This window comes from Salminus brasiliensis, chromosome 19 (assembly GCF_030463535.1).
Source record: "Salminus brasiliensis chromosome 19, fSalBra1.hap2, whole genome shotgun sequence".
NCBI lineage: Eukaryota > Metazoa > Chordata > Actinopteri > Characiformes > Bryconidae > Salminus > Salminus brasiliensis.
The window spans coordinates 11412229-11556407 of NC_132896.1; positions in this window are offsets into that span (position 1 = coordinate 11412229).

The following is a 144179-nucleotide window of genomic DNA, read 5'->3' on the forward strand; positions in this document are numbered from 1 at the left end:
ATCTCTCTGTATCGACACAGTTTTTTCCCATTTATTCCCAATTTGGTATTGCCAATTAACCCACCCATTCCTAACTCCCTCTAGCACTAGAAATACTCCAGGAGGGTAAGTACTTAACACACATGTCCTCCGATATATGCAAAGCCAGTTACTGCCTCTTTATGAACTGCCGCCAATGCAGCATTGCCAGGCAGTCGACACGCTTGAAGGAAGGGTCCCCAGCTTCGCCACACCAGCTAACAACGCCTAAGAGTGAAAAATTTATTCTTCTATGGTACTACTCCAAAAACAAATGCACCTTTGTTTTTAATAGAGCAAAGTAATAGAATAAAGTAAAAAAAAAAAAAAATTCAAACATTGAAATAATTTAATTAATCTTGCAGATAAAACTGTTGCAGTTTTCTCCATTTGTTATATTGTAAAAAGTGTGACAAGCCAGCATTTGATTTCTGGTCAGTTATTTTTTCTCCTTGAAGCTCCTACATTTTTAATGTGGTTAATTAGATTTATTTCATTTAAAACTAGTTTGATCGCTTGTTATCACATATAGTAATTCTGTTGGGTAAAACTGATTATTCAGTGTATATTTGGTCTGTATGTAAACAGATTTTTTCTAAAAGTTTCTTTGGCATTTCTTTGGAAATATCAAATGCAAAGTAAACCTCTACTCATTCCTTCTTGCCTTCAGGAGAGCGGTTTCTCCTAGTAATGCCCCACTGACATATGGAGAACAGCCTCAGCTGCCACAGTTCACAATCCCTTTGGTCTATATGTGGCGTGAAACTGCCAATCCGTGGCAACCGCACAATTAGTCGTGTTTGTTGAACTAGCGCGCCTTTGGGCAAGGACTTCTCAGGTTCTGTTGACTGTCATCGGCGTGGCTGAGCGCTTTGTTTCGGCAAGGCTGGAGGAGGGAGTATAATTGAGAAATCAGCAGGCCCCTTCCCTCTCCCTCAAAGTCATTCGCTTACATACTGTGTTCCCACACCAATCACCAGCTTAACGGCTTAGCAGTATTTGTACTTGAAGATTGTATGGCTGGTGGCGCCTTCTTCTTATCCTGGCAGGGGCTGCGAGGGAAAGTGGCAAACTTTTGGTCTGGCACACACATAACATTGATCTATTTATGGTATTATTCCCTTGCTGAACTTGAATGACTAAGGATGTTGTGTGCCAGGGAACTCTTTTAGGGAATAATCTTGGAGAGAACACTTTCGCCAAAACCTCCCCTCTCAGCGGCGTTCCTCATTCAGGCAGGACGACGCGATGCGCCATGCCCTGTGATTTGTCATGTCTTGAATGAATGTCTAGCCAGATATCGCGTCGAGCTGCCTTTTGAAAATAATGAGCATGTGCGGAATGCATTTAATGCATGCAAGTGTTTAGGCCTCGGCGCTCATTAGCATATGTCAATGCGAAGTATTTCACTAACAAGTGCTGCATATAACTGGATAATTATGTACTCGACACCCTAACACTGTTTTCAAAGTACCAGTCACTCAAACCAGTGACTTGGATATCCAAACAAGGAAACACAGCCACACTACGACATCTTTAACTATTATCATGCCACACTACATGTGCTACATAGCTCAGGGTCATGTTTCCTCTGCTTTACACTTTGTAGTTTATTTTCCTCATTTTCTCCTAATTTATCTGTCACCAATAAAGCACAGCTGAAAATAAACTTGAGCAGTGGCATAAAAGGTTTTGATTAAGTGAAGTACACACTGGAAGTTCAATCTCCAAATGACTGATTAGGTTAATTAATTTGAAACCAAATGAAACATACACAGCATAAACAAGTTGCCTGTTATGCAAACAAAGTATTTACACAAGTTTTAATGAGACGATATTAATTCCTACTCCATTTCAATATTTCTTCTGATGAAAACAGTTTAGCATGTGGGCCCAAAAGCACAAATGAGTTTCTGCAAGAAATTCTAATCGGTGTGTAAAACTGGCTATACTGTTCAATTGTGTTCGCTTATATTGAGATTTGTTCCAAAAATCCTTTACTCAGATCAGCACGTCTGCAGTGGTTCGCATCTGAGAATTGTGTCTCAGCATTGAGAAGCACAGAACTCTACTGGACAGAACTAAGTTGTCAGTATTATCTTTTCTAGTATGGGCAGAGATATGTGTTGAACTGTGCACTACGGCTGGAGCACGTCTGTTACAGCGAGAGTTGTGCGAATTCAGACTTGTTTTGTAGGGTTGGAAAGAAGAGGGTATATAGATAGCATTACAGATTCTCTTTCAATCACAAGGTGGTGTAACAGATATTGTGGCAAAATCACACATTGTGTATTTTCTCTGTATACTGCATATACGCTACCAATAAAGATGCTACAAGCTGCAATTGAAGAACCATTTTTGTAAGAAGTGTGAGTGTAAAGAGCCTTTAAATCAATAATAAAAACCCCATTTAGCCTACATCAAGCAACTAGCACTGAAAGTTGTTTTCAGATATGCAAATGTAGATATGAATACAGAATGCTTTTTGAGTTAGCATCATTCAAGTGTATCCATCATATATATATTTGGCTAAACAAACTAACACAATGACTATTATATATCCAAATACATTTACTTTTGATCCATTAGTGCCTTTAAAAGCAAGTAATTTTGTACTCAAGCAGAAATCAATATAATAGAGGAATCAATATATATATATATATATATATATATATATATATATATATATATATATATATATATGTATATATATATATATATATATATATATATATATATATATATGTACTAGGAGTGGCCATATTGTCACTAAAGTACAGGGCTTTTACGTGGGGATATTTATTTTCGTACATGGTAAAATGTGGAATAAAGTGAATGGAAATCATCACTTGAGTTTGAGAGCATCAGTCATTGATCTTCCAACTCATGAATGGTGTTTTCAATGAAGCCTCTGCCTTGTACTTTCCATTATACAATGAAATATGCTTCATAACAGTATTACAAAAAAAACAAATATCTCTCCCTTTAAGTGATAGCTCCTAATGTAAATACAGTGTCAATTCATTCATAAAACATACTGAAATAAGGCATTTGTAAATACTCATGCAGTGCTTTCTAAGCATGTTATTCAATGTTAATGTACATGTATCAAAATAAAAAATAGATTATATATATATAATCAAAAATATTAACTTCATAGGAATAGAAAAAAATGTTCAGTAATGTACAGACCACTTATTTTACTGGCTTAAACCGTTCATAAATATTTAAGCACTGTATTATAAATATGTTATTCAGGGCTTATGCATGCATGCATACTCAAGTAGGCTTTAAAGAAATCATTAACAGATTTTCTTATGACAGTGGTGCTGTGTTTGAATTTTTTACCACAGGACTTATAAATCAGGCTAATATGCTAATTATGACACTCCTGATATAAAAAACAGGAAATACTGTGACACGATATGACAAGTGGGGAATGGGAATTGGCCAACATCAGGCATTATGCATCCAACTGTATGTGTTTTATTATCTACAATCTGCAATCAGCCAGCTGCTGTGAATGCTTACACAGGCACATCAGACGTCCCTCCTACGTCTTAACTGTGGCCGATGCAGTAAAGGTAAGGGATTCTTCTTTAGGTCGGTATGGCTACAGGAAGTTGCTGAGGTTGCACAGTCTCTAATCCTCAGGCACTGGCTGCCTAATCTTCTGATCTGAACGACAGAATAGAACAGCTTGTTTCCTGAAGTTAAAACACATTTGCTTAAGGCACTCTGAGTCAGGAATTGTTTTACTTAAAATGCACAGAGATGCACTAGAGCTCCAAAAGAGAGTACAGTACAATGCCCTGTGGGCTTAGACTGCTGGGCCTCTGAATGAAGGCTTTGTTCCCGCAGAAGGTCAGAGGTAAATTACATATTTCTGCTACTAGTGGATTTTAATATTGTGTTAATGTAAAATGTACATATGAATTAGTGTACGTGAATATAAAATACACTCTTAAATATGGGGTTCAGTTTTTTTTTGTAACAATGTCACAGACACCCACTTTTGGTGTGTAAAATGGTTGGGTAGATTTTAAGAATTTGACGTTGTAATGTTAAATTTAACCAATTAAATGTTTATATAGATTTCACTAATAACTGTTTATTTACACATAAAAATGACTAATAACTATGTAACTACTGGTTATATATTCAATATTACCAATGCATTACAGCAATAAAGCTTTTGCAATTACATTATTTGTCTCAACTACCTCTTTACTACCGGTTTTGACTTGTTATTGCACAAATGTATCTCATTTAGGTACAGCTATTTTCTGTTATGCTATTGGGATATGCTAATATAATACTTAAGTTATAACTGATATTCATACACCTGTATTTCCACAAGCTGTACTACTGTAATACTACCGTTTATAACCATGAATACATCACTAGAAGTGACACTGTCTGAATTATTAATGTGTAACTACATAGGAATTGGGACCAAGGTTTTTTTCCAAGAAATGTACAACCAGGTGGACAGCTATTTTGCAACCTTTCTTTGAAGAGTAAAATATAAAAATGCACCAAAATCCAGCTTGACTAATATGTTTTAAGTAATAATCAACTATAGCAAAGAGCCACTTATCTCCACATATTAATTGAGGACTCAGACTGAGCTTTGAACTAGCAATAATAGCACAAAGATTGATATCTAACCACAGATTTATTCTTTTTTGTAGATTAACCTTGGTGCATTCTGTCGTGAGCTTCAAAAGAATCATTTCCTAGCAGTAAATAATCTGTCCAGCCACACATCTTGCTCTCTGAAGGACAGTGAATTATTTAGCGTAATCTAGAAATGCATGGTTGTTTATCATATTTTAATGTGATACATCTGGGAGCAATTCTCCACCATGCTTTCCGGCTTTCTACTTATGGGCGCATCCACAATCCGGCAGGATTTACGGCTAGCGAGGAAAAGCAGGGGTCGTGAAATGATCCTATCATTTGCACTGTGGTCATGAAATGTGCAAGTAATCAGATCTCTGATATGGTTTGCAAATTGAGCTTCTTGGATATAGATGTACTGTACAGATGATATTGAAGTCTTCATAGCTAAATATGAGGAAATTATTTTTTTTGTGTAGATTTGCTGGAAATATCTGAAGATATAATTGTGGAAAATACAATAAATTGCTAAATGTGTTTTTTTTTTTTTTAGAGTTAATGGAAATGTTGTTCTACTTGATTTCTTGATTTGTTCATCTTTTCTAACCGAATCTGTTGCTTCAAAAAGGGGCAGTTATGGGCGTACTACCCCCTCATCATGTGGGCAAGTAGATAATGTTGCAGGTTGTGTAGAAGATAGAGCTGTAAGTCATCACAATGAGAAATTGCCTTTAGGCTCATTAGAATGAACAGCTGCTCAGTTAATGAACAGGAAACGGCATGTCAAGAGGTTCCAAAAACATCCCCAGAGATGCATGTGAGGACTTTTGATAGAAGAAAAGATTAATGGTAATGCTTCATTAGCTTTTTACACTTAGATGGCTTTTGAACATGAACATAGTATGGCACCGGTGTATGTGAATAACTAGTGGTGTCTCAGTGTGTGGTCTACAAAAAGCATCTAGATGCATGTAGATCACCATTGTCAGGTCAATTTTACACTTTAATGACCTTGTATTGACAGGTAAAACAAAGATCATTGTTAGCTAATTTTGGATGTTACACAGCTAATCCAGGGTATCCCTGCTACCTTGATGTGACTCATTATTATCTTAAAGTCATCATAAAGTCTTAATGTTGTTCCAGTGTCCCATTTACTGTCTTGATTTTTGCACTAATGTGCTTCAAGGAACATACCTCAGAACAGAACATTGGTCCAGATAATCTTATATTCACAACACATTCACTGTCATGTCCTTTCTTTGGTAAGACAGGACAAAGTGTAAAAAGGGGCATCAAGATAGACATTGATGGAGTAGGACAATGAATAAATAAAAGGTTGGCTTTTTCCCCTGTGGCCATTTTCACATTTTTTTAAACAGTTATTTATTCAGGGTGTAGGACAAGCAATGGAGAACTTTCTTCTCATGCACACTTCCATAAAGTGTCCTGAAGCTAGCAATCCTTCAGTTGTGGATCTAGATCTAACCACTGAGGTCTGAGCTACAGCTATCAATGTACATGCTAATTAAAACTATATATATATATATATATATATATATATATATAAAAATATATATATATATAAAATATATATATATTTATTTTTTTTATTATTATTTTATTATTAGCATTATTGGGTGTAAACTCACAGTTTATCCATCTGTTGTTTTTTTCTCAGCTTAGAAGGTATGTGGTTGCACTGTAAAAAAGAAGGTCCAGTAAAGTTATGGAAAAATCCTGGAAGCAGCATTCCCAGATGTTCACAATTACTGTGGCTATACTGCACATTTCAAGCTTTTTACTGTTTCAATAAAATACACAATAATACCATATTCATTTCCACACTACAACAAATTTTCCTGTAAAAGCACTATATTTACACTATTAAAAACATGTTTTATACTTTTACAAACTTTGATTTAGCAACATGCACTAATTTAGCAATTTGCACAGTATTATGCCCAACTCTGGTGTGTATTGCTCACCTATTTTTCAAACTCCGCTGAAACAAGAACTTAATAACTCTCCTTTCGCTGAAGAAAACACATAAGAGTGTTTCAAACAAGAGCTCCTAACTCTCACAACGAACTTACTAACTCAAACACCAACATACATCCTATTTTATGTAGCCTGAGGTCATTACTCACACCACATGTCTTATAAATGGTGATTGTAGAGAATAGGTGTTTGTAAACTCTGTGCCCAGGGGCATCTACAGATAACTAAAAACATTTGGCATACAGTACAGCAATTTAGAACTCACAAAAACTAGCATAGTTAAGAAAATTTAAAGAAGGTAGAACCTCTTTCCCAGAGTCCTTTGCTGCTGCTGACCTTTTAAGCACACCCCTCCAAGGCTACACAGCATGTGAAGGGTGGAGCTAATCACTTAACCCTCTGGTAGTTAACCAGGACTTGTGATTGTTCAGTGTTAGTTTAACGCTTTCAGAGTTACGTTTAACAGCACATCATTGCTGATTGAGAGTAGACCAGAACTGAGATAACTCAGGTGACTAGTGTTGAATTAATCAGTTAATTATGAGGTTGAAAATTAAGAATTTAAACATGAAGAATTGCCACCCGCTTCATAGCACATTGTTCTTGGGTCACAATGCATTAATGTCACAGTAAAGAGCTGTTAAAAGAAAAATGGGATAATACTGGTAAAATTGGCAGTCAAATTTAGTTTACAATAGACAGACATTTTTATTAATAACAGGATGACACTGTTGACAATGGCTGTTTTACAACAATTTGATGTAGTGTGGCATACGGAAAATCTGCTTAGTTTATGGTGTGTGTGTACACTGTACATGGACAAAACAGCCCATCGCCACTCGTGAAGAACAAGCCAGTGCATTAGAGCATCTGTCAGGTCATTACAGAACACAACCTGACTCTGCTCTCAGTCTCTCTCTCTCTTTCTCTTACTGGCTCCGATTGTGTTTGTACTATATGTGTATTTACCTGTATGAGAAAAGCATTTTTACTGCTGCATATGGTAGAAATGAATGTTTTATGATTCTGAGCTGAGTAATTAGTACAATCACAGGCAAGAAAGTCCTTGTTGTCTCTAATAATGTTAATGTTAAAAATGTACTAAATGGGTGTCAATGACTGAATGTATACACTATGGAAGCTGTAACCACAACACTTAGTATCTAGAGGTCCACACTATGATAAAATAATGTAAAGCTAAAGAATGTATTATGAAAGATCAGCAGCCACTGAAAAGATTAGCCAATTATCACAAGTATCACAATACAGATGATAATACATAATGATATGAGTGTATTGAGTGTCCACTATATTCTACTGCCTCTCTCTTTTCCTCTCTCTCTCTCTCTCTCTCTCTCTCTCTCTCTCTCTCACACACACACACACACACACACACACATGCACACACTCTGTCCTTTAATCTGTAAGGGTGCTCATGTTGAAGCTGCAAAATTAACTCAGACTTTTTCTCTTTGTAATGAAAGTGATGTTACTCTTATGAGGGAGGACATGCTGGAGAGATTCTTAGTGCCATTTGGTCAGATGATGAAAAATCCTTCCCTCAACTCCACAGCCCTTTTCCAATTACTCCTCTTCACACACTAGAAATCTTGGCTGTCACTCAGGGTGACTGGGTTCTGACTGTAATCCCCCTGTCCAGCTTTTACTGGGGCCCTATTTGATTAGCCAATTAAACTGTAGTTTCCTAGCCTTTTAAGACCACAGCTACTTATTTCTATTTTCAGTCATACCCAAGTTTGCATTCCAGTTATTTTTAAGCACAATAATTGTGGTAGGTGAAGCACGCATGAAGCTAATACGAAGGAAAAAGTCATGTACATGCACCATGTTCCTATTTATTATGTGCCTTCATCTATTCAATATTGCCCAGTTAACACTAATGGTTTACAGGAGTTTGGCTACATAAATATTCAGCCATGTTGTTCAGATTTCAGATATTGTTGACTGAAATGTTCACAATAGAATCTGAGTGTGCCCCAGACCCCTTTCAAATCCATCTCTGAGCTGATTCAGTGGGTCGTTTGAAATTGTGCACTCCAAACATAAGCTTTTTCAGCTGAGCATCTCTAATGCCTGTTGCTGGCATCTCAGATGGTTTTGGTGGCTGGATAGCCTCCCATTCTCATAACTCCAACTGAATCATACAAAAACTGCACTTCACTTCACAACTGGTCAGACTAACTTTAAATCATCAGTTCACAAGACGATGGCTCATTGAGGTGTATGGTTAAATACACTTTCCAAAAATACAAAAGTACACAGGTGCTGCTTCTGAAATTATTTAAAGTGGACTTAAGTGAAACCCTGCCCATTGCACTGACACTGGCAGCTGGCCATGAGTCTACGGAGAAGTGGAAATTCACCAACCATTTGGGATTTGTTCAGTTTAGGAGAACAATGGGATCTGTCATTATAAGAGCATAACTGAAAACAGTTCTACTGTTTAAAAACACATCATGAATCTGATGGAGAGTTTTTAGGGAGATATTGGTGAATGAGGCCCGATATTCTTTTGAGTAATGTAGCTCCATATGTTTGGGATGAGCTGAACTGCTCATCACCCATCTTCAGTACCTGACCTCACTAATGTTTTTGTGGAAAGCATGTGTCATGTGTCTCCCTATGAATACCTCGGATTTTTTAAGAAACACTGGATGAATGATTGTCTTCAAACTTTTGAACATATAGTAAAAAGCAATGTCAGACATCAAACATTTGGCACCATTTTATAAATTTAAATAAACAATTATATAAAATGTTGAATTAGCTTTACAGAAAGGTGCACTGTAAAAACAAATTCTATTTTATGTAATTATATTTTTATTTAATTGCTTAAAACAATTTTCTTTTTATTATATACTAATCTTGTTAAATAAGACTTGATTAGTATTTTTGTACAACATTTGTAAGTTAAAATAAAATAACTATCTGTAGTCTAACATGCAGGTAATGTAAATACTTCAGTTCACACCAAGAAACAAATTAATTACATTTACAGCATTTAGCTGACGCTCAAGGTTACTCATATTACACAGGTGGGTCAGTGTAGTGTTAGGAGTCTTGCCCAAGGACTTATTGGTGTAGCGCAGCGTAATCACCCAGACCGGGAATCAAACCCGAGTCTCCCACATGGTGTGGTAACTTACTGGCAGGTAGTGGTATTATCTGTTGCGCCACACCAACCATGACTGAATAGCTTACAACCACTCAATTGACAATTTAAGCATATGACAAAACACACCAGAATGCTGCAGCATGCAACCAACACACAATCACAGTCAATAACATAAAAAAAGGATAACTTGCTCTTACAGCCTACAACACCAAAGCCAGCAACCACCCATTCTACAACACACACATTCACACCTAAGGGAGGGTACCCTGCATGGAACACCCACACACAATGACGGTGAGTGAGGGGAGGACACAATATAAACAACGGTTGGTGCCAAGTTTTCCTCAAAAATAGAAACTGCACTGATGTTGATTTAATCATTTCTGAATATGTTCCATGTAACTGTGTGAGCTGGGCTGGTTTAATAATGTACCTGTAGGGTTTATTTCACTCACCGTCAGTGTGTTGCCATTTCCTTAGGCTTCCTTCTCTTGGGTGTCCTGATATGTTTTTGGGTCTGGGTTGGGAAATGGTTTTCATTGGACAGCAGCAATGAAAATGTAAGTGTATTTTTTTTTCACTGAATTTAAATATTAGACTTTAATTTAGCAGTTTTTCTTTGGCAGCTATTGGCAGATTCAAAACCTTGATGCAGGCTAACAAAACCTTAGGTAGCCCTTTCCTACCTGATGGTAATGGTCAAAATCTGATATGTGCCAAGAGCCCTTAGAGCTCCAAGGATGGCTCGACTTGACTCACCATCCCTTTTTTATTTTTGTTTTTTTCAAAGCTTTCTAAGAATCCATTAACTGCAGAAACATATTGAAAAACTTATCCAAAAAAACTTGATTTGACTTATTCCTAGTAGTTTTGAACCTAATGCTCTCTTATACATCACCAACGCTGTGTTGTTGCGCTGTGAGCCAACGTAGAATAATTGTGTTGTAAATATCTAGAATAGCTAAGTGTATCTAAACCTTTGATGTGCAGCGTATATCATTATATACTTGGCAGATAAAGTACAAATATGCCACGACAGCATGAACTCAATCCCTAAAGGACAGTTTATCCTCAACCAGCACATCAGTGACGTCCAGCTGTTTTTTTCCCTTTAGCCAGCCATGACTGGAGTGTGACAGGCTGTTAAATGTTCAGCTCTGCTGCTCTAAGTAGCTCTGGACGTAGCACGCAAGGAAGCAAGGGCTCAGATATCAAGCCTAAGCTGCCGTCTCACCTGGGCTAAGGTCAGTCTGAAGAGTTGAGGAAGCGGAATGGTGAGAAGCTAACAGTTCATGGTTCCTGATGGTTTACCTAAATCATTTCCATGTCACCAGTTTTTTTTTTTGCTGATCAAACAGTACAGTCCACCTCCTGGGGCCGTGACTGGGGGATTTGTGGCACAGCAGAGTTCCCCCATGATACCGCTGCAACTGAGCATTAATGCACATGGGCCCTGTTTGAGACAGGAATGAACGAGTGGCTCCCGCAGAATGTTAAATCATTTCCAGTTGATGCGTGTGTTTATCATTCTTATCCGTGGCGGGGTTCAGCCAGAGGTACCGGGGGCAAATGAAGGGCAGACGAGCTTGTATGCAGTGGGGACTTGTCATGTTTTCATTACTTTGACAGATGACGCGTCTTGTCCAGAACAGTTTGGTAATACAAAGCAAATCACCTGTATTATTAGATTATCGGACACATTCCGTTTCGGATATTGAAGTGGTAGAAAGCATCTGTGTCACACAGTATCAGCCACAAGGCCGCTGGAGATTGAATTCCCCACACCACTAGCAACCATGTGTACACACAGGAATACAAAAGTGGAATATAGACAATAGAAGCAGAATATACCAATGAGATATGGAGAATAAAAGCAAAGCATTGTGTTGTTCCTAAATGTTTTGTAAAACAAAAAAATAAAACAGTAATTTTGTTACTTCTTATTTATTGTTATTACCTCATTACATATGCATGAGGAGTGAAGACCTTATGTTTATCAAGCAATATGTCTTGAACAACATATGCCAGTGAGGGTAAGATAACATAATATGTATTATGAAGTGTGAATTGACATAATTAGTGTTGTTTTTTTTAACACTGGACATTAATAGAGACCTGTGTTCTCCTTAAAACTACTACTACTACTACTACTACTACTACTACTAATAATAATAATAATAATAATAATAATAATAAGTGTAATCATTTACAGCTAATTTACTTTCAACACTTGATGTGTATTTGAAAATCATTTTCTTTCTAAAAAAAGACCTTATGTTCTTCAAGTACAGAAGGACTTTCTTTTCCATCACTATTATTTACAAATTATTTTTAGTTTGAGTTTTATGAATAAACAAATGCATTTCTTACAAACACTGATATGAGGTGTTCAAAAAATGCATTTTTAAAAAGTATTGTCATTTTAATACATTTGTCAATAAAATCCCCATATATGTCCACTGCAAGTTTAACTATTATGTTTGGCCCAAAGAAAATTCAATGAAATAAAAGCCAAATTGCACTCAAATCTGTCAGCTTTTTCCTATCAACGGTATTTTATACACCCTGAATGTGCTACTTAATGAGTATTTTGAGTGTGAGTGTGCATGGATGTATGTATGTATGCATGTTTGCAACATCATTTATTTGGCTACAATATTTCACTCCTATATTTCCCTTTAGAAACGCCTTGCAAATGTTTTTTTATTTATTTTTTTTATTTACAATGGACCTTTGGATCAAATAGATTATTCCAGCAATCAGCATGGATGAGGTATCCATAAACAAGTAGCATATGTGGTGAAAATGAGGTCTTCCTAAGTCTCCTAACCTCTGCCATATTGAAAACACTGAGACAGCCATTGGATTTCTATTTTTTAATCAGTAGAGGCATCTTGTCAATTACAGTCCTCACAAAGATGGCCACAGCACTTCCTGTTGGAAAAAGGTCAATAGCTGAGTATAATGAGTAATTGACTCAAGGCAGAACAGCTCCCTCTTTGTCCAGATCAAGTACAAAATGTGATTTATTTCCATATCATTTTCTCTCTCAATTCAGTGTATTATTTGAAAAAGGAAAATCTGTACTGATTCAATTACCAAAGTTGGGGTCAGTCTACCACAGTGAGGAATTACTAAAATTGACTTTTAAATATGTGCAGGAGAGGAGAAGGGCATGCATGCTAATTTATTTATTTATAGAGGTGTAAATATCACAGTAATTTGATTCCATTATGATACCATTCAGAGTTATTTTTCAAAATACACCAAAGAAACCAATCTAACTGGAGGACTGAATGAATTATTTACCCTGCACAATAGATGCATACTATTATATATGCATTGTATTATGCACAGTAAGTATAGCTACAGTAAAGAGTGACAAATACACTACACTCAGCTTTTTATGTCTGGAAATGCCTGAGACCTTAAACCACAAGCTGGGAAAAAGTGCTGAGACAGTATTGACATAAACTCTCATTAATTCAAATGAATAAACCACAGAATTGAGTTCATATAGCCTGAGTTGGTTAAGTGTAGAGATTTTGCATCATTATTCTAACTAAATCAGTTGTTTATTTGTCATTTTAAAATTGCCAAGAAGTCTAGGTGGGCTATGAGATGAATGTATACATTCTTCTACAGCTATAACAGCTGTATTTGAACACCTTTTAAAAGAAAAGCCCTGCAAAATGGTAGAATGATGTCATTTAAAGTATAGGAGAACCACCACTACTGCTTCTAAAACATTATGTGTTTGTAAAAGAGATGAGACTGTTTAACTGAAACTATTTAAACTAATCAATTAACAATAATATAAAACATCGGGGCATACCTAAGAGAAGGTACCCTGGGGAGAACAACTACACATTGAGGGTGGGTGAGGGGTGGGGACATGCCCAGTATGCAAATAGATTTTGCTTGGAGCCAATGGGAAAGGTATGAGTTTTACTAATTAAGGTTGCACCGCCCAAACAGTAGGCCCTTAACATGTCTTGCATGCAGAAATTTAAATACAAATGAATGACAAGAAACAACTTCAACTCATACATAACACAGATTTTTCTTTCTTTCAACTAACTTAAACTTTTAAGGCAACCTGGTAAAATCTATTTTTCGAAAAGTAGCATGCATGTACTGGATAGACAGACAGACAGACTTGCATCATTACAGCAGCACAAATGTAAAGCACTGATGCATATGACAATTACTGACATACTGTATATCTGTCAGCAAAGGATAAAGACTATATATAAGAGCTCTGCTATATACAGATTTTCAAGGACACAATGAAAGAGACACTTGAATTACTGCTGTGCAACGGAAATATGGCTGTATGTTAAATGTATTGGAAATATGCATGTATGTATTTATCCAGTTCTTTATCTTAATGCATAAGCTAAGGGAGGAAAGAAGAGCTCTCCACATTATACACAAGACCCTTAAGTCATAATGAAGGAAGTGTGGGAAGGGCTCATAGATTGAGACATTAAGGAAAATGTAATTCTCCTCAGTTCTAATTAATGTTATTATGAGTGTAGGAGCTCAATGCTCAGTTACTTTATTAAGATCTTTTTTTTTTTGTAGTCACTGCAGCCAAAATGACTTACCAAGCATATTTTTATTATGTCTGTGACCATCAAGCATTGTGGGTCAGTCCCATTTCTTTTTGCATTTGCAAAGCTTTTTCATTAAAACCAATGACTGTATGCAGTTAGAGTAAAGAAATGTAGCTTAAATGCACACCGATCTGCATCCTTCTCAGTTTGCTCAGATACAATGTGGTTGGAACTGTGTTCACAGTAAGTGGTTACTTAGCAACCTGCTCTTCTTCTCCTCTCCATCATGCTCTCAGGGTTGCACAAACAAATGGAGGAAGCCTGTATGTAGCCAACTATAGTAATGCTGCCCAACACAAAGCGAGGCCAGGCTGGGTGTGCTCCAAAACACACACACACACACACACACACACACACACACACACACACACACATACACACACACACACATACCAGTACTGCTCCTGTTGTGTCGGGTACAAGTTTTGGGTAGGCGAGGTCGCCTTGGATATCATTTTCAGCACTACTGTGTGCTGACGCTATCTTGCTTTGTACGGTTTTGCACTTTTTTAATGTCCACCAGCACCTGCTAATGTATGAACTCCAGGTTCAAGCTTTTTAACAACTTCTGGGTCAGCAAATGCATATCATGGTGTGCACTGTTTGCAATCCACCCTACAATAAAAAAAAAGGACAGAGTGAATTAATAAACAAATGAACGAACTGAAAGACGCACTGCAGTCTGTTGCTTCTACCAGGACATTCCTCCTACTGTCTACAAATGTTTAACAGGATTGTATTCATTTGACAGTGTTCGTTGTGTATTATATGAGGAGAACCCCATGCATAATTCTCTGTGAAGTCTATGGCAGAGCATCGTAAGTGCTTCTGACAGGTCCCAGCAGGTGAAAGTTTAGAGTGCTGTGGGCACGTGGATTTTGACTGGTTTTAATGAAGAGGCATTGGCGAATGCAAATATGTCCACCCAGCACATAAGCTCTGCGACGCTCAAAGCTGTAGTATAACGTCAACTATCATTACAGAAAATCAAACGCCTTGGTCCACAAGGATTGGGCTTATACGTTCAAAAAGAGAGAGAGAAAGAGAGAGAGAGAGCGAGAGAGAAAAGTCTTTTAAGAGCCTGGGTGTAGAGTCCTTGGTGCATTGACTGAGCTGGAGTTTATGCCAGACTGCAGCAGTAAGTACCATCATACCTGAGTGGACTGTCATGTTTCATATTACATCGGAGCTCAAGAGGATACTGGAACTTCCCTTGCAAATTAACAGGCTATAATGCCAGACAGTGTAAGCTTCATTGCATGGTTTTATAATGTCAAACTTATAATTGGCTTACAACTAAAGTCATATTGAAATGAAATATTCACAACTTTCCAGTTTTATAATCTAATAGCATTAAGGTCATACCCATTCTCTATGCTACTTTTTAACCTTATCCCACTGTGGTTTGCCATCAGAAAATTAGACTCAGTCTCCCTGGTTTATGGGCACGGACACATTAAGAGTGTGTTTATAAGTGAACATTAAGGGTATGCAGTGCGGTTTCCTTGGTCCACATCAAAGCAGAAAATGATAGTTCTTGTTCCCTTAGTGTTCACGCTAACATACATGACACTGAACCTAAAGCTGTAAACAAAATAATATAAAAAAAAAAAATGAGTGAGTCGTGGGTTTTATGTATGCTTGCATATTTGTCTTGTGATATACGTAAAGCAGTCTGCCATGAGAGACCATCTGTTACCATGGTTTTCCCACGACAGCAATCAGAGTGAAATCATTGCCCTCGAGAAGCTTATTATTTTCTCTAAAATGGCAAAAACTTGGTCCATTAATACATAATATAATTGTTGTGTGGGGTCATATATGAGTGCATATTGATTATATGATAGTGGATATGAACGTGCCTCAGCCCAATTTCAAAACTGAAACTATCCGTTCTATAATTACTGATTCAGAACTCATGAATAGATGATCAAACACATCCATTCATCAAAACAGAGTATGAAACTAGCCTTTTGCACGTACCAAAGCAGGCATGCAGAACAGAAATGATGGTTCATCCTGATTTTAGTGTGCTTTTAGTTTATAACCACAGCACTCTCAAAAAAAATAATAAGGTGCTTTAAATGGTTCTCTGAGCAATGCCAAAGAAGAACCTTATTTGTTTCCATAAAGAATCGTGTCTATAATAGAGATGTGTGAGCGCGAAGGATTGTTTTAAGCTCTGAGGAAACATCACATGATGTAAAGGTTGTAAAGGTTCTTTATACTCACATATCTATGTTATACACAGTGGTTCTTCGATGGAACCATTTGAAGCATCTTTATTTTTAGGGGTGCAGAATCAACCATTGCCGTTGCAGTGGTGGGGCAGTGGTGGCTCAGCGGTTAGAGCGCCGGGATATCGATAACAGGGGTTGGCTGCCCCCCGCTCTGGGTGTGTGTGTGTACTCATATATGTGTGTACCCCCTAACATATGTGAGTGTCATAGTCATGCCAACTAATGCACACTACACTACACCAAATGTTAGGATTCGTTGGGCAAGACTCCTAATGCTACATTTGCCTACTTGTGTAACATGATTCAAACGTATGTCAATCTGGAAAAGAGCATCAGCCAAATTCCATAAATTGAAAATATATCCAACATCTTTCCAACTGAAAGTGTGCAGTACTGCTCTTTTAATTTCTTGAATCACTTATGTTTTTGAACAAATGTCACCATAATCACTGGCTTACCAAAAAAACTAGATAAACTTGAAGGACCACACAAAGTTTCAGTTTCACAGGTCTATCTCATTCTTAAAGGAGTACTGGCCTTCCCACAGAGCTGATGGCTTACTGCAGCAGAGCTTAGGGTCATGGGTGACCTTGTAGCTGTGCTTTATGGGGAGGCCATGGACGTGCTCCTCACATTGACATGCTGTTCAGCGCATCACCACCTGACACTGTGCTCAGTGGCCATTACACATGACCTTACGCCAAACAGACTCTGGAAGGTTATAAACACCCAGTTTTGTTCAATCAAAGCACCTTCCTCCTCATAGCAGCAATTGAAACGTATGGGAAAGCATTGTAAATCCTCTCCCGAATCACAAAATAAAACAAGGCCTGACTGAGCATATATCACAGATATCCCAGTGTTTCCACTTGACATTTTGCCAGTAGTTGTTGCTCTTTCCGCAGATTACTTCTGCTGCCAGTCATCTCGGGCTGTGTGCATCAGAATCTCTCTGCTGGTCAGCAGACGTCTCCCATGTAAATCCGTGCTGCTTACAAAGTCATTAACTTTTACAAAGGTGACAGAGCCGTATCTTCGCAATTTCAGCAGAGTGGACCGCAGTGTGTGGCTCTGTTCTCACAGTTTCTGCAAATGAAAAGAGCAGGCAGCCTGCTAAATTATTCAAAATGAAATAAGAGGCTCTGCTACACTACATGACAGATGAGACAGAGGGGAAAATGGAGATACTTTTCAGTGAAAAGCACTGCATTCTTTTTATTTATATTTCACTTTGGCTGCGGAATATATAAAATATGCAAAAAACATTCAATTGTCAAGTTCAGCCTTCTGACGCAGGAATATTAGGATTATCTCATGGAAAATTGTTCATTGCTTATCTCAAGGTTTCTCATTGCTTTTTTCAGTTTCAATGTGACTTTTCCAGTGTATGAGTGTGTATGATGTGCATTAGCAAGAATATGCTTCTAAATTGAAGGACACAAACACAAGGTGATAATACAAATGCTCAGAGGGTTTACTGACAACAGCAAGCACAGCTAATTGAAAATCCAGAGTTCTAGTTAAAAGCAGATAGACAGTAGTTAGAGTAGACCATAAAAACAAGGAAATAACAGAAACAACAGTGCTCAGATTTGCACAGATTTTTGGTATCTAGTCATTTTGAATGTCAGGCTTTTGAAACTCTTTGCTATTAGCCAGATATGCGGTTTTCTGTGTAGTGTTTCATGATGTTCAGTTTGACAGCGGAACTGATTTCATATCATGAAGTATTTCCATCACTTTCATGCCGACTACTGCCATAAGAAATCAAGTCAATGGTCAACAACTCAAGGTACTGAATATTTTAGTGGATATTGCTCAGTGTTTAAAGAATATTAGGCCTGCACTATGGTACCATTGCTATTGTTATGGAACGACACCCTGTCCAGGTGGTATTCCTGCCTTATGACCAGTGGTTCTAAGTTACACACCATAAAAACAAACAAACAAATGCAGATAAAATGAATAAATGACTGGCTCAATGAATGGTATAATCACTATATCAATATTTAATTAAAATGCTAATATTACCAATATTACCAAAATCCTGGACTGTCCTCCACTACACAGCTACTAACATGTTGGATATTACTCTATTCTGAGCACTATTTGAAGTATTCAACCCCCTAATTTGGAGAGAAATGTGAAATAAACAGGAACATTTTGCACAATCTGTATTCTTTAAAGAATATTATACCATGATATCATCTATATGTAATTATTTACTCCATTAGACAGCTGCCAATCTAGTGGCTATTCACATTTACTATTCAACCTATTCAACCTCTAATTTGCAATACACAGCCATACACTGTACAGTATTGTTTGCCATATGTAGTCTAAAGAAGATTATACATATATGTATTATATGTAATATAAATCTATAGAATATTTAATGCAAAGCAAGCCATTGCAGTAAATAAGTAACAATATAAATGAAATAGATTATAGTGTTTGTGTATTTTGTGCATTTCCACAGCTGTTCCATGCAGCTACTCTGGGTTATCTACATTTCCTTTTGAAATGTACTCCTTTTGTAGCTCTCAGTGAAAGATTTCATGATTTCACATGCAGTGAAACTGGTACCCAGCACACAATGAAACATCGAAGCTGTCTATTGATTCGCATGTCATTTGTTCTGTATTTTATGGCCTTTGTCACCAGTAACATGTACAAAGGCAGGCACCATCTGCAACCGGTCTGAGAGCCAGTACCTGAGGATGCAAGAGAAAGAGTAGATTAACTGTTGTTTAAAACAATGAAAGAGCTAATCCTTCAGAATCTATACTGTGCAGTTACCTTGCCAGGAATGAGATAATGGCTCTCTTGTAAAGTACGCTCTGTGGGGAACTACATTCATATGTCAATTTCGGAGCTGTTGTTGTGGCTTAATTAAGACATTCAAAGAAAAGCCTGCATCTGCAGAGCTCTGTGTACTAGGCTATGTGTGTGTCTTTAGCAAGAATGGAGGTCTTTAAAATAAGTATTAGTTACATAACCTATTAACACTGAAATATAACACAAATATTCCATTTTTGTTTCAAAGTTTGCCTCCCACATTTCGACTCCACACATTTTCTGTGTAACATGAGTACCTATTGCACTCATTTCCAACAAGTGACATGGAAAGAACTTTCTCACTCTATAAAGAGGACCACTTCTGCAAGGAATTGTGCAAAAGTCACAGAAAAGAGTTTGCATTAGAGCACTCCATTGGGGAGTGTACTGGTGCAGAACTGAACTGAAACTGAAATAGATAATGTGTTATTCTTCCCTGCAGATCATTGATCAGCATAAGGTCCAATGCTAAAAACATATTAATATGTGAGTGCACCCAATGTGTTCAAGTGTATATTTACAATTTAACATCAATGTTAAATATTATACATACTTGAGTTATAATAATAAATATTATTATTACCAAAAAAGTATGGTAAAATACATCCAAAAAGGTAACTTGATCGTAATTCACATAATTTCTGACCTTTTACTGGTTGTTCTATTATGAAATATTTATATAAATTACATAAATGGCAGTTGGTGATTTTAAATGATATAAAAAAGTTAAATAAATGTCAGCAATAGAGATATCATATTTTGTTGTAACAGCAATGATATGTTAACTACATTAAATATGCAACTGATAATGTCTCTTTTGCATATCTAATACCCACACACAGATATACACAAAACGTATATCTCCAAAATAGTAACTTTACAGCAAAACGGGAAAAAAAAACTTCTTAACTGGAGGTCAATGTAAAAGGATCTAATTCCAATTCATTTTAGAGCATTTCTATTGGTCCATTCATCAGGAACTTTGGCAAAAGGGTGAAGAACAACTGCCAAATTCCAAATATGCCAAAAAATAAAATGCAAAATAAATAAATACATAAAATAACTTTATTTACCTGTAGCGTCTTGTCTTGAGTGTTCAGTAAAAGATTATTTGGATTTTACGTTCAAACTGAATCCAGTGAAACCTGATCATCTTCTGATCAGCACCACTTTCTTTCAGACATCCCCTTTAACTGAACAGCTTAACCATTCGTATAAAATGTTTGACTGATAGAGGAAAAGGAGGCTTAAGTCTGCTTTGGCATGTTTTGTTATTTGGAGGAGGTGTCAGTTCCGAGGTAGTTAATTCCGTTTCGAGCATCCGATCTCGACAACTTCAACAACTCTTCAGCTCCAAAAAGAGAGGACAGATGCCAAATTTGGTGGTACGACAGATCCAGGCAACTATCTGTATACTGTTTCCTGGATGGTGACTCAATATTATCAAGTGCCAGAAGTAAAAAAGCACAGCTATAGTAAGTGCAAACAAATAACAAGGGTAATAGCACTGTGGCACTTTCTGCAAATAAAAAATGAGAATATGAAAAATATGGCAGAATAAATATTGCTTATTAAATACTGTCCTACAACAAGCTAGATTGGCTTCCAACTGGAAAAAAACACACAGGCTTACACAACAGACTGTCTACACCTCCTGGATACACTCAGAGGCTGTTGATGTGGATCGACATGCTCTGCTTGCCTTTACTCTGTGTTTATACACTCCCATGAATATGGATGTCACCCATTTCCCCCTCTTTCAAGACAAAAGGGATATTTGTAAAAAAGCAGAAGCAATCATCTTGAACATGCCTCTGATTGCATCCCTGTCAATTGCACTGAATGTACCATGCAGATAACAGACTTTCAGTTGATGCCACAGGGGCCTTACCTAAGCAATCATCAGAAGCCCAGCAAGCCCGGGACAAACGCGGACGTGACGGCCATCACAAACAAAAAAAGTGAAAACACTGATATGAGCGCGGTCGACACAGGCGCTGAGGACTTTCCCCCTGCTGAGGGGGAATTTCAAATGTTTAGCTTCTGAATAATTTACATAGGAGCATGTAATCTACATCTTTATGAGGTTCATATTTTTCTTTAAAAATGCTTTGAAAGGGCTAATTAAGTAGCCTCATGTTAATGTGCATTAAAAGCATATAGCCATCTAGCAGCAGGCTCCCAAAATAAGATTTGTAAAATGAAATTCGCTTCGGCAGGTGGTTCCCGCGCTGCTGGAACATACTGCCCTGAGAACCGAATGTGCTATCCTACAGAGTTTTGCTTTTTGCTAAAGCAGACCTGACTTTGTGTAATGCAAATAGAAGTGTGGAGAAGCCACGGTGGCGAGAGAGAAGAGCAATGAAATCAATAAATTAAAAGTGCTCTAAGAGCTTCAGAGGTGGAGACATTTCCGCACACTAAAGGAACATGCAAATACACTTTGAAGCCTATAATACCAGCAGAACCGTTGCGATGAAAGGAGATTATCTTTGGACTTTTTGTGTGTCATTTGTGCTGGGATACAACAGGATGCAGGAGTACACTCCTGCCTTTGCCTCAGCAGAGCCATCAGAGTTCATATCAGTAAAGGCTCATTAAAGGCGCTATCCAACTGGAGAGGGGGGATTTTTGCAACATTAATTTTAACACTGCCAATCCAGTAAATAATATTCTAGTTACAGCCTTGATTGCCTGCGAAAAAGGGGCAATTTAGTCTAAATGGCATTTTGCTCTGAGGCTGGCTTTGAAAATTGTGGGTCTAAATGAGAGGAGATGTAAAGTGCTCTGTTGCTGAAATGGCACACTGAGACATTACCATTAGACTCTACCCATGTTCTGAAAAGTATTAGCATGCACGGTCGCCTACATTCATTTCTCCCCCTATATCTTAAAATGGAAGGATGCAGCTCTCTTTGTGTGGCATTTTGTGGGAAAGATCCAGGGCTGCAGGCGTTGTGAAGAAACCCACTGTGGTCAAAGTAATGCTTGATTGAGGCTTTGTTCTCTGCAGATATGCGCTTGAATCAATGCATTTCTTGCAAACTTGTGGCTTTGTTGTAAGACTAATCACACACACACTTCGATCAGTGGTGGCTGGCGGTCAAGTCTGGGTATTAAGCACCATGACGTGGCTTGCTTGGGTGTAATGATGAACCAGGCAGGAGGTTAGTACAGTACCATACAGTGAGCGCATGGATATTTTCATTGAACTAAAAGCAGAACATTGACTGAAGCTGGCAGTCAATGGAAAACAATAGAAAAGCATAGGGATACAGCCACTCAGAAAATAAACCAAACAAGACACACCTCAAAAAGAGACAAAAGAGGCACAGGGGCTAAATACAGTATATTCAAACAAACTAGACACAACTAAGGCACACAATGAAAAGATGGCTGAAGAAAGGGAGGAACATGAAGCAAAAACAAAGCATAGCACAGTGAGATGTTACAGAGAGCATTCAATTTAGAAGCACAAAGATGTACATTTAAGGCCTAAAAATAAATTGGATTTTCAGTTCAGACATAGATGTTTGAGAACCTTTAAACCATGGATAACTTTTAATGACTAGGTGCTGAAGTGGCAGGTTTTTATGTTGGAGGAGGACTCAAGTGTCAGATGTTCATCCCTTAGATGAGCTAATGCAAAAACAAACACTTCAGCCTTTTGGTGCAATTTGAAATGCTGATGAGAACTTGTCAATTTGTATATATGGTCTTTTTTTAACCCTTAATGATAACTATGCAAATGACTGTGTCTGTGCCAGTGCAGAAGTACCAATTTTTGCCCCAACCTGAATGTTTTAATCCAAAATGCGAACACTGTACCTATCAACATCTAAGTCAGAACTGATCTTAACCTCATTTCATAATGTTGTTTATCATTAGACATACCCATTATTATCCCATACCGATCGCTGATAGTCTTTCAGTACATTCGGCTAATTGATAAGTCAAGATGTACTTTTTGGTATGAACTGCGTTTGTTAGCTTTGCTAATACTCATTGTACTGAGCAGAGTGATGTACTCTTGAGAGGGGTATCTGGTTAGTTTTAGAAGTCTTTACTCTGCTTGCCCAATGAGGCATGTTAGTTTGACACACACCTCACGCATTGCTGCAGCAAGTCACAAAATATGAATCATAGAATCTGATAATATGATACAGCTCTCAGAATCTGCTAAATTGTTGGCTGATCCCCAATCAGATATTTGGGCTGAAAATCGTCTGATCCTTCCATCTCTATTAGCTCTCCATCTCCATTAGCGAAACGTCTTCAGCTTTAGAAAAGATATAACAACACCACCACCCTCAACATGATCAGTGTCTGAACTGCATATTTATTCTGAGTTCTTCCTTTACCCAATTGAGAGCTACCTAACAGCTAGATTTAGCCTCATCTAGATGGCTGCTAAACCAGTCAGTAGTCTAACAAACACATAAAATGTAAGAACTAAAGTGTTTAAAAAGAGGAGGGAGAAGATCTAAGTAAAATTAATCTACCTTTCCGATCAAAGTCTTTACAGTTAATTACACAACTAACTTGATTTTTGTCCACTGTTTTCCTTAAGGATGTGAATTCCTCACCATGCCATTCGATCAGCTCACAAAACTCATGTTTACATTCTAACTGTCAGTTGATGTCTGTGTCATTGAGATGCGGAAATTGCTAAAAGAGCACTTGAGAGGACACAAACAACTGGGCTAGCTCCCAATTTTAATCAAACTTTCCCCTCCCTGAATAAATCAATGCCACAATTAATGCATTTCAAAGTGCAGCTCTGAGTGTCATAAGTTTTAGCAAATTAGAGCAAGGTCAATTCTATTCCTAATGAGTTTTCTGTTTTAACAATCAACATATTCTGATTTCTTCCTCAGCATTATTTTTGTCTCGCCTGAATCAATAGCGAGAAGACAATTGTGTGTATTATTTATGGATATCATAGAGATAGAAATTATATACATGGCTCAGAGTCTCTGGAATCCGATAAAATATTCACAGACATCAACACCAGAGCAATGCTGACACCGAACAGCACCCCGACATAAATGTGAAAGTATTTCAGAGAGATTCTCTCAAGAGCGCCTACTTTGTGCTGAGTTTGCAGAGGTGGAGTTAACTAGGATAAGTGGGCCACACAGGACCTAAAGAGTTCAATGAGGAAAGACAGAGCAGATGTTAATGATTATAGATTTCCAAGGATGGACTTGCATGTATAATAAGGTGCCCCTAATCATACAATGCCAATACTAAAGTTAACACTGTCTCCTATGAACACTCTTAGTGGCATGCTGTAGGCTGGAGTAGGGAAGAGAAAGAGTGGAGAACCACTACATTCGCCTGTTAGTTTCAAAGAAAGATGGTGTGCCAAGATGAATGAAACACAACAAATTAGCATTATCCATCCAGGTCTAAAATGATGCAGCTTACTCAAACTAAACTGTTTACCTCTGAGCTTGGCTGTTGGTGCAGAGTACAGATGAAGAAAAAAAAAACACCCAAACATGCATATTTAAACACTGAGATAGATCTACCTGACTTCGATGAAAATGCCCACCATCTGGCGTCTTAAAACTTCTCATTGGCATCAGCAATCCATTAATCTCAAATAGATTACGGTCAAAACGCAGATGTAGGGAGCTCCCAAATGAAGTAACTTGCTAAGTGGGCTGTGTTGTATACTGGACCCAAGCTCCAAACCCATGAATGTAAAGTTTACAATATAATTCATTAAATAAATAAATTGATAGGCTTAATATTGATACTACAAGTCGACAAGTTGACTCCATTCCTCACAGCAGAATTGGTGCAGTGATACATGTACAGCAGGGTAAATTTTCTTTAATCAGAATTGTTAAGTAAGTGGAAGATGAACTGATCTCTAAAATACATGAAGTTAACCTAAAGATGAAACCTTTGTTCTAGCATTTTAAGCAAGGCTAGTATATAATATATTGTTTTGTACAATGTTAGAGATGAAAAAGTGTCTCAGACACAAAATAGATTGTTGGGGCTCATCATTAGGCCATGTAATGAAAATTTCATTCAAAGCTTCATAAAATTCTCCTCAAACCTCAATCCCAACAATCAGCAGCCATTCTCTCAGTAGCTACCTAGGTCTCTAAAAACAATTAATGCCTACAAAACAGGAAACAGATATAACAAGATATCTGAGCTTTTGTCATGAAGCCATTTCCTCATTTTTTTAAATAATAACAGTTAACAGGAATTGTGGAGGCTACACTGTGGTCTGAAACCTTCTAAGAGAATTGATTAGAAGACTAATAGAAAGTCCAATCAAAGGTTTTGTTTTTTTAAGGGAGATTGATCAAACTCTGAATTGGTGGTGCACTATTCTACTGTACAAATATGTAGAATATGAGGCAGCAAACATAACCTCCATGGAAGAGTCATCCTCGCCACAGAATTCAGGCTCTGTGGACTGATGAGGTAAAAATAGAACTTTTGGCCCTTTCCCTTTTTAGTTATTATAAAACTGTAAAATGTAATCTTGCTTAAAATGTTAAAGAATGTATGATTTTGGAAATCAGGGCATCTTTTACTTGCTTAGCTATTTACAGATGCCTATATTTTGTATGTCTCCATAAATGTTCTCATGATAGCACTGACATTCTTTTGGGGCAAAGGTGCAACTGACTATCTATCCAATGTATTGTTTTAAACACAAAAAAACATTTCTTAGTACACATCTGCATTAATGTTCAGCCTTTGAATTTTCAAATGGTCTGTTGTGGCTGGTGGAGTTAATGCCATTGCTCCATTATGTGTAAACCATACATGCACACTGTACATTGGTATCCAAACCATCACGACCATGAACTATGAAAAAAATGCAGTCAAATATATTCACTAGATTTTCCACACATTTCAAGTATCAGCAAACAATTACCTGTCATCAAACATCTAAATGCACAAATAAATAAATAAATAAATGAATAAATAAATAAAGTCAGTTGAATACCTATTTATTGTGGTGGTGGAGATGGTTAGAAACTATAACTATAGTTACATAACTATAGTGTTAATTTTTGTAATTTTCTAAGCATTTTCCAGTTTACCTCCAGTAAACTTCTAGAATCAATTTACCAGTTTTTGATTAACATCTAAAAGCAAATGCTTCATCAGCCCAATAATAATTTAATAATAATAGCCCAATAGCCCAAGCCCAATAATAATAAGCACTATAACAACCAAAACTAAATGATCTCTGTCCTTGTATTTGAATTGTTGTATTGTATCTAATATTCTACTGTTTAAAAAAGTATACAATATAGATATTGAATAATGTAGCACACACACACACATATATATATATATATATATATATATATATATATATATATATATATATATATATATATATATATATATATAAATAGCCTATATCACTGGCTAAAAATGTCCCTGAAAAGCATTAACATATAAAACTGAATGGATTCTATGGTGAGCACTGCACCCTACTTGACTCTTCTTTGTGCCCACCCACCCTGAATTTCAGCATTTGAAACTAAGTTGACACTAAGCTCTTTAACACATCAGACTCTGGCAAATCTGTGCTGCGAGAGAGAGTGTAAGAGAGAGTAGGAGAGAGAGATCATCATGCTTGTGTGGGGTCTAAATAGTTGTTGGTGTTTTAAACATTGCCTTTTGTAGCAGTTGAAACAGCAATTACAGACATTAATTGTAAACCTGTATCAGTTCCAGCACCTTGGCTCATATTAATTTCTCCCCTGGCTGCTTTTATGTGTCTTAACTACACCCCCCGACGCCCCCTCCTGACCATTAAATCTGCATTCTAGTTATTCCACTTTCAATGCCTTTCCGATATCATTTTGAAGCAATGATACATGAACGGTCACTGGTAAGGAACACGTAAAAAGCAGTCAGTGCCTAGCAGCAGCACTTAGCATTTACAGCCGTATGATGCGTTTGTCATAATAAACCTAAGCCTAATGATTTAACCTTTAGTTTGTAAAGTAGGATTATGCCTCAGTACTTGTTTGTTTTCTAGGTGTGATGGTATGTGTAAGGAATACAATGTGCAAATGAACCCCGCTAGAATAGAAAGCCCTTTCTACTCACTTCTAAAATGCTTGGTGAGTCAATTATAGAATGAGTTTGGCACCAAAAGAAGCCAGTATGTTTTGCTCATTTGTCAAGGATTTACTTTTGCTTTCCAAAACACAAGCTGCAGTGCAGAGGACGGTAATATACACTTGCTTGCCTGAGGAAGAATAAAGCATTGCTATTTTATTGTTTATTCAGTTTCCTTGGTTTTGTTTTGCATGTGTCTGGGATTGATTTAGAAACCATTGTCAGGGCGATGCTGTATCTTCTTTAGAAAAACGACTGGTTCTGGGCAAACAAAGGCAATTTCTGAGTGGGAGGGGCATGAGAAATTCAAATTTATCTTACCCATTATGAATCAAAAAATGTCATTGATTTTACAACTTTGCTCAAATGTATTTAAATGCAGTGATAGTGTGCGCATTTTGTTTTTGCTAAATAGTTTTGGAGTATTTGAGTGACATTAATAATGTTTTTGTGTTATAAATGTTAACTTTGGAAATGTTAACTTTGTTTCCAGCAACTACTGCTTATAAATAATTTAGCTGAAAGCAATATAAGCAATATAAGCAAAATTATCATATGTTGTTGAAACAAGGTTGGTGCAACCCTAAATCAATAAAATATCTACGTCATTTTATTATTTTCGGGGTATTGCAACTAGGGCTTTAACCTAGGTAGCTATGGAGTTATTCATATGCTTTAAACATATACTTTATTACAGGCTCCAAGGCTGATGAAGATAACAAAGGACACTTTTTGACAAAAAACAATTCACAATGAAGTTTGATAAATGTTTGTTTTTTGTTTTTTTTAAATATATTTAAAAATAATAAGTTCAATAAAATATTTTTAATAAAATAATTAATTTATCTACACCTATTATTTCATACTACACCTATCGCCAATGGCATTGCTATGGGCATAGAATAAGATGACCAAAAGCATGTTTAGGTTGAAACTGACAACATAAAAAGTGCCATATTTTACCATGTGTTAGCATGTGTTCTACTCTTCCCATCTCTGTATGTACTCAGCACCCTATTAGAAATATGTCAAATTACTTTGTTAAAGGTTTGTGGTATTATTATATGCTCACATTTCAATAGTATGTACTCCATAAGCTTTCACTTTGAGACTGGGGCACTTGGATTAATAACAGTTCAACTGGACATTTCTCACTTTCCTAAATGAGTGTAAAATGTAGTCCCAAAAGAATATTCAGCTCTCAGTGCTCAAACTCTAGACTCTATCCATACAGTCTTCTGCAGGCAGTTATGTTCTCCATGATGCTGTGAGCTGTGCCCCTCTCTAAAGATGTAATGGAAAACAATGGAAATCATTTATTTCATTAAGACACATTATTTATATTGCTGTACTCCTTAATACTTAAAGGTAACTGAACTGGGCCTAATCTCTAAAAAACAATGCAATGTTAAGATCTTACAGAGAAAGTATTTAATGTGATGCTCGCCCGACCATTTTAGAATCATTTTTTTTTCTAATAGCTTTCTTCTCAGACCAGGACCAAACATGCAAGGTGAAGTTTTAAAGTGTGAAGATGCTTCCATACACTTATCCATTTTGCTGATGGTTGCCACATCATCATAGTTGAGCCATTTCCACTGTTAGCTGTACTGTAATCACTAAATCTTGAGATGTGGTTGCTTCATTTTTTCTCCAAACTTTCTCTGGCATGGGTTAATCTTCATCTCTTCATCTCTGTCCATAACTCTTTGCTCCAGCAATTTCGCATTGCCGGCAAACCCCAAGCCGACTTTTCTATTCTTGAGGCTAAGCACGTTTTTCAGATGTGGTAATCCCTCCTATGCTATGCTGATGAACTCTTCCCTTAATGGTAAACACATCAGCATATGTGATCTGCTAACCAACTACATGAATCTGATCTAATCTAAACTGATCTGATCTGCCATTTGTCTGATTATTTATGGTTCCCTGTCATGTATAAAAAGGGTTGTCATTTCCTACATAATTTACCCAGTGTAGACATACACCTCCTGGTATTACCCTGACATTCTGAACTTTTCTTTTTATATCCATTCTGCTGAATGACAAAACTTGTGCTGCTATGCAATGACTTACAGGCTGCACTGTAACTAAGACGAGCTGCACTGTCAAAGGAATCTGATTAGCAATTCATTGCAAACACATACATACAATTCGTTCTGTGCTAGCAATATATATGTAAATACCCTTGACATTCCACATTTTAATCTCATAGTCATTGTTTCATTTCAAATCCAATGTTTTGGTTACATACATACAGACTGCAGTATATATATCACATTCAAATAGCCGGAGTCTGGCTGGGCATCTTGGAAGAGATCCTTCAGAATTTCTTTACAAAACATTTTGCACACGATCGACACACAAGATTTGCCCATGGCAAAAGGCTAATTAAGCATAACTATGAAGGTCAATTTTAACAACCTTATAATTAACTTTCTATTGGGCATGTCAGACTCCACTGATTGGAGTACACAAAGAATCTCCCAGCCCAAATACAGGCTTTCCAGGACTATAGCCAAGGCCTCACTGTCACTTCTGTACAATTTCATTGACATTTATAAAATGTATCTCCTTTATAAGATTTAGGACAAAAATCGAATTCACTGGCATATTCACATTACAATTGAAACTTATGCAATTATATCCTTTTGATTGTCGATTCTATTCATTTTCCGAACTGAATACATGAACTGAATACAGTCAGCTTAGTTTATCTGGAATGTGCACTACACTTTAGGTACCAAATGGAAAATTCTCCTCCTTCAACAACGTCTTCTTACATAAATGTATTTGTGCAGCCACCGAGTGAACTTTGCATGAGCCTTGTTAGTACACCAGGCTTCTTTCTGCAGTCTTTTCAAGACAGAACGGTGCTTATAAAAGAGCCTTGGAGAAATTTGAAAAGCATGACCAATTGTAAGATCGCTACTGAAAATATGCCAGTGACAAGTATGTATTTCTAGTGTGAAATATGACTGTATGCTAACACAACAGTGTCTGAAATGGAAAAGAACATATGTTTTTATCTAAAATGTAAAATATGTGTGTTTATGCAAATCTACTCACACCTACTCAGAAATAAGTTGAACAGCAGAAACTCATATTAGTGACATAAGTTATTAGAAACAATGACTTAATGTACCTTCCTCAAAAACACCAGGCCGCCTATTAAATTCCTATATAACTACACTGGAGCTTCTTTTAAAATAAGTGCAAACCAATATAACATGATCAAATTAAACACAAGAAAGGATTGTGTAACTTACTGTTATGTTTACATAAGAATAATTGAATATATTGGAAATGCTGTCTTTTAAAGTTTCCCAAACTCTGTGCTAAGTGCTATGTAAGGATTTAAAATTAGGGTAAAATGACCAAAGTAATCAAACAGTGTAAGTTACACTGAGCTACTCAACAAAGCCTAGAAGCTAGTTAGATATCTCATACGATAATCAGTGATCAGATCATATGGATGATCAGTCATATTGCAAACGTAACTCTGTCATGCAGATTTCTCCTGTACAACATCCGGAGAATTCAACCCTTCCTCTCTAAAGAGTCACCCAGGTGCTTGTTCAGTCTCTTGTCACTTCCAGACTTGACTACTGCAACTCTCTTCTTGCTGGTCTCCCCAGACCCCTGCAACTCATCCAGAATGCAGCGGCACGGATCGTCTTCAATGTTCCTAAATTCAGCCATGTCACTCCACTGCTGCGTTCTCTTTACTGGCTTCCAGTAGCTGCTTCCCGCATCAGATTCAAAACCCTGACTCTGGCCTACAAAGCCAAGAACGGACCAGCCCCTACTTGATGGCAATGGTCAAAAGCCGATGTGCGCCAAGAGCCCTTCGAGCTTGAAGAACGGCTCGGCTCGACCCACCATCCCTCAAAATCCATGGAAGACAAGCGTCTGGGCTTTTTTCTGTCCTGGCACCAAAGTGGTGGGACGAGCTTCCCCTGGGTGTCCGAACGGCAGAGCTGCTCGCTGTCTTCAAACGCAGACTGAAGAGCCACCTCTTCCGAGAGTACTTGCACGAATAGCAGAGGTGTCACCCTATTAACTTGTGTTTAGTAGTGTCTAAACTTAGAGGTATCTTCAAATTTTAGCCTATTCAAGCTAGCTGAGGTTTTTCTTAAGTAAATAGCAAAGCACTTTTTTGTAAGACGCTCTGGATAAGAGCGTCTGCTAAATGCCTTAAATGTAAATGTAAATGAGTATAAATATTTGGTGTAAGAGTAGGTCAGTGCCAAAATACTCACTTAAGCTTGACAGATCATAGTAAAAGATAAAAGGGCATTACAAATGACACATAACAGTCTTATATGATTGTCTTATATGACTTTTTAAAAAAGATTCTTAAAATTACTTTACTATTCTTAAGAATGGTTAATGAACCACTATTTTAAGGGTAATAGATTCTTAAATTTGAATTGGAAATGTTTCTGATTTACTTTTTTGCTTAAAGGTGTGATGTTCCAATGATAACCAAATAACCCTGGTACTCCAAATAATGAAAAAAATCAAATATATCACACAACATGATTTTTTATATTGAACTTTTAATTGTAGTTATTTTGACTGTCTTGGAACTTACTTTCATGTTATCAATAATAGTTGCTTAGTACTTTGGAGTTTGTTCCTCACCTGGTAAATACCAAGAGACAAACTCACCAAATAGATTTGTACTTCTCACTTCTGAATCAGAATCTGATTTATTGGCCAAGTATGTTCACACACACAAGGAATTTGTTTTTGGCTGTTAGTTTCTCTCTAGTATTAACAATATACAGCCCTACATCCCATTTTCTAAAGTTATAAGTACAAGTTGTGTATTTAAAAAAAAAAAAAAAAAACACCAAAACAAAAGAAACTTGTGAGATCTAAAGTGTATCTGAACAAATGGGAGGAGGGGGAGGAAGTAACAGCAGCATTGCCACAGAACAAAGCCTGGTGCGTCCACTGTGACTGTTCAGTGACTGTTCATTATCCTTTGTCAATTACTTGAATTTGTGGCTGGGCTTGATGTGCGGTGCTGCTGTCCGCTGGGATTAGGTGGCTGGCTGGTGTTGCCAGTGGCCATGCTGGCGTGATCTGAGTGGCGCAGTAGTTATTCACTGTAACTGTGTGATAGTATCTAAATGTTTGTCAGATCTGAGGCCCTCTTTGCTACTGCCATTATTTTTTTTACTGTCAGAAACGTCATGTTGGATCTAGGACCATGTCAACCAAGTGTTGTCCCCCAGAGCAAAATGAATGCGGGAGGTTGATCCTTCCGGAAACTGTGTTCCACAAGCCTGGTTCCCACTGTTTTGTGTGGTCATTCACCCTCCTTTCCCCCACCATCACCACCACCACCATCCCAAACCCACCCCACTTTTTTTAGGGCAAGATACATAGTCATAGCTATGCAACATAACCACTCTGTGACTGTTATTATATGATGTTTAAGCTGAGAAGAGAATTTACATGTCTGTAATAATAATAACAACGCGCTCTAACTACTGCTGGCTCTACACACTGTTGTCAGATTGCTGTCCTTTATCTACCCTTGCACATTTGCATGTAAAGATCCTGCTGTCATTAGGCTTTGAAAGCCAATAATTAAAATTGAAGAATTTGGCAAGTTTTAATTAAGTGTTGATGGATGATTATTTCAATCAATAAATGTGCAGCAGTGGGCCTGTTTGTAACATTGCTGTGACTGCACAATGAAAGAGAGACAGAGTTTGACAATGTGGAATTTGTAGTGCACAGGTTTTGTCCACATAGAAATTTAAGACTTATATACTAGAAAAATTACATAAATACAGAAATTGTGATGTTGGCTTGAATTTAGGTCACATCATACTTAGATCCTGAGTCGCAGGGTTATATTTGTTTGCGGCTGATATTTCCTTAGTGGAGGTTAAGTATAACCATATTAGCGGTACTGTTACTGTGGACTCGGGATCAAGAGTTCAGTGACAAAGCTTTTAAAGCAAAAGTCCGGCTTGCTGTACTTAACTGATTCAACTGTCAAAAAACTAATCCTGCCCTGAGAATTCCTCAGGGCAGAGGTTTCCAATCCACTCCTCAAGGGCACCTGGCGAGGCTGCAGTTTTAATGCTGTTCACTTCCCAACACAGCTGAGCACATACAGGTGTACTCAACACTGTGTACTGCTTCATTACATAATGAAGGCACTTCAGAGACTGGATCAGAAATGGAGATTAGAATGGAAACGTTTGCCTTAGTATTATAACCTGCAGTTGGCAGGGAAATATATGAAGTACTTTATATTTCCCTTTCAGCTCATCTTTCTAAAGTGTAAAACCATTTAATATGGTCACAAATACGCAGGGAATTACACTACAGTATTTATGTATATATCCTAATGGAGGCAGTTAACTGATATGAGAGCAGGAGCGAATGATGAGCTGGTGGCAGGGCTAGTGTTGGCAAGGGAAGGGATCCTTAATTAACTCCTGACCTCCTTTCGTCACTAATGGTTTAGGTTCAGAACGATGGGGCAAAATAGGTTAAAAGCATTATGGGACGTCTTCTGTCTTTCTGCAACTTTTTTATTCATAACTTGACCTGACTTATCCCTCCCCCCTTTACTTAATAACTAGGGTACTCATTTATATTATAAATTAACCCCATATTGCCATGATTCAGCCTACTTTTCACACATAGGACCACATTCATAAAACTGCAGTAACAATGCTATCCACTGCTGATTCATAAAGTTATGGTTGGAGCGCTCACTGTGCTGCTTTCACCTTAATATTGCAGTGTTTTTACATGTGTGTTTGTAAAAAACTACTAAAAAACACAGGTTAATAAGATAATGCTTTTGGGTGTGATAATGCTGCGTGTGCAAAATGGATATTCTATGGCAAAGACTATCACAAATTCTAATAAAAAAGCAGAAGTAGAATAGCAATAAATAAACAACATAAACACTAATTCTTCAAAAAATAAACATGCTTCAAAGGTTTTTTTTTTAATAATGCCATAAAAAAATTATTTAGATACAAAAAGAAACATTTTTGTAAAGGGATGCATGTGTGAACAACCTTTTAACGATTAATATATAATGTATATATAATTTATACATAATATATAATAGGACATATAATATAGGGTTCATTCAAGTGGTAGTTTTTGTGTGACAGTGTTCTGTTATGAATGGCTTACGGCACATGCAAACAAGGACCATGAAGGTAGTGGAAAAGGGCTGCATATCACACAAATGGTTAAAACAGCCAGGGGACTCTTGTTTATGAATGAGATAACTCTTATTATAAGAGAAAACCTGGAATCTGGCCCACAGTGTTTGATTAAAGCAATACACAAATAGACCAAGAGGCCCTAAGCTACAGTGAGTTTACTACAACTAGACATTTTCTATTAAGACAAGGAAATAAATAAATAAATAATAAATAGTAAATCTGCTATGTTGAATAAATATCATACAATGTATAGTTCCAGTTCTACAGTCTGACTGCCTGAGTCATGTTTATATACGCTTAATGTATTCATACACTCATGACCAGACACATCGGTTGCATTTTATATTAATATTGTAAGCCATGTTATTGAAAACTACCATGCTATTCACATAATATGCTTTGTGCATGCTGCTTGACAACTATAGCCTATGGTTAACAAGTTAAGTTCTTTGATAGCTTATTGGAATTACTATTAATAATACAGTTTTGTCCATTTCTGGAGTTCTAGGTAGAATGATATCAGACGTAGCCTTTTTCCCCTCTGTTTATGTGTTGTTTCAATGCAAAGAAAAGAAATAAGCATTTAGATTTGCATTTGCAATATGTGCATTCACAATTGCATCAGTGATCTGGGAGAATCTGTGTGTTTTCTGAAAGAAGTGCAGGGGCCAATATTTTTACAATTATTTTGTAAATTATTATTCGACCATTACTGTATTTTATCATATTGATTTTACATGCCTTGCCTAACCTCTTATGACTGCAGTTAGCATTTTTTCCTGCCCAGCAATGTAGTTTGTTAATAGTAGGTTCTGGTTGCCAAGCAGCATAAGTTTTTAATAACTGGGAGCATTAATAATTCGATTGATGTTTGCTGTCATATGTGTGCATCCTGAATATTTTACAAAGGCTTCAAAGATGGCCAAAGCAATATGATTCTAGAAAAAGAACAGTTTTATGAACAAAGATCTATTTATGGGAAAGAGCTTGTTAAAGCTGCACTCTTCTCAGTATCCTCAATCAGCTATTAGAGTCTCCTATGCCAGAACCTTGGGTGGCAGTGGTCAGAAGAGACCTCTGACCAGCTATCTTCCCCACTGAGAGCTCAGGACTGATGTGCAGTGACAGGGCTATGCCAGGCTGTTGACACAATAAGTATCTCTTGGGCTCTGGGGACACAATGCCTTTAGGCCTGATTATTTACAGGCCCGCGTGCCTCCAAACGCTCTGCGAGAATGCTTGGATTCCTCCCTTTGCAAGCTCCTAATTGGATCAGAGGTATCATTTATTAATGGCAGGGTGTAACCAGTTCAGTTTGCCACATGATTATTAATGGGTGGTGCATTAGAGAGGTACAAAAGCTAGCTGAAATGTGTGGGAGGGATGTGCAGAGGGACGCAGCTAAAACGGCCTGTTATTTGGAGGTGAGAGTAAATAGCAGTGGGGAATGGGAGTGTTTAGCAAATGCCATACAGCATTCTGTCCCCATCTCTCAGCAGGAAACTTCTTCAGTTTGACATGTTGAAAATACCCAAGCTTCTCCAATGGATGCTGCGCGCTCAGTTCTGAATTGCTTCTTTAAAATTTCACATCTTGTGGTGATGAGGCTGGTTTTAAATGGAATGGTGATTTAGAAGTTCAGGTTGAAAGCTGATTTTTTTTTTTTTTTACATAAATGCTTTAAAAAATGAATAGGGGCTGCATGGGACTGTAAAAAATAATGATGTTACTAACAGTAATGGTTCCATCCAGTGTTCTATTAGTGAAGATGTTTACATCACCTATGAAATATGATTTGCGATATAAATGTGATTTGTTAAAGGGTCTATTTGCATATTTTAGCTTTTAGTAGTATTAGCATTTCAGGTCAACATTGTGATAATGAGGGTCAAACATTAACATTAGGTTGGACGATTGGATATTCCATGTTCCTGGTCACGTCATCATGCCATATATAACAACAAATAATTTTAAGTAGCTTAGATTGTCTTCTGCATGCGTTAAAATAAAAAACCCAAACCCCAAACCACAATTTCTTTTGGTGGATACTAATAAAGTGGGACACCCTTACTGTCAAAGTTTATTAAGAGAATTAATTTACTTTAATTCAATTGTTTTTTGCTCTTTATTTGTATAGCCGGACTGCATGTTGTCCCGCCCTGTGGAAATGTTGGCCCTCCTCACATTTTGTTTTGCCCTCCCCAAGAGATAAGACATTGACCACCCACAGCTTTACACATGTAACATGCAGAGTGCAGTGCAAAACGTTTGGATGAACGAGACCACCTAGACAGTCCTCCATCAAAAAAAAAAAAAAAACTAGCCTATGACAAAGAACCAGACAAGAGGAGAGTCAACTTTGGACTCTTTTCCAAGTTTGAGAACGCTAAGAGCTGCTGAAGGCCTCAGACATCTAGACAATCTATCTTAAGTATATTACTTTACCAGTGTTCACTCTACATTATGCAGTTTTCTCCATTTTGGAGATACAAGGCTTTGTTGTCATAGCAAGGACATTTTTCATGGTTACAATATTAGGCTAAATTAAACCCCTCTCCTCAGTTTCTGCCTGTTTGATCATTATTTCGGGCTTTGCACTCTTTCCTCACCTACCTCTATATCTCTATCATCATTCGGTCTGTATTTAACAGCATTCTGCATTAATATTAAGCCAAGTGATAAGCTGTTACTTATTTTGCCCATGAGGATAGAGCTCCCTGCGCAAAACGGCATATGGGTGTGCTTACACCTTTCTTCTTGCTATCTCAAAGACATGATTGGCTGCCTCTAATGAGCATGCTGGGAGTGGATTATGGAAGCTAGTTAGCACTTCATGTTTTTTTTATTTTACAGAAATCTGCTGTTAAACTAAGAATATGTGTGCACTTAAAAGCACAGGTGTAAAAGAAATAGGGTTCTTCTGGGTAACAGAGAGACATTTCTGGTCCTTCTTTCTTTTTTTTTGCAAATGCAATGTTTGAGAGTGTGGAGAACCTTTTTAAAGTTCCACAGGATGTAAAGTTCTGTCTCAGTTTAAAGTTGTTTTTCTACAAGAACCATATGTCTGAGCCAAGAACCATTAAGGAATCTTAATTTTTAAGAGTGTGGTTATACAAATGATGCTATATATGGATGTATACAATAAATTATACAATCCTCCTGACATGTTTTCTGAGACCAGTCGAGGAGAGAGCATGCCTAAATAATTAAAAGCTTAGGCCTGCACTTAGACAGAGCTCAGCCGGCCCTGCCAAAAAAGTGCATCTTCTCCGAGAGCTAGTGAGAAGATTGAAAAAGGTTAACGAAAGATCTGCTGACAGAGATAAACCCTCACTTTAGAAGCACGGTAGGGGCAGGATCAAGAGGTGGCTTCAGATATTGTGTTTTAAGCTACATGTTGCAGGCCAGACACTGCTGCTCTCTGTACCCAAATGAGACATGACATTCTCTTGACAGGCTGGCATACTTGTTCAGATTAATTATTTATAACCGGCACACACAAAGTGTGTCAGTCTGAACTGCGATCGTTGGAGGTTCATTAGGTTGAAGGGCACTTGCTTGTCACTCATCTCTACAAAACTGTGTACATATCTCTCTCAGAATGTCAATAATGCCATATGTTTTCGCCGTGCATGTTTTCTAGTCGCTGAAGCAACCTAGCTTAACCTAACTGGAATTTAAAGTAGGCCTACTCTTCCCAAGACGTTTGTACTGGTAAGACCATTAACAGTCAATATACACCTTTAAATAGAAAAAAAATCAATGAAGCTAGGGAAGTAGAGGAAGCATTAAGAAGAAGAAGAAAAAAGAGGGGGAAAAATAGATTTTTTAGATTAGATCTGTTTTTTTTTTTTTTTCAGAAAAAGCCTACACTCTTACTCAAGATTAGCTTGCTCAGCACAGCTTTCTCTTGCTCTCTACTTTCTCGCAGCCATGCTGTGTTCTTTTCTCACAATTCAGAGTGATTGAATTTGCCCCAAAAACAAGCACAAGCTGTAAGTGTATTCAGCCTTTGCATTTCCTCAAAATATTTTAAGGTTTGCTATTTCTCCCTCTTACAGTTCTGTGGGGTGCTAAAGAAGAACCACTTTTAGTTCTCTAAAGACTTCTGAAGTGGTTGCTTCTTAAAGGAATCGTTTTGGTAAATGAGAGAGCTTTTCCTAGAACCATACATACAATCCAGAAGCCATTTAGAAATGTTCGTACTTAAGAATGAATCTCAATCTCAGAAATGCCAGTTGTGCTGTTTGTATCTGCGATGAATTGTTTCAAATGTCATATGTCAAAAAGACAGGACTGGCTGCTCGAAGCCATGCTCTATCCTTATTAGTTAGTGTGACAAGGGCTTCAAGACAGTGCCATGGGTCTGTTTGGAATGCCATTTAAGATCATAATAGCTCACGTCAAAATGTATGCCTGGAAGGGTCTGGACATGCCCTTCCAGACACATTATGGAAAACATGCTTTCAGGTTTAAAGGTTCAGTAGAATATGTTCGTTCTGTATTTTAAACCGTTCTTTTCTGTCTAAATTGACGGTATATGACTTTGGTTGGGCTGAATTTTACCCTAGATTAAAACATGCTGATTTTCCTTTTATGAGGGGCTGGTTTACATCACTGTGTTGGCTCACAGGAGCCATGCAGCATAGCATAGTTTTTAGCTCTTTCATAAGCGCTGTCTTTCCGGCTAGTGTTGCTGTCCTCTCTGTATCATTTCAGCACTGAGTGCGGTTAGCTAGCTGCTCGGCTGGAATAGCTTTTTCTTTCAATCAATAGTTTTTTTATTTGTCCCTGTCGGTAGACATTCACCACAGCAGACCAGGAGCACCCACAAGCCTTGCTGTTTTGGAGATGCTCCAAACCCAGTCTGGCCGATACAATTTGGCCATTGTCAAAGTCACTCAAGTCTTGACCCCTGATTATTTCTCCTGGTATCCAACAGTCTAACATACTGTCTAACATAGATTCTAGACCTTGTCACCCATTTCATGCGTGGTTTGTAGCCTACACTCTTAAAAATAAAGGTGATACAAAGGCTTATTTATTAGACTCATGTTGTAAAAGTGCTGTTTACCAGTGAGTGTGAAGAACCTTTAAAAGTTTTAAGGAACCGTCATTAATGTGAAGGTACTTTACAAACTGAAAGGATTCTTTACACTTTCACACACACAATACTGACTATGGTTTTCACCTATGTCCCATGTCCTGGTTATGACATTAGCTGTAAGTTAAAGCAACCAGGACCACAGTCATTCAGGTACGACCACACATAATAAATAATGCTAAAATAATCAGTACAGAACGCTTTTATTCATTTATTTCTTTTTGCTTTTATTTTTATTGCGTTAATTTTCTCCTTGATATTTGTCAGAAAGGCAGTATGCTGCTGGGTAATGGTGTATGGCAAGGATAAGGGGAGCACTACAAACAAGAGATAATTAAAAGCAAATAAGTAATATATTGCCAAAATGGAGCTTGACCAAGTTTGTTGTCAGTGTGTTGTGACAGATGCTGGAATCAGAGCGATTGGCTCAGTAATATGAGGTATCTGGATGACATTTCAGTCATGCCGGTATTAAGAATGACTCATAACACAGATGAGCCCAGTGGTGCAGCCAAAGGTATGTGCAAATATATGCTGAGTATATGCAAGGCGTATATCTCCCAGGGGATTTTAATGTGTACGCAACACACACACAAACACACAGTATGGTGAACACATTTTTTGGCCCTTCACTCACTATTTGAATTGAGTTTCTTTAGAACGTCTTCATTTTTATTTACTGCCAGCAAAGTGGTGAGACAATTAGGAATATTGTAGAAGGTTGTATTATTTTCCAGGTGTGAATTGAAATGGTAAGCCACTGAAACAATAAAGAAAGTAATTCAGAAAGCTATTCAACCTGTAACGGAGGAAAACCACAACTTGACATTAAGCAATTCATTGGCCTGTATGGGCTACTAGGTTCTAAGGAGAGGAGCAGGTTAAGAAAGCATGATATAATTACATTCTTGAAACTTGTAATAATATATAAATAGCAAACTAATGGCTATCCTACAACAACCCTTTTTAATATACACCTAGCACATTTCATACAGACACATACAAACATAAATAATACATCTCTTAAATAATAAGATCTCTAAGGAATCTTAAATGTTATTAATCCAAAAGGGAATACACCCCCCATCCAAACTGGTATTCAGGTATTATTGAAATCAGCTGTTGTTTATGCTGTAGAGAAGTTGGTAAATATCTGTCAGGCATTGACATGAATATATATATTTTAACAAACAAATAAAGGAAGCACACACACACAAAATATCATATTATACTTTTAATAAGGAAGACATTAAAAACAAATAAAGCAATCCATATTTAGGACTGAATGTTGGGAACAGTCATCAAATTCTGATGGTGACTGGTTGGTTGCTGGATGAATTAGTCTTGGGGGAATCAGAAGGTGATGAAAACTGTGTTGACAGAAGGGGTTACACAGTAAACAAGGGCAGGCGACAACTGCTTGTGAACACTGCACTGTGATATGCTTCGCACTGTCTAGTTTAAATATAGATATAAAATATATTTATGGTATATATGTTATGTATATATATATATTTAGGCATATTTTATGTCTAATCCATTACTGTGTAAACAATTCAACTGGTTATATTTGAAATCTATAAAATCAATGAGATTTTATGACGCATTGAATAATTTCCTGAAGTATGATTGAGTATAAAGATTGTTGTGAGGTTTACATCTGTAGAATTCATATATTCAAAAAATATAATTGCAGAATGTGTATTATCTTATGAATACAACAGATAACATCAATCAACAACCGTGTCTTTCTGTTTATGTCTTTTTGTAAATAACTATCATTACTTTTACTTTTTACTTCTGTATTGATGTCCAAGTCATATATCCTAGGCATTCCAGAAAAGATGTGAACTGTAGAACTGTAGAACTGTGAACGGGGTTATTTTGCATACAGAATGGATAAGTTAATTCCCTCAGAATCACGCTCTATTAACTTCAGCTGTAGGTTCTCAGAACATTTCCTTTGTGGCAGTAGTTGGTGGCATGCTGCTAAAAGCACATTTTCTCCCTGAAATCATATTACAATCTCACAGATGTCATAGAAATCAGCTGTAGCAACTTGTGCTGTCTATATTATCAGTACAGCTTAACACACAGGGTGGTTTTTTTTTGTGGCTCTGTCAGGGAAAATCTTTTTTTCCCCTAGTCAAAATTCAAGTATATCCACCTCTCCGGGTATCACTCGACTGGATGCTTGTCTAAATTGGCCACCTATGTGGAAGATGACACTGTTTTGTGTACAGCCCAGCAAAGCTAAAGGCTGACAGAATACCTCTCAAAAATCACATATTGAAGGTTGCAGGCCCTGGTTATACAAGACTGAAATAAAGCGGTGCTGTTATTATTGATGTGTACAGGAGCTCTAGCCTAAAACTGAATGTGAAAATGTTTTGTTGTGTAGTTTATCACTTAAAAATGTTCACGACAGCACTACACATTTGTTTTTATCACATTAGAAATGAACAGTTTCATCAATTCATTCATTTATTTTGTTGGCGGTAACCTGATTTTGGGGGTGTGAGATGCATTATTACAAAGGGGAAATGCCAGTGGGAACTGACATTTGGAACTCACTATTAAGTCCACCAGTAATTCCTATTTTGTGTGCTGGTGCTTTTGTTGAATAAGCAAGGGTTCTAATTAAGACAGTACGCTGCCACAACTTGATTGCCACTTAATTCATATTGTAATTTGGCAGCGTTCCAGCCGTGCATCTTTTTAAAAGCATGCGTTTCCTACCAAGCACTTGGCTGGTTTACAGAAGCACACACCAGAGGAGATGATGTGGACTCATAAATGTAATGACAATGCCCATGGATGTTCAAAATATGGACGCTTGTGCATATTTTAGCTTGATTCATTACATGCAGACATTGCTTTATGTCATATTCAATAATTCATGTAGTGTGTTTGCTTCACATTCATTGACTCCAGTGGGACAGCACAAGCAACAAAAGTATGCTTTATTAATATGTATTTGCTGACAAAACAAACCATGTATCCTGTTTTACCTTTTTTGTTATTATTTTAAAAAACAGCTTATGCTTACACTGTGTCACAATTTTATGAGAAATTGACTACCAAAACACTTATAATAAATAACATTACCTTACATTGACAGTTAAGAATATTTTTGGCTTCTCCCATAGATTGAGTTGTAGATACAAGGTTTTGCTTTTTTGCTCCATGTAACCATAGCAGATAATTCAGAGAATATTTATATTAGAAGACTCTACGAGAAAGTGTAAAATCTACAAGTGGTTGCCTCTGCATGTAAAGAAAAACAACAACAAAAAAATTATAGCACCATTATGTGACCATTGTACGGTCCTAAATCATTTTGATGATACATGAAGAATAATAGGAAGAATAGCATCTCTGTCATTGCCAGTCTGGGCCCAGAGTGCTACTACTGTAACACAAGACTTTCTAACCCATGTCATATTTGTGTAAAATCCTGTAATGTTACTTAGAAGTCAAATTGCTTCTTTCAATTCAGATGCCGGTTTAGTATCTCATAACTTGTCAACAAATGCACATTAATAGATGTATATTAGTGGAAGCTCTGTGATTTATATTTACAGCAGTGGTGTAAAAGTGAATAACACACAACTATAGGTGGAGCCCAGGAGTGAAAAATTGTGCAAGAATCTAATGCTGCCTTAATGCTCTCAAATGGTTCTTTGAGTTGTCATGATTCTGTTTAAAGCCAACATTTAACTAAAGAAACACACATAATCACTGACAAACCTTCTTTTTTAAACAAGTGAAGTATATGAATATATAATGTATGAATATAACATAAGTTAGTGTGTGTGCCACACGGCAGTAGAGGCCTCAGTCTTCATTCTGGTCACTGTGAGGAGCCTCCCCCTGTGTCTCTGTGAGTTCCCTCAAACTTCTCAAAAATACGGTAGGTTAACTGGCTATGCTAAATGCTTCTAGGTGTGTGTAGTACACTGTTATGGCACTGGCGATGTGACCGGCACCCTGTCCAAAAGGGTATTCCTGCCCTGTGGCCAGTGTTTCAAGGTTGGCTGCAGACCCAGCATGACCCTGGGGAGAATGAAGCAGATAAGAAGATAACGGCTATTAATACATATAATAAATGTCACGGTTGGAGTGATGCCATTGAAAAAACACTTTTGTTTTGTCTTTTAAAGGTTTGTTTTTGAAGAGGTTATTAGATTTTTCTAGACCCATACCTACAAGCCATGCAAGACAATGCAAGAACCATTTATGAGGGTCTGTATTAATTTGTGGGAGATTAGATTTTTTATCCTATACAGTTAATTAGTTTACACTGTTTAACTACATTAGCTTTTTAAAATGTCTTAAAAAAGAAAATCTTCACTCTGTTCCCTCACACATGTCAGATGCCAAACACTAATAAATGCTGAAGGCCTGTTTTTATGTCCTGATGTGCTAAGAAGTTCAAATGTAGTGTTTAGCACAGCCTTGTCAATCAAGCCCTTGGCGTTTCAACATCTGACAGCATGGCTGTCTGTTCCTCAAAGTGATATGAACACTTCCCTCTATTATACAGTATGTTCCATGTTTTCAACAGATGCTGCTTTTTTTTTTACCCCTCCCTCCCACTCACACATCCTCACCGACACGTACAGTATGTACTTGCCCCAAGCTGTATCCAGATACTCTTTGCAAATAGGTGCAAAGGAGCTACAAATAGAAGTGCTGTACATTTCGAAAATGTAAGTCTGGCCTTTTTGTTTAAGAATCTGAACTCATTTGAAAGAGGCTGAATAAAACGTCCATTCCAAGACTCTGGCCTTGAAGCAACAATGACCACTCACACTGCCTTGTGTGTCCGATGGTCCTGGATGTTTTTCTTTTTTTTTTGTCTCAATATCTCAACCCACTCACACGCATTCATGGAACATTTCTTTGTGATGAAATAGGCAGTCGATTCTAAAGCTTGACATTGGAGCATGTCTTGACAAACTGACTTTAAACTCTTTAGAAACTCTTAAACAATATGGATTTCTGGCCCAGCACAGTTGTGTGAGACTTCCATAGGGAAATATACATTTTTATAAATCACTAATGGATAGCATGAAAAGTGACTAATGAAATTAAAATAATGAACATACTTGTAAGCACATAATGCTCATCAAATAATTATTATCATTTCATTTTGGTCATCACAGTATTATTTTCCTCTCCTTATTTTCTCTTACAATGGACAGCTCTCCAATCTGTTAGCTCTATTTGATGATCTAACGCCATTTGCTGCAAAGTTGCCAGATTCGCAAGCTTCTGGCCAAATTGGTCTAGTTTCAAAATGCAGTATTTGGGTGAAGAATCACGTGGTGAAGATTCTGGGATACTTTCAAAATGTAGCACAGATGCCAAACAGTAAAAATGAAAAAAAAAAAAAATTAAATTAAATTAAATTAATAATAAAAGTGTATACTAATTAGTGTATACTACTGGTCCTGGTTCTAGTCCTAAAACAGTATGAGTATGAGTGGTATGAGTTCTAGAGACCAGTGTATTACTGGGCAGATGCTTGTGTGAGTAGAGTAGGGGGTGTTTTGGGGATTGGAAGGAGGGCCACTGGACGAGGGTCATTCACAGTCCTAATGGCCTGGGTATGGAAACTGTTCCATAACTCGGTTCTCCGGGATTTTACGTGTCTGTTTTGTCTGCCTGTTGGGAACAGTGTGAAAAAAAATGTTCTGGGTGGATTTTGTTCTTTGTGATCTTGCTGGCCCTCCGGAGAACACTGGTGTGATATACAGTATATCATCCAGTGGTGAGAGGGTCATTTCCTGAGATTGTCTAGGCTGTCCTGACCTCCCGCTGCACACATTTTTGGTCTTGGAAAGAGTTTCAAAACCAGATCATGTCAGAGCTGGTGAGAATACTCACAAGGTTGCACCTTTAGGTGTTCCTCACAATTCTCATCGATATGCTACAAAGACTTTGCAGAAAATATATTTGCTGATTCATTGCTGAACAGGTTTATTGTATTGTGAAATCCTCGCTGATGTGGATGTCAAGACATTTGTAGATGCTCAGTCTCTCTGACTCTTTGAATACTGGTGTTTGCTGCTCTGCTCTTTTTCTGCTAGACCACAATCCTCCCATTTCTTTGACCTTTAAGGATAGATTGTTGATTGTTCACCGGGAACCATAGCCACCTCCTTTCAATAGGGATTAATCCCATGAATGCATTATCATCAGCAAATTTAATAAAAAAAAGAAGCAGGGACAGGGGAAGGTGGGTTGAATTGGGAGTGCTGAAATGTTAAGCAGACAATCATCGCTCTCATGCAGAAACCTTTTATCTCAATTTTTGCAGCTTTTCACTTTTTGTCATAATTTGAATCTGGCAGTTGTTCTTTACACTGGTTTCATAATAAATTGACCAATAGAAATGCTCTAAAATGACCTGGAATAAATGATTTTTACATTGACTTCCATTGAAAGTTAGGGTTTATTCCTTCTCCTGTAAAGTTGTTGTTTTAGAGATACAAAGTTTTTGTGTGACAATGGCAAATACTGTCAAAGGCATGCAAAATGATATGCCTTTTCTTCATTTATTATTATAAGTTAGAACATGCTATGTGACTGGATATGGCAATATAACCGGTCACATAATGTAGTAGTTCAAAAAAATGAGACTTTATTACATTATTTTAAAAATAATATTAGGCAACATTGGTGCTCAGAACTAGTCCACAGATCTGCATACTCTTTTAATAGATTTTTAGCAACAGGCCTCCACAGCAGTCAATAACTGATGACAGTAGTGATCTGACTCAGTGTTTCCATGTTAAAATAAAATATCAAATGAAACTAAAAACTCAAAGAGTACACAAAGACCGTCACTAGGCTCAGAACAATATTTCAATTTTTTAGTCAATCTGGGGGTGCTGTAGACTCCTCTTCATCCCCACTTCCCACAACCCCCTGGATTTTTTCTGTTACTATTAAAGGCAAGACAGTCAAAAGTTAAAAAAAAGTGTGCAGCCTAGGATTTAACACGCAACCACAAGGGGTCCCTGTGTTTAGAATTTGAGTGCTCCAGGTGTAGTTCCCAATCCTGACAGATTGGGGCCTGCTTGACAGACAGTCCTGCATTCAGTTGCACAAGGTGTGTCAGGCCAAGGGTGTGGAGCTTTTCACTCTGTTTGAATGGGATAATTGTGTTGAATGTCAAGCTGTTATCAATGAATAGCATTCTCATACAGCCTATATAAAACCAAATTAACTCTGATTCTGCAAGAACTCATACAAATATTTGATATGGCCATGTATGCATTGGTATAATATATACTTATGAAATATTTAAATATATAAATATATATTATGAAATATATACTTATTATGAAATATATACAAAAGTATTGAACATATACAGCAAAATATAAATTGTATACATATAAGTTTCATTTATCGGACAGATACATGTGAATACTTTAATACACATGTTGCATGTATTAAAACATATTGTGAATGTCCCAAAAAAAAACATTTCTACAGTATGAAAATTTCATGGTGAATGGACCAATAGAAATGTTCCAATGTTGTTTTTTGGAGATACACATACACTATGTGGATAAAAGTATTTGGACACCTCTTGGTGGTTGGTATAATACATTTGTAAATTATTTAAATGTACATGTAATATTTTTAAATGTACATGTCATACATATAAATGCTAATATATGGCTGAAATATATGTCTCTTATTTGAAAAAGGACAATTTTAAATAACTTTTCAAGTCACAAATATTTGATATGTATATTCAGTGCAATTTATGTTGGATATAGGAATATTCCATATATTAAAACAAAATGTCATATGTTTTATCTACAGTATATAGTGATATTTATCTGATATCCGTATGGGAAAAGCATGCAAAACTAGCATGGACTTTATTCTTAAACAAAAATGGTATTTACTAATGTTTTGGAAGCCATGTTGCATGACGTTCCTTCAGATGTAAGCTAATGGTACTATTTCAAGATCATGTTGCAGGGAAAGTGCTTCCTATGATTGTCAGCAATCGTAATGAGTAGAGAGAGGAACAGGCCTTAAACACATACAAAAAAATGCTAACAAAATAACTCTCAAAACTCCTCCAGAGTTCACCTTTTAACACACAGTGTCTACTTTTTAGCTCTACAGAATGTTTTGATGTTGAAGATCTTCATTTATTTACACCACTTCCTCTTCAATATGATTTTTTTTATCACACCTATTCACACCATTTCTGCTTTTTCATTTCACGTTTCAAGTTCACTGCCATCAGAAGTGTTTGTGTATGTGCTGGCTTCATGAGGCAATGTTACACATGTAAATGCATACTAGCGTGTGGAAAGAAGTTTCTTTTTTCTCAATTTGGGCAAGTGTGTGTTGTCTCAAAATTAGCATTTACATTACTGTATGTATATGCAACAAAAATGTGACCAATTTTATGTATTATGTAGCAGAACTCAACAGAAAACACTGCAAGGGAAATCAATGCACAAGGACAAAAAGCTAACAAAAGAAATGTATTTATTGCAAAATTCAGTAAACCTCTGACCTGGTCTGGCCAGAGGACTACATCCACATCAGGTGTGATGTTCTATGCTTCGGCAAAATGAATGGGCGTTTTCAAAACCCATCAACACATCTGGTAAATCCAAGTAAACGTATACTTAAGTCGTGTTGTTCTGGTCAAACTTTGCTTCCTCTGGTCCTGTCTATGGGTCACCTTTGCTGAAATGGCACCGAAACCCCTTTTCTCAGAAAGCACTTAGTTTTTCCCCTCAGTCCTGCAGCCCTGCAGCGGGAAAAGCACTACCTGAATTGAACTGATTGTATACAAGTTACCACTTTGAGAAATACGTTCTTGACAGCTGAAGAACAATGGTTCAGATGAAGTCAAATGATCCAAATGAAACCATTGGAGTGGAGTGGTACAGGGGAATATGTGAACAAAATGGTGATGGATAACCTTGACTTTTGTACTGAATCATCATTTCTGTTGAAGCCTGATGCTGAAAGGATCTCAGCTGTACCTTGTATCAATGGATTATAACCCATGTCGTGGGCCCTGAGAGATAAAAGGCTGAGAACTAGCACTCTAGAAGGGGAAGATTACTACTTGTCTATTTGTCCTGTTACCATTTGTTCTGATGTACAGCCAAAGCACAAAGCTGTTTTGAGCTGATTATCAAATATTTCTTTACACCGTCATCTGAACATTGATTTAGAATGACCTTCGATTTCAGATACAACGGTTTAGGTTTAAGAGATGACTATATTCTGGTCAACTTAGACAAGTAAAAGAAGGGTCTCTGTCCTTCTCTGCCAACCGAAGTTCAAAGGTGACTGGAATTGTATTTTGGAGTGACTAACTTTGACTTGTCAGGTTCCTGTAACCTGCCATTATTTCAAATGTGTCTACAGGGTCTCCCATGCTACCTGTTAAAAAGCAGACTGAAGTCCTGTATAATTTTCCCATCTCGCCGCTCCCTGTGTGCTAAATTGCATTGGAAGATGGATTTTTGGCATCTGAGGCTGTCAGGTCTCCACCAGGGAAGACTTTATGCACTGGTACCCCCGCTATGAAAGTGAATTCTGCTGGGATGGAGAGGAATCAAAGTGTTGAGTCAAGTGCTGCCACTCCAGTAAGGCATTGGTCATTTTTCTTTGTCAGATTGTTAGATTCCTTACAAGACATGGAGTCTGGATGTTTTGGGGGTTTTCCTTGTCTTGGCTATTCTCCAATGAGATCAGACTGATCATTAGATTAAGGGCATACAAACAAAAGCAGCTCTTGCTGTCAATGTGAACCAGAGCCCTCGTAATGCATATTAAATGAGATTTCTCCAGAGAGATACATTTTGGAGCAGAGTAAAACATTGCTAGTCCAGGAGATTGCATAAACTAGCACAGAGAAGATTTGATAAAAGCTGTTTTGCTTCTTGTGCTGGACACTGATATTCATGCATACAGAGTCAGTCTACTTCTGAGTCAGTAAATTGTGTTCTTGGCTGTGTGGGATTAGTTGGAGAGGAATAAGATATGCGGGTTCTGCTCAGAGTAAAGGGGAATAATCTCTGTGCACAGTTAAAATACATGACTACAAAACAGTTATTGACAATATAACAATGTTTAATCTCATGATTAGAAAGATAGCTGAGTATGTTTATTCAGTGCCATTTTTACCGTGATATACAATTACACCTAAGGTCCAAATAGCATCTGTTGTTAGCACATGCAAACCTTCAGAATTCAAAGACATCAACAAACTAAAGCTTGTTGTAATGTGATATCTTGTCTTGCTTGCAGCTCATAGAAACAAGCACTGATGTACTTACATATTTAATAACTGCATGATCCTCACGCAGTATATGACACACTGCAGAATGCCTAATCTGTTGAAGTTAGCACTAGGCTACTTTCTCATTAAGGAATGCTGTAGTCATCCAAAAATCAAATATTCAGAGTGGCCATGCAAACTGGCTTGACCATAGCTTCTGAAGGTCATGCCTGGGGTGCAGTATCCATCTTAAAGCTGTATCTGCAATAAACAGGGTGTACATCTGCCAACATGTCAGGTGGACACAGCTTGGGGAGGAGCTCAGTGGAGGGAAAAGACTGGCCAATCGATCTTTCTGCCTCCAGATGCACATGATTGCCTCACTGGCCTCCCTAAGTGGAGCGTGTGACGTGATTGAACAATCAGCCACATTACCCATGAGAAATATGACTAACCCTCCCCCCAAGCCCACACACACCTACTCAGGCCAAACCGCAGGGACTGAACCATGCTTGCTATACAATCCTAGAAATAAAGGTATCAGGAAAGGTTGTTGGAGTGATGCCACTTTTGAATCCTTAGAGAACCCTTAAGTGGATGGTTCTTTAAAAGACAATATTTGCAAATTAGATGCACAAGTGTGTTGAATCCTCAGGTATGCTTACGAAAATGGATCATTGCATAGGCACATGGTCCTTCAAAGAGCCCTGTTGAACAATAAAGCATAAAAAGGTTCTTTGCATGGATAAATGCTTTATCTAGGTCTATATGATGGAGACCTTACTGTCAATGTCTCTTTAAAGACATTGTGCACTAAAGCATCACAAAGAATTACACTGCTGTAAGTGCTAGATATGTTTTGGAGGATGTGCAGCAGTTGTATCATAAGAGTACATAATAACTGTATGTCCAAGCCAAGAACCTTCACATATTTCTCTAGGTGAACATCTCAACAGAAATGCAGCGAAACCTGTGGCAGTTTCCAAGCTTAAACATGCCAGGGTGAAGCAGCACCAAGAAAATGACCATTGCTCCAAGACAGTCCAGGTAGAAACCAAAATATTCCAACCAATTAGTACAATTAGTACAGGCAAGCAGTTACAAGTGAACTTAAAATGTGGAGCACATTTTCCCACGTGTGAATTCCCAAGATTTTAAGTCTAGCTAAGCATAGATGCCCTTACAAGTTAAGACTAATATCCTACTCCTTAATTAATTTCTACAGGTGTATTCCACCCAGAATAAACCAAGCGGTTCACTCGGCCATAAACATCAAGCCAAAGCTCTTGGGCTGGAGAGCGTTCTTAAAAAACATTTTTTTTCCTAGGTTTGAAAAGTGATTACACTATGTTATTGTTCAATTAATTACTTTAATTGGTGATAGAATCCTGCAGTCAGCAGGAATCACTATGGGTCCTCAAATCTAATTAGAGCTTTCTCGATTGTACATTGTTGATATGTTGTTTAGCAACACAGCTTTTTCATTAAGTGCCAGGAAAACATACTGTATGCTTGTGTGGTGCCTACAAACCCTTTCATTTTACACAGTCATATCAGAATATTATGACCACCTACCTAATAGTGGGAATTACCACCCTTGGCTCGGATTACACTTGTGAGACATCGTGGCATAAACTGTATTAGGTGACGGAAGGTGTTCATTATTGAGGTTAAATGTTCCACAGTGGGGCGTTAATTACTTTGCAACACTTGCCGGAGTCGTCATTCTCCTCTGGCATCAACGGCCTGTGGAGCACCACTGTTATGCTGATGGAAGCCCCTTAATGTACAGGAAGTAAATTCTCAGTACACCTTCACTATGGTGGCTCTAGAACATTCCACAAAGTTGGTGGTTTTTGAGACGCCACCACCCTTCGTCTCCTGTCATACTCATAATCAGACTATTATGACCACCCCTGATTTGGAATGAACTTGGCCCTGGAAGTCACAGTTGCTACTTGACAGGGTTTGCTGCACAAATAAATAAGCACACACACCAGTCAGTTGTGACAACAGAGTGCAAAACGATTGTCATGGGCAATGGACATGATTTGACTGATCTTCAAAAGTCATGATAAAAGGATACCAGGCGAAGGGTGGTAGCATCTTAGAAACCATTAACTTAGTGGGATGCATGGACTTCTCACACTCAGAGTGCCTCCCAGCAATATAACAGTGGTGCCCCATGAGCCATTGATGCTAGGGGGAACAATGACTCACAATGCAATCAATGCTCCACTGTGGAGCAGTTAACATCTATAATGAACACCTTTCGTCACTTAATACAGTCCTTGCCACAGCTTCTCGCTAGCCCCTTCCAAACCAGGGATGGTTATTCCTAGGTGTTGGTAATGTTCTGATATTATTGTGTAGACAGTAATACTTTACAATTGTGTCTGTTTACATGTGTTCTGCTAAACAACACTGCATTCTTGCTGCATTTCAACAACAGCACTTTATTAAGAAGACATGTGGTTTATCATGTCACCCCAAGACTTGTGAAATAATTCGAAAAAGAAAATAACTTTCACTTCTAGACTTAGTAACATCTGCACCTAATTAAGCACACAAGGTTGTAGTAATTAAGCGAGCCACTGGAGATAGAATTGATAACATTATTTATAGGTCCATCACTACTGCTGAGCTGCCCGCCCACCTTGCTGGCAGACGTGAGCCATCTTTCAACAGAAAGCACAGAAAAAAGACAAAATGGAAGCAGAATGGGTTCTAAAGTAGACTATTCATCCTTGCATATTTTAGCCTTGAAAACATTAAAACATGATCTTCACTGAAAGCACATCATAATAATGTTCTTTTCACTCTGTGAAGCTACTTTCTTTTATTATTTTGCTTTGAAAAGAACCTGATTTTAGATGTGTATTAATGAGAGTAATGTCTTAATTATTTAGTTAATGACCTTGAGCTGGTGCCTAATTTACTATTAGTAAATCATTGTTATAAATCACAATGATAATAATGGTCAAACACAGTCAGTAGCATCAAAAAAGGGAACGTCAAGACGAGACTGCGTGCTTCTCTCATAAAGTATTTATCATGAAAAGCAGGGGGGTACACTTTACATTTGTTTGGCCTTCAGTCTTAGTTTTTGCGGTGCAAACTAGAGGGGTTTTCACCACTGGAGCTAAACATGTTCACCTGGCGGCAAGCTTCCAGCAGAAGACTGTGCAAGAATTACCAAAACAATTCTGGGCACCCTGAAAAACAATCAGTGGCCAATTAACAAGCCAAAAGCTTGTCGAAAGATCGCCTACGGTTGAGCTTAATTTTGCAGACCAAATGTTCATTTCCATATATGCACAGTGGTTGTTGTTATTTTCTTTCTTTCTCCGGCAAAAGCAGAGGCATTAACGTCAAGGGAAGAAAACATTTTTGACAAGCGACGCCGCCTGGACAGTGGCAGGCCTTTTGATCTGCCTGGCAGTCTCAAATTTACAATTGTGATGAGCTACGGAGAGCAGACGAGTGTCAGGGGCTTAACAGGTTTGCAGGTTTATTCTTCATACCGATGGAATGCAGCATCTTATCATTTTAAGGATCCTCGCACAATAGACTAGACGAATTGAATATGGATTCTCTCCACATCTCTGCTCGCACAGTCGCTGCACGGAACCGCTGGGTGTATGAAGTTGTAATTAGTGTAAATGCAGTGACACTGATGCCAGGTTTTAAGCGAAATCCCACCGGGTACAGCTTTGCCTTCTTGCAACATCGCAGCAACACTTCTCTGCACTGTTTCAAAGAGGATTACAGGAGGCGAAAGTCATCTCAAACGTACGGGTGAAGCTTAATCATAAAGGTGACTTTCAAAATAGGGGAAGAAAAAGTTTGCTAAAAGTTGATGATGGTGGTGGTGGTCTGCAGATGCGTGATGAAGGTGTTTGTGTTCTTCTAGGTGGTAAAGATAGGGGTGTGCACCAATGTAATTTTCTCACTGATGGACATGGAACTCGACACTAAAGAGTAGACTCCCTTTTCTTCTCTCCGTGTTGACTGGCAGTGTGAAATCAACCTGGGTGGGCTTTTCCTCCTGAGCTTATCTATTTGTTTTCACTCATTTTCATGAGGCAGGACTAAAAAGAAAGTGACAGCAATAAAGGAGCAGTGCTGTCTCACAAGCCCATCACATAGTTCTTTCAGAGTGATGGGTGAAACCAGCATGCCAAGGCTCTGACAAGCAAGAAATGATCTTTCACATGGAATACGGTGTCTGAGCATGACGGAATGCATATTTTGATGGATTTACAGTATCCCAAAGGTGTTATAAATGGGCTAAAATTTAAAATGGTTTGTGATAATTTAGCAAAGAGTTTGCCTGTCTTATGCTGATACCCTGAATGATATCCTGCTCCAATCTATGGAGCGTTGACTTCATTCAAATGCTGGGGTTAAGATACAAATAATGAAACTATTTATTAAGGGTAGGATATGCTAAACATTGGTTTCGTTATTCAACTGTCAACATGTCTTTTATTATGGAAAGACATGTTTACTCTTTTAATTACTGTAACTATGTTTAGATGCAGGACTTCCATACAACCATACTTAGCTCCTCAACACAGAAAGGTCTATTACACTCTAAGGTGTATTACTCAATATCGACAGGGACATTTGTACAAACTGGTAATATATCTTTGTAATAACAACACTGCCAGTGGGCCATAGGTGTTTGAAGGCAGAGATCCAAGGGGAAAATATTTTTTATAATTTCTTTATTTTAGTTTTTTTTACAAGCACAAAGATGTGGATTACAATGAGTGGATTGGAGGAAAGATACAAATTTGGTGTCGATTTGAAGGGGACAAACTAAGGTATGCAGTGGTATAAAGTTTGTCTGTAAGTGGTGGTGGCCATCGTGACATATTTTGTGAGGAAGATATCTTGTTTGGAATAACTTTTTCTTTTGATTGTAAATCAGTAGCTGAACACGTCAAGTAGAAGAGCTTACATTAAAGAGTCTGCCCATTGGATCGGTGTATAATACAGTCCACATTGGCTAAAACTGGCATAATGGAAAATATGAATATGCATATTGTAACTAATATTTTTGGGTAAAAGTTTTTCAGGCAATATATTTTGTGACCAAAATGTATATACGATCAGATGTGGCTCGTCTGCGAGCTATGGCATTTGAAGAGGTTAAGGGGTTAACAAAGCATAATAAACTGCTTAAACTTTGTACATTGGCCTATGCTTCAGTTCTTCAGCCTTTCTACAGCATTACTTTCATATGTAACATCAGTTTCGTTAGATCCTAAAACAGAACCCTGTGGGACAAAATATGCTTTATAAAAAAAATATGCTCTATGAATTAAGTATTACCAAATAATTCATAGTAGTGACTATAATAAACCAAGGGTTCAAAAGGTTAAAAGAGCGATGGAACCATGAGCAATTTAGAGTGTATGTAAAAGAGAGACAGACAGAGAGAGAAAGAGAGAAAGCGAGAGAGAGAGAGAGAGAGAGAGAGAGAGAGAGAGAGAGAGAGAGAGAGAGAGAGAGAAAGAGAGAGAGAAAGAGATGCAATGACAGTAACAATAACAAACCAAATGCCTTTAGAGTAAAACTCAATCAGAATATTTCAGAGTGAGGCTGAGCCAGACAACAAACCACAACCCAGTCCAAAACCACACACCTGGCAATTCTAGTTGGACACATGTTGCAGACACAGACATGCATATTTATATGTAACAGCTTCTTTCTAGGTTTAACAAAGTAAACAAATCAAACCTGCTAGACCCAAAGTAGCTAGCCTCGCTATGTATTAGTAGAGAGGAAAGGTGCAATTGGCCCAATTAGTCTGCTTAATTTATCTTATTTTTAAACCTTCTGGTCAGTGCTGAACATCAGGTAAGAGGAGTTCAGTTTGCAGGAAAGACGCCAAAATTCAGCTTGATCTTACACTGACAGTATGAGAGAAACCTTTCAGTAAGGAAAAATAATATATAATAATAATTATTTTTAAAAAAGCATTACAAGGACTGGAGACTTTGTATTTAGTACTTTGTGTACTCTCTCTCTCTCTCTCTCTCTCTCTCTCTCTCTCTCTCTCTCTCTCTCTCTCTGTGAAGGTCTTCTTTTAGAATGCTGGGTGCAGCAGACACATACAGTATAAACATATCTGAGACTGTTTCACCATTTCCTTCATTCAATCTCCCTGGATCCTCCACAGTCCTTGGTACTTGCTTGTGAACTTTCAATTTGGTTTAGATGTGAGGCCCGAGATGACATAAGCTTGATTTTGTGGTTTGTGTGGGTTTTGGATTTGGAAGTATGCTTTGGGTCATTATCCTGCTACAAGATGCTACAACCCACTCTTAGCTTTCTAGACAGAAGCAGCCATATTATAATCGATGAGCTCCTGAAGTTGGATGTCATTGTAGGTTCACCACCATACCACAAAGATTAGTTTCTGGTTTAGTTCTTGTTTTCTTCATGACCCAGATCATGTTAATAGAAATATATGTTGGGTGTCAGCAAAAATAAAAAAAAGAAAAAACATTTTGTCTCATCTGGTGATCAAGCGGTCTATTTCCATGTTTATGATGTTTAGCAAACTCCAGGAACTTTGAGCAGTTTGAGGTTTGAGAATAGCAGAGGCTTTTTTTTAAAATACATGCATAAAGGTGGCATCTAATTGTGACTGCAGAGACTTGGTGGCTCCTGAAAGCAACTGACTTCTGCCTTTGTCCAACAGTGAAAGAAAGTCCTCAGAGAAAATCCTTGAAGAAAGTTTTGCCTCTCAGACCATTGCCATTCAAGAAGACACTCTATACAGATCTATGAATCTGCCTGTTGACGAAATAACTGGATGGAGCCAACAGTATTCATATTTGAAGTTATGTAGTTTGTGATTCTTTAGTTAGCAATTTCTTCAATAGACAGGCAGTTTTAGAATAATCAAACTGTAGTAATTTCATCAATAATGTCTTGTTTGGAGCATGGAATGTGTACTGCAGTTACTGCAATTTTTATATTGGCTAAATAGTACATTGAACTGAAATTAGCCACATTATTCATGTTAGGCTTACCCAGAACAGTTAAGAGGAAGTACAGTATTTAGCTAGAAAAAATGGCACAATTCTAAAGTAATCATACTTAGCTTTTCTGAAATAGAAACATTAAATGTATTTTCCCCACTCTGTATAGCCAAGTAGCTCATTAAATAAAAAGGTAAAAAAGGTGCACATATTTGTCACTGTACAGTGTACACTGTACAGCCAAGCGTGTCCTCCGCGTTTAACCCATCTGTGGTAGTGAACATACACACACACTAGTGAACTAGGGACAGTGAGTACACACACCCAGAGCGGTGGGCAGCCAACTCCAGCGCCCAGGGAGCAGAGAGGGTAAAGGGCCTTGCTCAAGGGCCCAACAGTGGCAGCTTGCCAAGCCTGGGAATCGAACCCACAACCCTGTTATCGTTAGCCCGGCGCTTCAACCGCTGAGCCACCACATTGAAATGTAATTCCAATTTCTTAAATATTTGCCCAGTCTATGTATTATTTACAATAATTTATATACTGTGCTTAAAGAAGTAAAAAAACAACTTTTATTTAGTATAAAACAACATTTAAACAACTGTGTCTTGTTTTGTACTAGAAAGGAAACAGGTGTGAGGGTAGTGCAGTTTATATAATAAGGTGATATTTTGTTTTTCAAAAAGGAGAACAATGTTAAGGTGCTGGGGCTTCAAGTAGACCTAAGACACAGGATTTTATTGTCAAAATAATAAAGCTTAGTAATGATGTTGATAGCATTGCAAATAATAAATAATAATAAATAATTATTGTAAATAATAATTATTCTTTTGATCAAGACAAAACAAACCAGTTTAGGAGCTTTGGGGTTAAAAAATTAGCTTTTCTTTATTGTCAGAGTTTTGATGCAAGAACAGATATGTTGGTTCTGCATGGAGAAAACCAATTGATTTTTCCATTCTGTTTTTCAGGTCTGGGCTCCTTAAAAAATGCAGGACACACACCCTTGAAGAAAGAAAATAGGTTACTGGTATTGCAATACATATTATTTCGCTCTTGAAATGGATATTTGATGGCACTTGATTGACAATTGTTTTGCTCAGGTGTGCCAAAAGATCCAGGTTTGTCTTCAGACTAGTTTGAATAGAAGTAGTCTAGGTGGTTCATTTGACTGTCAGATGTCAGGATGTCACTCAAGCTTGTATATGGTTATTTTTTGTGGGTTTTTTTTTTGGATTATTGGCACTATGTGATTTAAAGCTAACATATCTGAGTGTGCATTGCCTTCAAAGTGGATGCATTTTTCATAAAATGCTGGGTCTTGTATGTGTCAATCAGATGTTGCTGACTCCTCTTAAGTGCTAATTACAATCATTAAAACACAATTAAAAATGCTGATTACACAAACATTTGGGTTAAAATTCTATTATTTAATGATGTAAAATAAATATATATTCTGTAAGGTACATCTCGGGTGTGTGAAGTTACATTGGTAAGTTTTTAAATGTGGTGAAAAGTGATGCTCCTAATGAATCACTAATCCTACATAACTACTGGTGTAAATGGTGTGTAAGCATTACTATCAATGTTACGGTTTCTCAGACTTGAACGTTGGTACCAGTTTAAACGTGTTGCAGTAAAATGTTAAGCACAATAAGGCTGATGCGCCAGAAAGTTGCACAGATTTGTCAACAGCCATAACCCATTGTCAGACCCCTCTATGAACAAAAGATTCAATTATTCACCACTTCAAAGGCCTGTTACACATTCATTAACTCAAGATTGTCATTGATTGACAAGGTGGGTGCAGAGCTAGCCCCGTTGGGACTGCCATTCTGCTATTGCTGAACTATAGCTACAGTTGACACTGCACTTGCTGATTGATGAGAAATATTACAGCCAGGAGGAAAAGCAAAGTGGAAGATAAATGGGTTTAATGCCGCAGCCATCGTCACGTCTAAGCACCACATCTATTTATTAATATTTGACTTGCCTCAGTGGCAATCCATCTCTATTTATATAATACATGTAGGATTGGATCTGTCATTTCAGTTATTTACCAGCATTTGTCTCACGATTCCTCTGTTTGTCCCCAGCGGTCCTGGCAAGGCATCTCTAAGGTAACTTCCTTCTAGGTCATGAAATGGCTGCGTAGTATAGAATATCAGACAGACTAGCATGTCTAATTGCTTTTTGAGGGTGGATTACAGTTCAAGAACACTGTAAACCTAACAAAGGTAGTTGAGTCTGTTTCCAATGAGCTTTTGTCAGATTTTTTTCACTGTTAATGTAAATGAGATCCAATTAGTGGTGGTAGTCATTTGAGAAATTCCTCAAATCTATTTTGCTAATTGCTAAGGAGTCCATCCAAAGGTCAAGTGTTGACGAACATGAGAAGCTCAAAAAACTGTTTGTATGAGAGGCATGACTTTGATTTGCCTGTCAAGGGAATTGGCCAGATCTTTGATAATATTCAGTCTTAAGAGTCTTCGAGAGCCTTGTTTTTGATTAAGCTCCCTAGAGCTTGAAAAGCCAGTTAACATGTAAATGCAGTTATACACCTATGAAAACCACATCAAGGCTGATATGTACTCACAGTCAGAACATTCAGTTTTTAAATCTGTGGTGCCTGTTAAAACAAACAAAACAAAGAAACAAAGACATATATATTTTTATTTTTTGTATATTTGAAGCTTTGGCTTAAGATGTCTATTCTGACTTTCTAAAAGGGACTCTTTTTCCATTCTATCCAGCTCTCTCTTTTCTAACAGATGAAGACAAGAGTTAACCTATTCAAAAGGTTAAATGCCTGGGTCACTGACAGCTAGACCATTATTGATAGGCCCATTTGTAAAGAATTGATCATATGTCAACTTAACTGGACACTGGCTTGTTAAAGCATATTGAGCAGCTATGGGTTGTCATTTTGTCAGTCAGGACATTTTAGCCTCATAATGTATGTAATTACATTCTGTGTATTATTGTTTATTTATGTATGTAATTTTAGACAATCAATTTACCATTCTTATTCTACCACACTGTTACATTTTCAAGAACAGAGTTACTTAAATGAATTAAATTATGGGCCCTGTGCAAGGCGTGTCTCCATACTCATTGCTATCTTACACCCGACCAACAGTCAATTTTCACGCCTTCCATCTGCATCGTTTAAATAGCAATGGTGCTTGTGTATATATCTATGCTGATTGACGTGGTGGTCTCGAAATGAGGTGTGTTCAGGTAGATTTCTGGCATATTGCTATCTTGGCAACAGAAAACACAGGTGAGCCACTGACTGAAATAACCTAGGCAGACGTCAACAGTCAAACATTAGTTGCTATCTTTGCAGTGAATTGTCAACACAGGCGTGTGCCCAACCCCCACTTTGCTCCATTAAAATAGCAATCCACCAAAGTCAGATCATATCTGGCTCTTAAAGGGAATAGCAAGTGACACCCTGATTGGTTTATTGCACATTACGGCCAAAACACACCCATGATTAATTAAGAAACTTAGTACATGCCTTTTGCGTGTTTTGAGCTGTGCAAGATAGAATAAATAGTTTATTACTGATTTTTTTTTTTTTGAATACCTGGCATTTTTAAGTTACTTTAAATTTGATTTGATTAATTATTTCGGGCTCTTGCTGTGTTGCTTACGAAATGCTCACAACAATGTTCAAATAATGTAATAAATGAAAAGGAATCATGAAAAAAATTAAGATACATACTGTAGTTTTAATACAACAGTGCTGATTTGCATCTCATCTGCTTCTTTGTCAAATTTTATTTTATAAATGACCAGTATAAATCTAGTTTTCTTTAAAAGTTTATTTTGTTCTGTATTTCTGTCTGAAAGGAACTGAGGGTTGGTGGTTCTTGAGAGGTTACCAGCCCTCTTCCTTTCAGGGCAATTAAGTTTTGATTGACTGTGTTTGTCCCATTTTGCATATAACCAAGCTTTTATTAGGGGTCTTATGGGTATTACACAAATTTGTGAAAAATTGTTTAAAAATTTTTAAGATTAGATTTGATTTGTGAAATCTTCAGATATAAATTTATTGATTATACATAGGCATACTTGTAATGAACAGATAATATTCTCTATATATTGATTATTCTTAAACCAATTCCATGCCTTTTGTGCCAATGTTTAACCAGAATAAACCCAAAAATGAACCTTAATTCTGACTTTACGTGTTTAAAGTCAGAATTAAGGTTGGTTTTTGGGTTTATTCTGGTTAAACGTTGGCACACAAGGCATGGAATTGGTTATTTTTGAGATAACCAATGCACTACTCATTTGGCACTACTTATTTGAGTACTGAAGAAGCCCATTGTTCTCTTGCTTTACTGTGTCAGGATACACCCAGTGCATTAATCATGCTTGAAAGTACAAATACCAATGAAAACACTACCAATGGAAGTTTAAAAGTACTGAATGTATACATTAGCTATCTTACATTTTACAGCTTGCATAATAGGAACATATCCTTGTACATATGTAAAAAAAAACAAACAAAAAAAAAAACAAGTAATCAGTTGGCATTTCGCATAGCCAAATAAGCAAAGCAATCGAGCTAGACTGATAATGGTGTTAACAAGTATGTCAGATTCCATATCTGAGGTCATTAAAATATGCAGAACAACATTCAGAACTAGCAAGAACCATCAGACTTTGAAAACTTCAGATAATGATGCAGGAGAATAAGAAGAGTAACCTGCTGTGAAGACTGTGTGCACATAGTGCATGGCAAACCCTTAAAATGATTGTTAGCCTCAAAACGGACCAAAAAGTTTGCTTCAAAGAGGTTCAATCTTTCAATCATGTTTTTTCTTTGGAACAGCAACGGTACCATGCTAAACTAATGGTAGGAGAAACAATAGCTTTGGCTAAATACAGCTACAGAAAGCCCTGAGGTATTTTGGCACTGTCAAATTTTGAATTATATTATTGGACCTTTCAGGGTCTAGCTATACAAGTCTGAATGAATGATAAATCTTTGCCCCCCTGTAAAAAAAATGAGGCAGCATTAGTTACACCGCTGCAGGATATCTCCTTTCTATTCAATAAATCTAGACCTTCCTCCATTAAATTCTACATCACTCTGAATCACTCTCTTGCAACATTGTTCATGATCCTACAAAAGCATACTGAGTCTCTGTATACACTTCATCACCTCTCATATAGTGCATTTCGGCATTAGTTGCACTGGTGAACTTATGCCAAGATGTACAATTAATTCATTCCACTCTTTCCAGGTTAGGCTTCTCAGGTTTGTCCACCTTACAGCATGGCTGAAAGATTTAAAAAGATAGTATCTATAGACCCTAAATTCAAGGTATTTCTGAGCGAGGACACTGCCAAAAATGATCCACACAATACCCAATACCATCAATTTGCAAGCAATACACAATTCCTAGAATCTGTATGTAGAGATTACTAAACTATGTAACATCAATTAGTGATGAAACACACAATTAGTGGTGTAAATAAACTTTATAAATGCTGTCGCTCTATTAAGTGCTCTTGAAAGCAATGGGTCTTCAGTAAACGTTTGAAGATTGCAAAAGAGTCTGCTATTTGGACACATCAGAAAAGTCTGGATGCTTGTCTTACATGCGTCTAGAAAGATGGTGGGTCAAGCTGATTGGATCAAGGCACCATTGTCATCAGGTAGGATGGAGCTTTTGGCTTTGTAGGCTTGCCTCAGATTTTGATCTTTGAGACAATTGTGTACACAAAGGACCTTTGTAGAAACATATAAACTTAATATTATACCATGGCACAATGACAGCCCACTGACCCAATCCTGCCCAGCAACTACCAACATCCTAATATTGGTGATCAAACATAAGAAATCTGTGTGCATAAAAAGAGAAAGGTTAAAAGTCTTCCAAAGTCAGACCAAACCCAACATGTGATTCTGCTGGAGAATATTGGGTTGGTGTGCTGGGGTCTTTAAATATAAACCTGCCATGATGTGTGAGAGACAGCTGCAGTACTTTTTAGGCATTCTACCTTGACACACCTCCCTTAAACACAAGCTTCATTCACAGATGCACTTTTACAAGGTAACTAAACAGAAAGGAATTATGTGTGAGTCGGAGTGGAAGAGTGGAAATCTCAACACTGCATAGTGTACAGTAAACTGTAAACATCAAGTTTATTTAAAAGAGTTAAAAAAACAAAGTCTACTAATTGATTTGGGCTGTGACAAACTGAGAGGGGCTGTCAGGCAGCTGCTTTCAATTAAAGTAGCATGTAAATTCCAAAGGTGAAATTAATAACATATCTATTATTATATACATAGAGCATATTATATACTTGACACATATACAGCACAGCTTTCAGGTTTCAGGATAAACAAAGTTTATTTACATGACAATGACAGAGCTGCTGGCTATTCAGAATGACTACATCACATCTTGTTTAGGACTTTCATGGCATATGTGAATGTATGCATTTTGGCAACAACAAAAAATATGATTTAATAAGTCATTATATATTAATCACCCATAACATTAGTACCACCTGCCTAATAATAAGTAGCCCCCCCTTGTGCTGCCACAAGAGTTCTGACCATTCAAGGCATGGATTCCAAAAGACCTGTGAAGGTGTCCTATTGAATACATTAGCAGCAGACCCTTTAACCCCAGAAAGGCTTATTACACTCATATTATTCAGTAGCTACAGGGACTTTAGTCTACAATGGGGAAATTCTGCCGGCTGCCATAGGCTGTTTAAGTGTGTTAAGTCCTGTAAGTTGTAAATTAGGACCACTATAGATCACATCAATATTTTTAGGTGCCCGTGACCCTATCATGGGTTTACTTGCTGTCCTTTCTTGGACTACTTTTGGTAGGCACTGACCACTGCATGCGTGAAAAAGCCCACAAGACCTGCCTGATGTTGTGGAGATGTTTTCAATCATCGAGTCATCACAGCTTGGTTTGGTTCTTGTCAAAGTGTCTCAGATCCTAACACTTGCCCATTTTTCCTGCTTTTAACACATCACCTTCAAGAACTGTCTGTTCACTTGCTGCCTGGCATTTTTTTAAAATAAATTTTACACAAATGGACTTCAGAGGAAAGAAACACAAAACAAATGTAACACATAGCTAGTATAATTCCCAAGTACAACATGTTAGAGACAGCTAATTTATAGATGAATATACTAGATATCATGTACAAGTCTTTGAGTTTAGTCTCGCAAATAAACTAAATCTATTTTGTACATGGTGCATCTAATGCCCCTATAAATTCCTCTTATGTTCAGTACACTTAGACTATGTTTTCAGGGTGCTGTGCTGCCACCATTAAGCTGTGCTCACACATTGCAGTAGTGATTTAATCACACATTTAATCACACATTGATTTTTGAGGTGATTTGTGCTCTCTGCTGTGACTCTCTATCTCGCAGCATATGGATGTAGTTATAGGGCTGCAAGCACTGTGTCAAGAAAGCAAACTTTTTGGTTCAGAATACTAATCCCCCTCTTATTTGTCCCTCTGGAAAAATGCCATTTCTTCATGCATAAAATCATAAATTTCCTCTCTACTGCCAACCAGGGAATCATTAACTTGTGTTCAGCTGATTACAAACATATTTCCATCAAACTGTACTTGCTCTTTTTCAACAGCTGAATTGGAAATTCAATTGTATGTTTAACCAAGCCACAGAATGCACTTCGGCATTTTGAATAAAATATCCACAAAAGCATCACTGTATAGGCTACATGCCATACGTTAGACCTTGAAATATTGAAAATACTACAGTTGATGAAAAGGAAAAGTGGGGTTATAGTAAAAGGCTGCACTCCTTACAACTTCACTTAAAGAAGTAAAACATCAAGTGAAGGTTCTTAAGACCATTAAGGTCTACAAAAACATTCACTTGATGTAAAGGTTTAAACCTTAACAAATCAACCAATAATCTTGTTTGTGGCAAATAATGGTTTTTTATGGACCCAAAGATGTTTTTTCTAAGGCAACAAAGAACCATTTGATGCACTTTTTGTTGTTGTTGTTGTTAAGAGCATATAATGGGGAAGATCTACAAAAGGAGCCAATAAAACATGCTATTACATATTTACTACTGTAATGTTTGTGCATACTTCTTTTAATGAATGCATTTAGCTACTTTATGTTGCGCCCATTGTTGTCACAGGTGCACCAATGCACACACACACAGCTTGTCTTGTCCCTGTAAAAAGTATTGCCAATAGAATAGAACTTTCTAGAACAGATAAACATGACCCTACTGGCACCACGCCTAATACCAGGTGTGGGCATTAAGCTGTGGAGCAGTAGAACTGTGTTCACTGGAATGATGGTTGGTGCTTCATTCAGTACTTTTGGAATGAGTTGAGGAGTTAGGGATAAGGCGGGGTGGTGATCATCCAACACCCTGAACTCTCCTGTCACTAAATGCAATCAAATCCCCACAGCAATTCCAAAATCAACCAAAATCTAGTAGAAAGTTGTCTCTGCAAAGTAGGTAAGTAGAGACTTCAACAAAAGCAGGGCAAACTCTTTTTCAAATATCCTTGATTTCAGAAGGAACAATGAATGAGCAAGTGTCTCAGTAACTGTAGTGTATATTGGTACATACAGAGCTGTGCAGATGATTCAGCCTTTGTGCACAGAGTACAGATCACATTGGAACAGATGCCAATAAACCTAAGTACATTAAAAAAGTGACACACATTTCTCATTTTGAAGAAAGTAGTTGAGATCTCGTGAGCTAGTTTGAAGAACAATACTATCTCCCATATTTCTCCCGGACAACTCTAGCCAGCGCATAGATTTGTTCAATTGTTCAATTCCTGATTTATCAAACCAGGCATTGAATGATAACTATAAATGATACAGTCCTACACTCTCAGGAGTATAATGAACTCAGTGATGTAAAAACACTACTTTTAGTAATAATGTTGTTTGTAATTATTCTAAAATTAGTGTTTTATAAAGTAAATAAACAATGACAAGATAATAAACTTTTTACTGCTCATTTTCACAGGTGCCCAAAACCTTTGTACAGTACTGTATTTTGCATATGGTTGTTGTCATGCAAAAACTTCAAAATGGCAATTTTACAGGAAGAAGAGTAAAATGTATGTATTTATTTAACTTTAGTTGGATGTAAGACTAAATTAGTTCAATGCAGAGCTATTTGGTTGATCTTCTGACTGCAAGGTTGTATTTCTTAATTTTAGCAATTAAAGAGAGACAATGGAGTTACTAATTTGGGTTTACAAAATTAAGACCGGTGATGGGAAAGTTATGAGCAGGAGAAAAAAGGCACATGCTCTAAAGAGTTTTTTTTCTTTTCCAGTTGAAGGTTAATTTGCTTTAGAAGGCTAATTTGTAAAGTGCAAAAACACCTACAGCTCCAAGAAACTACTCCAAACTCCAGACCTTAACAAACAACCCCCCCCCCCTTTCTCCTCATCTCTTCTCTTAGAGGTAAAAACTGTTTGTAAAATCCATTTTATGGATTCTTTCAAAGTTCATACTGTTTTGAATGATGGCATACGTTCATTTTGAGTCACTAATGCACTCACAGGAATTATCCTATTAATTTATAACACAGTTAAGAGCTTTTCTGCTCCATGGCTCATTCATTAAGGTAATTTAGGTTATGCGTTTTTTTTTTTACCTCTGGCATAAGTTTTGCAGTCACATTGCATTTCAGAATGCCTTAAAGATTAAGGGAACTTCAATATTACTATGTTGACAACTTGGGAAGATACACAGTCAGCTACTATTGATTAGAACAAGCGATCAATTCATATTGTTAATGAACAGATGACCTTGACAATAGAGCGGTACATAACAGACAGGAGAAGATGTGAAAAAAAAAAATCCCAATTCAGAATCCAGCTTAGGAGAAAAGTGGACATCTGATTCAGAAACGAGACTTAAAACTGGAAATTAAAAGGATTAAAGATTTAACAATGGAGATAAATGACCAGGGTGACTAACGGTGCAATCCCTGAGAGCTAGAGATGGGTTTAATTAAAAATGCATTGGTCTTGGTGCGGATACAGGACACTCTGGTTCCTTAGCAGGAGGTCTCCATGCACTCTTCCATGGAGTCTCAATCTTTCTGTATTACAATGAATTTGAAGACTTAACAAGACTAGGCCTTGTGCTCTCTGCTGTGAATATGATCGAATCATCCTACAACCCTGGGGTCTTCTTTATCAATCTTGTGCGAATTTGTTACAGAAGTCTGACAAACGCATTGCTGAGATGAATTTGCTGTGCACCTCGCTATCAATAATAAATCAGAGGCTAGCTAAAGTTGTGTACACATGCTTTTCCAAATAATGGTTTCTAAAGTTCTTGTTTTGGATATAGGATTCAATGGAAAATCTTTGATTGGTATTCAACCCTTGACATGGTTTCTTCCTGCTTGCAGAAAGAACAATCCACTGACAGATTTGTTATGGTAGTGGTTCTTCTATGGTATCACCCCAAATAATACTTTTGGCACCTTTATTTCTAGAGCCACCAAGTAACTGTAACTGTATCCCTAAACAAAAGATGGGGAACTAATGCATGACTGGAATACTAAAACATTAAGAAGCTGTGAAGAACTTGCTGCTTGTTTTTTTTTTTTTCTTCATTTGCTGTATTTAATAATAAAATTAAACATTCATGCAAATTCTACATACCATTTATTAGCAAATGGCTGAACCACAAAAGGTTCAAATGTTGAGCTTAAACTTTTAACTTTAGTTCAGTGGTCCACATGAAATGTGCACTATGGGCACAACAAGGGATCAGTCAGAATTCGCAAGAATTCAGGTAGTCACAAAAGCCTAAAGAAATCTAATAGTGAGAGCTTTTGATTTGCAAAGAGCTTCTCTCTAACATTATACATTTTCTTACTAAAACCCATGAGATGTCTGAACAGAAGGTTTTTTATTTTTTGAGATTCTTTTGGACAGATGTTCTACACTTTTTTCTTAGACCCAAGAAGGAAGTGTAGAAAGGTTGTCTTAAGACTGATGCACACGGAAGAAGAGTCTCTACTCTGTTTATAGTCTGAGGTAGGTCAACTTGGTCTGGAGACTAATGCTGAAAGATACAGAACCGGCACTGAAAGTGAAAGAAGCATGCAGACTCACGCTGTAGAGACACTATTCTTCCTCAAAGTCAAAGTGAGGTGCTACATAATATTGCTTTTATCACTACTGCCTTTTAAAGTCATTTTAAAGTTTGTAGAGACCATCCACAAATTTTTGCATATTTGTATATACAGTAGACACTTTTTTCTTCAGAAATAGTTGTTAAAAAAGGAGCCTATGATGGTGATGTACACTATATAAACAAAAGTGCTGGTACATCTGCTCATTTATTGTTTCTTCTAAATCAAGAGAATAAAGAGTTTATTCTGCTTATTCTGTCTCTACTGTCCAGGGAAGACTTTCTATTAGATTTTGGAGCATTTGCCTCACTGCATTTGGTGAGGATTTGATTGCATGCTAGTGAGGTCAGGGTGTCGGATGATCCTATTCTATTGGCAATACTTCCCTACAGGGACTAGATAAGCTGTATGTGTGCAATCACACATCTTTGTCAGCAATGGGTGCAACCTAATGCAACTTTACCTTTTTTTAAAGATCTGTGTAAAGTTAGGTCCATAAGTATTTGGGCAGGAGCGTGATTTCGTTATTTTGCCTCTGCACCACCACAATGGATTTGAAGTGAAGCAATCATTTCATTTAATATTACATTACAGCCATTTGAACGTAGTCTTTCCATTTTCCCAGGCTCAAAAGTAATGGACAATTAACTGATAAGCAGTTTTGTGGCCAGGGGTAGCCTGTTCTCTCGTAATTTCATGTTCATGATCATAAAAAAAATTCTAATATGTGGTTTAAAGAGGTGTTGATGCAAGCAAAGGAGGACATCATTAGGCTAAAAGAGCAAAACAAGCCTATAAGAGAGATAGCAGAGACTCAACAGTGATCAAATAATCTATTTAGTACTTTCCTAAAAAAAGGGAATGAACTTGTGAGCTTAGCAACACCAAAAAACCTGGAAGACCACGGACATCAGCTATAGAAGATGAGTGCAGAATTCTTTGCTTGGTGAAGAAAAACCTCTTTTTCAAGAAGGTATGCATACCATTGTCACAATCTTTATTCAAGAGATGCCTTCATAAAAATAATAAATATATATGTAAAATGGTTGCGATTTTTAAATAGTTGATGCTTAAAGTCTACACTTCTATCACATCCTGATTGCTTCATTGTTTTAAAATCCATTGATGTGGTGTACAGAAGCAAAAATCCCAAAAAAGTTACTGTCCAAATACTTATGTACCTGACTGTATAGTGTTTTATTATTGTTCTTTTAAAGGTACTGTTAATCTCTATTATAAGCAATGAAACAGGCAAGGAATTCCATTCTTTAATGGCTCTATATTACTGCACGACACATAAAATTAGTCTTTGCCTTTGGTGATTTAAAGGGATTTTTATTATATGCCTTATTATATTTGTCCTTCTTCCTTTTGTCTGATTCAGCTGACTATAAAAACACTTCAGAGATTTTCATTCATAGATGTGTCTTAAGGGCCATTTTCCATCTATGCTGTATCCTTAGCCATGTGAGTTTATTATGCATTTTATTGACATTGGTACTTTATTGGTGCTTTATTTTGTGCTAGCTACAGCTTTGTTGAATGTTTTTATTTATTTATTTATTTTTGCTGAATTCATCTATAATCCTTCACAGTGATTTAATTGAGATGGCACAAGTGACTGTATAACCTGTCATAATGAATGCAAAACTTCTTGCTTCTGACAAACCTCTCCCTGTTTTTGTGGCTAAATTTTCAATGTGGTTTGACTATAATAATTATAATTTTAACTACTCTATTTCAATGCAACGTTTTTTGATGCAAAGATTTTTTTCTTTTTAATCCAGGCTACTGCTGAGTCCAGTTCTTCATTCAAAATAATTTAGATTTCTGTAGCTGCATGAGCTAGAACATAAAGAGTAGAGCATCATTAGCATACATCTGTAACAGGTAAGCAGACATGTAACAGTCAAGTTTCTTTAATATGGGCGTTGGGCTATGTGAATTATCTATGTTACACAAAATAGCAACATTACAGGAAAGGGAAAACACCTTCTTGGCTTTCAGTTGAAGTTATTGTAAAAATATTTTATTCTAAGTCATTTTTATTGGTCCATTCATCATGAAATGCTTATATAATTTAATGAATGAATGACAGATTTCAAATATGTAAAAAGTGATTATTGGTATATCATACCTAACATAACCACTGTCTCCTCTTTTTTGTTGAGCCACTTAATGCTATGTTCCCAATTGTGTGCCACCCTTTGGACTGTCCTACTGTTGGTACTCTCTACAACAGTGATGTTCTTTTGACACTGAAAACCCAGAATAAAGAAAGCATTTTTTGTCTTGAAGCTGAGCAAAAGGAAGCCCTACCCATTGTTAATAAATTGTTCCTAAGTGCTAGGTTAGTGTATGGTTTCTCCTCTAAAGGAACATATACAGCTATACTGCTTTAGCTGTCCCTAATTCTAAAAGCATTTGCACTAAAGCTTCTATATTGAAACCTAACCAAGTTCTTGTCTATGCACTGGATGTCCATTTATAATGCATTCAGCTTTAGTGATTTATGTTCATCTTAGGTCTATAAGGTATGCATGGGCATGCTTAAAGAAGCTGGTCAGATGTATAAAACATTACTTGACACAGCTTGACAAATCTCATAGTCTTTGAATAAAATTTCCTGGAATTCAGACAGGCCAGATGGATAAACAAGGATGTAAATGCAACCCATTTTGTAATCCACTGTCAGCTGTCAGGTACTTTTTTACAATACATGGTGCACAGAGAAGAATTTACTAAGAATCTGCCATTGTTCAGACACATATCTATAAATATTTTGTTTTGAATGGATGAGTTAAAAATGAGTTAAAAGTTTATTTTGTAACTAAAACATAGACCACACAATAATGATAATATATAGAACACATACACCAGCATTGCTTTTGTAGACCTATGTGTTTATTTTTTAACTGATTAATTATTTTGTATTTGTATTTCATGCTTATCTGGCTAGGTTCTAGGTTCCAAGAATATTTATTGACAAAACCGAATTTAAAGAATATGGCTTACTGAAATTATCACCTGCTGAAAGTACCTGCACATACATATATTGTTGCTGCCAGGCAAAAATAACAACTGTACAGGATTTCAATGGTCAATGGACAAAATGCCTTGTGAAAAGATTGTATTACAATTTGGGAACACTTATGTTAGCCTATTCACCATGAAATTGTCACAATTTATTAAGTTATTAAGAAATATTCTATTAAGTAAGTCTATTAATTTATTTCAACTTTATGTATTACTTGTAATTATCATTATCACTGTGGCATACATATTATACATAAACATATTTTGTTGTATCATTTTATACTAATAGCATCTAAACTGGTTTCATTTTTAAAGAGGAGATTGCTACCTCCCACTGATGGTGTGTGAGGGATTTTTTTGTTTTGTTTTGTTTTTAAAGTTGTTAAAGCTTTTCAAAAGTCCTGCTTCACTTTGTGATGTGTGTATAAAAGAAATACAGACTGAAACAAGAAGGCATGTAGTCAGATAAAATCAAAGTATTTTCTACATAAAGCCTTCAGTTTCCCATTGTATTCCCACTATACTTTGACTGTGGTTATGTTCACCATTTTCCCGTTTCCTTTTTTTGTTTGTTTTGTTTTTTGCATAGTTTTGATTTCAGCTAATTCCAATAAGCCTATATAAAGTTATGAATTCCTAGAACTGAGTGGGTGTATTCCATATTATTCATATGAGACTTTCTCTGAATGTATTAGCAGTAGGAATGAGAACCTTTTTAGGGACAAAAATTTTAATAATGGAGATCATTACTATTTTAAGCTAACATGAACATTCTGAGCTTTGTTTAAGATATGGTAAGTAAGTTCATGCTGCCTTTTCTTGCACCGCTCTTGTAAATAAGAACCAGAAATTGGTAATATTCGGTAAAATATGAATGTCTTTATTTACAGAGATCATGTTAATTGAGGTCAGCTGTGCAGTTTTACTTCATCTTTTTCTAAATAGTACATGAGCAGGATTTATAATGTGCCTCACATATTGTAGTTACATAATATCCATTTATTGATAAGTGAACCTTTTGAAATATCCATGGCAATAAGAAAAACTTGCTGTTAAGAATCAATGCCTGCTGAAGTGCAATATCGCAAATGTATTTTTTTTCAGCAAGAACAAAATGAATCCATTCGATTCCATCTTTTTCACAACCACTAGAATGGCATATTTGGAATGTCAGGACTTTCATTACAATATGGCCAGGGGCTATGAGGCAGGATTTGTGGCTGGCACCAAACGACTTGCTTGTTTTATGTTTCCCACCTTCAGTAAATGCATAGGAAGTTATGGATGTTGTCAACAGATTTCTTCTTTTCGTGACATTCTCTTCATCACCTATAATTAATAATTTATTACTGGCTCATTATCTCAAAGGAATGACTGCAGTGACTTATGGCTTTGAAAGGAAATATGAATAAGGGCAAGTCACTAAGGATCCATATGCTCTTTAAGGTTTATGTTTTTAAGCTATTTCACTGGTGGGTAAGGTAACATACAAAATGTCAATATTTGCAACATATTAACAATATTATGTCTAATGTCATTTTCATATGAAAAAAAAAAAATCACCTCAATACCATATTTCCACATTTGTCCCAAAGGCTGAGCATGCTCTAATAACCTGTGAATTTGCAAATAGAAGAATACAAATATAATGCTTTTGTAATGGTTTCATATTTCTTTTATTAAGCTCATCCAGCGGTAACTGCAGCCACTTGAACATCATACATTTTTAAAGGATCTACTGGAGCCATTTTATTTGGCTAACTGTTGAGTGTGTGCAAATGGGAGTACACAGACATTACCCACTGAGCTGTGGAGAGCCAGAGAGACTGAAGCCCTCAAACCTCTGCAGGCCCTTCAGAGTTCAATGACTTAACAAGGCAGTCAGATCATGGCTCTGTTTGAGGTCTCCCTCTGTTGTCTCTATGATGTCCTGGTTCCTTGAAATGAAATGTTTGAAATTGGGGTGTTGATCCATGTTCACAAAAAAAAAAAAAAAAAAAAAAAAAAAAAAATCAATATGACATGAAAAGTGTGATGAAACCTCGAGAAATGGCTTGGCTGGACTGGTGGGAGAGTAGTGCATATGACCAATAGGTGCCAATTTACGGATTTTTCCCCATTTGTATTGCAATAAATATTGGTCGACATGAAAGCTTCTTACAGCAGTTGGCAGTCAACAGTTGATAGTGAATGAAGGTTTTACCAGATGGTAAGCAACTCAGGGTCTGTTTTAATAGTACAATGGTTAATTACAATAGCTAATTATAGATTCAGCAAAGGGACATGTTTGAATAGTATCCATATGGAAAACGAAAATGAGCCAACTGTGTTTATCATTTAGACTGTGACATGCCTGTGTGTGGTATTTCATGGATTAGGCCATAATGTGTATGTAATGCACTGTTGAAATTGAGAATGTAAATCTGCTTTAAGCTACTTGTAGACAGATGCTGTTTTCTCTATTTTTCTGGCAGATGTTGTGCAATCAGAAAGCATCATTTTATGTGGATTTACAAATCTTGCCAATTTTCAGAGACCCGTTTCTGCTCTTACTAATAGTCTGCACACAATGGCCACTTTCTGATTGTTGTGGAAAACATTCTCTATTGTTGTGATGATTAAAGTGCAAATTCATGAAACATAGTCAGATTGCACCGTCCAAAATAAATAGTCATATATTGATTTGAAGTGAGACTGCTAAATCCAAGCATATTTGTTAGTGCAGTACGTTAAGACAGCAACCTTCACAAAAAACAAAGCAAGCACAAAAGTAAAAAAAAACTGATAAAATAACACTGATATTTGTGATTGAATATCAATGCAAACGTTTGAGTACTTGTGTGAGAAGTTCAGTGGAGCTCAGCTCTTTCAGCTATTCATCCTGTATGTAAGTACAAATCAAAGTTATACATTGAAAAGAAAATGCCAGTTCCACTCATGTCCAAGAAGCACGTTTAAGGGAATACACGCTAGCTTTACTGAGAGGAAGGCTTAAATGAGCCTATCTGACCCTGTCCTTTCTACTAGAGGGAAATCGGACTTGTCAAATTGGGAAAAATCAACAAGCAAGCAAGAGCATCCTTGTTCAGCCTCAGGGAGATTACTGGGTCTATTTCATTCATACAGAAATGACAGCAACTGCTTAGAAGCTCAGTGTCTTTTTGTCTTTTATCCCTGAGTCTTTTGAAGATTAATATGAAATATTTTGACAACACTTATTAACAACAGTTGTTTATAAGATATGTATTAGCTGTTAATTTCTTATTACCTAATTGTGAACTAATCAAGTATGTATAGTTATTCACAATTAAGATATAGTAACTTTATTTTAGATATAAAAGTGTTAACAAATCATAACATAACCAGTAATTAAATTATTTATAAAACAGTGGTCTACACATAATGTTTTAGGCCTAATTTTAGAATATTTATATTATATTTAGGACATATAGAATTATATTATTTTAAAGTTGAATGAATTATGGAATTTAGATGTTTTCTACTATTCTTAAAAAAAAAATGGTAATGTCTTTTGTTAACTCCACTAAAAGAATGATACAAATCTTTTATGATAAAAAAATGAAGAGAATTCAGTTAAAAAAATAGACAGTTAAAAAAAAAAAAAAAAAATATTTAGAAGTAGTTTAAGTAATGCCTAGCAAGGTGAGTTAAATTGTAATAATGAATAATTCATGTTGTAAACTATCATTGTTTTATTTATTTTTATTTTTTCATTTTTCCAATGATCATATTATTACGGTAGAATTGTATATCTTCTCTGTTAAGCAATACCTTGTAACTCATTTTTAATTTATTGATTTATTCATTTTTTTCGCAATTTTTCCTGTAGATTATTTTTTGAGATGCTCCGATAGCATCAGTTTTATGGCAATGATAGAGAATGCCTACAGACATTACATACATTCTTCCTCACAAACTTTTAGATCTGTGACTTGATTTAGAAGATGTGTAGTTGGCAATGTCTTTCAGTGGCTTAGTGGCTGCCACTGGCACAGTTCAGATAAGGTCATCAAGTAATAAAGTTCACTGTTAGAATTGGAGAATGCATGAATTATGAAGCCATTGTTCTCTGCTCTTTCTGTGGCCATCAAAAGGTACATTTCATCAACAAAGGAGAGTTTCCTCATAATCATAATTAGGTTTGTGAGCTTTTGGCTATAGGGAGGAGGACAAGTGTTAGGAGACGACAATCTAGCTTCCTCCAGGGATCAACAATTTCCACTGTTTCCCTGGTGATGGAGAGAAGGCTGCCTTTCCTCTGTCACATAAACCTTATTTACAGTCACAGCTGTTCAATTTTGCAACACCTACTCTTATTCCTCCATTAGGTATGTATGCCCTTAGAGCTGAAAAGAACTCCTCTCTTCTGACATGCACGTTAGGCAAAGCACAGCAGAGTTTGCTGGCCAGAAATCACGCAAGAATAGTCAAGTAGTTTGACCAATCTATCCAGCTATCAACACTATATGGACAAAAGTATTGGGACACCTACACTTTCAAATGAATGATATTTAGAAGAGTTTATCCTGGTTTTGTTGGGTTGCTGTCTCTACAGCCCAGAAAAGAATTTCTACTACATTTTGAAGCATTGCTGTGAGGATTTGATTGCATCACTGTCATTCCAGAGAAGTCATTTCCACTGCTCCACAGCTCAGTGCTGGGGGGATTTTGTATTCTTCCAGCCCATGCCTGACATTAGGAAGGTTGCCAGTAGGTTCAGGTTTATCTGCTCCAGAGAGTCCTATTCTATTGGCAGTACTTCTCTACAGGGACTAGGCAGGCTCTGTGTGTGTGTGCATTTGTACATCTGTGTCAGCAATGGGTGTGACTCATAGTAGCTGGATGCATTCGATAGAAGTGGTGTCCACAAACATTTGGACATATAGTATACACCTATCCATCCATTTATTCATCCATCTGATGTGATTTTGGAGCATATAAAAACATTATATGACTGAAATGACTGGGTATGTGGAGCCGGTAACGAGCAGGGAAGAGAGTACTGTTAAACAGCCACAAAGCCAGTTGTTCTGGCCACCTCTTTGCCTCTTCTCGTTTTCAGCCCACCCGTGTAAAGTAGGTGTGTGCAAAGTGCCAGTGCTTTCCATGCAATGGATACCTTTAAAAATCACTGACCCTTTTATCCTGGCCCCTTGACTAATTTTAGATGGCCATTAACTGGACATGAAAACAGATCATGCTCAGCATGGTCACCACTCACACTGCATGATAAATCTGTGGTTTCTTGGCAAAGCAATATAGAATTACTAACAAAGAAAATACTCAGCAGGCACATTTTTTTATTATTTTCAAGATGGTAATTGTTTGCCCTCACAAGAATAAATAAATAAATATATCATCTTGTCTCGCTTTCTGCCAGATAATATATCCAATAACTTATTTGATGTTGTCATGATATGCTGAATAATAAATAATAAATACAAGCTCTTGTAGGATTTCATGTCATATTATTCAGCACTGGGGCATTTGATATATTGCTTTGAATTAAATATTGATTGAAGTGAGATATACTGTAGCTGCAAAATTATCAATTGTTTAAAAATCAAAAGGCAAAAGTTTGTATTTATTTATTCTTTACCTTAGAAAAAAAGTAACCAACATGACCGACATAATATGACGATACTGGGTGAAGACATAGGGTAGGCATATTCACTGGCTATCTATCTATCTATCTATCTATCTATCTATCTATCTATCTATCTATCTATTTCTTAATTATCATGCACAAGTACATCGATACAGGAAGTACACTGATTTTCAGATGTATTGATTTGTGATTACCATATCACATTTTAGCAGTTTGTATATTGATGCAGCGCTATTGCGAATTGTTAAACCAATTTTCTGAAGTAAATCATAATTTCTTTATTCAAAAATAATTTGAAAACAATTATTTGTAATACTTATTTTCTCTCATAATCAAAAAGGTAGACTGTGGCAAAAATAAAAATGTTCAGGTTGTAGGCATTATTAGATTCTTTTTACAAGTAAATACAACAACAATATTGTATTAATTGATAAGGAACAACATATTAAAGGGAAGACATATCCACTTTTTGGCAGGTTTAAAAAAAAAAAACTTTACAATTGTTATCCTATACAATACCAGTCATGCCCATTTTTGTTAACTTGTTCAATCACTAGATATTTCACTAAAATAATAAATAATAAAGTAAATAATAAGTAAAAATAAGTTATTTTGGAGTTTACATCAAGTGCATCAAAATACAACAACAAATTGGCTTTGCTAAAGTCTCCTTAGGTTAGATTTTGACACCTACTGAACTTTGCCTGCTACACAAAAAACAACTCATCCTGCCAGTAGCTGGAGGGTCCATTAGCCGTTTAGATTAGAAAAGCTTTTTGACCCTGAATTTCCTTAAAAAAGACAAACACAAGGTTAAGTGTGAGATTCTATAAACTTATTATTAATATATTTGGCTTTCCAGCAGTTAATGGGGTCTGCCAGTGATCAAACGAAATGCAACCTTTTGCAATGAAAATGTTTCATTTAAAAGTCTTGAGGAGTCTGAAAGTCCTCTGGGCCTGCAGGCCAACCTCTGAGCTGTATTTGTATTCTACTCTGCTGAAAGCTACATCCTTTTGCCTCAAAGTGAAAATCTCTCAGTGTAGTACTTTATTTTACAAGAAGCCAAGGATTCTTTAAAAAAACACTACACGTGCATATTGCTCCAGGTTATGTCATTATCATATAATCATTTTAGAATGAATAAACCTACAAAAAAGACAAGAAATATTGAGAGGACATACAGTACTAAAAGTGAAGCACCCATGTGCAAAAGAATGTGTAGTTGCAAATATAAAAAATGTTGTCCACATCTATGTACACTGTCTATGTCAACTCTTAGAATAAACGATACAGTTCATTTTAGGATTTAAACCTCTTCATAGTCCAGGAACAAACTTCATCTATATCTGAAAATTGAACCAAATTTCTCTTACCCAGTGACTGCAGTCAATCAGTTCTTGAAGTATATATTTTTGGTAACTCAGCCAAAATGTTATCTGCAGCTGCCCAGTCAAAGGTTTTAGAACACTTCCAATGTTGCATTGTTTTATTGACATTTAAGTCCATTGCTTAACTTGGTACAGTGGTCAAAGTCATGTGACCTCAACTAGTATAAAGTTAGGCAGCAAACTGCCACAGCTTTTGAGTAAAATGAACTAAAAACTGAAAAATGATGTATATATGTAGATTGTGGGTTTAAAAGGGCCTTTTTAGAAAACCATTTTAGGGAAATCATTGGTTAACAACTTACAGCTAGTCTGTTGCGATATAAGTAAAATAGGCTTTGACAGCTAATGTAAATAATTTATCATTTACAACCCCTTTATCTACATAAAATCAGTGTATGAGGGAAAGGAAATTACAAATGTAATTGTTGTGAGGACAGTTTCCTACACCAAAAATCTCTTTAATACTAGAGATAACTAAAGTGGTCTGGTACAGGAAGAGGTCTGACAGACTTACTTCCACAACATCATCCGAAGACAAGTTTCTGAGAGTCAACACCTTGTGTGATAGGCAGCTCACATAACAACACCTGGTATCACATCTTAACACTGGACCAAGTCTCAGCTGTGAAGAGAAGACTGGGAGCTGCAGGTTTGACAGGTGGAGTGGCAGTAAGAAAGTCAACACTAAGATACAAAACAAATCAAGCAGACTTGCAAAGGCCATGCAACAAATGTGTGGACTACTGAAAAAAATGGAGGGTGTTCTAAAACTTTTGACTGGTAGTGCATATATATTTCACAAATTCACAAAAACAATGCCTTTACATACATACATATCTGCCTATTCAGTTTCCAGCCTCTATAAGAGCTTCACCTAGACTAGTTTTTAAGTGAAGCACAATAAAAGGCAGTCAATCAGTCTTAAAGGCAGAATACAACTTTAACAGTAAGATCTATTTAATGCTAAGGGATAAAAGAGAATATGGACATCTATTAAAAAAAATGTGGGATGCATGTCATAAGTGAACCTGTGGGAATGCAGCAAAATCAGTAGTCCTGTTAAAGGCTGAAGCACTGCAGAAGGCCTCCCACATGCTCACGTTTATTTAACTTGCGTAATTTTAACACAAAGTGTATATTATGGGTAGCCATGATTGCATAGAATTAAAGCTATACTGTAATTATGAATACATGTATTTATTTCAGTATCACCTACAGACCTCACACAATGTATCATTACATTATGGGTCCCTGAAACACAATGGATCACTGAATTATTGCAATCACTGCGGCATTTGTTATTATTCCAGCAACAGCTATCAAATACCATGTTCCCAAGATTGCTTAAATAGACATCTGCAAATCCATCATGTGTATTGATTCAAATGAGATCTAGTCTTCCACTCTTTATGAGGGCATACCCTCACAAAATGCCATTATAAAAGCATTAAAGGTCATTATCTTTGCCCTCTCTGCATAGGCTGTAATTGTAGTGATAAGGAGGTATGCTTCATTGCATCTAGGTTATATCCAGAAGATTTTTTCTTTTTTTATTTTTTGCCTACTTGTGAACGATACGCTTGTTAATGACACATTACAGCATAATGACTCAAATTACAGCTATGTCACAGGCCCAGTATTGTGGCACATTTGAATTGTTAGTTTTCACATCGTCTTGTTTGACCTTTTTATTTTAGCATAATTTCAGTCATTTTTCCTTCATTTCCCTTCATAAGACAAGCAGAGTGTCTCGCATGTTGTAAATGAAGGCAATAATGTCACTGTATTTATTTGGGTCGATAATAGCTGTGAAAGGTAGACGTGAGATCCAGCGAATCTCCTGAGCTGTGCTTTATGGAATCTGGTGAGTTTGGAGTGGGGGGAGGCAAAATTAGTTGACTCCCCTTATTATATTTTCAAAGCTGTTGTTATTTGGGTAATTGCGCTCAGACAGGTGCAAGCAAACTATGTCAAAGCTAATATCAGTCTGAGCCTGCACTCAGCATGGCTCCATGAAAGGAACCAGGGATGGCAGGTCTTTCTCAGTCTGTGCTCCGTCTTGTTAATTGAACTTTTATTGTTTCCCTGTTTCTCAGGCGCGGAGCTGCAGCTGACTTCAGAATGCGTGATGACAAATGCAACACACTGAGTTCCAGTGATTATATGGAATGCTGGACCTTTATTGTATTCCCAGGCCTTCAGAGAAAATCAAGCCTTATGAAGGCAGACGTGTCCAAGTAAACGCTTTTTGTGGTAAAAGCAAACAAAGTAACAAAGAACAGACGTTTATAAATGGAATGAGAGCTCGGGAAACTGTGGAAAAACAGTTTTATGGCTGTTTATGGATTTCAAGAGGAGAAGTGTGACCAACAAACAAATAAAATCTTTGTCGGCAAGTATTTGCTCAGGGACGCAAGACTCATCTCTCAGGTTTTTCTTAATGCATTTGGAAGCTTATTTATTTATTCATTGTTTTGTTGTATTCATGTACCATTTCATTTCTCATTGTTTGCATTTGTTCAGTTGTTCAATCGGGTACAGTAAGCTATACCCTCAAAGAAGGGGTTCTGCAAGCTTTCTCTGGTAAAGGCAATGCTCCAGTGTTGCCTTTGGTTCTTCACTAAATGTACAAACCTCCAGCACATCATTCTTTTAAGAAATACTCTTCACTCAGCCTTGTCAATCTTTAAGAAAGTGGATTTTGCATGTTGTCATGTTTACTGCTATTCGAAAACTTCACAAAAGAGAAAAATGGACTCATGTTCTTGAGAACTACATTTTTTATATGTTTTATGAGAGCAGTCACAAGAGTTATTGTGCAGTACTAGCTTTCAAAGTAACATTCATTCTAGCAATCCCGCTAATTTTCAGCAGTCTAAAATCTCAGAATATTATACCCAGATTCAGAAAACTCTTAAGATTAAGAAAAAACACTTTATTACAGACTTTGCTGTGATAATGTCTAAGTTCAATGCACTCATGTAGCCTCTGTCATTAGCATTAGTCTAATTTCTTGTAACATTGACAAGTCAATACCACTTGCACTTTAGATATTTAGCTGATGCTCTTATCCAGAGCAACTTACAAGATTACTCATATCACAGAGGTGGGCCAATGTAGTGTTAGGAGTCTTGCACAAGGACCCTTATTGGTGTAGAGCAGGATAGTCACACAGACCGGGAATGAAACCACAGTCTCCCACATGGTGTAGTAGCTCAATGGCAGGCACTTGTGTTATCCATCGCACCACACCAACCAACAAAAGCTGTCATCAAAAATCTCTTTAACTTAGAGGTGGAGGACAAACTCAGTAAAAGGAGAAACTGAGTGAGATTGGGGTGCAGCTGTCATCGCATTAACTCTTTACCTAAAGGTCAAGATATCTTCTGCACTAGATTGCAGATCACACCCTTTTCTTTGCAAGCTGATACAAGCGGAAGTGCCCTACAATAGTTCTCTAATTGCTCCTAAAGCAACCAATTAATTCCCACATTACCCACATTATCACCGCCAAAGCGCTGGATGGCACTGTCACCGGGTTTGATGAAGCCGCCTCAACACTGAGCAGAACAAGCGATCAAGCCATGAGCGCACATGCAGACATCCTCCCTTTCACTCCGCTGCTGCAGTGAGAGCACTAACGCTAGAGCTTTTTTAGTTTATTCCAAGAGTGAAAAAAGAACCACCAGAAGAAACACCATCTTCATCACCTTCAAATACTTGTATGTGGCCGAATGGCCTCAGATCTTTTAGTTGTAGTTTTGTTTACAAAGAGTTAAGCTCAGTGTTTTAAGCTGCTCTCAATTCTGTTTAGCCTTTCTTTTGGGCGAGTTTGTTTAGAGAGTTAATTAAAGACTCATTCAATGTCCTTGTACTACAGCCAAATGAATTGTGACAACCCTTTTTCAAGTATTTGAAAGAATATAAACAATGATATTCAGACTTTGACTGCGTTCTGTAGTAACTACATAACACAATACCTGTAATTTTATTTTCAGCTCTTAAGTAGTACATTTTATAATAAACTACTTGCAATACGTAAGTGCCAAACAATGTTGAATACTTTAGTTCTTCCACTTAAGTATGGAGCTTAATGAACAATTCTACTTCTACTCAAGTCATTTTTTGATACAGCACTTGTACTTTTACTCAAGTCTGGATACTTTATACATGCCTGTTAAATTACTTCCTTTGTCTGTTCTTGCATCCACCAGCCAGCTGCACTTTATACTGCTCCTTACTGTCTATTTTTGGGGGTGAATTGTCATTTGTTAACAACACTAATCCAAACAACCTAACCACAATAAGTCCCAATGATATCACTGGTGTCTCCAACCTCATACTTGGATACCAAGTGTCCTGTTGTACATAAAAGCTTGTGCTTTGTTCTGCAACAAGGCTAAAAACGTTTTGACTTTGGACCAACTTCAAAAATGACATCTTAAATTTTATTTAATATAAATCAAAATATTTCTTTACCCAAAGACAAAAACTATAATTCACATACAGTGTTTTTTAAAGACCATAATCTGTTTCACTTTGTTGCTATTTACATTTTTATTAAAAAAAACTAAATAAACTAAGTATTGTTTTACTTTTGAATAAACTAATTAAAACATTCTAATTGTGTCAGTTAATTTTCTGATTTAGTACAAACTGAAATTTCTAATTATACATTAAATTTAAAAAATTAGGTTAGAAGATCCTAGAACATCTTATTACTAATATTTTGTGCCAACTGCAAAACCTTAACTGATAGTGAATCATCTCACATCTCATTAAAGAATATTTAGTTTAGTTCTCTACTACTCATCAGCCAAAAAACACAGACTGTGCAACTGCATGTTAACTTTACAATAAACATCACAACCATCAGACAACAGCAACTTGCTCTTACAACCTTCAACAAGTCACATACTCAACCATTACACACAATGCAGCAGCTTCTCTAAGAGAAGGTACCCAAAGGGAAAGATTACACGCTGATGGTGACTGAGGGTGCAGGCCACTCCCAATATGCAAATAGATGATACCAGGAGCCAATTGAAAAAAAGTGTCACAAAAGACTAAACAGATTGAACAGCACAGCTGACTCAGTTGCTGGGCTTGTTGAGAAACATCAAAATAAGAGAAATGAGTAAATCCAACATCAGTGCACTTTGTATTTTTGTGTATTTTTGTCATTTTTAAAATGTTTTTTTTCCAATCACTGTCTTTTTGCCAGTGACCAAGTGAGATATATCCAGTTTTATTTGACTTTAACAGGCTTCATTAAAGAGTTCTTGTCTGCAACAGATGGACTTCACTTTTGGAGTGAAGTAATAGCAGACAGCAAAACTAGGAGTAGAGTGGTCTGATGTGACATCATGGGGTCTTTGGTTTGAAAAACAAATAACATTTGTGATTTTTTTTCTTTAAGGGGAAACAGGTTTGAACCTGAAACCCTGTTTTTCAGTTAGATTATTATAGATATATTACCACCAAAGGCTATACCCAAAGGTATAGTCCTAAAATATACCAGAAACATTGTTTAGCCCTTATGCATAAATAAAGAGAAGCACATCTTCATCATGAAACAAATCAATGCCAGATAAACTCTAATAAAACAAAGTTAACAAAGTTAACTAAGAACAAAGTTAAAAAAGAGAGTCAAATGACTGGCAGCAATGGCTACCAAATCTTATCTTTGAATTCTATTCAAATTCAGTGAAAACAAATTTACAGACATTTTCTGCTGATAAACTAATTTGCTCCTGAATTATTACAAACAAGCACTTTCAGTAAAACAACACTGACAGTTTTGCAAGAAAACTCACTATCTGCCAAACACAAACAGAATACCTGTGTGCTAGCATGAAAGTAAACATTAGCACATAGCCAGAATCACATAATAAAACACAGAAAAGAAAAAGAAAGAAAAATCAGTTCAAGACACCAAAGAGAAAGTAGCCCTGGGGAAATAACAACACATTGACAGTGACTGTCAGTGACTGGGGGACACACCATGTATGCAAATAGATGGTGCTATGAGCCAATGGGAAAGTTGTAGGTTTTACTCAGAGCTTGTATTGCTCAAACAGACCCTACCAGTCAGAGTATATTATTAAATCAGCACAGCTGAGTCAGTTCCATGGAACCTGTAAAGAAATGATTAAGTCCAGCATCAGCGCAGTTTCTGTTTTTGAATGCGCAGTTTCTAACCTTGCATGGGTCAATCACTATCCAGCCGCCAGTGGAGAAAGACTAAACTCAATTATTATAAGTTGGTCTACTGGTGACACAGTAGGTGTGCTAGACGAATCAATGTATTGTGTTGCCTAGTTCTTGCCAGGGTTTCACAAGTCTGGACACACTGTTTGAACCTATCTGTTTAAATTGACATGTGATCTTTGTTTGAACAGTATTGAGAGATGGAGGAAATATAATCAAACACAGAGGAAACGTCTTTAAAAGTCTGATGGGAACTCAAATTCAATTTGTTTTTTACTTAACCACTCAAAACATTTGCACTACAAGGAAATATTGGAGCCAATTTCAATCTATTACAGGGTCAATGTTAACTATCTGCAAAACTCTGAAAACAGAAATCTTAGTTAGAACACAACCATCATAAAATGGTACTCAACAAAACAGCAAATAATTTACAAAGCACATAAAACTAAAAACAAAGATTGTACAACAATAAAGCACCACTACACATCCAAATATATTTCCAAAGATAAGCCAGCTCTGGGGACACATCAACACATTGACGGTGAGTGTCAGTGACTGGGAGACACACCCTGTATGCAAATAGAAGATTCCAGGAGCCAATGGGAAAGGTGTGCGTTTTACTCCGAGGTTGAATTGTAAAAACAAACCCTACAGGTCATTGTATGTTATTTAAGCAGCACAGCTGAAATGATTAAATCCAACATCAGTACATTTTCTATTTTTGAGTAAACCACACCCCTTTTTCCATCACCTGGTACCAACTATTTGGATAGTGGGCATGCCCTGCCCCTTCACTCACTGTCACTGTGTCATCATACAGGGGTTAGTTATCTAACCCCCTTTATCTGGTGTTAGTGTTGTAAGTGGTAAGAAGTAGGTAGTGTTTGTGTGTTGTGTTTGTCTATGTGTTGGGAAACTGTGAAGGTTTGATGACAATAACTGGGTTTGTGTTGATTCTTTAATGTATATTGTGTGTTTGTTGTATTTCTACTGAGTTTAAATTCAGATGTTGGGCTTTAGTATTGTAGTTTCTTTTTGGCAGTCTTTGTTTTTGCATGTAGAATATCAGCTCTGCCCCTATGATTTTCCATATGTCAGGCTGTAAACGTTTTTCTGTGTCGCTGTCAAATGGTTTTACAAACTGTTATTTAAATGTTTTATAAATGAGATCCTTCATTTTTTTTTACATCATCTCCAAAAACCATGAGAAATTATGCAATGTGCTGTACCTATCTAAACTATCATTTTGATGGGAATGACCTAACAAGTGGAACTGTCTTTCTGAATAACCCAGATCATAATTACACTTTGGCCTTTGTACCACAGGTAGAGGGTAAGTTAGTGTTTTTTTTCTTTTAATTTAGGCTACACACATGGATTCCTCTGCTCACAGTGGTATTTGGGAAATTACAGGCCGTAACCCTCTTTGTGCTCAGTGAATTAAGATGTCACACAGCAATCTTCCAGTACTTCCCAGAGAGGAATATTAGCACTGGCACCACCTTTGGAAGAAAGGCTGGGGTCACCTTTAATGTTATTTAACAAAAGACTACCTTTATATGTCTGGCAGTTCATTGAGATGGAGTTCAGGAGCATGAACTTCTCAGACCAAGTGAAATTCTTTTCATGTTGGTAAGCTGATTGAATTCCTTTACGTATCAGTGAATGAATCAAGCAAAAAAGGAGAATGGAGATTCATTCATGTGATGAACTGTAACCTTACTTTGATAAGGGTTACAACCATGTGTACCTATGAATTCAGTTCATCTACGGGATAGGTTTTCACTTGTTAAGGATGCAATTAACGGCTTGGAATATAGTAAGTGTGCAATGAGTAATAGCACACTTTTTGTATTATTTAGAGAAGACCAAACCCCTGACAATCTGCCAAGCATATTTACCACTGTCAGGACTGCAGAAACTGACAGTATAAGGTATAACCTATTAGGCACAAATTAACCAACACTCACTGGATGTTGTATTAGAAACACCTACAATGTAAGTGCACTTTGTAGATATGTAGGGTCACCACTGACCAGATTTGGTTGGTACTATTCTCGGCACAGTAGTTACAGAGTGTTCATTTCATTGTTTAGTCTAGATGTAAACATTTTACAGTCTCTAACTATGCAAATGTTTTGAATACACTTATACCAATAATAGAGAAGCATAGCATGGTACTGAAGGAGTGACACAACCAATTTCTGAGACATATATTCATTTTTGATTGGTCACTGCTCAGGTCATGTGCATAAATTTCATCCAGGAGGAGAGCCAGCAGAGTGAGCAGGGTGCATATCATCATCATCATCATCATCATCATCATCATCATCATCTCTGTATATTACATTCAGGCTGCCTAAAATTATAACCCTCCTATTTGATTTTCCTTCTGTAAGTGTGTCTAATAAAGAAATCAGTGTGTGTTTTGAGCATTGTTGTGCCTTATACACTTATACATTCTTTGCTGTGCTAAGAATGGTCCACCACCAAAACCATATCTGGTGCTATAATGGTGGCAATAATACAGAACAGTGTGACAAATTATGCAACAACACTTGCCCTCTAAAAAAAAGACCCTGAAACTCAAAATATCAAAGACATACAAACATAAGAGTATCCATAATTTTATTATCAACCAATCTTAGATTTAGATACGTGGATTTGATACTTGGTTCATCCAGTGTTAAATACTAAACTCTTTCATTACATTTACACCACTTGGCAGACACTGTTATCTGGAATGACATACAATGTAATCATGTTACAGGAAGGGTAATGTAGCGTTAGACGTTTTGCCCAAGGACTATTTGGTTTTTCCAGGTGCACTGTAAAAAAACACAGGGAAATGCACAATAACTTCCTGCAGCAATTAGCTAATATGTTGCAATAGTAAGTTTCCCAGTATGTATTCTGTTTATTTAATCACAGTCCTTACAAAATACTGTATTTTTTATTACATCAGTAATCACAGCATTGTAATTGCTATCACATTTTTATCAAGCAAGTATGAGATTACCCTAAAAATCATTCTTTAAATTCTTCTGCATTCTTTTTAACATGGTTAATATATCCACACTATATACATTTTGTTATAGCTAGCAATATAAAAACAAGTGCTTTACTAAATGGATCTAGCTAGTTTTAGCTGGATAATATGCCAACACACATAGCTAACTAGATATACACACAAACACACAAATGTTCCATCATGTACAAATTCTACCAAATGTTTATTTTGGTAATGCCATGCACACTGGCATACTAGCTAAAGAATAAAATGTTTCTTACTTGCCCAGTACAGTTATTATTTTTTTTAAACAAATGGGAAATGAAATTACATTACAATTTTCATATTTATCATCTCAGTATTAGCAGTACACTGTAAAAAACAAAGTAAAAAACTGGCAAACAACTGGCAGCGATTTCTGCCAGACAACAACCACAAAATTACAGTCAAACATCCTCATTCAAATTCAGTGAAAAAACAATAACTTTACTGAACTTTCAGAAAGTTTCTGAAGATAACTTCACCTTTGTTTTTACCAACTAATTTACAGATATTTTTAAATTATCATAGACAAACACTTTTGAAGCCCCAAAAGTGCCAATACTAAAAACACCTTATTTTATTGTTTTTTCATTAAATACAGTAAAACTATAAACATAAAATGTTCTGTGGCAGACTGTGTGTTAAAGACTGACCTTATGAGAGCACAACAGTAAACACTAGCACACAACCAGGGCAGAAGAACTCCCAGAAACTAAGCAACTTGCTCTTACAGCTTTCACCACTGAAGCCAGGCATGCAACCCCCACCATAAAACACACAGTCAGAGAGAAAGCAGTCCCCGGTAAATGACAATACATTGACGGTGAGGGTTAGTGACTGCAAAACACACCCCATATGCAAATAGAAGGTGTCAGGAGCCAATGGGAGAGTATGAAGTATGAAGACTTCATGCGTTATTCTAACTGAATGTGTTTGAGTTGTTCTGACATATGTATAGAACCCTAAGTACATTCGACCCAAACGTTTTCATTTGTGTGCTGCAGAACTTTTAGTGTTGTCACGTTATTTAAGGTGTTTTATCGCAATTATTCAATCTGTATAACAGTGTTTCTCTGGCAAGCCTTTTATTTTAAAAATTCTGTTAATTTATTGTTTTTCTATTAAATTTCAATATTTCTATTTCAATATTGCATTTTTTTTATTTGGCAGCTCTGTATTTGGTGTTTGTTACACTGTACTGATACATTTCCTAACTGTTGTGTTTAAAGACAAATCATTATTTAAAAAATAAATTTATGAATTTATGTATGGCAGAGTTAGGATATTTCAGATGTTCAGATGTTTGGATGCCCTCCATCCAAAATAGCTGATACAATATCCAAGTGAATGAATATTTGGAGCCGCATGAATGAGTACTTAATAAACTGGCAACTGGTAGAGGACAGTGAAATGTTTCCCTTGCTCCATGACACACAAGTTTCCTTTGCAGTCTATTGCCAACAGCCCAACAGTGGCCCTACACTACCCGTCCCCCTACTGTAGTCCTTATTAAGCAGTAGCTCTTAGATTTACATTCTTGAAGACGACTTTGTCTGCTGTGGCCACCCGTAATGAACGAGCCTCTTAATTCTACTCTCTAGCCACTGCTTCCAGGCATTTGCAGTCATTATCAAATAGATTAATTCATGCTTTATGCATAAACATCCCTGTGTTTGTGCCTGCGATATTCTGCTCTATGCTATGGTGTGGTGAGCCCACTGCATGAGATGTCGAATGGCATTTAACTTCTTTTTTTCACATTATTAAGCACTGCAAAGCACAGCCTTCAGTAGATGTTTTGAAAATGAGTGTTAAGTACTTCAATTACAGTTACGATGTTTTTTTTTTACATATCTTTAGCTTGTTCTCCAGACCAGGCTACACACACCGCATGCCACCGTGCAAAAATGTTTCTGAGCAGATCAGGAGATCGCACTCCTCGGCCTGCCCCTCAGCATTGTAAACCATTTTAGAAGAGTCACCTGACGTTTAAGCGAGTGCTCTTTGGCCCCGCGCTAGCATGCAGCTCGTATGAGCTGGTGACACACATCAGCATAAGTCACCAAGTGTCGCAGTGCTAATTGAAACACCAGGAACCAAATCCATTAGTGGCCCTCCACAACTGAACAGCATTGTCCAGCGTGGATTCTGCCAGCGTTTAGCAGAAGAGACGAGATTCCGCCGCATTGTAAATCCTGAGTGGCTCTCCAGGAATTCAATTTCCTTTCAATTTCTGATTTGATATAACAAACCAATCCATTATTTAATTGCTGTGATTCGTTCTGACAGGGTGGACATGCAGAACTGCCACTTATTGCATTTTCCATTTCACTTACATGATTAAGTTTGGTAATGTGCGGCTAACAAGTACAAATGTAAAAACGCCCTGCACGGTGCGCCTTTCCACTCTTGTTATTGCTGCCACTGTTATCGCTTTTCTTTTATAAACAGAGGACACAGAAAACACAACCTGAAAGGACATTTTAATTGTCTGGCGATTGCATTTGCATTTATTTTTTATTTTTTGTGTTTAGTGTTTTGTTTTGCACAGGGGAGTGTACACATGCACATTGCTGTGACACAAGGGAGTCTTCTTTCTGACCAATAATTACGACAGTGTGAGTAGGACTGTAAACATTTTCCAATGTACAGTGTACAGCAGTTGCTAGATAAGAAATGTTGGAAATTAAATGCATAAACACTGGGACTAGACGAGCCTCTACCAATAAAGCTAGGCTCCGACATCTTTCTTTTTTCTTTTCCCGAAAAGAATGATGGTACAGCACCACCCTTCTGTATCATACTCTTTCCTGGCCCCCAGAGTGAACAACCATGACAGCAGCTCATTAATTTTGAATCACCTTTCCATATCCTGGTGGATTTTCCTGTGATCCATTCCCTTTCACATTACATTTGTCCTGCGTAATGGTTCAACTAAGTGATATTATTTATGAAATTCCAGATCACGCCCAGCCCTGCAGCTGTGCATTCGCCGTCATCAAATTAACACGAGCGAGGCAGAGTGGAGAGTGGGAAAAAAAGAAAACGCTCTCTCTGCCAGGAGCGATCAAGCTCAGGCGTCGGAGACGCATCGGCTGTGTCATGTAGGCGTCTCGCTCGGAGAGTGTGTTAGTGCGGAGGCCGCCGGGGCTGAGTGGAGCGCAGTGGCGGCCCTGTCGGTTTTCGCCGGCGTGGCCCTTAGCGGCCTAAACCACCGGCAGACCTGTCAGTAGCCCGGCGTGATCGTTGCTGTGCACCGCACTGACAAGGGTGACCCACGCCTCTGATCTCACCCTACTAGCCTGACGCTGGCTGCCCTAATCTGTGAGCTCCATCGCAGGCGGCACATCGCTGCATCCACAGGCCATACAGTGAGGACAGGTCATTACTGCGCGTCCTTCAAAGTGGCCCCCCGTCTCGCTTCTCTGACTGCAGCTGGACTCGGGCTGAGAGCCCGCCACGTATTTTTACCAGCACTTTACACACCTCGGGGGGGGGGGGGGGGGGGTGGGGGGTGGGGGGGGTGACTCGGGGAACCTGGGTGGGAACTGTAAGCCGCCAGTTCATTTATGAGAGACCCAGCACTCTTGCACATAATGAACGAGTGTGTGAAAGTGTCATCCTCACTAATTACGCCTCCTAGGCACTGCATACTAGGCGTCACACAGGCATGCTGCTCTCTGAGAAAGGTTTGTAATGACATTTTGCCATTTTAGGTGCAATGGGCTTAATGGCCATAACGTAATGCACCCATAGCTCGTCTAAAAGTGATGTACAGTTTACACTGTATTATGTATTGAGGCTCATTCCTCAGCTTGCCAGTGATAACATTTCATATTTTTTCCTCATTCCTTATTCTTATAAAGAAAAAAATCATGACAGTTCATCATTCAGTTGATGGGTGATGACTAATTCATTGGCACACATTTCCCAGAACTCCTCCCGCATCCTCATCTCACTTGGCTTTTGCTGCAGCTCCATTTGGTCCACAAAGATGGCAGATAAGGTTTTTGAATGGTAGAAATGAGAGATAAAGGCAATTGAAATTATGGCCGTGGGCAAAAGCAGCAGAACCTGGATAAGAGCCATGGGCCATTGTTTTTTAGACTCCAGGCTACATGCCTCAAATCAAAACTGCCTTTGCAACCTGCTATTAAAAAGACTGCAGCTTTGCAGAAAGTCCAATGGTGATGTTAGCCAACCAATTACTCTCTAATCTTATGACCTTATGTACTATAAAATGCTAAATTATAGAAATCCCCATCACGTCAAGCTTGGTAAATCGCCCTTTATCTCAAATTTGTAAGTGCACACTAGACCAAAATGTCTCCTGGAGTTTGAAATTCATGAAGAGTTGTTGAGCAGTGTAGAGAGGCAGGTTAGTGCAGGCTTTTATTATCAGGATAATCTTGATGGTGTTGATAAAATACAGCTAATCTAGGACAAACTGACTGCCTTGGCACTCCCTTTGAATAAATATGAGGTCTTATTTCCTTCACAAACCCTACTTGCAATCAGTAAACCTAATGGCACTTGGCCTTCAATTCATGACAGTCAGTAAAGGCAGCACAGTGGGTTTGAGACGAGTTGCTGAGAGTTGATGTATTAACAGATTTACCGAAAGTAGCCATAAGCAATTCAAGTGAGGATTTGCAAGTGAGTTTAAATCTAAAAGCTGATGACTTGTTGAGAGGTTCACGTCATTCCAAAACAACGGTTCATTAGGAAATATCAGGTGTATGTGAACTGCATAAAGTAATGGACTATTGCCCTCTATTGGTAGGAATCTCTGCCTGCATTTCAAGAATGTCATTTCTTGAATAAGCTGATAATACATTTTAGAGATGATAGAGAACCAGTTATGGTAAATATATTTAATCAGCACTTGTGCTATAGCGCTTGTATTTTCAAATTACTGCCTTTGTCTTTTCCACAGTTCTCAGAGTTCTGAAGCTTTTGTACTGTATGATGCTCTGTAAAACTTGGGGAACTGAAGACAAGACGAGGGTTCCTGTGGTGCATGATAATGACTGTGAACTGTGGAGTTCTTCTATAGATATCTGGACTCTGGAAAATAATTGTCTTCTAACGATTCCACCATCAAATATATCATTCTATTGCACCAAAAAAGAACTTAACAAAGTCATTTGCATACTATGGAGAGTGTCTTATCATTTCCATATTAACTAGGGAAGTATTATACCTTTCATATTACAACCCCTTTGAAAAATTCAGTACACTGTACTTTAAAATACAGAGCAATCTAGCCAAAGTTTAATCTTTATACTTTTCACATGATTTGATTGCTGATTGCTAAGACATTGTCTAAGGTAAGATTTAAGTTACTTATCTTGATCAGTACTACATATCACTTTAAACAGACATAAAAACTAGAGTAAGGACGACATGTAATTTGGGTTTTGGGAATATTGATGACACATATCAGTACACATTATCAGTATGTGTGAAATATTGCAGAGATTTAGTGCAGATCATGCTCTGAGACAGAATGAGAGGGTAGACTCAAAATAATAACAGGGATGGCATTCCTGTGGTCTGCGTGAGGAGCCAGACCTCCCGTTGATGTGGCAAGTGATGGAAGAAAAGGAGGAGATGGGGTGAAGGTGGGTGCAATGTTTGTTCTACATGGAGTTGGACTGAGAAGCAGGGTCATACAAGGGCCTTGAGGACCAGGAAGAGTAGTTTGCGGGCATGGTCCTTCACCCAAAGTTCAGTTATACGTCATAACTCCATTTAACAGTTTTTTGGTTGCAATGTGATCTAATGTGAGTTATACTTTGTGTAACTATTCCATAGCAATACGGACCAAACACGGTTAATTTTAAACTTACCTGTGACATGACATAACTTTTATTCAAAAGTTGCCTAATGAAAATGTAAAAATTGGCTGTGCATTTTTCTCTTTATCTTGGTTTGTTTTGAGAACGTTTAAGAAATGACCATTGTTTCTGACAGTAATGCACTGTATTCCTGTCACTGTAAGAGGACAGGCCAACTTAAATTAATTAAGTAACTGATTACAGATAATTTTCGGAGTTAACTCAGCTTAGTTTAGCCACAAGTTCTCCTAACACGCATATCTGCATCTCAGTTTCATCAACCATACATACTAAGTTGATCTTCAAAACATTAGTAAATAAGCTGCAGCTAGATTACTTTAAAGTTTTATGAGATGTTTACTCTGTGTTACTTCTCTTTAATTCATTTACTGTTTATTCCCATCAGTAGGTTAGGACCACCTCCTGTACATGATGTCCTCAGAATGGAAGCCTTTTGACGATGGACCCCTGAGCCCTTGGTGGGATTTGAACTTTCAATTTGATCTCCTTACACTTGATGAGCAGGCTAAAGCAGTTAGACAGCGGGGCCACTCAATAGCCATGAAATGACACTACGTAAAACAAAGCTCTGTGTAAATTTACCTTTTTGTTACTGCTCAACACCACAGCCTTGCATGGTCAGGAGTCTGACAATATTAAGGCTTCCCCACATATGGCATGGAAAGTCCTTACCTGATCTTACTAGTCCTAATCATACTAAATATTTCAGAAATTACAGCTGCAGCATACTAATGTTTTTTTTAAATGTAGATAGATATAATTTATTAAATATTCACTTCTATCTATATATCTATCTATGTATGTATTTTTGACCAAACTAAATTGCAAAACTAAAAAGTAATGTAATTGAGTATAAATAAAAATGCTAATATTCAAATTTCAGAGAGTATTTTAGCCTCTCAATATCAGGCATCAGTGTCAGCCACAACATTTTCATATCAATCCAGCCCTAGTAAACACCAGTACCATCCTTAAAGCTACCCATACTACAACAGTATTGTGCCAATGCAGCCAAGATGATTGCGCACTCCAGCTTTCCTCTAGCTTTCCCCACTTGTTTGTATAAAAGCTTTTTAACTGCTGTAATAGCTGGGTGCTGTAAGGGCTGTGAGAGTGAGGATCACCTATCAAAATACCTGGGAACGCTTCCCTCCGGTTGGCCAGGTTCTCTATGTGCCGTGGAGGTTTTAGGGGGAACAAGGTTGCCTGGACTCTCCATCTAAAGCTTTTCTTAATGTAGTTTGGTGGGGTAATTGGATAACACAGGTTTATCCTCTGCAAGCACTTTGTATGAGCAATCCAATTTCACATCCTCCTGAAAGGAAAGCCATTATTCCTCACCAAAGGGCGATGCTGTAGTCACCCTTGCACAAAAAGCAGCTTGAGATTTTCCGTAAATCCTATCAACACTTAACCTTGTTACCAGCCAATCTGTATTATTGTTGTATAATTTTAGATTTTGTCCCATCTCTGTTGGGCTATTCATCCAGAAAGATAGATACAGGCCTCCATATTTACAGTAGCTGGGGATAAATGGTTATCTGTGTAAAAACCCGGTGGCAAGATTTACCATCATGGGAGTACATTTTAATAAGATGATTATGATTATTTGTTTACAAAATAAAGGACGTGATTATGATAGGCCCTGCTATAAAGCTTCTTAGCGTGAAATGTGTGATGCAAAGGCTCATCTTCTACATTCACATAAAAGAGGATTTACTGATGTGAGCAGTAAACACCTGATCCTTATAATGATGTGGCTTGGTAGCGTTGTAGGTAGGGAAGTAGATGAGTTACATATAACTGAACCACTGGTCACATTCCCAGCACATCAGCCAAGTGATTGCTTGAGCTAGTTCTGCGTATTCATTGTTTACATTTTTTAATAGTTTAAGAACTTCTTATTTTAGACCCTTGAATCTTTATTTTATTGTCAATATCAGGGCATTTAACTACTTTATTCCTGGTAGAACATTTTTGGACTAAACAACAATGCAGATTGATGGATTTAGCTGTTTACACTCACTGTAAAATGTGCATTAAAGCTAGTTATGTTAGTTATGTTTCTGTTTGTAGATGCTTTGCAATAACTGTAGTCAAACAAGGTGTAGATTCCCAGATTCATTCTGAAGAATGTCAAGCTGATTTGGTTTGACCATTGTTTTTATCATAGCATGGTATTACAGTGCTGTTCTGGCACAAAGCTTAAAAACAAAACTTTAGTGTAGTTTACCAGAAGACTCTAAAGATATGAGGGCAGTAAATTGTAAATTTAAACTTGACAATTAATGAGTAATTAATGAGTTAAAACTGTTGATTCTGTCTAAAAGGCAGGGGGTGGAGCCTTACCCTGGTCAGCCATTGGGACCAAACTTGTGACAGTGGGCAGGAAGGAGGGAGAGACATGTTGTTACTTCTGAAAGCAGCCAAAAAGGTTTTTATTATTTAAAGTTCCTAATTCCTGTCTTTTCTGGATGCAGAAACACCCCCAAAACACAAAGCGGGGAAAAGGAGGAAACTCAACATTTGGTCTTATCCATGGGTTCTAGACTTCAGACAGTCATTAACTACAAATATTTTACATTTTACACAATTATTACAAACCTTATATTTGTAACTATGCTAGCTTGTTCAGTTATTTTAAGCCAGTGAAAAGGAGAGAAAGGAGGTTGTAATTTCTATACGGTATTGCCAATATTTTTGTTAATCTCCTTGAATTAAAGCTAAACATCTACACTTCAATCATATTATTTCACATCTGTTGTGATGGTGAACAGAGGCAAATTTCCAGAACTGTGCAAATACTTTGGACCTGACTGTATATCTACAGAGATAGCAAAAAAAAACTTGGCTTTCCTTCTCATGACCTGTTCCTGAACACACAAACTCTTACCTCATTGGCTTTCAACTCTGACTGCATTTTTTTAAACATCTGCTATGCACATTTACTAAAATGTATTCTATTTAATTATTTATTTCTTTTTTGATTGAACAATTTAATGAATCACTTACTTCCTTACTTAGTCTGGCCTGTGTTTTTGTAGCTCGATATTTAATCCGATCAGGATGTTTCTCTGAAGCTTGTGTAAATTATAGACACTTTGATATGGCACACAAGGAGAATTAGCACGAAGCTGCACTGACGTTCTTTGAGAAATAATTTTTCATGCTAATGTAGTTTCGGGGCTTTGATTGAACGCAGCCATCTAAGGCGATTAGAGTATGTAGGTGTTTATTGAATCCTGCCTAATTTGACGTAAGAACCTCTGGTATTTATGTTTTGTTTGGAGAACACTATAGCGCAGTGGAGGCATCAAACCAGATGTCTCAAATTTGCCTTGTAGGTACTTAGCAAGTTGAGCATTTTCTAATTAGGGAAATGAGCATACCCCTTTGCCAGTTCACAATCATTTCCTCATGCACAACCCCAGGTGTTGCACTGCCTATTTGTTTGATCTCCACCAAGCAAATGATGTCAGCTTCTCAGTTTATCTGTTGATTCTCTTGATTAAATGATTGTTTGAATTGGCTATGCATTCCCCATGAGAGTAGAAAGCCCTTGTGTGTGGCCTAGTGATGAGTAGACACCATTAGATTAGCATGAGACTAGCAAGAAGTCTGATGGCAGACGCATTAAGCTGTGCGGCTCGGTTCTGTAATAAGCAGCATAATCTCACACATTGAAGAAAATGTTCCGCCGCACTGGAAATGACAGCATTTATCTTTATAACAGTTAGTTAACTCTGCTGTCGAAATGGTGCTTTTTTCCCCTCTTTTTATGATTAAACATTTTTTTTGCACCAACCCTACCATTATCAGTCAAGTGTTGCAAGTTTTGTGACATGTTCCTTTCGCTCTGCCTTGGCAAACGCTCATTTTGGTGAAAGGAATTTGACTGGGTGTAACTGAGGAGACACATGAAATCTAAACAGGCTGCAACATTCCTATTTAATGGTCCATCAGATATCTGAAGCTGAGATACACCATCTCTGGGGTCGGTATTATTGCAGCGACGGCACTAAATGCTGCTCTTAAAGTGATTTGTTAAAGCAGGATGGTGGATAAATAAATCAACGTAGGTTTAAAGAGTCCAACTACACTAAATAAGATGCAACAAAACTGGATTGGTTCAAGGTAGGCTCAAGACATCTGCGCTCCCTTGGGGATTTGAATGCACGCTGTTAGGCCTTTTATTTATAGGATCTGTGATTCCTGAGGGGGATATAAGCATGTAATGCTGCGTTTCTGTGTGCTTGCTGTTAAGTAACTCACTGTCAGGGGGTACTGATCTGTTTCTACTTTTGCCTGATGACTAATCTGAGCACTACTTTACATGTCTTCTTTTTTTTTTTCAACGGAGAGTAAGAAACCTCTCTTGGGACTTATCGCATGGTTGACTTAAACGCAACAAAAGACAGGTGGAGGAGAAATATAAAGTGTCCAGTGCATGTGGAAATTGTATTTGTAAACAAGTGGCCAATTAAGTATATGTAAATGATTATAGGAGCATCTCTACACAAACTCACTTGAATGATTGTCCATCTGAAAACTGCCAGATGTTGGGCATTTTCAATTAGCGTAGAACTATCGAGTCTCAAGCACCTTTTCCAGGTATCTTGGAGAACGTTAGCTAAAACTGAAAATTCCACATCAGAACATATTTCATGCATATTCGCGCCTAATTAATAGCAAGTAAAGCCTGGCTCTTTTATATATCTGGTGAAAACTCAGGGTGGGTACCAATTAGTCTACTGTTAATTATCTCCTTTGCTTTTGATCTTTATTACGGCTGCTCTGTCAGACTCTCATTTATTCCTCACGTCTGCCTGAGAGTTGGACCCTTTGGAGATTGTGCAGATTGAAGCATATTAAAAATGGCTTCAGAAGCCGCCAGATCCTGAAGAGGGTGCGCAAGCCGGAACGTTTGCAGTCTTCAGGTCTGTTGGGATGGTTATGAATCCAAGCTTCTGAAGCAGTGCGGTGCGAAAGATTAGAATGTAAGCAACAGCGATGTTAGTTTCTCGTGTTTGTTTAGCTTTCTTGTGACAAAATCTCATTTTCTTCCTTGAACAGCAAACACAGAATTCCAAACCACTTCCAAATGACTTTACATTCTACATGCATTTAATGTGCCGAGCTCTAGGCAAAAAGAGTGATGTCCTTTATTCAAAACTAAAACAGCACGTAAACCTAGAATGCTGTTTTGGTAATCAGTCATATTTATAGATATTATTGAGAGCTACAGCACTGGCTACAATTAATATGGAAGGAATGATCTGGACAAAATGAAAGGTGTAACTTAGTCATGCAGTTTATCTCCATTTATCAGTTTTGGACAGAATGTGACACCGGCAGTTGGCCTTTATTTTGTGTCCTCATTTTGTTTGGAATGGACCAATAAAAAAGCTCCAAAAAGACATGGACTAAAATGATTTTACATTGATTTTTCACTGTAAGAAAGAATGTTTTTTCCTGTAATGTCCAAAAACTTTGGAAAAATACTTGTTCAATATACTGATGTATTATTACACAATGTAGCTATATTGCTATGTGTTATGATTGCCAAACCCCTTGCATCTACATACAAACATGCTAATGAATCAATAATGTGACATGGCTAAAGGGGAATTCCATATTATAACAAATTCTGTATAATTAAGTTTTCCTTTTAAAATAATGTCATTTAGAGTTGTCTGATGTTAAATTTGCCATTCTAGAGAAACAGTAGTAGTAAAAGTAACCAGACGTCTGAAGACATTTAGAAGACATTTAAATGACATATATGCTACTTCATTTTTTATACCATTAACCCGAGAGAAAGTGTAGATTCACTGGTCATTTCGGATGGTAAATAAAATAGTATCTATCAACATCCCTGGTTCCAATTAGCACCTCTGAATATCTTAACTGTTCAACATATTAAGAGTTAAGACATTCAGAAACTGGAGGTTCCTTTTAGTCTGCAAACATTTGGGCACTTTTTTGGATACATTATTGGCATGATTCATCAAAATACCCACTTAAACACTGACCTGGTAGTGTGACTGGTAATTCCAATTGTGCTCATTTGCTTTTTGCAATTTTCCATGGTATTAAAAGAGATAAGCAGCCAAAACACAAAGTGTCGTTCCTACTGACTAGCCCAAAATTCATTAAAAGTAAAGTAAAGTAAAAAACAGAATTGTTCAGAGATCCCAGGTCAAAACTATCTTACCATTTCTTGAACTGCTGTGGAATGTATTAATACATCTATCAACTATCACACTGGGAACTGAAGATTGTTAAGCTAAGTTTTTAAAATCCTTTGTCCTAAAATGAAATGCTACAGCTCCAAAGTGAGTAGTGTGAGCAACAGCCAAGCAGCCTGCTGTGTCGATTCAGGAGCTGAGTCAACACAACAGAATGAATTTAAATTCAGCAAAAATGAGTTATAGACTCATTTAATGACTATTATGACAGAGAGCAGAAAGTAGATTCCTTTCCTAATAAATATAATTGAGCTGAAGTAACAGCATTACCATTTAAAGTAGGTACACCATATGCCCAAATGTTTATGGGCACTGCTTCTAATGAATGCATTTGGCTACTTTAAGTTGCACACATTGTTGACACAGATGTGCAAATGCACAAACACAGCTTGTCTACTCCCTGAAGAGAAGTACTGCTAATAGAATAGTACTCTCTGAAGCAGAGGAACCATATGGCACCATGCCTAATGTGAAACGTGGGCTAGGGGGGTATAGACATTGAGCTGTGGAGTGTACTCTGGAATGATGATATTCCGTCCAGTACTTTTGGGATGAGTTGGGGAGTTGCGGATGAGGTGAGGTTGTGATCATCCAACATCCTAACCTCTCTAACACTTTCTGAATGCAATCAAATACTCATGGCACTGCTCCTAAATCTAGCAGACAGGAGAGACAGTTACTCCAACAGAAGCAAGATAAAATCTATAAATACCCTTGATTTCAGGGCAAACAATGAATAAGCAGTTGTCCCAAGGCTTTTGTCCCTGTAACGTCCACATCCATCAAACATTTAGTACTGGGTAGGAACTCCCTTTGCCCTCAGAACAGCTTTTTCCACAGTATGTTGGAAATATTCCTTGGTGACTGTGGTCCATGTTGACATGATTGCATTACGCATCACTGCAGATTTTTCAGGTACACTTCCATGCTGCAAATCTCCCATTCTGCCACATCCCAAAGGTGTTCTGTCGGATTAAGATCCATTGACAGGAAGGGCTGATGAAGAACACAAAACATCATGTCATGTTCATGAAACCAGTTTGAGATGATTTTTGCTTGCGACATTCTTCGTTATCATACTGAAAGTATCACTTTACTTGAATGGTTCTTTGTAGATGCCTCATAGATGCTCTACTGACATTAAATGAACATTCTATATGTCTCTTAAATGCAACTGAACTCTATGTTGAATGTAAGTGATTCTCTATTGAATGTATCCTTAACATCACCCTTACCATTTTAGGGTTAGGATTAGGGTAAGATTTAAGGTTAAGGTTAGGGTGAGGATTAAGGGTGGTTTCAAGGGTCAGGTTCCGGTTCATGTTAGGATTAGGCTTTAGAGTTGTTTCAAGGGTAAGGTCAGGGTTAGGGTGAGGAGTAGGATTTAGAGTTGTTTCAAGGGTAAGGTTTAGGTTTGGGTTAGTATTAGAATTTAGAGTTGTTTCAAGGGTAAGGTTTAGGTTTGGGTTAGTATTAGAATTTAGAGTTGTTTCAAGGGTAAGGTTAGGGTTAGGGTGAGGAGTAGGATTTAGAGTTGTTTTAAGGTTAAGGTTAAGGTTAGGGTTAGGGTGAGGATTTAGGGTGGTTTTAAGGGTATGGTTAGGTGCAGGGCTACATTCAAAAGACAATCATTTAAATTCAACTTAGAGCTCAGTTGCATTTAATAAACATTCAGTTGAATGGTAGTTGAATGTCAGGTGAGCATCTACTGTATAAAGCATCTAGAATGGACTAGAATGTGTGCTTGCTTCTTTATGTGGGTTCATCTTTGGCTTGTATATAGTATATTTTTGAATATACTTTTAACTAGATCCTGCTAATACTCTTGTCTTTGTGTTAACACAGAAGCTTGATGCTCATTAGTTATGATTTATTAGTTAGTGCTGATTCAGGTGTAGCTGATTCAGTTGTAGTATTTCCTACATCATGACACCACCACCTGAGGTGTAAAGGTCTTCCTAATACAGTGCTTGGCTTGTATTACTTGAGTACATGTAATTACTTACTGCCCACCTCTAAATATCAGTATTGGCAGAGGCCAATATCAGGATAATTATGACAAAACAAGCAGCCCTACTATGAAACATTATTTTTAGGGAATTTGTAGCAGCTGTCAGATACATGCTGCTCGTTTTCTCATTATACACAGTTAGACCATTTAGAATTTCAACACAGCTAGAACCTGACTTGAGAAAAGGGATGAGGTGAGCCAAACTTGCCACACGTTGCTCCTAATGTTGTCTTTCTGAGATTAAATTCTTAACTTTCTCTTGGTGTTGTAAGCTGTGTGTTAAACGTTCCTGACAGTAAGAACTAAGAAAGTATTATTGTCAAGAGGAAATCCACCACTTCTCAGTGCATGATCTATGTACTAAAAATATTCTTAGAAAAAGTTCCAAAATAGGAATACAGGTGAAGCAAGTCTAGTGTACCTTGTCAGTGTGTCATCAATCTGTAAAATAATATAAATATGAACACAATATACTTTATGGACAAAAATGTTCATTCTAGGGACACCTGTTCGTTTATTGTTTCTTCCAAATTCAAGGGTATTAAAAAAGTTCATCCTGCTTTTGTTGGACTACTACTGTCCAGAAAAGGCTTTCTACTAGATTTTGGAACATTGCTTTGAGAACTTGCTTGTTGGTGTGCTTTGATTGTCACTTCAGCTAAGGCTAACTAGCTTCTCTCTCCTGATTCAGAGTAGTTTAATATTTGCATTTGTCAGACTGATGGTTTAACACTGATTGAATGATTGATTTAAAAGTGTGCAGTGTTCACTTAGTCTGTGGTCATGGTTAATAAATAGCACAGGATGAGATGGTACAGAAGCCACATGAGTGTGGAACCAACTTTGTAGCTTACATTACTCCCTGCCCTTAATAAAATCATATACTGTAGTAATATTTTGAGACGGAAGGACAGTATACATAAGAGGACACTTCCCAACCCTATTATTCAACAATTCAAAAAATCGAAAATACAGAGATAGCATTTAATTTTCATTATTTAGCACAAAAGATGTTTTTATCAAGTAAAGTCTGCTAAAATCTTACTGATACCATTTCTATAGTAAATATCAGCAAAGTGTCCTACTCAAGGGCAGAGGCGAGTCCCCTACTTCTTTAGATGTTTTTGTTCAGAGCCATTATTCCCATAATTGCTTTAATAAATCAGATCGATCTGTTTTGAACAACTGCATTTGGTCAAGTTCGTTAGTTCATTAGTTAAATATTAGTGTGGACAGGTCTCCTGCTCCATTGTGTATATAAACAAAATCATTTCGAACAATTATAAACAAAGCAAACAATGTGCCAGCAATCCAGACAGGTATTGGTTTGATGGTGGACTGCCATAAACCCATCTATTTTAATTAAACAGATGGTTTTAACAAAGAAATTAATGAATACATAATCACTGCCACACTAATCTGCTTCTTTTTTCTGTGCCCAAGGAGTGGAACAATTACAATTTGATTGCTTTTTAAAAAGCTCTATCTCTGTGAGTTAGTTATCAGACCTGTGCCAATCTTTTAATTTAAGTCAATTAATCAATCTGCCACACTTTCTAGGTTAGGCTTTCTGTGTATGGGTAGGGGGTTACAAATGGCTTTATATCTAAGCAAATGACTCCGCTTCCTGTTTTAATCAGTTTTAAAATAAAATAAGACAAAGGGAAACAAAACCAAGTGCTCATTTAGCTTCTTTGATTTCGCTGGTGAAAATATTTTCTCTTCAGATATAGGACTTTGCTGGAGTGCCCCACTTTCAGAGAGATGTCGTCGCTTAATGCATTGCTGAAATAAGCAGACTCACCACAATCTCTCCTGGGACAAGGCTAATTACGTGTTCGGAATCTGCAGCACGGTTCCATGAGCTTTTATGCTTCTGTCACTTTCCATCCAGCGAATAGGATTGGACATATCCCAAGAACAACCTACAGTCGTAGTTCTCCTGCAAAAACAGGTCACTGTGAGTTCACAGGATGTGGAATGATTCTAATTATTGGGGTACCAATGGGTGCAGAATACTTAAATAGATCCTGCTCCCTCTGACCCGCTCTAGCAAGGTTGTGCAGTTTCCGAGAAGGGCCAGTGTGTTTTCTCTCGAAGACAGGGTTATCTGACTGAAATAGAGCCCTCTGAGTATGCTCTGTGGATAACACCGCACCACCGTTTGCACAGCAAAAGTCAGCAGGACTGCAAAAAAAGCAAAACCTCCCAAAATCCCACAAGCAATGTGTGGACAAACCTGAGGACAAATCATTGTTATTCCACGGGAGAGCCACATGGGTGTAGTATATTTAGATATGCTCCTTGGTGCATCAAATCGTTGTGCTTTGATTATCTGTCTTGCACAACAATGTTCCAAAAATGACCAAAAAAAGGTGCCAAAAAATGCTTATTTTGAATGTTATCGAGATGAAGAAACCCACAATGTTGCTGAAATGATCTTGTTACACTTTACCCAGAACATGTGGAAATAACACATAATCACTCTGTGCTCACAGCCTACTTTTGCAATTCTGCCCTAAACTGTAAGTTTGATTGTTGTTTAAAGGGGCCCTAGAAGGTCAAACTGTATATTTATTTGGCATAATTGAATAATGGGACCTCATACCTCAAACACTGCTGTCTATTCCTTCAAGAAAATGCAGCATAACCATAGCAGGGCTGGGAAACGTACCAACCCAAAACTGTTTCCATACGGTAAAGCATTACAGCGACTTTGGGAGAATGTTGTGGAGTAATACTGGAGAGAATCACATCACACCAAAATCTGCTAGTTATTGGGAATAGCTCTATGAGCCATGCCTCATGAGTACCCAGTTTTTTCTGTGCCACTTTTAAACTCAGCAAGCCACAAAGTGAAAGCCATAAGGAGCAAACTGCTCTAAATCTAGGCTTGCTTAAAAGCTAACACTAACATTCTGTCATCTCTTATCTCCAATGTCAACTTCCTCCACAAACTGGACAACCTCAGCTGACCACCAAACTGGAGCTATACATGGCATTGTGTTTATTACGTCTGCTGTGAAATTAAAGGGTAAAGCACTGGCTTATTTTTTGACCAGTAGGAATTGTGGAAACCAAACCCAGGGAAGTGTGTGGGGCAAGGCTAAAAGCTAACCCAGCAACAATCTCATGATGTATTGCACCGACACAACACTATTCAGTAAGACTCTAGAAAAGCTAGTGTTTATTAGGGTGTTAAAACTATACTTTAAATTTTTACTTCTGCAAGTCCATCTGTAAGCATATAAATTAAACCAAAAGAAAAACACAGAAAGCCATAGTGGATTGCACATGGTTTGAACTGTACTTGTAAATTTTAGTTTGCCAACAGCAAAGCCATGGACAGTTTTTTTTTTTTTTTTTTTTTTTTTTTAGATTTAGCTTACATCAAATGGAGTAAATTCACTAAATAATGGTAAAAGCTTTACTCCATTAAATCTATACACCTGGAATCTAAAAGGAACTTGATGAGCTTGATGGTCCTCAGTGCAGTGAATTCTATATGGATTAGCTGCACTTTGTACTGTCTGGCGGCACGTCCAGTGTGCAGCAGGCCAAAAGGAGCCAAATTGGGTGATTAGCTTATTTCCTAGCTGCTGTTATTTAGTGGCTCATCTGAAATTAACAAATTTCACTGTTGCCCTCTAAAGCTGTTAAAGCAATAGACACAAGCTATGTACTTTTGTTGTTTTACGTAACACCTGTAATGTGTCAGAACTGTGGAAAACAATTGCAGTCAACACATGTATCTCAAATAATTGCAATCAAATGCTTAAACAGGACTTTATAGCCTTTATGGCCTGATCAATTCCTAAAAAAACATATGAGTATCCTTCAGCATGGAACTGAACGCATCATATTCCACATGTTCAGTCTTCAAAGAACAAACCTGTGGTCGATATATATGGAAAAACATGTCAGATCTGACTATGGGAACACACAGAATCCATTGTGTATGGCATCAGGGAGACACCTTACCTTCGGAAAACATCACATAAGCTGCTGTACGTTAGAAAAACATTGTCCTCTTGAAGGCAGTGTCAGTTGTTCCTATCCTTCACTGAAATGAAACGGAGGGATAAACACAATTACTTTGACAATGGCTGATAGGACACTGTTAGCAATCAAGCACTACAGTAGATAATTAAATCCACTCTGACTGTGATGTCTCTGATAACGCTTTGACCTTGACTGGTGTTCATCTTCAAGTGTAGACATGGCAAGAAAGCACAAAAAGATATTTTTGAGCCAAGTTTTATAGTTTTTTCACTTACACAGGATGTTTAAATGAAACTGTGTTTTACAAGACCACCATAATACCCTAAATGATCCAACCGGGGGCATTTCTTATTGCTATCACATGTATAATTTAAGAGATGAGCACTATTTGTTACAGCAGAGCACAGTTTGTAACACTAAACACATTTCATCATCTGTGTATGGACAAGTGAATGATTCACTGTTGAAATATTACACATTATGTAACCAAGAATTCTACATTATAACCCAAAGAAATTGGTTCATGGCTGAGGAGCTTTATAAGAGCAATCTTTGCTCTTGCTGTACTTTTTACTTAATAACGTTCTAATGCGGTGATATTGTCTATAACAAGCCCTGCCATCCATCAAATAATGATAAGCCAGAACATTTAAGGCTTTATGAACATTACTAGCAATCAAAACAGCATTTAACAGGGAACCGATTCTTGTTCTCATGAGATTTCCAGCTGCTGCGTACAGCTCCATCTGAAGCTTCTTTGAAGATACATAATTGAATCCAACTAGTAGTTTTAGCAGTTGAGCTACAGAATGGATCTCGAACTTCCTACATGAAGACAGTCAATTTCTCCAGTGTAGCCATGGCCAGTAGATGAAGATAGGCTACTTCAAGAAATGTTACTGTGCCTCAACTAAGAACAAATCAATAGAGACACTGAGGTCTTTGACAGCTGCAACAACACTGCGGACAACAAAAGAACCATCACATGTATTCCACTGGCTTATTTCCAGAGGCACTGGAACCTAACATCAGTACTTCTCTTTCTTTTTTTCCACCAGGAGAAGGAAATGTCTAGTCATACAGATCATGATATTCTTGACACATAACCGGGGTGTTTCTTCTGTTTGACAAGAGTGGACAAGGGAGGCAGTAAGAACTATGTGCAGAACTTTTAAACAGACAATTCTTTCAGATGGACAGAATTTATTTACATTTTCAGAACAGCAGTGATTAGTCCAGCAGGATCCAAAAAAGGTGTTTTCTGGTGGAATCATGCTGTCATGGTGATGAAACTATCTAAGACAAAATAATGGTTTCCAGCTTTTAAGATCACAAAACAGCTGCTCTTAAACTCAGTGATGCAAGTAGTGCCACAAGGGACCAGTGGATGAGTCTTTTTTAAGCATTGGTTAAGCTTTCTCTGCATTATTATGATTTGTTAATCCAAATTGAGAAGAACCTTATACAAATTCTTTCAACATGATGAGAACAATGGCAATTTGTCAGCCGTCTCTGAAACCTTATGAATTGTTAGGGAAGATTTGACATTTCACTAGAATAAATGTTTGCCTTCTCTAGAACAGATCTTTTTCGAACAGAGTTATTTTTAAGGTATTAGGTAGATGGCACAGGCTAAATGAGATAATTATATTTAAGTGTTCCCAATTACAGGCTGTAATGTTTTAAGTACCAATGAACATCTGGGGCCAAGTGTATATGTGGTTAAATTACATGGGACTGTCAATGTGTTAAAATAATGATACCCAGTACTGTTACTACTAGTGTTCGGCATACATTTTAGAACATCAGTCATGTAGCAATAAAGAAATAACAGAATGATCTGTAGGTGACTGTGAGGAGGCCAAGACGATTAGACCTTAGACCATGTAATTTTAGACTCTAGAGTTACCACTCATACTCACTGCTAGGAATGACCAATGAATTTTACAGTCCTGCAATCATCGCAATTACCACAGAGTCATTTTTCACAGATTTGGCAGTTATGTATGCTTTAATTGGTTGTAGCCAGCCTACCAGAAGGGGTGGGTTATCTGGTACAAAGTGGTGCAGGGTGTTTTACATAAGTTAACTTTTGTTTTTATTATAGTACACTATTAACCATAGCAATTAGACAAGCTTGGTGAAAAAAAAATAATATAATAGACTTTTTACCATATATAGTGACATTCATGTAGCATTCGTGACTTTGCCTGAGATACAGAATCAGTCATTCATAACTGTATAGCCTACTTATGATAATATTAGTTAGAGTATTTTAGACTATTGTATTGATAGTTGGTTATGGTTGCAAGTAGACAAGACCGTTTGGGCAAAAATGGTTGCCTTCGCCTCCATCTTTAACCCATCTGTGCAGTGAACACACACTGTTCAGCCCAACAGTGGTAGCTTGCTGCTGGGTATCGAACCCACAACTCTGTCATTAATAACCTGATGCACTAACTGCTGAGCCACCACTGTACCTTTACGGCTGTTGTGGTGTGGTGCGGTGTAAATTTGTGCTATTAATAGTTTTTAATTAATTTATTTACCATATCTAACAGACATTATGATACAATACTAACAGAAGTGCAACATAACTGCCTTCCCATAAAGCATTCCTACTGAAATATAGCAAATGTATTTGAGTTAGTAACTCACTTATGTACTTACTTGGTTGGGTAGTTAGTTAGTCGCTTTCTTACTCAGTTTTATGGTTACTATTTTTAACAGGCTTGAGTCTGCACTTCTAATTTAAAAAATATATATTTTAATGTCAAGAAATTATAAAAACATTTCTTTGCTTGTTTCAAGAATCTATGAATGAGATGACAGTGAATTATTACATATGTTTATCCTTATTTATCTGCTTTTTAGAGTTAGAACTGTTAGAACAGTGAAATACTGGCACATTAGAGTGAAAGTGGCAGCTCAGAATTAAAAGCAGTGGTACTTTAGGTAAAGGCACTAGTACTTTGGGCTTTGGGCTGCAGAACATGTTGAGAATGTGAATTTGCTTGTGAGCATTGAAGCAATCAAGAAAAAATTGTAATGTGCAGCATGGAACAACCCGATCTTATTCATAGTCCAGGAAAGGGTCTTAAGCATGTCAGTTGTAAAGAATCTTTGTATGTGCCCTACATATTCCCTTGTCAGTATGTGTCTGGGGCAGTGGTTCAGAACCATTCAAACATGTGGTACACAGTTAAGAGACGAGCATGGTGGGTCTTGCATTACTGTCAGAGGATTGACGTGGCGTTTACCATATTTCTGAATTCAGTATTTCTGTCATGGGAGGCTAAAGGGGAGGCTGATGCTCTGACTGACAAGCTGCTCTACAAAACGGAAATTCGAAAGCAGCATTTCATATTCATGCCTTGATTTAAATTCTGAACTGAACGTGAGTTTCCTCCCAAATATTCTGCTCGGCGATGCCTCCGCACTGCTTTTGTCGGAGACTTAAAATTGTACTTCGTAATTGACTTCCCATATATATATATTTACAAAGGCTTATCTCCCAAAGTTTCTGTAGTCATCTCATCAGAAAAGAATTCACATAGCGTCAGTCAGTCTTTCACATCCCCTCACGCAATCCTACTGCAACTTCTCTGTTTACTTTGTTGCACATCTCCCGGTCAGTGAGACAAACAAAACAAAGAGAAAATATGGTAATTGCTGTATAAATCTGAAACAGCAAGGTTTTTTTGTGGGGGTGGGTGTTTTTTGTTTTTTTTTCTCATAGACTTTTTAAGTTTTTGAACAGCTGAATTCTCAATCCATTTAAAAAGGGGTCGATATCTTTAATCACCTGCTCTTGCTGGGAAAAAGGATAATTAATACTTTTTTTGTTCCCTTTGAAACTTCAGAAAGGCTTAAATCTTCCTGACGTTGTAGTTTCAACACTGCCCTTATCTGGCGATCAGGAGTGAGCGGGTTTTCATGAGTTAAGTCTGGGCGACTAAATCACTCCTTCCAACATGTGTGTGAGCTTGCATAATTTTCACCCAGGTCCATTTATAATCTGACAATCAATAATGAGGGCTGGTAGACTTATTACCCCGAAAGATAAACTTTAATCAAGCTCTGTTGCCGTCCCTCTATTTGAGCATGCCCCAGCATATCCTACATTGTAAGCGTCATGCTGAAAGCAAATAGCAAATGCGGAGACATTTAAGACTGGTCATTTAAATGTGAAGGGCAGGCTAATATCATTACCGGTAAGACTGCCGTTAGTCACCTCTAATCGATCAGCACTCTACTTGTTTAAATCGCAGTGAGATAAATAATTAAAGTGTCCTATTTCTTAACCGGCTTAAAGTGACAGTCTGGCAAAATCTCATTCAAGTCAAATGTAGTCAGTCAGCCAAGACACATTATATGGACAAAAGTACTGCGGCACCTACACATTTCAGCTACAGCACAGACCAGTCTAAATCCATTGGCATTAATATGGAGCAGCTATTACAACTTCCACTCTTCTGGGAAGGCTTTCTATACATTATTTTGGAGTGTGTCTGTGGTACTTTTTTGCATATTCATCCAGAAGAGAATTTGTGAGGTCAGACAATGATGGTGGAGAGGACGAGAGGCTTGCAATCTCTGTTCTAGTTCATGTCAAAGGTGTTTGATGGGGTTTGATGGGGTCAGGGCTCTGTGCAGTCCAGTCAAGTTCTTTCACACCAACCTCACCCAACCATGCCATTATAAGACCTTATTTTGTGCAGTGGGGCACAGTCATGCTGGTACAGAAAAGGACCTTTCCCAGAATGTTTTCAAAAAGTTGGAAGCTTATGGTCATCCAAAACGTCTTGGTATTCTGAAGATTTTCCTTGTCTAAAACTAAGGGGCCTAGGCCAACCCCTGAAAAACAACCCCATCACATTATCCCACCTCCACCAAACTAGTACAAAGCAGTCAGGCTGATAACGTTATCCTGACATTTGCCGAACCTACACTTGTCCATCAGACTGCCAGATAGAGAAAAACATGATTCCACTGTTTCAGAGCCCAGTGGCAGTGTGCTTTACACCACTCATTTTGATGCTTGGCATTGTGCTTGGTGATGAAGGCTTTTTGTAAATGTAAATGTAGACTGCATGGTTAGGTGCCTGATTCTATACACCTGTGACAATGAAAGAAACACCTGAATTCATTGATTAAGAGGTATGCCCTAATACCTTTTAATATTTAATGTTAATATTGTGTGTGTTTGCTGTCTGAAGTTGGGTTCTTTAGTTTTGCACTGGAGATGTAGGCTAATGGCACTAACAAGAAATACTACCAGTTTAGCAATAAGGAACCTACATTGCTCAAACTTGCCTCAAAGTTGTAACAGTTGTAACAGAAGAAACCATCTTGCATGTCTTAACTGTACAACTCAAAACAGTTTGAGGTAATGGTGTGAAGATTTTATACAAGCAGATGGCAGATGAGTATTAACCTTCACTGATATCAATCCAACAACCATGAAGCTGACCATCAAACATCAAACATCTCTTGCCTGATTGACTGTATATTTATACATATATTCATAAGGTAATAAAATTCTTAGTAGGAGCGAGGTACTTTTGCTTGAATTTTTATAAGCATTTCAAATGCCATTCTACCAGGAGATCTGGATAATACACAATATAATTTCTTCCATAAAAACATATTGATTAAGTGTGGCATATTATTTTAATTGCCTGCGGTCTATAAGCTGGAATGAACCAGAAAAGCTACCTGTATCATTACTAATGTCATTATTTAGATATTGAGCTGAATTTTAAATGGATTGATTGAATTCTGTAGTGTGCCTCATTAATTATACTAAAGCCAAACAAACTTCACAATAAATCAGATTTACTCCATATTCCTGTGGATAAGGGCTCACCATCTAAATTACTTCAGAGCACGATGAACGATTGATGAGGGTTTTTGGGGTTGCAGTCTGAATATTGACTGCAGGGTAAGATTAAAGGAAAACTGCAACTTAGCTGACAGTCTGGTTATCTCTATTGGGTTAAATGAAAATCATGGCCTGAATCCATCCAAGCAGATTAGGAAAATGTGACTATGTTACTGATGTTATTTTGTGTTTGACTGACTTTGCCTTCACTTGATTGACCCACACAGTGAAGACTGAAGGTAGGCAACGCTTGTTGAAAGACAGTACAAAGATGAATCTTACTATTAGAAAGAATTTCTGAAATACCTAGTGAAATGCTGCTGGATAAAAGTATGAATTCTAAGATAGTCTAAACTGTTTTATACTTGTCTGATGTTGGATTAGCTGGAAGCAGTAGACCTGCATTCCAAATACAGTATATCATTGCAAGTAAAAGATGACACAAAGATTAATCATACTAATAGGAATAATTTCTGAAATAGATAGTCTTAATGTTGCTGGACAAAATTATAAATTCTAAGATAGTCTAAACGGTTTTATACTTTTTGATGTTGGATTAGCTGAAAGCAACAGACCTGCATTCAAAATACAGTATATCATTGTGTTGCCCAAATCCCAAATCACTTGTATCTCCAATACAGCAACTTAATAAGAGGAAGAAGAAACCTTTTTTATCTTTTAATGGAAGTCAATGTGTAAAGATTATTAGCTATTCCAATTTTGGAGCAGTTCTATAGGTTCATTCTTCATGATATTCTGACACAAAATAAAGAACAACTGCAAAAATGTAAGACACAAGGATTTTGCACAGCTACAAAATTGTACTGGTTTTGCAGGTGATCATCTACATCTGAAACACTGTTTTGATTTTCCTTTGGAAAAAGAAATGCAAATAAGTGGTGTAATGCGCTGCCACCAAGGCCTGGGGGTCGCAAGTTAGAATCAGCGGCTGGAGTCTGAAACAGCACGATTGACCATGCTCTCTCCAGATGGGTAGATGGCACTCTCTTCCGCCATCACTTTTTAAAGCGACGTTGGCCACCACAGGCGTCTGTTAGCTGGGGTGGCAGAGCTGGGAATCTGTATTCTACCATGTATAATCATGGGAACCATGTATGTCTAAATGTTTTGTGCATGCTTATCAGTTTTGTAAGGGTCCATTTGCACAACTGAACACTGAACAGCTCATAAAATGACCACTGCATCCTTGCAGATTTACTGCAAACATGCTGCCCTATATAAAGAGGCTAGTTGACTCAAGGAAGAAACTGGTCATATAAATGTGGTGGCTGCTCAAGCATGCGTTATGCAGAGCAAAGCATATCTAATGATAAACCAGTGGCAGGCAAGAGCTGTTAAGCCCTTTTAAGGCCCAGACCGTCATTAGCATGGAGACGTGTAATCCGCTAGAGTGAGGTACATCACTGTACATTTCTTTCCCCCCCTCTGCTTTCTAAGACAAACAAATCTGTTGTCTATGTGGGTCAAAGGCACTGTGGCACAAATAAATCACAACTGCATTCCAATCCCAGTTGTCCAAGGAACGCTGTGTAGCTCTGTGCTTGTTAACTCATCTCGTTTTTCATGATGTATAGTACAGCGTGCAGGTCACTCATCTGAGTTAAGATTGTTCTGTGTTCTTTTTCTGCTGAACAGCTCCAGTGAGTATGCTGAAGAACCATAGGAACTTCTACATCTGGTGAACATGAGTCAACTTCCAGTAGGACGTCAAGTTGTGGAGGCTAATTAATCGTAGTCTGTATTTTTCTTTCTTTCTTTTCTGTATTTTTGCACTAACAAAATGCACCACAAAGGGGTATTTGAATGGTTCCATAGAAGAACCTTTTTGTTGGTCCATAAAGAACCATAAAGAATTTTTAAGAGGTACATGTGTGAAGAAACGTTTAAAGTTCTAAAGAAGTCACTTAAAGGTTCTTTACAAATATAAAGGTTATTCATACTCTAAGCTCCTTTAAAAAATGTTCTTTATGGAACCAAAAGTGGTTCTTCTGTAGCATTACTCAAATACTAATTTGTGGCGTCTGTCTGTTGGATGTATAGATTAGATAATTTAGTTTAATTTTCTCATTATGTGTTACATTTGTTCATTGCTGAAACATTTTTTGACAGTCATCCTTAATCATCCTATTAAGTAGCTTCAAAACAAAATGATAGTGTTTAATTATTTGTGTTTTTTTGTTTTATTGTTAAGAAACTATGACCCAAGTCTTTATTACAGAAAACCATGACCTATTAAAAAACAGTCAATAACTGGGATGTCATATCAAACTTTTATCTGAGCATCTCAAATATTGAAAGTCTATTGAAAGTCATTTGGCATTTTAATGTAGCACAACTTGTAGTATGTAAATATAGAGATTCCATTTTATATTAGATGTAAGTGAACATACATACAAACAAAATAACATGAATTCCTTGTTGTACGGAGAGTAGTTGATATCTTGTGAGCTGGTTTAAAGAACAAAGCTTAGTTTCTCCCAATCAGTCTATAGATTTATTTGCATAGAATTCCATCATTAGCTAATCTGATTTAATATAGTTGCGCATTGGTTTGCACAACCATGTGTTGGGTGAGAACTATAAATGATACCACGTGTTCACAAACATAATGCCATACATAAAACCACTAGTTTGTTTTAATATTAGCTGCATTGCTTCTTTTCTTTGTAGCTTTTTAGAGAAGCCCATTCATTTTGGTACTCAGTCTAGATCAGGAATGTGAAAATCTCTGCAGAGATTGCTGTTTCCTATTGTCTAACACTCTGAATTAGATTTATAAAGATAGAGCTAATTAGCTGATGAGAAGCAGGTGTGTTTAATAAAGCATTATGCTGAAGTTTGTGATGCTGTAGCCCACAAGAAAGTCTGGAACATGTCCTCTGGCACTATCAAACTTCGTAGAAAGATTTAAATAGGCCTACTGCTCCCAAACACAGAACTCAATTTTATACTAATAGCATTAATTAACTTTTTCACTTTCATTTTTAAGTTCTAACCACCTTTCTGCAACTTACAACTTACAAATGATCCAAGACATATAGCTCCATTTTATTAGTGAGCCTGAAACTACTATTCTTTACAATCATACCAAAGAACCCCCTGAATTTGATACTTGAAGAGGCATTACCTCTGTTGACCTACAACATAACATTGCATGTCATAACTAATCCTGTTAACATTTCTTTCATCAATACATTATGCCAATAAACCCATTGATTTCTCTACTTCTTACATTTTGGAGACACTCAGAATCAATTTGGTAGAAAGATTGCTGATTTTACCTAAAATATCAACATCAAACACTGCTACCTTTTCTTTCTTTCATTCATCCTCTATTTCATTCACACCTACATATCAATTCTCTTTGAAGTTCCAAACGAGACAGGTAAGTCATTCACAATATGATCCCGAACTTGTGTAATCACTCACTGTCATTCACAAGTACCCTCTATTTCCACCACTGTTCCTAACAGTGGACATTGATGTAGTCAAACAAGTTCTATGTGCTTTCGGATCATCTTATAATTCTACTATAGCAACATAATTACCGAATTTTGACATGGATCAGAAATTAATCAAGATTGAACAGTTTTGGTATTATTAAAGCAACTTTTCCATTACTTTTTTAAAACTGAGCTGCATGTATAAATCAATAGAAGAGAGTGTAAGTGCAAAGAATTCACATAGTATTTTAATTACCCTTTTTGCAGCTGTAACAAAGCACCAATTGTAACTTTAAATAATTTATAGCGGAAACTAGCCAGGCTAAAGTACAGTCTCTGCATGGCAGGCTTAGTTGTACAAGCAGTGTTCTATCTAATCCTCCTAATGGAAAAATGACAGAAGCCCATATGTATAGATTCATTAAAATGTACACATATGAAAATGCATTTAAATTTGATCATGGAGATATATTTGGATTAAATTAGAAATGTTAATAAGTTTTGGAAGTGCTCATGTGATTCAAACAACAGAATTCTACTTACTCCATTTGCTTACTCACTCCATTTTCAGCTACATTTTTTTTAAAAAGTGGAAATGTGTAGGTTGTATGCATTTCTTATGTAAGAGCTAACCTTGCTCAAATACTTGATTCAAAGATTTAAAGATGATGTTGCAAAAGTCTAAGTGTGATTGGTCAGAACCTCAGTGCATGTGTATAATTATTAGAGTTACATAAATGTTACAAATTTGGTCCCACTTTCTATTGTGTCCCTAACAACTATGTAGTTACACATTAACAGTCCACTAGTCCAACACTGCATCTAGTATCTAGTGGTGCTTATTCACTATTACAGATGCATTAGATTACATTTTTGTTTCAAAGTGTATTTCATAAAATTTATTAAAAATTTTAGGGATTTTTACATAAAAATCCCTATTCTCATCCTATTATGCAAGTATACCCACATATGAGAGTGATACATGAGTCAAAACTGAAGTTAATACATGTGTATTTACACAAGCCGTACTGCTGTAATCCATCTGTAATACATCACAAGTAGTGGCATTATTGTCTGGATTATTAATGTGTGACTACACTGTTTTAGAGACACTAAATATAAAGTGGAATCCAGGAATCCTACTGATTTAAACACTATAATAACTGTAATTGTTAAGTAGTCCACAGTTAGTGGTGAGTGACATTGTGCATGTTAAATCCATTAGGATAACCTTCCAATAAAGGTTTCATTTACTGTCCCAGCAAATATGAATGATCAAAATACTAAAAGCATTCTTAACTGTACTTTCAATACACTGGATATATACATACACACATTTTTTACAAAGGTTTTATGACTTTTTTACTTTGTTTCATGTATTCTTTTTACATTTGTCATCCTAAACATGTAATAACTAAGTAAAATGAATCAATTCATTAAAACATTTGCATTTCAATAATTTCTCTTTCACTTTAATAAGGTGTGAGCAGTGGACCTAACAAGCATTATATATATATATATATATATATATATATATATATATATATATATATATATATATATATATATATATATATATATAATTTATATTTATGTATACATAATCCATAATTTTATTTTTTTGCCATGATGAGAACTGTTGCAAATAGACTATACAGGCTACTAGCACCATGCTTCTGAGTGTAGTCTAACTCTAACTACTGCAAAATTAACATTTCAAACCACCCAACAAATCTAATGGACCTAGTCTCTGGACCAAGATTGTGCCAAAACACCTTAGAAAAAAAACTGGATCCTCAGATTCAGTTTTAATGTGATATCAGTAAGCCAGGGAACCTCCAATAGCTTGTGATTTTCTTTTGGCTGCCTAATCATTCAGGAGGATAACAGGGCTTCTCCCTACATCAGAGCAGGTCTACTACACCACTGGCTACAAACTGCTTTAAGCTTTAGACCTTAGCTTGCTGATTTAATGACCCTGCCACCACCCCCACCCTCACCCACCCTTTTATTATTGTAGAGCTTGGACTTTAAGAAACCACCAAACAGTAGCAAATTCATTAATACTTTTGATAATATCTAAGTTGACTAATGATGTATCTTGCCAAACAGATGCCTCTTCTTGTACTTACTCCCGAATAATGGAAAGGAAGCCCATGGCCTCTGTTCATGAAGGTCATCCTAAACATGGACTTCTTGATCAAGCCATGCCTTTTGTGCAGAACATGGCATTTGGTGTTGAAAAAAAAATTACTTTATGATAATATGATGAATAAAAAACTGCTGATGTATCTGTAGAGGCAACTTTGCAATTCCCGGAACTGTAGGGGTCTGAAATAATGGCTCTGTGGCTGTTTCTGCACTTCATCTCTAGACTGTCAGATCGACAGGGAAATGCCATTGGATGGCTCATACTTATTATGCTCAAATGGTTTTGGAAATGAGACCCCAGCTGTTTTCTCAATTTGCAGCCTTAAGGCAGCGATTTAAAAAGATAAAAGGCTAAAAACGGAAGCAAAGCACCCTCCAATCTGTCATTCATGTGACCTTGGTTTAGAGGACAGCAAGTGTTCGTTCTTTCAGAGTGGACTTTTTTTTCCCTTTTGTATTACTGTACATGACTTTTCAGATAACTTCATTACATCTTTTGGAATTATTTCTCTGTAAAAAAGAACGGCATATTCTGTGGTGATAATCAGAATATTCTTCACCAAAGCCTGAATGTTACAATCAATTCCATTCATTTTTTCTGTGGGGAAAAAAAGTTTTCACACATTAAGATGCTTTCTGGTTAAGGCAGTAATAGACGCAAGACAGCATTTGTGACCAATCAGCATCTACCTGAAGGTGTTCCAATCTGAGCTGGCCATAGATCAGATTAGCAGTGACCTGAAGGTTGTGCCAGTTCCCATGGTCACCTTGTGTGGTAGATAAGCCAGGTGAAATGGTTCAAATAAAGTGTTAAAGCAGGGATCTCAGACTCAATTCCTGGAGTGCCATAACACTGCATTGTTCAGAGTCTCTGCTGTACCACACCTGATTCGACCAGGGTCAAGGTGTAATCTATGAGGTACTACAAGCCTTCAGGGCTGGAGTTGGAACCTTATTGTAAAATATTTTTTACGGGTCCTTTTAGAGCCAATCAGTTTGTTGTTTTGAGATCCAGCACCTCTGTTTACAAGAACTTAATTTCTCATTTCTCAAATAGGCAAAAGCTTGTTTACTGTTTTTGTAATTGTGGCCACTAAACTGGATTTCCAAGTCCAGTGCATTTGTCCTATGTCCAATTTCCTCCCAAATGTCCCTGTGGGGTTGTTAACAAGTAAACCTCATCCAAAAAAGGTTATTTACAAGTGAAAATGTGGGTAAATGCAAGCTAGCACTGCTGTGCACGGAATTGCAACCTCAGCCAAACACTCTGAACAAATTATCAAGCCTTGTCAATTTTTACCTAAAAAAATGACAGCTTTTTAGTACATTTAAGTAAATGTTGTTGTTATATAGTCGATTTTTGTGATTTGGCAACTTACTTTCATCTGTCGCCATTTCAATATACAGGAGTGCTAGCCAGCTTGTGGCATGGACTCAGTAATTTTTGTATTTTAACATGTTAATAGAGGTTAAATTGGCCAATGTACACATGCCACAATGTCTTGGGTTTGTTCTGCCAACCAGAAATCAAGCTTAGCTCCTAATATGGACGTGACCCCAACTATAGAATGATGCATGGCTGCACAACAACACACTACAGATATGAGGGGAATGGTGCTAACACCATTAGAACATCTGCATCTATTACTGGAGGCTAAAATGAGAGCTTTTACATGTTTACTAATTCTGGAACTACATTAGCATGCACCTCAGCAAAACCACAAACCACAGGTGCAGCAACAGGCCGCAAGTTTCAAGGAGAAATGACAAGAACTGCTTGTGTGAGACTGACGATAGCTGTTTAGTGTTGGTAGTTGTCTGCACAACAAATGATATCAGCTCCTCAAGTCCTTTTACAAAGACTCTTCTAAAGGCAGGTGTTCAGAGTTCTAGGGGAAAAAAGGATATATGAATCAGCTTACAGACTAAAGCCAAGAAGTGGATTTATACTAGGTGGAAACTTTAATAAGAAGAGAACACTTCTGCAATTTGCATTTTAAAAGCACTTTACTATGGGGAACATTTTCAATACAACATTTTCAATAACCAAACATTTACTGCATGAACAAATTAAATTCATTCATCATATTCCCTGTAGTTTACATCTAATGAATCCAAATTCTCTTTTAACACTAAGTGATGGTTCTATTCAGAAGATTTTTTTCCTTTTCTTTTAATTAATCTTCCACATCCTTTTTTAGGCTAAAACCAGCACAACAACAACAAAAAAAATCAATTTCTTCTCATGTGTAATGTTTCATATATAACATTATGTGTAATGTTTCATATATAACATTATGTGTAATGTTTCATATATGTGCCAAGAACATTGTGTATAATAAATATAATGGTTAAGTTCTTTACTCTAAAATTGTAAAGGTTCATTTGCACTCAATGTAAAATAAGAATATGGACGAAACCTTCTGTCTGTGCTTTGCCTTCATTTCGTCCATATTTGTGCACATTTTTGAAAGCTTCCTAATACAGATGTATCAGAGTAGTACCACTGGAAATTGTGGGGGTGTAGCTAATAGTTCAAGTGAGACACAACCATTGTTATACGGTCACAATGTATTTATACCATTTACAGCCATTTACACATTTTTTTTTTTTTTTTTTTTGTAAGTACATTATCGTAACCTCATCCATAATAGCCATGTTTTTGTTCTCAAAAATGTATGACTCTGAACTGCCCTCTAGTGGATGTACCGCTGGACATTCATGCCAATGTAAAGGACACATGGAAGCATGTGGGCAGTGATGGTTACAACATTTGAAACAGACATGTTTATTTTCACACATAAGGACTAACAAACATACCTTAAATCATAATTTATCATAACTCCCTCTCAACGCCTCAGAAAAAGGGTCAGAATAAAGCAGAACACTAGACTGCTAATGTGTATTTGTGTTAGTTGTCATATTTCCGGCTACCAGTTCTATTTACTTAAAAGGTAAATAGCCAACTTGCTTGTACATCATGCCATCATGCCTCAGTCAGGTATAAACATTACTACAGTGAGCACTGTTCTTACTTAATGAACCTAATATTATCACTTGGATAAATAACTTAGTAGTGCCATCATTCTCATGTTGTCTCTATGCTAAAAGAAAATGCAGCATAACCAAAACAGAGCTGTAAAATGGGCCAAAATGGGCACCAAGCCTGTTATTATCTCGGCTCAGTTTTATCACGTCCCCAAATTTCACAATAACAAACTGGACTAGTGGGGCTTTCCGTCAGGTCAGACCTGAGGAAGCCAAGTTTGGTGACGCAGGCAGTTGCTATGCGGGTGCTATGCTAAAAGCTAACCCAGCTATAATCCCTTGAGCTTGCTAAACACACATTGTGCCAAGAGGATACAGAGAGGACACAGAGAGGACAGCAACATCTGGTGAGACTCAAGAATAATTACAAAAAATAAGAATAGTTTTTGTTGCAGTGTTCAAAGCAACACTATTCAGCCATAACATTAGTACCATTAGAGGCAAGGAAAAAAGGGGCCGGGCCATATTGTGATGGGTATTCTTTGGTAATAGAAGTGTGTACAGACTGCAAGAAAATTCAGTAATCAATGCAGTTTTTAATTGTTGGCTTAATATTAGTTAGACTCATGTTTTGTTTGTGTTAATAAATGCTAAATGAACTACTTAATGTTGGCTAGTCAACACATAATGTGAAATGTTACCAAATATTCATTGACAGTTATTTAGAAATCCAAGAATTAATGTCACAACCAACTAATGACTAATCAGAGCCAATTTGATCTCATCTCAAAGCAAAACTAATTTAAAAAAAAAGAGAGGAACAGTAAGACAATGCATTGGTTTGTGACTTATGACTACTGTTCAGACAGCTAAGAAAAGCTAAAACAATGGGAATAAGTAGACTTGAGTAGGCAAGTAGATGAGTTGACAGAAACACTGCAGAAGGGTTAGATAGCTTTCGGCTATACATAGATTAAAAGACATATACTTGCATTTTTGTTCGCGCCACTGCTCATTATATCAACTTCACGGAACAGATGTCAGAGACCTGTGACTGGGCAGACATTGTGGCTGTGAGTGAATGATTTTAGCTAAAGCAACATTGATGGCTAACACACCACCCACACATCTAACACTTCTTCTTGACAACTTTCACCATTGAACCACCCCTGGTGTGGGTTAACCAGAGATTGAAGCCATAGGAGATCTAGGTAATTTTTTTGATACACATACATATAAAGACACACAAACTGCACAAGTTAGCTACACTCTGAGCTGATTACATATTCAGGGTAATTTAGCAGCAGGTTAGCTGTGTGACTCATATTTTTATATTTTGTCCATATACTAACCCCACTGCCTTGTTTACTCTGAAGGCATTGTTAGAACCTTGAGTTCATTGTTTTCAGTGACAAATGGTAGACGGACAGTTATCCAGTATAAATGAAAGCCTCATACATACCATCCTGGTCTCCCAGTAGCCATATAGTGCTACAATGAAGATGATATGGCAATTAAAGAGCCTCATTGTCCCTATACTGCACAGTGAGTATTCATTTAAAGTGCTCAAGTGCTCCATCTAAAACTAACTGTTGTGGCAGGTTGTTACAACTTTAATTAGACTCAAATACATTAATCATGAAGAAGCGTGATGGTAGTGTAGATGGTAGTCTAGCTAGCTGTGTTTCTCTCTTTTCTCCCTTTTTTCTGAAGTATCTCATTCCTTAGCTTCAGGGCATTTTCTTGCTATATGCAGTATATGCAGTATACCTAGTCACTTAAGGCCCACAGAGCCACCATGGCCCTCACAACCATCTGTCCAAGGTATTTATAAGAAGCCATAGCAGCCACCTGGGATAGCATTGCAACTGCCTAACAGCCACATTGCAACACACTATCAACCACCTAGCAGCACTATAGCAATGACCTAGAAACATTATAGCATCCATCTAGCAATCACTAAGCAACACCATAGCAACCATCTGGGATACTATAGCAAGCATCCAGAACACCACAGCAACCACCTAGAAACACCATATGTATTATCTAATAACAAGTAATGACATTTTTCAAAGTAATATGGTTGGAGTGGATGGAGCACTCTTAAAAATGGTTCCTTGAGGGTTCTTTAGTAAAGGCAATGGTTCTATGTGTGGATGATGTGGCACAGCGGATAACACCACTACCTGCCAGGGAGTTACCACACCATGTGGGAGACTGGGGTTTGATTCCTGGTCTGGGTGACTACGCTGTGCTACACCAATAAGAATCCCAACACTACATTGGCCCACAACTGTAATACCAGTAACCAAGTTGCTCTGGATAAGAGTGTCAGCTAAATGCTGTAAAGGTATGAATGGGGGTGAATGGGGATCGATGGAAGGTTCTTTGACTGGTTAAAGGGTTCTTCAGATTCTACAGTTCTGATGGTTAAAGAACCATTGAATAGCTGGTCCAGCACTGTGCCATATAACCGCCAGCCATTAATAAGTTAATGACGAAGTGTCTCTATATAATGAGTAAATTACCAATAAAATATCTGCATGGTAGTTTAGTTAAAAAGCTAAAAGCAGGTTAGCCATATGAGTCATTTATCTAGTCCCCACTGCCTTGTTTAATGTGAAGACCTTGTTAGAACCTTAAGTTCATGGCTTAAAGGGTTCTTCAGATTCTACATTGATTCTTATTGGTTAAAGAACCATTAAATATCTTGTCCAGCACTGTGTCATATAACTGCCAACCAGTTAAGTTAATTAACGCATTGTATCTATATTATTAGTAAATTAACAATAAACGCTTTGCCAAATTAAAAGAAAATATTGAATGCTTCTGGCAAAAAGGTCAAGTGTTGTGTGGTGCACCCTGAATAAGCTGTTTCAGCAACAAGAAAGGGTTGAATGTTTCTCAATTTTTGTGTTGTCAGGTACAGTTATGTATGTCCTAGATGTATTGTGAGTTCAAAGCAAAACAGACAATATTGCATGCAGGGAAAAATGCTCATAATGTATTCTGCCATTTCCATGCAGAGCTTTCTGGGTTGCCCTGGTGAGGATTATAAAAATGATCACATTTAATGCTAGATTATGCCATGCTACTCATGTTATCCATCCCTGATGTTAAAGAAGAGGAACAGCAGAACGATTTGTGCATACACAGGCCTATAGATTAAATGCAAACACAATCATCTTTAAAGTTTGTTTAAACATTCAGAATGGAGAGCTGGAACTCTAACTAACACACAGCATACATATATTATTCTATTTGCTTTGTCAGCTCAAGGATATTTCTTCTCGAATAAGCCTCTTTTGAGGCACTTTTTATTTTTTCTTCCAGCCTAATTTGGAGACCAAAGTAGATGCAGAGCGTCCTTGTGGCTTGTGGTGTCTTAAGCATTTGATATGTGTGACTAGGAAAGCATGGCTGATCCTCTGTTACTGAAGCAATTCAAAGCGCAGGCATGGTCTTTGGGGGAAAGGGCAAGGCAGGGGGAAAAAAAGCAGGGAAGATAAGAAGCTGACAGGGGAGAGCGCGTGGCAGGAAGAACAGTGAGGAAGGCTGTCAAAAATTAATACTGGAAGGAGGAGGTGCCAGCTATAGGGCAAACTAAAGTACAATTGCATGATTAGCATTATTTCGCACTAGGATCAAGTTCAGTAGCACTAAATGTGAGTGTTAACTGGCTGTTAATGGAGCATCTTTCCAAGGTTCTTGCTCTGAGTTTGATTCTGTAAATGATAAATCACACAGGACGGTAATTGTTTGAAATAGCAGTGCAAGCAATTGACAAGAACGCTATGATAAAAAGTCAGTGTAATTACTTTAGACTTTTTTTCTCATCAGGATGCATGAAATTCTAGCTGGATGTTCCATTCGCAGTCTTTCACATTGTTAGATTTCCTCTAACAGAAGATATTTTTTGCTATATGCTGTATGCATAGCTGCTACCCCCTTGAAACACCCTAGCAACCATCTACCAATGATAAAACACACATATAGCAACACCATAGCAACCACCTGGGATATTTTTGCAACTGTCTAGCAATCACTTTGCAACACCCAAGCAACCGCTGAGCAACTTTGCAGCAACTACCCCCATTAAAAAAGCAGCTACCTGGAATAACGTAGCTACACCCTAGCAACCACCTGGGATATCATAGCAACTACTTTGCAACCACTTTACAACAACCAAGCAACCTCTAAATAACTCTGCAACAACAATTTAGAATCAGAAAAGCAGCCAACTGGAATACGGTAACAACACCCTAGCAACCATCTAGCAGCAATATAGCACACATACAGCAACACACTTGCAACCACCTGGGATATTATAGCAACTACCAAGCAATCAAGTTTGCAACACCCAACTACTCAGAATAAAAAAGCAACCACCTGGAATACAATAGCAACAACCTAGCAACACCATCGAAACCACCTGGGAGATCATCTAGCAACAATATAGCACACATTTAACAACACCATAGCAACCACCTGGGATATCATAGCAACTGCCTAGCAACCACCTTGTAACACCCTAGCAACCACTAAGCAACTCCATAACAACCACTTTGAATCACAAAAGCAGTCACCTGAAATTCAAAAGCAACATCATACTTATCAGCTTATAACAGTAGTACTTAGTTAACTTTCTTCAAGATTAAAATGAATAAAATATTACTTAGTTAATTCTCTATACTTTTCTCACTCAGAGTTTGATTCTGTCAATGAAATGATAAAGAAGGTTAACGGTTTGGAGGAGAAGTGAAAGTGACCGACAAGAACACTAATGAAACATCAGTGTAATAACTTTGGTCTTTTTTCATTGAGTTATCAGGGCTTCTGTTATAATCTGTGTTGTTTTAAGGCATGCTACTGCAGTTGCTACCTAACTTTCTCATGCTTTGGACAATTAGACTTGCCAGCACCTTTCTGCATGACTTAACACTTTGCAGTAAACAGGCTCATGAGCTCTGGGACTAAGCAAAGTTTCTGACCTCATGACCTTCATGCTTAATGATGGTAAACCTGTGGAAAACCAAAAGGCAATTTACAATTACAGAAGGTTTGGGCTCAACAGGTCAGCACTGAGGGATCTCTGTGTCTTCTTGCTCCTTTTGAGAAGATGTTTCAACAGAAATGAATTACTGACTGAATGAACCCAGGCTTTCTTTCCCTTAACATGATATCAGGAGTGGTTTAATGCTTGTGTACATAACTCAATTAAGATGAAGGAGGGTGTGGCGCAAATGCTAGCATATTCCTCCAGCAGAGGCTTCAGCAGGGCCTCTCCAGCTCTATTCACACATGGATGAACAGCCAATCAATAAATGTGCTGTATGCGCAATATCAATTCAATTATTCATAGATTGCTGCCTGATGCGATTTCCGTTGTACTAGAGCAAAGCTTGCCAAACTCCGAAATGAATAGCTGAGGCAGAATACGCTGTGAGACAACATGAAGCATGGAGCTTTCTGGGCTGCAGTTTTCATGCTCTGATTCTGGAGAATAATAAAGCCTAATCAAATGATATATTTGAAGCATACGCATCATGAGGAATGGTAGGTTTAAGCATAGCCAATGGACAGAAATAGCTGAAGATAATAATGCTGGTCAAGAGGAGAACATCTGTGCACAATCCCTGGACAACAGATCCTGACCACTGAGGCTGGATCAACAAACGAATAAGCACTACACTACAAATCAGCACAAGTATTACACATTTGTCATTTGGTTTGCCTCGTTGGCCCGGACTAGACGTGCTGCCCCACTAATCAATCAAATAACCACACAGGCGGAGAAATACTGCTGCCAGGCAAGCCAAGCCTCTTGAATGCACATAGCCAGACTTTTCTCTCTTCCACAGCAAAAGTTGCACAGATGCCTTTGCAAAACTCAAGGCAACCGGAATCAAGACTGTGGTTGGGCTAAAAGGCCTTCCCCTGGAAGAGCTTAATTAGTATAATAGATGAGCATGTTTTATAATAGTCCGCTCCCATTCCCAACCACTCGAACAGTTAAAGGGATGATAATGCATAATTGACAGAAGCGTTTAGGTAGTGCTGTTAAACTCAGAGCGCTGTTAAACTCTGAGCCCCTGTGAGAACGATATGGCGAGCGCTTTGCGAAGTCGTAACATCTGCTGCTGTTACTCCTTTTAAATTGAATCTCAAAATCAATCTTCTCTATGTTAACAACTCTTGCAAGCCATTAATCTACAGTATAAGCGATTTGTGACTCTTAATGACTAAACCATTTTCAATTATCCCTGAGGTGATAACTATGCAATAGTTGCATGCTAGCAAATTAGACAAGCCTCTAAGTTTACTCTCCAAGGCAAACCTAATGGCAATTCTTTATGAAAGCAGTGGAGCAGCGCTTTGATAATACTGCAACAGTAAGACATTATGTTTTGTGTTCCTCTAATGCTTTCTATAGGCTATGTGATGCACTATTCTGATGCGCCTTCTGAAATGCAGAGTGGGCATTTTCGTCACATAAGTTGACATTATCACTCGGCTAAGATGAGAATGATGTTATTCCACGCTCGGTAGCTTTGGTTCTCAATTAATGCATTATTCACTAGACTGAATTTGCACAATGTTGCATCATTAAAATATATTAATAAAAAATAAAATCCCCTGAAGTGGAAGTAACAAGCATAAATGTTTAAGAGCGTTCCGCACTTGTTGGTGAGGTGCCTTACACTCAGTGTCATTTTTCCATTCAGCGCGGGCTTAGCTGTGTCACACTCTAAAATGCATTGCTGAAATATTTAAATAATGGAAGAAATAGAGCCCCCACCCTGTTCAAATTGTCAAACTATGTTTCTGTCAAGAGCTAGAGAACTTCGGACAATATACTCTCTGACAGGACTGACATTTTTATTCTCTGCTGGCTGACAGAAAGCTATTGTTACTGACTCTTCAAAATGGTTAATGTACATCACCCTTGTCAATTGGATATGTCTGGTATTTTCCATTGTCAAAAGGCAGTCTGGCCATTGTTTGTGCTACATTTAATTGACATGAACCTTTGAGGTTGCCGCTCTGACACGTGATTAATACATGGGGTTAATTGTGCAATGTTAATATTCATAAGCATGTTACCCCAAAGAAAGTCAGTGTACATTAACAACATTGAACGTAACACTGAATTATTGACTGTGTGCATACCTTAAAAATGCAGGTTCTTATGTGGCTCTTGGCTTGCAATAGGAAATGCAGTAGTTTTGGGGAAAAAAAGATGTTTGCATTACATAAGGGAGACTTCTTGCATTAGGTTCATGCATTGAAAGGTTCTTTAAGGACAAAGAAGTGGTTTTCCTATGCTATTGCTTCAAAGAACCCAGCACTTGCTACCTATATTTTTGGTTAGTGTCAGACATCTTCTCATGACTAGTGTTTTGGTTCTGGATCTTCTTGCACTACAGGGAACTTGCTCTTCTTCTAACAGTGGGGCGTTAGCAGCTCATTGCTGGAGATGCTCAGTAGGTTAGGGCTTCACACCAGGAAGCCGTTCGAATGCAGACAGGGTAACAAGGCTTTAGTTTCTGTAGTTTCCTGACTTTTCTCTCGCCCCTGCTTGTTATGCCCATGAGTATCTCACTTAACCTGGGGTTGTTCCACAGGTTCTACAATATGGCACACCGTCTTTCTCCTACACACTATGTTACACCTCCAAGTCATCAAAAAAAGAGCAAGCTTTCCCAGTATAACACAGAGTTTTACTGGCACCTCATATACAGCATGCACACGCCAAGTGCTAATCTTCTCTAACAATACTGGAGTTGCGAATGCTATTTTTGTGCTATTCTATTATTAAACATATGTAATCAGCCTGAATAATCAGAGTAAATTGTGATGGACTTTGTCTTTATTTACAGTAAGCAGCATTCAACACAGAGGCGTCCAATTACAAAGACCCTTTATTTCCATTAATAGTCCACTTATGTTCATTTGTTAATACCGTGCCTTTGCATGTTTATTAGTGGTATTAAGGAAGCGCTGAGGAAGAAAATAAGATAAATCATGTAATAGCAAAGCAGGCCATGCCTTAAATTATACTGAGCAGTCTTTTCCAGGTATTCCATTAAATCAAGCAACTCATTATGAAGCCGGTGTTTGAAAAAGGCAGAAAGAAAAGTCTGTGCAGGGATGTCTTTATATAGAAAGCCTCCATACTGTCCAACAACAGCAGCACCTTATTGAGGAACATGTTCTGAAAGGGCTATTACTCTGTGCTGCACCTTGCATCCGAACATGTAAATGCACCCATTCACCTAAAAAGAGAGCTTCTTGCACCTACCCCAAAGATGAATAAGTCATCTCCGGAAAAGCAGCATTATAGCAATAGCTTTCAGGCAGACCTGTGCTGAGAGGTGCTGCTGAAATCTATCTCTTGAAATATGAATGTTTTAAATAAAAGGCTTTCCATTACTCCTTCGGCAACAGTCCACTTCACCTTCTTCCACTCTCTTGAACCCTGGTCAGACAACCCGGGCACACTTCACGTACGGAGAGATAAAGTTATGAAGAAATCTGGTGCTTTTATAAGGGCAACTTCAAGATTTTTAAAACTCTAAAAGTGAACTCTGGTGGCACTGTGGTCATTTTCTATATACAGTGAGTGCTATTTTTCTGTGTTTCCCAGTATTGTTAATATCAAAACTGTATATGCACTAAAATGTCAAGGTTGGACTCCACAAGGAATATTTCCGTGGTTCTTTACAGAAATTAGATGCATCTCCAAGTTTTAAGAACACGTAGTGTTAATGTTATAGCAATTATAGGTTTGTCCTAAAATCACATGTTCAAACCAAGAACCCTTAATTTTTGTATGTCAAATGAAGCTACACTAACTTATAACTTATATTGTTGTCAAATAAATAAACTGATACAGAAATTTCAAGGATATATTTGTAGGTATACCAACATACATGAAGCCCAAGCACTGAAAGGTACCCTAGAAGAGAAAACCATTTGTTTTGACTGTGATTATATTTATGCCCCAAAAACCATCCCATTAACGAAAGCCTTTCAAAGCTAAATGCAAAACTAAAAGCAATATGGAAGGTTAAAAAAGGTTGAAAGCTAATGCTAGTCCGAAGCATCAATGCAGGTACACTTGAGCAGGACACCTGCTCAGTCATTGTTTCTTACTAAATAAAGGCGTAACTGCCTCTACTGTCCAGAGAAGGCTTTCTACTACATTTGGGAGCATAGCTGTAAGGACTTGATTGCATTCAGCGACAAAAGCGTTAATGAGGTCAGGATGCTGGATGATCACCACCCCACCTTCTCCCCAACTCCTCAACTCAACCCAAAAGTATTTATCTGCCTAGACAAGCTGTGTGTGTGTGCATTTGCACATCTGTGTCAGGCAATGGGTGCAACTTAAATGAACTGAATGCATTGCCTAGAGTCCACAAACATTTGGACATATAGTGGATCAGCACAACGGCTAGTAGGAGAGCCGCAAGAAAGCTAATCTTATTAGACCCTACTACAATCTTATCAGCTAGCTAATTGCACACCATGCTGACTGGACCCAGAAAGGACAGCAATACTTTCCAGGAAGACTCAGGAATAATTACCATACGCCTACCATACTAAATCGTATGTTTCATTCTGAGACATAATAACAGGGTTGTAAATAGTATCTAAGCATTTTTAGCCCCAACCAAATGCCTTATACTAGACGAGTATAAAGCGTTTGACCATGGAGACCTTAGGCTAACACACGGCCACTCAAGAGTGCCCTATTGAATTGCCAATGCTTTTCTATGGAAATTAACAGCGTGTGCACAGTTGAATGCCTGTGTCAGCAATGCGTGCACCTCAAAGCATCTGAATTCACTAATTAGCAGAGGTGTCTGGATACATTTATGTACATATAGTGTGTATTGACCAGATGTAAGAGGTTTTCAGTTGCCAAGATACTGGTTTAGCAGTCTAGTGCTAACTTCAACACATTTCTGAGTAGTTGGAGAGCACGTGGGTGAAGATCCTCAGAAAGTGCATATTGTATTTGAGCATACAGTAGATGCGTGTGAGTGCTTTTTGTCGCCCACATCACAGGGTAATATCTCTAAGGTAATTTGCGCTGATATATTTACCGATGCTTTCAGTGCAAGAAAATGATCCATCCCCTGAGAATGTATCACCTTACAAATTACATGACTCTCAGGGCCATATTTACCAAATCAATTCTGCGGACAACATCCACAGCTTCTAGAGATTGTGTCACTTCGATTCAAATGCGTTCTGACACTGTCTCCCTCGCTAATCTCGGAGTTTGCTGAGCCAGCCATGGGACCAGACATTTTCTCTTCTCACTTATTAATAATCCATTGCAGGAAGCTAATCCTTTCATTATCCAATACAACAAAAAAAACACGCACAAACAGAGTAAATGTAATCAATTAACATCACGCTAAAACAACATGCTACAGGACTCGCCATGGTAATTTCCCATATTACCATCAGAAGAGCCTTTTGAAATGACTTTTCCGCAATTTTAATGTCAGTGCTCCAATTTTGAGAGGAGGAAGGCTCAATCTAGGTTAATATTTAATTATGATCAGTAAATATTAATGTCAGAAGGATGATAGCACAGTGGATGGAAATGCGGGGAGGTGGGGATGACTGCAGGTCTAGTTCTGTTAACATAGGGAGTAAATGATGACTAGGGTTAGTGCAGTACTGGTCAAAAACATTTTATGCATTTTGTTGTGGTTTCATGGACTTTTCAGTGCTTTGGACAGTAGGCCCCAGGAGCCCTAGGATGTGGCTTTTAATAGGGCCATTTAAAAAATTAGCATTCGTAGCACATTCCTTTTTATCTATCAACCATGAACAGCATGCAAATTGGGTTTATATATGGATGCATATGAGCTTTTCCATATTTACGATGCCTGATTATCCGAGAACAAATGCAGGCTAAGTTCAATACAAATGTTTACAGCTTTGCTGCGTTTTGCTGTGTTATTTGAAGCATAACTCATTCTGACCTATTTAGATGCTACACATAGATGTGCAATGTGCAAAGTGGATGAGTGGGATGCTTCTAATAAATTGGAAGTTGAAGAAAAAAACGGAATATCTACTGTAAAGCGTGCAGACGAGGAAGCATTGTCTTTATCGTGGCAAGTCTGTCATTGGTGAGAGAGGTTGTGTGGAGAGATAAGCAGCCTTTGCTGTGTGAAAATCACATTTGTTTAGATTCAAGGATATTCTGCAAATTTACATTCAGCGTCCTTTCCTTTAAGCTAAAACAAATATTACAGCGAGCTGTCGGAGCAAGTGTTGGCGGAGGAATTAATAGAGGCCCAGCTTTGTCACTTGCATTGCATTTTCACTGACCAATTTTTTATTTTTTTTTGGCCTCTGTGAGGGGAGGCAGAGGCTGATTAAATTTGATAGAAGGCGAGGAGAGGGAATATGTACACAGAGGCAAGCGAGGAAATTATCTGCAGGAGACTTGTCAGCATAGAGAATTATGTTGGCCAAAGAGATTTTGCTTATTGTAATCAGAAAAATACAGGGACATCATAGCAGGGGTTTCGCCTCACACACAGAAGAATGGTGGAGGGTAGGGGGGGAAGGTTGGGGGGACAGGGTTGTGGCTGGCTGGCTGGTTGGCTTCTGTTTCCTCTGCTTCGCATTTGCATGGAGGCAGACTGGTCGTCTTTAATATATATAATGTCTCGCTGTAATAAAAAGAGAAGACTCCGCTGTGTGGCTGTCACTGAATGGGGATTTGAATAAGCCCCGTCGCTCCCTGCGTGTAGATCAGGTGTCACTTACCTTCCGCTCCGCCCTTTGTGCTGTGCGCCAACCCACAGGGGGCCAGTGCCTCGTGATTTACAGGTAATAAAGCCAGTCAGAGATGACAGCCAGAGACAGGCTGTTACCAGAGACAGGGTGTATTAAATGAGAACAGTCAATACATCTCATCATGATAATATGAATTATTCCCTTTCTGTGTAATAAAGGAGCTGCCTTCAGCGATTTCACAGCTGCCAGTGAGAAAATCATGAACTTTGGCACCAACTCACTGGTTGGCTTTGATAAAGCGAATATGTAACCAGTGACATTTGTTGTATGCATAAACAGAAAACATGTGCAATGTAGGTGTGTAGGTTATTTAGCTGTCATCAGAGATTATGTGTAGTATTAGAAGATAACCAACTCAGTCATTGCCATTAAAATGAATGAAACTGAATTTGCTTATTTGAATGTGCCTTAGAACAGAAAACTATATTTACCTTGGCATAGTTAAATAATGAATAACTAGGTTAATAATTCAGTGCATGGAAGTGAACCATCGACATTTTTGTCAAACACTTAAGCCTAATGCCAAAATAAGCACTGTGCTAGGCTAAAAGCTAGAAACACTCTTCAGCTAGCATAATGCAAACTGTGCCAAGGGAACAGAAGGAAGATATCAAATCAAAGCACTTTTATTGTCACATTACATTAACAGAGGTGTAAATTTAGGTGCTTAGTCCCTCACGGTAGTGAAAACACTGATATATACAAAATATAAATATAGAATATGTTGTCGCTGTCCAGTGGAAAAATGGAATGTAAAATAAGACTTTATTCCAAGTCATTTAGACAATTTCTATTGGTCTATTTATCCAGAAGTAGTTACACAGTGTACAGATCAGCTACAGGGTTCAAACCATGGAGAAAACTAAAAAAAAGGACAAAAATGGATACATGTTTTTTTTTATTGAGCAGCGATATGTACAAGGTTTGGTACATGTTGTATGAATCCTGAAATGGTCTTTTAGTTACAGATGCATGAATTCCTCATAAGATCAAGATGCATTGCATGTAAACCAACCAATAAAACCAGAACCAATTTCTTCATTTCTTCATTTTCTTTTGGTTTCTTTCTGAGGCAAAATAACAGGGTTTTTAATGGGTATGTAAACCCAAATCTTGGTGTACTTACTTATACACATCAAAAACTACTAAAAAGATGGGTAAAGCAGAGGGCAGCAGAGAATTCTGAAGAAACATATCACTCCCCAGCAGCTGATTTGTTTTTGCATGTATGATTTTTTCTTCAGTAGTTTTTGAATGATGCCAACATGTCAGTTTGTTTAATTTGCCATTATTTCTTGGTAACAACTTTCTACAAATTGTAACAAATTTCATCTTTAAGCTGCCTGTTGACCTTCGTCGTTTTTGTTTTTGTTTTAATGTAATAGTAATTCACATTAGATTACATTATTAGATTACATTATTTTAAAATAATAGGTTACACATATTACATTGTTAACAGGCAATCAGTAAATTGCACAATTTCAATTTATTATTATTATTTTTTTTTTGCAATAAAAACTGTTGAATAAAAAATTTCAATTCAACCTAAAAAATGCAACAGTCTTTGTTGGGTTGAGGGAGGGCGGGAAATGGGTATGACAATGTGTTGTTGGTTATTACCTTAAGCAAGTGAACAGAAAAATAATTGTATTGTTCCAAAAGCATTTTTTCAGTTTAGAGAATAGAGCGATGCTGAAAAAGCATGCAGCAACAGAGGCTACAGTCAGTACTTTAAGTGTATCTATGGTACACAATTCTAAGAATTCAACCAGCACTTACAGACACTGAAAAGAAAAGATCTGTAAACAGAAGTACAGTGTCAGTTTTGTTGGAACAGCCAACCCCCTAGTGCCTCGCAAGCCTGTCCCAAAGCACACATGCTTCACTTATATCACTCTGCAGTTTCAGTTTGGCTGACACAACCCAGCCAGGATTTTTCTTCATCCATTTTTCAGCTATTTCAGTCCACGTTCAGTGATGGCTCATTCAGTTTTACTGACATACACTCACTGCAGTACCATGTGGAAGACAGTTGTTGTTGAAAACTACATCACAAAGATGGCTAGGGGTGTAACAATACAATGAATCAAGTTGAATGCTGTGTTGTATAATAGCATTGTATCATGACTAGCTTGCTAGCTGTGACTACCCTGATGGTAAAAAACAAGTCTGGGGTGCTCAAGCTGGTTAAGAAGGTTGCCCAGCAGGACTTAATCTATCAGCATGACCAGAGTGACCATGCACTATGACTAGCATGACTAAGCATGACTAAAATCAAATGGAATATACACTATGCTGGTCAAGAGCTGGTTAGCCAGCAGGCTTACTGGCATAGGGTATGTTTTCACCTGGGTGACCCAGCCTTTCAACCACCTTGACTATAAAAGACCAGCTTAAACCACACAGCCACAAGCAAAAACTGGTCTTAAGCTGGGCAGTATAATGGTTTAGGGCTAACATACTAGCAAACCACAGCTTTTGTCTTAAATACAGTATTTTTCTCTAATAAACAGAAATTAGGAATATTACATGGATCCAATAATGTAAAATTGTATTTTTTTTTTGGCATAGTTTAATAATGAGAGATAGGTTCATAGAACTGACATACCCTGAACCTCAAACACTGTTTGAAAAACAGGCCAGTTCACAACTAAACTTTTTTGTTACTAGTAAGACTTGAGAAAGCCAAACCCAGAGAAGGGAGTGAGGATGAGTCTAAGGGCATTTTTACATTAGAGCTTTTTTCTGGAACCAGGGCCGATTGCTCTGTGAGTTTGGTACGTTTGTTCAAGTGGAAAACCCATTTTAGAGCCTGGGAGCAGTCCACAGCACCTATCTCTGGTCCTCCTGAAATCGGTAGTCTGGGGTTCACTTCTAGTGGACTCTAGCACAGTCCTACATGGCTAAAAACCTTCAATTGCAGTACAGCTCCTCATTTGCAGCCATGATAGTAAGGCTTTCATGATAAGCACCTACTATTTTATATGTAATCGATCCACGATTCATATGGAATTCTTCTGTGTGAAAGCAAACCAAATGCCCCCTCCCCCAAATGAGCTATAATCTCTTTAGCTTGCTAACGGCTCGCTGAGAGGGCAGAATGAAAGGACAACAGTGCTATCAGGTATGGCTGTGGAATAATTGCAGAAAAATGGGCTAGTAAAACCACATCTCTTACAATCCTTACTATTTCTACATCAATAAACAACTTAAAATATGATATGCCTTATTGGCACCTTTTAGGTGAGACACATTCATTTCAAGTCTGTTTATATATTACGTCTGCTATATCGAATGCTGTAATCGCCACCATATCATTTTGAATCAAATTTCTACAGTCTGTGAATTGTTTGTCCCCTAAACATGGTGCACACACTGAGCTGTACTCTTAAAAAAGAGTGTAGACCTAGCATAGAAGAGTGTTTAAAGAACTATGATTCACCAGTTGCAGAGGAACCAGGAATTATGCTTGAATATGTGTGTGGGCATGTGAGTATGTCTCTGTGTGTGTCTGTGCATGGTCTGTGTGTTTTAGAGATTAACTGAATTGTGCCTGATTAGCTGGTTAAGTAGAACGTTATGCCTCTCATGTCATAACACATCACATTATGACACATAATGTGTCATAAAATGCTCTCAGGTACCTTTATGTAATCCATCCTCCATGTGCAGAGACAAAATGGGAAGCAATAAAGAGGTGACTTGTCAGGATTGAGTGTGGCCCTTGAATAAATGACTCCTTTATGCATTAGCAGCTGAGTGTCATGTACATTGCTTTATAAAGAATCAAGCAAAAGAAAAAAGAACACATTCTGTTGTTAATCAGTCAAAGAAATAATAAAGAAACAAGCAATAAAAACAGCACCCCCACCACCACCACAACCGTCACCACCATAGACAAGGTCAGAAATGCATTGAATAGAGAGCTGGCGTGAAGACCTGTCTTAATCAGCTTCTCGAAGTGTGCATCTTTGCCAGTCGATTAAACTGTAATAATCTCATGGTGCCCTTCGAGCTGGAATCAGAATGCCCGGCTACGTGTTCGGTGTGCTATTGTGGTCTCTAATTGAGTATTGCGTGTCAGAACGTTCAAAGGACGGGGCTTGCATAATTACATTAATATTCTGCATATTTACATGACCTTTCTGTGTATGGCTGCCAGCAGTCAGAGGCGAGATTGCCTAACAAGTGTCGACTCGTGTTTGGCAAGATCATAAACTGCGTGATGTTGTATGAGATGGCACCGGGGCTGTTGAGGCTGACCAGTTCATCAGCTAAACAGATTTGATCATATTCCACCACATTAATCATGTCCTGTTGCATTCAGAGCCGCAGCTAGACGTCTGGGGCAAAGCCGTGTGGCATAACACATAGAACGGGAGGGAATACTGATGGATCCCCAGTAAAAACCTTGCCATTGTTTATCACTTTACGTCTCTTAAATTGCTTTGAATCTTTACATTCTGACCCAGAGACTAGACTTTTGCAAGGGATGTGATTCCAAGTAGAGGAATTGATTCTAAGAACGCATCCATAAACAAATAGCACCATCTTCTGAATACTAAAAACAGTTGCAGCAGAAATGGGAAGTGTGTTTGTTTCTGCTATTCCGTGGGTTCAGACATACAGTAAGTTGCTTGAGTCAACATTTTAGCAACCTTGTCATGCTTTGAAAGTCAAAACATACCTGCCCATGAAACTTCCAGCTCCATTTTTTTCCCCTTCCAGGCATCTTTTTCTTACTCAACAAACACCAGTTTATCGTTTCATCTTTACAAATATTGACAGTTGACAGAGGTAAGGAGATAAAAAATAATTTATTTTTAATTGAGTTGAAGACCTAATGAAGGTTGGGCCATCGTTATCTGCTTCCTTTCTTCTCATTCTTCTTCTTTTGCTTCATTTTTTTCTCTTAAAGCAACTCCTGATAGTATCTGTGTTCCCGCTCTAATCAAAAGAGCCATGGGCGAGTCAGGATGGACTGCCGCTCTATAGCTGTCATAAACTATCTCTCCTTTTTCCCTGTTGCTTGTGGGATTTGAGTTAGGAGCGCCCAGGCAAGGACATAACCCCTCTCGGCGACCACCTCCCCAATCGGAGGAGGATTGGAGCACATGTTGCTCCTGATAAACCACTGTGATCAATCTCACAGATGCACAGCGAATCAGTGGAGCGTGAGCCTTTGAAAATCAAGCCTTGTCCCTGACGTGTCACCCAATGATTACGCGGTCAGTGATGCCAAAGGCAATCTACGACATCAAGGCATCAGAAGCAACAGTCCATCAGTCTGTGATGCTAATTAAACATAGATGAGGAGTTGGCTATGATGGGACCGCTATGACGGAATGTTGCGTTTTTTTTTCTTTTTCCATATCAATATCTGATTAATTACAGCATGAAAAGGCGCAATGTTTATTTCAGCTCCAAAACACCATGTGGTGGGAATGTTAAAGGCTTTAAAAAGCTAACTTGTCGTATTGAAAATAACCGCATTTAGCACACCAGGCCTTGAGTGGCTCTGTGCTTGTTATTCAAATGATCAGCATGAGCATTTGCTATGGGGAGCTTTTCAATGATCTGTACAATAGTGTGAAATAATCCTCTGCGTTCTTGCCTGATGTAGGTTATACCACTCTCATTAAATGAGTAATTATTCCAATTGAGGTCTGAGTTGTTGCTGTGCTTTCTCAAATGCATGACTTCATGTTCAGTCTGTAGATAAAAGTCATTTCTTTTTTGTACAGATTTTCATCTGCTGCCATGCAGACCTTGTCCCTTAAAAATGTTCACAAGGCACCAGTGCGCCCCTTGGTATCTGCACACTTATTCCCTGCAATAAAATATCAATCAAATACTTTTCCACTTCGGTGGTCTAATTTCAGGCCCTTGAATGGCTTTTGGTTTTGCTCCATTAACTTTTACTGCGGACAACCTCAAGGAGGTTCTTGCATGCAGCCGCTATAGTGTTTGAGCAATTTCCAGGATATGAGCATATTTGAGAGAAGCTTGCCCGTTTTACTGTAGCTTACACAGTGCCCCATTGGAATAGGTTTTGTCAACTTTTGGTTACACCCATACCCGCTCGCCCCTCTCACCAGGCAAAACCCTTGGGCCTTCTTTACCTAATCTTCTTAGACTATCAGTAATAGTTCATACCGTTGGTCATTTAAAGACTCTGATGTGATCCTATAGGTGTTGATGCATTTTAATATAAAGTGTTTGAACTTACTTCAGTGTTTATGAACAGCCTGTCACCACTGTTACATATAACCCTGTATCTCCAAAATGGCAAGTTTACAGTAGAAGGAAAAAGCCTTAACTTTTAACAGAAGTCTATTCCTAGTCATTCTGAAGCATTTCTATTGGTCAAATCATCATGAACATTTGAAACAATGTAAAGAACAATTGTCAGGCACAAAAATTTAATGGCAAAAATGAAGACACAATGTACAAGGAGATATTCTATTAGTAGATTTAATTTCAAATGATTTTGGACCATTTTTTGTGGTTCATTCATCATTAATTGTTCACAGTGTGAATGAATAGCAATTGGTGAACTAAAAAAGAGTAGGACAAAAGCATAGTTGTGATACTACAGTGACAATATTCAGTCCTTATCCATGTACCAGTTTGTTACCAGTTCTATAATTTTTCTGTTAAGCACAAACCTAAATGATTCCTCAGTCGTTTCACTTGTGCACTGATAATATGATAATATGAACAAACGTTGGACCCTTTCAGGGTGACACTTGATACAGCCACACCAGCAACTTTAATTACAGCTCTCCTCATAGACTCTATATGAGTGGTTTGGCACCTTTCCAGTTGGAATCCATTGATTTTCCATAACAGTATGAAGAACACTGTTCGCTCGGCGCAGATTAATAAATTGCATCTTCAGAGTCACTTTGGCATCCTTAATGAAGCTAGATGCATTTCCCTGAGAAGGCCAGCTGTGTTTGAAATGGCTTCAGATATGTAGCAAGCTCACGGATAAAATTACAAGTTATCCACCAGCTCTTAAATCATGCTTTTGTTTGTCAGAGTAGGGTAGGGTGCATGAGTCGAAAAATATGACATTTATCTTCATTTTTTTATTTGCTCTATTTTTATTTGCTCTTCTGTCTTTTAGCTGGCATTTCATCTAAATTGCAAATTAATTCTGGAAGAGACATGTCAGTCACCAGTGCTTTGGAGCAGATGCTTGCAGACGAAATACAATATTAATTAAAAATATTTCACTCTAATATCTAAATTCTCTAGGACGTTTTAACAATGTCAATACCTCTGGTAATATATATATATATATATATATATATATATATATATATATATATATATATATATATATATATATATAATGCAGTCTATTCTACATTTCTGTAAATATATACTGTATAATGACACTGATGTGCACATCTAAAATGAAATAAAATGTAGCCAGAAATGTAGCCAATTGATAAAATCAATTTCTTTATCAATATGTATCCTTTGTACTACAAACCAACAGAAATACAGAATTGGATTATGAATTAAAGTATGGCAATTTCATGTACACTGTAAAATAAGATAATACTTAAACTTAGTACTTAAGTTTGTCCAAGGTATGTGCTGCGGTCATAGGCATTAGGCAGATATAGCATGACCCCAAGTATATTATTGTAATTATACTAGAGCTCTGATAGTTTTATTAGGTTTCTTCAATTTACAGACAATGAAGGAGAACTTTTAGCTGCACTTACGCTGCTGCACTTACAACCTTAGCAACTCTTTTTTTTGGAAAAAAAACCTGGAAATAATAACAGGTTGAAGTTTTATATCATGGTAAAGATGCTGACTTTATCACCCTATAACCTTTGACACATAAAAATTGTCCAGTAAAGGTTAAAACACCATATAACCCATTAACACCTTAACGTGTTATATCCTGTAAATGTACTTACAAAGCCCTGCATTCAGCAATAGACATTTTTAACGTAAGGTTCTATTTAGAAATCTAAAATAATAAGAATGAAGGGACAGTAATGGGCAAAAAAATAAACAAGTCCTAACCACTGATGTAAAGTGCAGTGAAGAACCAATGGATCCCGTATCCGCAATTTAAGACAGCTATTGACATTTTTTGTTTTCATCTCTGCTTTCTTTTAACATACAGCTCTGCTTGGGTCAACATGTTATTCAGTCGAAATGACCTTCATTTGCCCACTCCATCCGCTGGAAAATGGGCTGTCTTTGCTGGCTTCAGTTCTTATTGTGCAAGAGGCTGGAGCATTGTGGCCCCAATCAGTACTTGTTGTATCAATTATTTCAGTAGATCGCGCTCAAATTCTAAAGCCTATTTCAGTTCCACCTCCCCAGTTACAGTAGGTGAACACTGACTCTGGAGTAGTCATTTGCTGAACTTCCACTTCACTGTCCTCCATAAGCAACTCTTTGAATTATTTTCGGCTTGACTGTCCCTGTGAAATAACTCCTGGTTAGTCAAACTGTTTGTTGAGGTACAGTAGATGGGGATATGGGTCATGGGCAAATTCCCTTTTAGAATTAGGCTAAAAATTAAAGTAAAGCTTCAAGATCATTCGTCAAACTGACTTGATATTGTAACTTGAAATTGTTTAGTGCACAAATGCATTTCTACTGTCTAATTGGTTTATAATATTTAATGAATTAAATATAAAACATTTCTCACTTATATCTTATTGAAACAAGGGATCTGAGTTGTACTGAAAGCAAGAATTCTAACCGTAATCTTTAATCCAAAGATCTAACCACCAATCAATATTCCAGTTTTGTTTGTCACTAGAAGATGAGATATTTTATGAAATGTATTGGAAAAAAAGGTGCGGGTACAGTACCTAATAGAATGAAAAATAGTGGGAGACTATTTGACATTCAAATAAATTGAAAGATAAATTGATGCCAAATGTAAATCTACATGCAATTCATTGGATAATTATGCAATTATATAATGATTTCTATTTTTTTATGTAAATCAATCGCATGTACAGCAAAATAACTACAATTACACTATACTTTATGTAAGAACTAGTATTGTTCACTACTGGGTTCCTCCCACAGTTGCAGTTTTACTCTCTTTTACTCTACTGTCATGCTTTGAGCTTCCCCTTTTGGACAGTTGTACACATGCATTTGTTGACAAGCTGAAGGAAACAGAATCAGCAAAGACAACATTGAGAGTGAAAGAACTATGTCAAGTTAGAGAATCATACCAAGAACCAAGAGAGTATCATACCAAGAGATAATATGCTGCTGACACCTGATTATAATGTAGAACATATGAATGCTGGGGGGTGGGGGTTATCATACAAGAACATACAGAAGAATTTTACTGACACAGCGTAAAACCTGGGTGGAAAGCTAGCCAACACGACTAGACAGCAACCAACGTCATCTTGGAAATCAGCTAGTTTGTGTGTGATGTAATATTGTAGCAGTAGCAGGTGTTCAGTGCCTGGAGTGGCAGCGACAGATGCACCATACTCTTGAGTAGGGGAGTATAAAATAATAAAAAATTATATATATATATATATATATATATATATATATATATATATATATATATATATATATATATAATGTATTTTTCTGATTTTTACTCATTTGTATACAATCCATACATATTTCCCCCAATCACATGCAATGCTCCTAACACTTTTAGGGTGCCTCCTCTGACATGTACACAGCCAGTGTCTCTTTTTTAAAACTGTCGCCAACTGTCCCAACATCTCCAGGCTACCAACGCGTTTGGAGGAAAGCTTTGAGTACCCGGCTCTGAGGCATCGGCCAGCATTGCACTGGAGAGATGCAGGGAGAAAGTGCCATCTACCCACCATGGAAAGAGTAAGGTCTCAGTGGGGCCCCGGCAGCCGACGGCTAGCAGCATGACCAGGATTCGAAGTTCCGATCCTCTGGTCATAGTGACAGCGCCTTATTCTGCTGCACCACTCTGGACCCCAGAATGATTCATTTAAGGTACAATTGTAACATAATGTTCCTTTAAACTGTTGGAATCTATGAATCTAAAGCAAATCCAAAACTATTCTAGTCTATTCTTGGCGAATAGCCTGTTTGTACATACTACGATTACATTACAAAGTGGATCAGGCTCTAATTGAAGTTTTACATCATGCATTCTGCATCGGTATTGATTTTAGATCATTCACGTATTAACAGGAAGCTGCAAACCAGAAGAGCACTCTCATATCTGCAACCTGATATTGTAACTAATGTGAAGAAGTGTAGAACATGGGGTCGAGCTCCTTTCCTCACAGACAAAAAAAATCAATTTAACAGAGACAGTATAAGTCCCAGTGCCTTCATATTTACATCTCAATTAGTTTTTCATTTCACCACTGGGGGCTCAGAGCTGAGTGACACTGTTAACACTCACAGAGGAGACCAGATGACACGTTCTATCCTTGCTTTATCTAAAGATAAATTTGCTGTCTGTCAGACTGAAAGCACATGCATTTTTGCTTTAACTGCTGGTTTAATTATAATATCTCAATAGGATTTCCAATGTGAACTGCCAACTCAAAACATCATATAGCAACTAGCTGCACAACTCGTATGCTTATGTTTAGTCAAAAATGTATATTGTTTACTTTTTTATTATTAAAATAAATTAAATTACGTTAAATTAAATTAAATACAATTAAATAAAATTTATTTTCATTTAATTTTGAATACCCACCTGTATCATTAGAATCAAACTCATGGCATTCTACAAAAAACTGTGGCACAACTGTCTAACTGTCTAATTGTTAAGCAACCATGAATTTGAGTTGAACCGCTCTCGTTTGTAACCCTAATTGTAGTATGTATTTGCGGTGTAACTCTAATTCTCTTCTTCTGAGGGGGGGATTGATAGTCAGGTTACAAGAGTGACGTTGAAATTTTATTTTCCACTGAATGGCTCTGGACAATACACTTTGCAAGAGCACTGCTAAACACACTTGTTTCTCTCCTTTCTCCTGCCCCTTTAACTAGTTCTTTAACTAGTAGGAACTATACAAATATAAATTAACTACTATATATAAATAAAATAAACTACTTAAGAATTGTTTAAGAAATTTACAAAGAATATACATCCTCTCACATTACATTACTCTCACTGAATAAAACCTTGAATAATAAAATCATAACAATTCGCATATTCTTGCATGCGCTCTTACACCCTGCTTTGGTAAGAGGAGGTGTCAGAGCTGTTTAGGTGTCCTATCATATTGAGCGTAAGTTGTGTCTAATTTAGATGGGAGTGCTTTTTGAGTTTGGGGAACTGTTAATTTTGAAGTTAAACACTTTTAATGCAGCAACTTTTCAAATCATGGAAAACATCCATGTGTTTTAAAAAGTAGAAGTTCTACTTGTGGCTATTTGGAGCAGTGCCTTAAAAGAATGATTTCTGAGAAAATAACTTCAAAGCAACTTCAAAGCAACATTAAGTAATTCAACATTGGTACCAAAAACGTGCTAACTTTATAAAATATATCAATAATACATTCTTCACAAGATATGGCAACCTTTTCTTGACTCAAGCACAGCTGGATCCTCTGGACTGAAAATTGACCTACTATTGGACTATGATCACTTATGGGATAGATTTCTTGGTTACTGGTTCTTGATTTGAAGTTTTTCATTTGTGATTTGCGATGTGCTTAATATTTTAATCAATGTCATTGTCTATACTGACCTTCTCAATTTAATAAATGAGCTATTATAATGTTTCAATGGCCACTCATTTTTTTTATTTATTTTTATAGAAATTATTACATTTATACAATTATACAAAAAACTGTAAAATTTACAAAAAATAGTACATTGTTTTGTGACCACAAATTGGTGCCATTTCTAAATTCCTAACCATTGAATGTTTATTTGTATTTCTGTTTTTTTTATGTGTGTTTATTTCATGCAAAAACATGCTTACTGCTGACTCATTGTTGTGACTGGATTGTGCTGCATTCGTATTACATAATTATTCAAAGTTATGTAATAATAAATGACATTAACCATTAATAAACAAATATAGTACATATTGCACAAAT